Source organism: Peromyscus leucopus, chromosome 17, assembly GCF_004664715.2.
Source record: "Peromyscus leucopus breed LL Stock chromosome 17, UCI_PerLeu_2.1, whole genome shotgun sequence".
Lineage (NCBI taxonomy): Eukaryota > Metazoa > Chordata > Mammalia > Rodentia > Cricetidae > Peromyscus > Peromyscus leucopus.
Window position 1 is genome coordinate 10,344,759 of NC_051077.1, and position 144,179 is coordinate 10,488,937.

Consider the following 144,179-nt stretch of genomic DNA (forward strand, 5'->3'; position numbering starts at 1 on the left):
CTGAGGTCCAGTGGGAGAAGATGGGGACCTTATGGTTGAAGCTGAGAAAGCCAGCCCCAAGAGTAGCACATAAATCAACCTAAACACATATTCCCCAGCTAGCACAGACAAGCCCATTTTCTTTTGACTTAAAAGGAATAAGAGACAGTTTATTCTATAGCAATTCTGAGTGACTGTGGCCCAGGAACACAGATTTAGGTTACCCCGAATTCTATGTTCCAATGTGGAAGGAGTTTCGTGAAGTTTATTATTATAGTTTTACAGAACAAAGAAAGCTATAAATCAAGGCAAGGTTGAAAGACATTGGTGGGTACATCACCGAGGCAGGCACAGTAAGATGAGGAAAGGTGTTCTAAAGGCCTAAGATGCTACCTGGTGACATCCTGAGCTTTTAAGTTAGTAAATTACAAAAGGTCTTATCTATTACTCACCTTTGACATAGAGGCAGGCAAGGAATGGCTGTTACAGGGCTAAAGCTAGGCCCAGGTTAGGTAATCAGTCCCCAGACCTGTAACATTCCATTGTACTGCAGTTCCCATCAGTCCATCAGTCCCTGCAGACACTTCTTCTTTCCAGGGCTTCCCATTCATAATTCTCTCTGTGGACCAAGGATCCCATTTTATGCACGTGGGGACATGTTATTTATGAAATATTATAGAGTCCCTCATAGCTAGGAAGGCTCATTCCTAGGACCTAATGTAGATGAACTGAGTAGTGCGCAGGACAGCTGTTTTCGGGAGAGATGAACAGCTGGTAAAGCCATTAAGAAAGAAACTCCCGATCATGTCAAAACTATTAGCCATCATGACCCAAATATGAATTATTTTTCCTGCATTCTCTTTATCTGACATAATGTTTACATGTGACATATAACAGTGTTACTAGATCTAAACTTAAGTAACATTCTCAAGAACACAGTGTGGCCTAAGGGAACGAAGGTAACAGACGAAGGACACATCTAAAATAACAAAAATTTGCCTAATTTAAAAACTAGATTGACTATATGTTTCCCCTGTATTTATAGTTATTTCAACTCTATGAGCTATCTCACTTGTATTTAAATGCTTAGAAACAGAACTTTGAACTTTGAATGAAGTCACTGTAGTATCATCCGCCCACTTTCAACTAATAAAATAAATGCCGTTTAATTCATTTTTGAATGCCAGCTAATCATTCTTGTATCTAAAATGTTTTAGATTTTAGATATAAGAAACATCAGTACTTAAGGTATAAAACATCAAGAATGTTGTTATTAGAGATTGATATCTTTTGTATAACTTGGATAAAAAAGGTTAACACAAATCTTTGGGTCTCTCTAGATAGAGTAAGTGGAGTTCAAATTTATTTGAAAAACTATTTTTTTTTGTTTTATCCAAGTATAGATAACACACACAGTGAAATCTCTTGAATCTTTTAAACACTAGTTTTGAATAAGGTAGGGGTTTAGGGTAAGCAAACAGTCATAACAAAAAGGCATGATCAAATGAAAGGATGTAATATCTTCATTTGTAACTTCATAAAAACCAAAGTTAATATTATTTTATCACTTAGAAATAGACCAGGTAGAAATAGTAAATATCATAGACAATTTTTTTGTCTAATTACAAAAGCCTTTTCTTTTTAGATAGTCAGTTATTGCTTTAATCATAAAGAACAATTCTGTTTGGAGAGTTGTATCTATTTTGACTATTCCTAACAAATTAAATAGTGATTGTGAAACTTGCTTTCATGGACAAATATTTAAATCTGTTCATACAATTTGGTCTATTAGACAAACAAATAACACAAACATTGTAAAGGACTTTTATCTATGAACTAAAATTAAAATCACAGTCTTCATCTAAGGCTAAAGGAAACCAGATGATTTCATCAACTAAAAGGAAAAAAGTCATCACATCAAAGACTCCCTTCTGATGAAAAGATCAGAACTGTCTCCAGGTACTTCTAATTCAACACTAGAAGACAGAACTCAAGGGGGTGAACTTCCTTACATTATCGGAGAGCACATTCATGGTGAACTTTAAAAATGCCGGATGATACTCACCTGCAACACCACTGACAATTGAGTAGAGTAACTAAACATCTCTCTTACTTTTTGTTTCTTAAATACTTCAGTAATTGGATTTTTACAATTGTCTATGATATTAAATTCCTACCTGGTAAATTTCTAAGTGTTAAATAATACTAATCTTGGCTTTAATGAAGTTACAAATGATGAAACTATATCCTGGGCCATAGTCACACAGAATGGATGGAGAATAAGCTCTCTTATACCCTTTGAGGGCTGTGGTTTTTTGGTTGACAGAGGAAATAACCTTCAACTGTCTGAACTGTCACAAAAATCAACAAACAAAACAAAAACCCCCAACAAAACCAAAGAGTTAAGCTAAAATAAATCCTGTCGTTTTGGACGGCAGGTGTCTTTTTCATTTGCAAAATTTGTCTTTGCTGAAAAACTTACAAAGATCTCTGAGTATGCCATGTAGTAACATATATCTTAAAAAAAAAAACATATGTGTGTCCATTCTTGGAGGCTAGACGGTGATATTACGTGCCTTGCTCCATCCCCCTCCACCATAGTCCCTTGACACAGATTACTACTCACTGCCTCTTGGGCTGAGTGGTGATCCTCCCGTCTGCAAATTTCTCTTCTAATAGTAATGTAATGTAATCCGGGGCTTGGAAATAAGCGATTAAGGGCGATTCAATAAATCTACAACTGCTTGTTATCAATGTCCATGTCAGTATAGGGCACTTCAAGGGAGTTTTCCAGGCTATTACTAATATGAGATGGCTTTGACAGCCTACAGTGCTTAATAGTCTGGCCAAGAATCGGGGTGAAGGGCTACACAGATCTGAAAGCAGAGAACGAGGTTTTGAGGCAAGACACGAGGTGTAAACTTATCTCTCAGCAGCTTACAATTGCTTATTCACTAAAAGTGAGCCCTAACCTTTGTACATCATGTTGGTTAGACTGTTGATGCCAAACGGCACTGTGGAAGAACATTTATCTGGGACTATATTAACATGATTAGGACTACACCTTAAGTGTAAAATGAATAAAGCAAATGCCACATTAGTTCAGAAAAGAAGTAAACACCAAAGGTATAGCAACTAGCAGGTGTTTTTTTTCTTTTCTTTCTTTCTTTTTTTTAAGGTAAAGCTGTGACAAAATGATGTCTTGGGGCGCAAAGCAGATAAAAGTTGGGTATCAGCAATACACTTTTCAAACTGTTGAGCATTTAAAATGTGTCTTTCCAATGAAGGAGTATGAGTGTGTGACACAATCTCCTAAGAGTTTTTATTGGACCAAAGACAAGACAAAGAACAGGTAGCCAGGACAGGACAGACCTGCCCTGGCTGAGTGTCACTCTGAGGTTCGGCCATCAATGTGGACAAGCAGAATCTGCTCCGGGCCCGAAAGGATAAGACCCAGGTCCTACATGCCAGTGTGTGTCATAATAGCTATGTGACCTTGTCCAAGTCCTAGAAACCGAGCTCGGTGGGTGATGTTTCTTATAGAGATGTTTCCATGGAGGTCTAGCAACTTCTGGGCAGGGGGACAAGGAGTGAGGCGGGGTGGGCATCTTGCTAGCTGAGAGGGTATCCAAGTTCATGCCCTCTCCCCTTGCTGGCCAGACTCGATTCTCTGAGCCACAGGGATGAGCGGTTTGAGTGCAGAGGGCAGAAAGGCGAGGGTGAAAGCAACTTGTGCACGCGTGCGACCCGCGTCTCCCCGCGCCCAGCATCGGGGCTCCGCACCGCGCCGCGCCGCGCCAGGGGAGCGGCACCACCGGAGGCAGGCACGGTGCGAGCCCGGGCGACAGCAGCAAAGTGTCCGGGAATGGCAACAGACGCCGCTCGGGCGCGCGCGGGGCGCTCCGAGCCGACTTCGCTACCGGTTTCGGCGTCGTCGCGCCGGAGCCGCCCCACCCAAGCGCCCGGCCCCAAGTTTCCCGGGCTATGTAATCCGGGTGCACCTTCCGCTTCGGGGCCTCGCCATCCGCCAGACCTCAGCGGCCGGCGAGAGGAGGAGGAGGAGGAGGAGGTGGAGGAGGAAGAGGAGGAGGAGGAGGAGGGACGCCCCCAGCTGTTGGCCTCCAGCCCGGCCAACTCCCGCTCCCAGCCTGGCTGCGGCCTTTTGTACCCGCCCCACGTGACCCGCCCAGCGGCTCTTCCCTCCCCGGCCGGCCCGCCCTCCGGCCCTTCCCGGCGACCAGCCGGCTCTTCCAGCTCCCCGGCTGCCCTCCCCCCGCGCTCCTCCGCGCTCCTCTCCGCCCCCCCTCCCGCGCAGGCTGTTCCAGCTCCCTCCCCGGGCAGCCGTTCCCTCGCGACGCTCCCCTCCCCCCGCGGCTGTTCCGCCGCCTGGCCTCCCTCCCCCCAGTCGGAGCTCACTGTCTCCAAGATGGCGGCCGTGTCAGTTTGGGGCATCTCCGCGGTCCGGGCCGGGCCCCCGGGATCCCGGCTGTCTTCCCCCCAGGTAAGTAGCCGAGGGGCCGCCCCCGGTGGCTCCCAGCCGCCGAGCCCGAGGCTCCGCCGCCCCGGAGTCTCCTTGGGCGCCTCGCGGGGTCGGCGGGCGGCTGCAGGCCCCGCCGCGGCCTGCGCCGCCTCCCGCTGCTCTGCGCCAGGCCTCGGGCTGGGCGCCGCGGCCGCCCCTCGCGTCCGACTCCGCGGCCCAGCCCGCGCCGCCCGCTCCGCCCGGCCGCCCGCTCCGCGCCTACGGCTCGGCGCCCTCGCTCCGCCGGCGGCCCGCTCCCGGGAGCCGGCGCTTCCCGGGCGGCGAGCGTCCAGGCCGCGGAGCCTGGGGCTGCTGTGCGGGCTCGCCCGCTCTCCCTCGGGGGCGCGCCCGCCGTCCGCCCGCCCGCCGCCCGCCCGCTCGTCCGCCGCTCCCGGCGCCGGGCGCGCACTCCGGGCTGTGCCGAGTGCGCGGAGACCCGAGCCGGCTTGAGCCGAGCCGGGGTGACAAGCCCGGTGGGTGCCGTGGTGTGCAGCAGGCGGCACGTGTGGTGTTGTGTCTGTCCGACTGTCAGCCCCGGGCCGGGCCGGGCGGCGGCGGGTTTGCCTGTCAAGAGCTCTGCGACTTCGGGCCGGACCTGCCCGACCTGTCAGGCTCCGTCACAGCCGGGTGTCCCCTCGCTGCTCCTCTGAGCCGGCCCCCCTCGGAGCTGAGAGCTTGGGGCTGGGGACAGAGCTGACGGTGCTCCCAACTCCACGTGATTTCATTGTTAACTTACTCTGCGGGCCGTGTTTCCATAGAATGGGAACGGCGAGGCGGTCCGCGCGCGGGCAAACTCGTGGGCTCTGCCGCTCCAAGTTTTTAAAGTTCCTTGGGTTTTAAATCGAGGGCGCGAAGATGTGTCTTGGGTTGGGAGGCAGAGCGGGGAGGGCTTTTGGAGCCGGCTGGCCTGTCTGTCTGGCAGCTGGTGTAGTTTCTGAGAGTTAGGGTTCAGATCCTCAGCGCGTTGGTTTCTGCAGACCTGGAGATTGGGGAAACTTCCGGCCGGAAAGACAATGAGTGACTGTCATTCATTCTTTCACCTGAAATCTTAACCACATAGGTTGCTCCCAGCTTCTTAGATCCCAATTCTCGTTATTTTAAAGTTAACGTCTCTCTATATAAACTTTACTGGAGTAATAATCCTGTTACTTGTTCTCTTAAGACTTTCACCAAAATGAAGCTGCCTCCCCCTCCCCGGAGACTTGAGTTAGCTTGTTTTGAAATACATTTTGCCCCAGGTGCTAATGTTTTGTCGCACCCTTTCTTTCTTATCAGAGTTATAGTACTGTTTCTTCCCCAACATGTATCAGTTTTCCTTTTGCTTTTAACGACACTATTAAGACTACTTGCTGGAGGACATGACTTCCCCCTCCCCTGTTCTAGCTGTATTTACGTTGTACATGCTTCTCCAGAACAGGAGAAGTTCTAAGTGAAACTTAGTTTTGGAGGGAAAAATTGGAATTCATTATTTTAGTGATTAAAAAAATGCGTATCTGCCGGATTCTTGACCCCAACGAGTAGTATGTTTGTTACTGTTTTGCTGACTAATGTTCACTCTGAGATAGTAATTTCAAATTCACATCTTTATCAGATATATTCTCTATAAACACACAGACAGACAATACTTATTTTCTATACTATACATTTCATGTGTAGCATGTGCATTTGATCCCAGTGATTCTAGGCCTTATTTCTGGTTTATCTGTGCATTGTTTATAAGCACTTTGACAGTTGTTATTCTCTTCAGTATATGAGTGTTAGTGAAAGTTTGAATGAAATTGGGTTATTTTAAAATTGTTTAAGCACTTTCACACCAAGCTATTTTCATTGTTTATGTTTGCATTATTATCCTTATTGTAACACATGAAGCATGCTTATTTCCTGTCGTAGATGAACTAGTCCAATTGTCCTCAGTGGTTTTCTGCATATCTTATTGGCTGTTTTCTCTCCACTGGAATTTTGAAAGCTGATTCACTCTTGCTTTCATTGCAGGATTCTTTCTACTAACCCAGACACTTGTTGAAGTACTGAATAGTTTCTTGGGGAAAAATGTGGAGGAAGAGTTGAACCCGTAGACTGGTGAGCACAGATTGTGGAGGACAAACTAGCACTCCTCTGGTTACTTAGAGCTTAAGGTCATTCCTGGAACAACTCATTTGATTTCCTCATTTTACTTTAAATACTCATATCTTTTTTCCTTCTGTTTTTATTCCAGTGGTTTCCAGTGATTGTTTTAAAATATTGATAGTACCATATTTAAACTCTAAAGAGTGCTTGATAAACACATTGTTTTAAAAAAAGACTAGGATGTTTCAGTTGATAACTTTTTTAATAGAGTGGGCCTTGATAGAAAACTGACATTATTTTAATTGCTTTTCAGGCGTAAGATGCTCATTTCTGCTCGAAGCTGTGAATGAGATGTTTGGAGTACAAGAGTCTGTGAGGAGTAGAGACCAATGTGTGGTGCTATTGAGGAGTTCGAAGACACTTAAAAAAAACCAGTTGTTTTGATTTCTAAGGTAAAAGTAGGTTGCAGTTCTGTTTTGTGAAGGAGGGAAGACTCAGGCCAGAAATCTTGTATGCTATGGTTAACTGGTTCCCACCCTCCGAGAATCTTGTTTTCCATGGTGTAAGACTTACTCAGCATCAGGATAAGGGGTAGCGACTCTATGGATATACGGAATCCCTCACCATGGTAAAACTCGCTAACCCGTTGTACACGGAGTGGATTTTGGAGGCCATCAAAAAAGTCAAGAAGCAGAAACAGCGACCTTCAGAAGAAAGGATTTGCAATGCAGTGTCTTCATCCCATGGCTTGGATCGCAAAACTGTTCTAGAGCAGTTGGAGTTGAGTGTTAAAGATGGGACGATTTTAAAAGTCTCAAACAAAGGTCTCAATTCCTATAAAGATCCTGATAATCCTGGGCGAATAGCTCTTCCTAAACCCCGAAACCATGGAAAATTGGATAATAAGCAAAGTGTGGATTGGAATAAATTACTCAAACGGGCATTTGAGGGCTTGTCAGAGTCTGGTGGCTCAACTTTGAAAAGTATTGAACACTTTTTGAAAAGCCAGAAGGAGGTGTCTGCTGCCTATGGAGGCAATGCTGCCTCTGGCTTTCACCAGCAGTTGAGATTGGCCATCAAGCGTGCTGTTGGCCATGGCAGACTCCTTAAAGATGGACCTCTCTACCGGCTCAACACTAAGGCAGCCAGTGCTGATGGGAAGGAGGGTTGCGAGTCGCTCTCTTGTTTACCTCCAGTATCACTGCTTCCACATGAGAAAGATAAGGTAAGAAGCATTTGCATCAGTGTTGATGGTGCAGTTAAGACTAGGATTCACGTTCACATTTCTAGGAAGATACATAGATGGTCAAGACTCGGGAAACTTTGGTGAGTTCTAGCTGTGAAAACTTAATAGATGCTAATTGTTCCAGTACTTTAAAATCTTTGAAGTCTAAGATTCACAATATAGAATGTTGACTTAACTACAAGAACATACTTAGCTTAGCATGAAAACTTGTGATTAAAGGTTCTTACAGTACCTTACTATTACAACTTGATGAACTTAGAAATGCTAGAGATTTGACTTTGAAAGGAGTGGCTCACTCCAAGGAATCTTTCCTTTCTTTTTCCATTTTGTTTCAGGCTGTCATTAGACAGGAATGAGACAGATTCTTAGGATCCATAGTAGGGGCTAGCAAATCAGTTATTCTTATTTCTGTGTTTTGTATGTGTTATATTTTGTTTTTTCTGAGAAAGGGGGTCTTGCTATAAAGCCCAAGCTGGCCTCAGACCTTATCATCTTCTTGGCTCTGCCTTCCAAGAAGGGCTGGAATTACAGGTGTGTGTCACCACACCCCAGGTGGCTTTGTATATGATGAAATACTAAATGTTATTATTTGTGACAGCTATAGTTATATGGGACAGGAATACAGTATTCTGTATTATAAAAAGTTCTGGGGCGTTTTGTCCAGACACATGTACCTTACTCTGCTGTATGCTATTGCTGTCATTTTATGTCCTGGTGGGTGTAGCTTAACAGTACATTTTGGCCCTTAGGTAGAATATTCGGGGCCAGGAAGACTTGTATGTGACTGTTCTTTCACATTGCTGGAGTGTCTTATGTCAGTAGAAGGTACTCTGAATTGTTACTTGTAGAGTGAGCTCTTAATTTGTTGTACACCTTAGTGTATATAGCATGGAAGCTACTTCTGGGAGAAGGTTTTTGTTGTATAATTTTTGAAATGGTAATATAATTGCAGTGTTCTCCATTCCCTTACCTCCCTCCAAACCCTCCCATACACACCTCCCCACTCTCCTTCAAATTCATGGCCTCTTTTGTCACTAATTGTCATTGCATACATGTACATACATACACACATATATTTACATATATACATTGCATATGTACATACATATATATATTCCCCATTAGAGCCTGTTCAGTCCTCAAGTGTTACTTGTATGTGTGTTTTCATGGCTGTTTGGCAATGGACAACCAATTGTGCTTTTCCCCTGGGGAAAGCCACCTCTCTGATTCTGAGCTTTCCCCAGTTGCCTGTAGTTCCTTGTGTAGGGGTGAGGCCTTGTAGACTTTTCTCTGTCTAGTGTGACATGCTCATTGGTATCGTCCTTGTTTAGTTTTGTAGATGTATCCATTGGGACTGGAGTCCACAACTGCATTTGATTGGTTGTGCTTTTCTGTAGTAGTCTCCAGTTGTTGCAAAGAGAAGTTTCCTTGATGAAGTAGTCTCTGGTTGTTGCAAAGAGAAGTTTCCTTGATGAGGGGAGAAGACTACACTTATCTGTGGTAGAATGACAGATGTTCATAGATTGTTGTTAGGGAGTTAGTAAATTAGTGGTTGTAGTCTCTTCTCCAGTAACCAGGACTTCACTAGCACTGAGGGGTCAGCTAGGTTTCCAGTATCAGGCGTTGTATCACCTTCTTGCCGAGCAGGTCTGAAGTCCAATTAGACCTGCAGCTGTTGGCTGCCGCCAAGGTCTGGGTGCCACTGTTGCACCCTGAAGGTTATCATGCCCTGTTGGTCCTTGATGTGGTTCATAGGCATCGTAGCTGGGTAAGACTATGGTTGCCTCCCCCCTTTGGAACCTTACATGGCACCTTCTGGTACTATGAAAGCTACTCCTCAGGGAGGGGACATTGAGGTCAGTTCCAGCTCAGGAGCCCCTGAGCTTTGTGTCTGAAGAGCATGGTGTCTTCAGTGATTGGGACTTACCTTCTACCTCTGGAGGGAGGGCAACTAAGGGCAACAGCAGTGGGTGCAAAGTCTCTTGGACAGCCCTCACCAACAACTCAAGAGTTTTCTCATGTCTGGTGTTGGGTTTATATTCAGTGGTCTTTGGTTATTAGAGGGGGCACCGTCAGTCCACATGAGAAAAGTTCATGAAAACTATGTATGTTTGTGCACATTTATACACAGAATTCCATGTATTATAGTTGTGTGTGCGTAAGTGGTTAATGGTCTGATTCCTTGTGGCTTTTACAGACGTCCTTACTGTTATTTTGCTCACCTCTCCCTCCTCCTGCATTCACCTTCCTCCCCTGTCCCATCTTCCCTGTCAATCACTCATGTCCTGCTGTTTCCCTTTACCTCCTTCCATTTCTGCATTTACCTCCCTTCCCTCTGGAAGGAGCCCCCTGTGTATATTATATTTTACTGTCATTGTGTGTGTGCTCACAGAGGGCAGAAGAAGGTGTCTGATCCTTTAGAGCTAGAGGAATAGATGGTTGTGGGTTGCATGAAGTGGGTGCTACCAACTGAACTTGGGTCCCGTGGAAGAGCAGCAAGAGCTCTTAATCTCTGAGCTGTCTCTCTATCCTTCATTGTAGTTATTAGCATCCCATTAAAAATAACAATTAGAGTATTTTTCTTTTGTTTTCTTGTGTGTGGGGGTGTTGAGACAGTACCTTTCTAGGTAGCCCAAATTGGGCTCAGCCTTGTAGAAATTCTCCTGCCTCATCTCCTAGTACTGGGATTGAGACATGCACCATCATGTCTGGCAGTGGTATATTTTATTGGTGAATTATTTTATTTTTTAATAATAGTTTTTTATTTCATAAAATTATAATTGTGCCAATTGCTCCTTCCCTTTCCTCCTTCAAACCCCTCCCATGCCCCTCCTTAGTCTCTCAAATTTATTGCTTTTTTCTTTAGTTGTTGTTACATATAGTTACATATATGCATATAAATGTATCTACTTTTCTAAATACATAAATCCAACCTGCTGAGTCTGTGTACTATTACTGTATGTCTACGATCTCAGGCTCGGGACTGGAGACCCAGTTAGGGAGACTTTTCCGTGTAGAAGCCCATTTCTCCCTCTCTAGCATTCTTCAGTTGCCTGCAGCTCTTTGTTTAGGCTTGCATTCCCTCACGCTTCCCTCTTCTATGGTAGTGTGTCCATTGGGGTCTTCATAGTTCAGGGCTTGTTTGGGCAGCCATGTTAATGAGACTTCATGGGTGTAGCCGCTGACATTTCTGGGAGACACAGTCTTACAGCAAACTTCTGTTCCCTTGACTCTTAAAAATCTCTCCTGCTCTTGTGAAATGAGCCCTCAGCCTAGGTGCAGGCGTTGTGTTGTGCCTTTACAACTCTCATTTTGATCAGCTGTGGTTTTCTGTAATGGTCTCTGTTGCAAAGGGCAGTGTCTTTGATGAGGAGTGAGAACTGCACTTACCTGTGGGTATGAAGATGCATATTGGAGTTGGGGATGATACTGGATTAGTAAAGATCCAGGACTTCACTAGCTCTGGGAAGTTGGCTAGGTTTTCAGTACCAGGCATGATTTGCCTCTTGCTGAGCAGGTCTTAAGTCCAACTAGAGAGCTGTTGGTTACTCACAAGGTGTGCATGCGACTACTGCATCCTTAGGGGGGTTGTACCATGCTGGACGTTGTTGGGGGTCACAGGTGTTATAGCTGAGCAGGACTGTTGGTTGTGACCCTTCCTTAGATGTTTGCATGGTGCCTTCTGGTAAGATGAAGGCTAGTCCTAGGTCAGATTCAGCTCAGGTCCTCTGGGTCCAGTGTCTGAAGTACATGGTTTCTTCAGCAATAGGTCTTGTCTTCCACCTCTGGAGGGCAACCAAGGACAACAGCAGTGGGCTGTACGTTTTGGGAGTCTCAGTCTCTTGGACAGCCCTGACTTCCAACTCGAAGCAGAGCTTCTCATGCCTGATGTTAGAGTTTTTATTTATAGCTTATGGGGGTATTGTCAGCCCAGATGGGAGGATTTCATTTAAACTATATATGTGTATGTGTACACATACTTAGATGTTATTATATGTAATTTTAGCTAGATAGATAATAATATGCTTACAACTCTTTTAGACAGTCCTTACTATTATTTTATTCCCTCACTCTTTCCTCTGTATTTATCTCCCTCTCCCCCGAGTGCCTCCCCATCCCCATTTTTCCTTATCAGATGACTCGAACCCTGCTATTCCTCTCTATTGCTCTTCCCTGCCCCCATGGTCCCTTTATACTTTCCTGGTTTCTGCATTTACTCCAGGTTATATACTCACATCTGAAGACTTGGAACTAGGAATCACAAATAGAACACGTGATGTTTGTCTTTCTAGGTCTCGATTACCTCCCTCAATAGGATCTTTTCTAGTTTTGTCCATTTACCAAGGGGCCAATATAGTACATTTTAATTTAAAAAGATTTATTTTATTATTTATTTATGGGCTTGTGTGTTTGTGTGCATGTACTCTAGAAGGCCAGAAGAAGGCATTGGATCCTCTGGAGCTGGATTTATAGGCCCTCTCCATTCCCTTAAATTTTTTGAAAATTATTACTTACTTAGTATTTGAGAGAAGATCTCATATATTCTAGACTGACTTTGAATTTCTAGTGTAGCTGAACATGACCTTGAACTTCTTACCTTCCTGTCTCCACCTTCCATGCACTGGGATTACAGGCATGTGCCATCACAGGCAGTTGATGTGTAGATTGATTCCAGAGTTTCATATGTTAGCCAAGTACTCTACAAATTGAGCTATATTCCTAACCCTCATTGGTGAAATTTTTAGAGATCTGTTTCAGTGTTCAGTTTGCCCTTTGAACCTCATGAGCTGGAAGCATACTTTTATAGATTGATGATCTGTAATCTTAACTAACAATCCCAAATACTTCCAATTCTGAAACTTTTGACCAACAAAGTGATTGCTCTTACTAAGCGTAAAGGTCCAAAATGCTCCTGGGCTTTAGATTTGGGGTTTTTAGATGAGGGATATTCAGCTGCTGGTATCTATGCAAATATTAAAAAAAAATTGAGGAACTCTGGAATCTGGAAATATTTCAGATTCTAAGCATTGTGTAAAAGGTGGTCTTGCCTTTATGTTGATGTCTTGTCATCAAGAATTGATGCAGAATTCAAGCAGTTCTCTGTCATTGGGCATTTGAGTATATGTTAAAATGTTCAAGTGGACAAGTAAATAAAAGTCCTGTTTTGTGGTTTGGTGGTACAAGAACACCTATCTGTAGGAACTGTTTCTTGATCCCATGAAGCTAAGTAAAATATGATTGGACTTATTATCATTACTATTAAATGATCTAATGGGATGAGTTAGTGGCATTGCTGTGCATCAGTTATTGTATGTTTTTATTAGAATGCCTCAGTACTTGCATTTATAATAATTCCCTTTGCTGGAACTCTCTGTGTGTGTATTTGTTAGTCAGTCTATATGTATGCAGGAGTCTCATACAGGAACTCTTAAGAATGAGCTGTCACTGAGCTACATGTAACATTTTAATTTTAAAAATATCGGCCCTACACTAAGTATCACCTGTATATATTCTTTAAAAAGCAGCCAGTTGATAATACAGTGCAGGATGAATACAAATTCTAGGATTCTGGGACTTGACTTTTGGAAAGACCCCTGAGAGCCATTGTGCAGTAGTTTGCAGCTGACCTGAAGACCTTTCCTGAGGCATTGTGTTAAGGACATTTCATTCAGTAGAAAGCTACTGGTTTGCTTTGATTAGAAAGACCTGTTCATTGCTACATAGCTGTAGTGCACAGTGTTCTAGTTGAAATGACGATATTTGGAAGGATATGTTTAGGAAGATTGTGTTTCTTTTGAGTAGAATTCCATGTGCACTGAGCAGTAGAGTGTACTTTAAATTTTGAGCTGTTCTCAGTTGCTTTTATATCACTGAAATTACAATTGATGAGATTTGTTCTATATTTTTAAATGATTTTCATTTCATATGCTATTTTCAATAGTGTATTTCCTGAATGACTTTCTCCAAAGATGTGTAGAGCTCACTTTCAGAATTATAATACAGTGAACTCAAAGGTGAGAAATGATTTCTCCTCTGGATGGATTATATATTTCCTCCTCTCATTATATTTTAACTCTTTTCCTTCCTCTTTTTGAAACTACCTAGTCAGTTTCTATGGAAAATGGGTTGACTTGCTGTTATGAACCTCTGTGTTCTAAACACAGACATATACACATCTCCAGGGCATATTTGACAGTGATGGAGAAAGGAAGGTGTAGGCTAGAAGTAATTCCACTTTTAGTTGCCAATTAATTTAATAATCAAATAAGTATTGAGCACCTGTGTAGGCTACATACAATACTTGGAAGCGAAAGGACCATCTCTTCTGGAATGCTGATATATCTGTTGACTTGGTTAGCTGTGGGGGGTACTATATTATATAGTTTATGTTCCATGTTACTAGTCTTTTTTAAAAAGATGTATTTATTTTTCTTTTATGTTGTATGAGTGTTTTGCCTGCATGTATGTTTGTGTGCTATGTGAATGCAATTCCCACAGAGGCCAGAAGAGGGTGTCAGATCTCCTGGAACTGGAGTTAGAGATGGTTGTTAGCTGTAGTGTGAATTGTGGGAGTCTTGTGGAAGAGCAGTCAGTGCTCTTGACCACCGAGTCATCTTTCCAGCCTTAGTGTAACTAGTTTTTTGTGATGATTGTCCAAATCATTCCAATGTTTTTCTGTAGAACATTTTTGAGCAGAATTATAATTTACCGAAACATTTTGTTGGAAAAGAGAGAGTTTTAATTAATCTTGAGTGCATTACTCAGCTAGGTAAGTAACCCGGATTAGAAAGATTAAGTGGTAAATCTCCTGCTTCCTATAATTACTTGTTTCTCAATACAATGATTAATTAGGATAGCCCAGATTATCTAATTTAATCGGAATTTGTATTCTAAATTTGTAGAATGTGTATGCAGATACTCACAGAGGCTAGAGTTGTTGGACTTCACTGTGAGCAGCCCTGTGTGGTTGCCAGGAACACAGACCTTCTAGAAGAGCAGTAAGTGCTCTAAGCTGCTGAGCCTTCTTTCCAGCCCACAGCTTAGATTTTTATGGTAGAGATTCTGACTAAAATGGGTTGTTAAAAAACAAACAAACAAAAAATAAATAAAATGGGATATGTTTTCAAGTTACTGAGAATGAAGACTCATACAGTTTTAGTGGTTTGGAAATAGCCTTTATAGTATTACTGTTTCATTTTTTATCTCATTAGAATAGTGATGTAAGAATAATTTGTAGTTGGTAATTAGCCTATTGTTGTGATAGTGTATTAAGAATGCAATGAATACTTGTCCTGCTTAGCAGAACTATTGTTCATTTAAAAAAAAGAAAACCAAAAAAACTTGTAAATGTAAAAAGTAGTGCAGAAAGGATGAGGCTGTGGTGGCACAGACGGTAGAGAGTGTGCAGGACCGGCTTTGACTCATTGCACTTGCTAGTGTATGCAAGGCCTCAGTTCTTGAGTCCCCAGAACTGCCCCAAATAGTAGATTTTTGGTCATGTTACCAGAATGGAACTGGATTAGTCTCAATTTTTAAAAATAATATATGGTATTTATACAAGCGGTATAATTTTGTAAAGGCACTTAGGGATTGGCTTTTTCTGCAGATGTGTTCATTTTATTTATTTGTGTGTGTGTGTGTGTCTGTCTGTCTGTCTGTCTGTCTGTCGGGCACATGAGTCACAGCACATGTGTGGAGGATTTTGAGACTCAAGCTAGCTTGGGTTACATAGCAAGAGCCTATCTAAAAAAAAAAATGTTACATTTAGCATTCAATGTATATTTAGTGTTAAATATTGAGGACAAGCTTGAGAAATTTGTAATATTACCAGTAAACTATATAAGGAAAGCAGCAGACAAGTTGGGGAGTGGAAAAAAAGTGTGTAAGAGTTTACTGTCTGTAAAAGAAGATAGCTCACTTCTGTCTGTGCCTTTCCATTTGTGTAGAGTGAGTCGATTCTGTATATATAGACGTATTATCAGACCTAGATCGGAGGCCAAATTTCCCTCCAGTAAATTGTGAACTGCAGTAAATAGAGAGCTGTTGGTTTGCAGTTCTTTTAATTTAACAGAGTATAGGTTCTGTGTTTTCTGAATCTTTGGCTACAGTGAAGCATTTAATTCCAGAGTTTTCTATAGTTTATAATAAACAGAACTCAGAACATAATATATTGATGCTTTGAGTGTGGTGTTGTATATCAGTGTTTCCAAGTCTATTATTTAGGGATTCTTTAAATATCTGATTAATAGTGTTTACGTTCTCTTTCAGTGTTTTCTTGTTTACTCTTTTTTTTTTTATTTTCTTGAGACAAGAGCTTACTGTGGCTCAGGATGGCTTTGAATTTTCGATAATCCTCAAGGCTCAGCCTCTTGAGAGAGAGAATTACCTAGATGAAAATCCCTGTTCTTTCTTTTTTTGGTATTTTCAGGACAGGTCTCTGAATGTAGCCCTGGCTGTCCTGGAACTCACTATGTAGACTAGACTGACCTTGAACCTGCCTTTGCTTCACAGGTACTAGGATTAAAGGCATGCACCACCACGCCCATGGAAATCCCTGTTCTTTCCAAAGCAGTAGGTCTTGACATTAATTGTCTTTAGAAAAACCAGAGGAACTTCAAAAAATAATCAGGAAAACAAATTAGACCCCATCAGAGGTGGAGAGTGTCTCTGTGTGTATTTAAAGTGCAGAGAAAGATAAGTACCCCTTCTCTAGTGCTTAGAGGCAGGACCTCTGGAGTAGGAACTGCTTGAGGATTGCAGGGGATAAAAGAAGTAAGTTTAATATAGTAATTGAAATTTAGATAAGTGAGATAACATACTTTACACTCTGGGAAAATGTTTTGGACACAGGATTGTGTACTTCTGGAAACCTAAATTCTTTATTTCCGATTGCCATTTCCTTATTGTCCCCCTTTTCCTTATTCCTACTATTTTCACTGTTTAAATCACCTTCATGATTCTGATTGGGGGTACTGCGTTAACACTTTTTTAAAAGTGTGTGCGTGTGTGTGTGTGTGTGTGTGTGTGTGTGTGTGTGTAGGCCAAGTTCAACTTGTAGGAGTCAATTTGTTCTCTCCGTGTACCGTGTAGGTCCTGGGTTATCATGCATGGCTTCAAGAACTCGTGGAAGCATCTCACTGGCCTTTAAATGCTGTTCTCCTAATTTCAGGGTTATGAGTTGTCCTGTGTTATTCCCTGTATTCTCTCATCCTTACCTTAAAAAACTAAGGCAAACATTTTCCTTTCTCGCTCTTTTACAGGACTGATCACCCAACCATGTGATAGAGTTATACTCTGAGATTTCTATGTAATCTGTATGCACTACAGTAATTCAGTATTTCCTTCAGTCTCTTTGACTTCTTCATCCTAACACATACTCCTATATTCTTTTTTATAGATAGAATTGAACCTATCCATCTACATAAGCTCATTCCCTAGGAACCAGAGTTATAGGCCATTATGAGTCACCATGTTGGTGCTTGGAATCCAGCTTTGGTGTTCTGGAAGAGTGCCCATGCCTAAATCATTTCTCCAGCCCCCTGCCTTGTTACTTTCATCTTGAAGCTTGTAAAAAATCAACACGTTCACTCCACATCTGCTGCAGTCTGGCTTTTACCCCTACAGTATTCTTATAATTTGTTCTTTTTCCTCTTTTGGACATGGGGTCTTGTTATGTAGCCTAGGCTACCTTTGACTATTGATCTTGATTCTGTCTCTTGAGCCTGGCTTTACAGGTGAGGCTACCACACCTGAGTTTAGATTGTTCTTGCTGGCTATTTTCAGGCTTGTTTTACTTGACCTCCAAGCAGCTTCTTATACTTGTTGACTGTTCTTTTCTCCCTCTACCTCTGGGATAATTCTTTCCTAAGCATTTTTCTTCCCTCCTCCTGTCTTTCTGGTAATGACTAAAGAAAATTTCCTGGCATTTTATCTTGTGCATGTATCTTACTTGTTGTTATCCTTATGGTCTATCTATTATTATTGTTTCCACCTCCCTGAGTTATCTCTAGACCTCTCTCTGCACTGATGATGAATTTCCTATCTTAATTCTAGACCTCTCTTCTGATTTCTGGACTTGGATAACTCACTGGGTAGCTTTTATATGTATTATTTCTTACTGGTGATGACTGATGGGATTTGTTATTTTTAATGTCTGTGCTCTCCTAATTTGTTACTATATAGTAAGCCATTCCTATTCACTAACTCTTAAGATGGGAACTTCCATGTTATTTTTCACACCTTATTTGTTGTCTTTAGATTTAGTTCTGAGCTGTTCCCACTCTTGTTATACTTTTGAATAACTCTGTTAACGAACCTCATCTCCTTTCTAGCCTACTGTTCTCATATGCCTGACCTTAGTTCCCTCATTGGTTTTTTCTACCTCTAATATTTTCCTCTCTTTCTGGTCAACACAATTGACCAGAATGACTTCATCTGAAGGGATTAAGAACATAGGCTTAAATCTCAGACCATTTGGATTAGCATTCCACACGGTACTGCTTGCTTTAAGACTTTAGGTAGTTTGCTTAATATATCTGTACCACATTTTTCTTCCTATAAAATGGAGATTAACAGAGTGTCATAATGTAGCTATGAGAGTTTATGTTAATGTACATCAGCATTATGAAACTTGTGTAGTGATAAAAGTACTGTGGAGCTATGGTCTTCTCTAGTAGCCATACCCAGAATTAGCAAATGAGTTCTTAAATCGTGACTAGTTGAGGAACTGAAGTGTTAATTTTATTTATCTGTAATTCAGTTGCAATAGCTATACAAATAGTTGCTGTACCTGACAATACAGAGCATATAAAATCCTAGGAATAGTACAAAGGTGCTCTATGTTTGCTAGTATTACCACTTTTTAAAATTAAAATTACCCCCCTGCTTAAACATTTTTCGTACCATAACATATATGACTTGTGACCCTGCCACTTGAGTTGCTCTGTGCCCTACTATATGAGAGTATGCCATTGTACTCATGTGTATACCATGTGGATACTGGGAACAGAACCTAGAACCTTGGCAAGAGCAGGAAGTGCTCTTAAACAGTTGAACTTTCTCTCTAGTCTCCTAGGTCTCAGTTTTGAAGTCACTACCCTCCCAAACAAACATTGTGTTTTATATGTTTTTATTTTTATTTATTTAGTTTTGAGATACTGCCTCACTGTGTATCCCTGGCTGGCCTTGAACTCACAGGAATCTGCCTATCTATGCCTCCCAAGTGCTGGAATTAAAAGCATGCACCACCAAATAGGTTCAGCATGCTTTGTGTTTTTTTAAATTTTATGTGTATGGATGAATGCTTCACCTGCATGTGAATAGTACCCACAGAAGCCAGAAGAATGTGTTCGATCTCCTGGAACTAGAGTTGGAGGTGGTTGTGAGCTACCATGTGGGTGCTGGGAACAGAACCTGAGACCTCTGAAAGATCAGCCAGTGCTCTTTACTGCTGCTCCATCTCTCCAGCCCTACGCTTTGAACTTTTAAAGAAGCCTTTATTACAATACTGTGCTTTAATTGATTCATGGTAGGGTAACTTCCGAAACCAAGTAGGATATAGTTACTTATTTAAAAAAGCAAGTGGAGAGAAGGGTTTGCTTACTGGAAAACTGATTCAACAGGGGAGGAACACATCAGTGAGGCAAAGGTGAACCCTTTCTTCTTGTTGTGTTAGAGAAGACAGGAGTTGAAGGAACCATTTCTCAGTTGAGAAGACTAGAAAAGGCATCATCATTTTAATAGAAGCCAGGAGGCTTCCCACCACAGCTCTCAGTTCGGTAGATCCACTCCCTTTTCACTGTTGCTGTCGGCTTAGGCTTCATGATGGTCTCACCCTGCGTTGTAAGAGAGACCACACAGGCATGAGGGGGTTGGACATGTGTAAGAACAACTAAAATTCATTACACACACACACACACACACACACACACACACACACACACACACGGATTAAACGATCAAAGAAAAGACACTTTTTAAAGGGAAGAGGTATCACGTGCTGTTAGATAGAGAGAATTTTAGTGTATTGTTGGTAAAAACGTAAATTAGGACAGCCACTGTGGAAAACAATATGGAGGCACCTCAAAAAATTCAAAGTATAATTATCACATGACCCAACTATCTTTTTTTCTGGGCATATGACCAAAACAAATGAAGATGCTAGCTTCTGAAGATATTGGTATATATTATCATTAAAGCATAACACTTGATAGCCAACATAGGGAAATACTGTATGTGTCTATTGAAGGGTCAGTGGACACACTGAAATACACTTGCATTCATTATTCTACCTTAAAACAAAGCAAAAGTCATGCCATTGCCACAATATGGATAAGGTTGTAGTACATTACATTAAGTAACAAGGCCAGGGAGTCAATAAAATGTGTGTGTGTGTGTGTGTGTGTGCACATGTGCAAGCACACACACACACACACAAGTTCTAAAAAACAATGGAAGGAATTGAATACCCAGCAATTCTGTGGAAATTAGATGTAAACCAAAAATGAAAATCACGGTTATGTAGAATACACAGGTCTGAGGATCTGACATAATTAGGAGGGCTGTAGGTAATAGTAACATCTATGAACATCTGTGAATTTTCCTGAGGAGTCCATTTAAGGTACAGGTACCACAGCAGATAAAAAGGAAGTCAAGAAATGGTGGATGTGCAAATTTGCTTGTACCATTTTATATTCTTGCATACATAACACATAGATATAGATCATCAATCATTTTAGTATGTAAATATGTCAAAATATATGGTATAGCTTAAATCTATGTAGTAAAAATAGTGAAAAATCCTAAGTTTTAGGACAGTTAGCACAGATAAGTCAAGACAGATTAAATAATAAGTTCATTTCATTGCCAAGCAAAAGAAATGTTTTATATGGTTGCTTTGTGGTCAGGTTTTATAAGGATAAAAAGGAAACATAAATGACAGTATATTGGTTAACGTGCTAGGCAAGTACCTGCTATAATTTGTTGTTAAATTTGTGCTTTGGGGTGTTGGGAACCTTTTATATGTAATTTTTCAGTAGACTTTCTTTTATTTTTCTTGCATGCTATATTTGGCTTTGTCATTTGTTTGTTTGCTCTTTTTAGATTAAAATAGCCTTTAAATTTCTATGTTTGTTTGGTTTGAGACAAGGTCTGACCTTACACTGTGTAGCTAAGGTGACTTCGAACTCTTGATCTTTCGCTTCTGAATCCCAGGTGTTGGGATTAGAGCTGTTTGCCACATTTCTTAACTTTCAAAGAAGACTGATACACATAGTTTGTTTCTGGTGCCATCAGCTGAGTAGAACAAACCTAGACAAGGAAAAGAGAGGTAACATCTTTTCCCATAAACTTCATAGAAGTGGTGCTGTCATGTTAGTTAAGTATTTCAGATTATAAAGAATTTTCCTTTCTCTTATTTATACTCTTCAAGCTCAGCACTTTCCAGCCACGTGACACTACCTTTGTAGAAAGTCTTACAAAGCCCATGAAAATGACAAGCCTTGAAAAAATCCTCAATGTTCTTTTTGCATTTGTTACATATGTCTGTTAAACCATTCATGAAGTTGTAGTGTTATTAATCCTTGTATACTGCTCTTAAGATGTCTAGAAAATGTTTTTCACATTGTCATTGCCAGGTGTGATCTTCAAATAATAGAAATTCAGTTGGTAGGATAAATTGCTTGCTGCTCAAGTGTGGGGACCTGAGTGCAGATTCTAAGCACCCATATTTTAAAAGCAGGTTTTTTTTTTTTTTTTTACATTTTGTAAATTCCAGCTTTGGGGTTTGGGAGATAGAGACAGGAGAATCTGTGGAGCTCATTGGCTAGCCTGCCTTGCCAAATCCAGGTTTAGTGAAAGACGTCTCAAAAATAAATAAATAAATAAATAAATAAATAAATAAATAAATAAAAATGTAGAAAGCAACTATGGGAGACACCCAGTAGTGGCTTCTGGTCTCCACATGCACATATGCACCCATATCTACATGAACACATACACACACACCACATGCACGTGAAACAAAACAAAAAATTACTATTCTGAACTGCAGAAAGGAGGATGTACATAGGTTATGTGAATGCTGTGCCATATTATATGAGACTTTTGAGCATTCCTTAGATTTTGGTGTCTTTGGAGGTGGGGACTGGAAACAATTTCTTGTGGATACTAAGGGACTGTTGTACTTCCTTAATCCTCATTCAGTTACCATCTTTGTGAGATTATATTTTTATTTTTATATTTATATGCATTTTTTAATGCTCTGGAGGATGCAAATCTTGTGATTTGCAAAATCTAAAAGACTTTCATGTGTAGATTCTGGATCTTGATTGGTTTGTTTATTTATTTTGTGCATGTATGTCTGTGTATGTGTGTAGGTGCACAAGAGTGTGTGGATGTGTGTGTAGAAGGCAGAGCACAAGTTCTGGTGTCGGTCTTCAAGGGCCATCCACCTTTTTTTTTTTTTTTTTTGAGACAGGTTTTTCACTGGCTTGAAACTTGCCAAGTAGACTAGACTAGCTGGTCCACAGCCCTTGGTATTTGCCTGTCTGTGCCTCTGCAACACTGAGATTGCAGATGTACTCGGGCCAGAGTCACTCGTAGATGGTGAAGAAAGAGTGAGCTAGCTACCAGGTGAGCTCAGGCAGCTCTGCTTTACAGTGATCATCTCAAGCAGGCCTTCTTCTGTCAGGTGTAAATGCCTTTTCATAAAAGGACAGCTTTCCAGAGCCATTCCAGTGTCTGCAGTTTCTCAAAATAACAAACTCAAAATAGGCCAAAGAAGTCTATTTTGGGGTAGCACATTCTGGCCTCCCACAGTCTTATTTTTGGGTGGTATATCCTGAGCCCCAGTAGGCTCTGCTGCATTAGTAAAAGGGAAGGTGACATTGAGTATCGATGAGCAAAATACCAAGGCATTTCTCTAGCAGGTTAATCAAGCCTCCTCCATCTCTCTTAGTTCTTTGGTTCAGGCCTTCATCTTTTCTTTCTTGGGTTGCATACTTATCTTTCAAAATAGGTCCTTTTCATTTAGTAAGCTGTGACAAAAACAACACATAGGACTATTTTGGGTGCAGGGAATTGAGCCATCAGAAAAGACCCTTGTCCTAAGGGAGCGTCCATTATCTTGCTGACCCCTGTGTTTTTGTCTCGGTGTGCTCTCTGAAGTATTTATCCTTCACGTTACCATCTTTGTGAGATTATATTTTTATATATTTACTTAAGTCCAGGGCCGTTTAGTCTTCTGATATACTGTAGTTACAAGTAGGCACCACACTCTATTAGCTTCTCTCTCTCTCTCTCTCTCTCTCTCTCTCTCTCTCTCTCTCTTTGGGATCTCCCACCTTAATACAAATGAAAACAGCCACTACAGTCAATTGTCAGCTTTCTGTATTAATCAGGTTCTACATATGCAAATTCAGTCAGCTGCAGATTAAAATAAGAACATTTTTCTATGCTAAATGTGTAGACTTTCTTGTCATTCCTTAAACAATGCAGTATAGCCATTTACATAGATAGTGTTCACATTGTATTAGGTATTATAAGTAATTTAGAGATGATTTAAAATGTATTTGGGAGGATGTGCATAGGTTATGTGAATGCTATGCCATATTATATGAGACTCTTGAGCATCCCTTAGATTTTGGCATCTTTGGAGGTGGGGACTGGAAACAATTTCTTGTGGATACTAAGGGACTGTTGTACTTCCTAAGTTCTCGTTCAGTTACCATCTTTGTGAGATTATATTTTTATTTTTGTATGTATATGCATTTTTTAATGCTCTGGATGATGCAAATCTTGTGATTTGCAAAATGTAAAGATTTTTTTTAACACTCCTAGGGAGAAACTCTGCCAAAGCTTGTCTTAGACACACTTCTTAGCTGCTTCCATGGTAGGAGGACACTTTGTTACAGTGATCTTCATAAATAAAGGTACTTCATAATTGAGTGTATCATCTGTTCACTTATGTTACAGGTTATGTTAAGACCTAAAAAGATACATTTTTTAAAAATCTTTTTTAAAAAGTGTATTTACTATTTTATTTTATGTGTTTGAGTATTTTGCCTGCATGTATGTTTGTGTCCCATCGGTGTGCCTGGTACCCTCGGAAATCAGAAGGTGGTATTGGATACCCTGGAACTGGAGTTACAGATGTAAGCTACGTGTGGAGTAATATGAATTGAGCCTGGATTTTCTGCAAGAGCCACAAATGCTCTAAACTGTTGAGTCAACTCTCTAGCCCCAGCACCCAAACATCAAAAGGACTTCTATGTGTAGATTCTGGGTCTTGATTGATTGATTGGTTTATTTATTTTGTGTATGTGTGTCTGTATGTGTATAGGTGCACAAGAGTGTGTGGGTGTGTGTAGAAGGCAGAGCACAAGTTCTGGTGTCGGTCTTCAAGGGCCATCCACCCCTTTTTTTTTGAGACAGGTTTTTCACTGGCTTGAAACTTGCCACGTAGACTAGACTAGCTGGTCCACAGCCTTAGGCATTTGGCTGTCTGTGCCTCTGCAACACTGAGATTGCAGATGTGCTTAGACCATGCCTGGCTTTCTTGACGTGGATTCTGGGCCTTGAACTTTAGCCCCCATACTTGTAGTCCAAGCACTTAACCAGCTGAGCTGTATTGCCCCAGCCCCTTGTTTATACACACACACACACACACACACACACACACACACACACACACACACACACACATACATATATACATATATATATATATATATATATATATATATATATATATATATAAATAAACAATTTGGTTTGACTGCTTCATACTGTAGCTTATTACTTTTGGGAACATGTAGAACATTTTCCAATAGGATATTTTGTTACAAGTTGTGAAAAACTGATTTACAAAGGGACTTTTGGACAAAATTAGGCTTCCGATTGACAGCTACATACCTGAAGAAGACAACATATATTTTTGGTCGTTTTGTGCTTTCTTAGTCACTGAGCTTGAATGATATGAAGGAAAATAATCAGAAAGGGAGAGAAAGGGGTGACTTTATAGATTTATTTAGTATTACAAGAAATTTTGATTTTAAAATTTTTGTTTAGCTCATTTTGCTCAGAATGTTATCAAACACAACTAGGTGCTAATTCAAAGGTCACTTAGTCTGTGGCAGAGGACAAGTGTATTAGATTGGACTGGGTGTGGTGACACACACCTGTCATCCTAGTATGCAGGAGGGAATGCTGAAGCGGGGAAGGAAGAGTGCGAGTTTGAGGTCAGCATGGTCTGCAGAGCAATTTCTAGGACTGTAGAGCAATTTCTAGGACTGTAGAGCAATTTCTAGGACTGTAGAGCAATTTCTAGGACTGTAGAGCAGGACTCAACCCCCCCCCCCCAAAAAAAAAATCTCAGAAAATGAGAATAATTATCACACTGTTTAAAAATCTTTTCTCCCGTCTCCCTCTGTTGAGGTAACATAGGGTTATTAAATAAATATTGTGGACAATTTTGAGTTAAAGCCACAAAAGGGCTAATAAATTTGATGAAGATAAAAGCAAAGATGCATATATCTAATTTTTAAATGTTTATTGAATAAAGGAGGAACTTTACATATGTACATGGACTTTCTTTTAAACTGGGAAAGGCAGAGCCATTTCTGTTTTATGACATACTCATTTGTTTGCTCAATTATTATTAATAAATTTATATACAGTAACATATTGTGAATTTATGCAGAGGATTGGGTCACTACTACCATAGCCAAGATACAGCAAAGTTCTGTTCTAGAAACTGCCTTCATGTTATTCTTTTGCAGTTAAACCTCTTCTATCCCAACTCTGGCAAATCACTTGAGTGTTCTTCCTGTGATAGAAATAAAACCATATATAGCCTTTTGAGTCTTATTTCTTTCTTGTAGCGTAATCTATTTAATAGTCATGCTATTGTGTATCAATAGATTATTCTTTTTTATTGCTGAGCAATAGTTTATCCATTACTAGGATGTATTGTTACTGTCCCGTTAAAGGATAGTTTCAGTGTTTGGTAGCTGCAGACTGATATAAACATGCATAGACAGGGCTTGGATTGTCTAAGTAGGCTTCACATGTCATTACTAATATTCTTAGAAAAGTGGAAGGCTCTTTCTCTGTGTGTGCCTGTCTCTTCTCTCTCTCCACACATATCCCCCTCCCCCCATGCATGCACAAGCACCTATACACACAGATACAAAGACTCAGAGTGATTAGATTGAGGAATGCCAGGAGCCATGAGAAAACTGAAAAGATCTGTAGAGGGACTGTGTTCCAACTAGCACCTTGATTTCAGTCCAGTAATGCCAACTTCAGACTTCTGACCTCTTGAGACAGTCATTTCATTCATGCATGACATGTGAATGAACTTTTCGTTAGACTTTGGTCTCATCTCATCTTTAAGATACATGGTCATGTTTAGGCATACTCTGAAGTCCCCAAAACCCTGACACCTGAAACTTGGTCTCAAGCATAGTTTTGAATAAGGGCTGCAATGGTTTTTAAGAAAGCTGTTCCAATCATATATAGAAGTGTTTCATCACAATTTCCTCTGTGTGTGTGTGTACAGGCACACACCTGCCATCCACTTACGGAGGTCAGAGGACCTCACATGGACCCCAGAATTTAACTGAGATCACCAGGCTTGTGTACAGCAAGCCTACATTTCATTATGATTTAATTTTTTTATTTCCCTGATGGTTGTTGTGTAGAGCAGCTTTTCACATCCTTATTTATAGCTTCTTTGGTAAGTACCAACATTTTTTGCTTGTTTTTTTAATTGGTTGTTTTTTTTCCTTGTTTAATTTGTCCATCTTTAGTTTTTCTTTCAAGCTTTTATTGTCCCACAAATAACCCTTGGGCTCTAGGGAATTAGAAAGATGTTTATGTTTTTGTAATTCTTGATGACTCATGTTTCATTGTTAAAAACTTGTTTCTTTTTTAGTTTCTAAAATGAGGTATTCTTTTCTGGCTCCTGATAGATTTGCTCAGTAAGAGAAATACAGAATGAATTGGCATTTAATGAATTGTGTTGGTTAGTTCTGAGGTTGCAGTGATGAAAAGCCTTGAGTAAAAAGAGTGTTTTGGTAATGCATAGTACCAACCCATAGGAATGGTAGGGCCAGAGCTGACATGATTCCCTTTTAACCTTCCAGAACCCTAGTGGATGCCTGAAAATGTTGGATAATGCTGAACCCTGTATATACTGTTTTTTTGTTGTTATGCATACACACAAAATTAGGTGCACTGGTACTAAAAATTCCATGTCGTAGTTTGTGGCTAAAGTTAATTGTGGATAACTGAAATCCAGGGAAACGGAGGGACTGTTGTTTTGCCTGTTCTCTCATTTCTCTCCCTCTCTTTGGGCTGGTTGCATTGTCTCCTGTATCAGACATCTCCAGATGATTGGGGCCAGGATGGGAAGTGTCTTTCTGCCTTAGTGAGCCTGGAGTGGAGAAAAACATATCTTCTATACAAACCTGGCTCAGGAAACCTGTAAGGAAACTGTTTTTGGCTGAGCATTGAGTCACGTGCATATCCCTAGAGTCCTTGTTCTGGCCTGTTTGATTGTTTTAACTTGAAATTAATGTGATTATGGACTGCTGAGAGGGTTCAGTGGGTAAAGACATTTACCACCAAGCTTGATGACCTGACTTCAGTCCCTGGAACCCACATGATGGGAGGAGAGAACCAACTCATGCAAGTTGTCATCTGTCCTCTGCACATGCACTGTGGCATGCGAGGGCTCCTTCTCCAATAAATGTAATAAATCAAAAAATGGTGTAATGCGAACAGAACGTACTATGTCTCCTGATAGTTTTCTTTGTCAGTAAATAACCCTGTTACCAAAGTCAGAAACAGAGACTCCTTGATTCCTCTTTGATGTCCTGTAAGAAATAGCTATTTTCTTCCATCTCTAGACCATCACTGTGCTCACTGTTTTATTTATAGACACACAGTCTGTTTCTCTGCTGTCCTTGTACATGGAGTATTCTATTGCTTGTCTTCCCACCAGGTTTCTGCTAAGTGTCAGTTTATCACATCCATCTCTTGCTAAGCGCCCTGTTTGCTTCACAGAACTAGTTATCTCCACCGAAGATCATTGTACCCATCTCTTTCTTGTTGTCTTTTTCTTGCTAGAGTATAAATTGCACGAGTTAAGTACAGTATCTTGTTCACTCCTGTCTCTGTGTTCCTCAGCTACAGTATGGGACATACTGTGGATCCCTGAGTGCATTAAAAAAATGTGTGTGTGTGTGTGTGTGTGTGTGTGTGTGTGTGTGTGTGTTTGGCCAAAGCTGATTTAAATCCCTTTATGTTGTGGGTTGAGTAGATATAAATACAATAGCCACTACAGTAGGTTCCAAGTGAACCTATATGAAGATGCTATGTGTAGTGCTTTCTAGTTTTTTTTTTTTTTCCTTAAATAATAGTGATGGATTCTGGTATGAATCATGATACTAATATTTTGTTTGGGCAAAAATAATTTCTGAGATGTATCCATAGGCATAGACCTAAGCTAATAATTTTAAATAGCTGCTCCAAAATGGAAGTGTGCCCATTTCTTTTCTTTCTAAAATTATTATTTCTAAAATTATGCATGCAGTTCCTGCAGAGGCCAGGAGAGGGCGTGCCCAGGTAATGAAGTTACAGAGAGATGTGAGCTGCCATATGGGTGCTGGCAATCCAATTCAGGTGCTCTGGACCACTGCCTGGCTGCAGCCCCACCACTTTCTTCTTCAGTGGGGTAGAGGGTCACATCTGTGTGTGCCAACAAGCTGTTTTGAACATTAATAATTACACTGATTATTTTTCACACTGCTCATATTTGTTCTGACATATTTGTTTAGTTTATATGGTTGCTTTCTGACATGCTCAATTTGAACTTTCTATTTATTGCTACTCTTTAACCAGCTATCAGAAATTTAGGGCAGAGAGAATCTGGTGTCAATAATGGTTGGACCCGTAGTGGTGCAGCACAAATGACTTTTAAGCCTCGCTAGGATGACTGTTAAGTTAGTGATGGTTAGGCTTATTATATACTTCGTCAGGCAAACCCTGTGCTGCTCTACCTCCAGAGGTGACAGGAAGCACCAGGTCTGCAGATGTGAATCTAGACCTCACACTCGGGTTCTGTGGAGGTGATAATCAGAGTTGTTGCAGGATAAGGTGCTCTGAGAAGAGTTAGGAGCTAGTAAAAGGCTTGTGTAGGAGGAAGCCAGGCAGAAAGAAGGCTTGGGCTTTCCTAAACCCTTCATAGTAAGCCAAGATTTCTGAATGTGTGCCAGAATTAGTAACTAATTGCCTACCCTTGGGTACAAACGTCCTCCCTTTTAGGTTTTCTCATAGGAAACTAGTACTTTGGTAGTTCACTCAGCGAGTACATAGACTAAAATGATCTTCTGACCTATTAATTGTTTATTGAATGCTTTTGGTCTGGCGTTGAAGGATATAAGCTTACATACTACTTCCAGTTATAAAGGTTGGAAAGATAGTATTTTACAGTTTGTATCTTGTGTAAAGCAAACTTGGATCTTTAAGTTTATTTTCACTTAATAGACTTCAGGAGTTTTGGAAATTGAAAATCATAAGCAAGTCACATTGTACAATTTTGTCCACTAGCTTTAGGTTTCAGTTTGGGAGTTATTAAGAATAATGTAATTGAGATTAATAACTATGATAACATATAAAAAGAGTCTTTAAAGATAAGGTTGTCATTCCAAAATTGTTTTTGTTGCTGCTGTTAGACAAATGTACTTTTTCTGTAATGAGACACTGCATATATGGGATTTTAATTTAACTGATTGTGGAATGTAGTTAATTCAAATCTTTCGCTTTACAAAGGATGCTAATGTTTGTAGCAAAACAGAAAACACCAAAACTTGTAAGTAGGATGGAAGAAAAATAAACAAAACCAAAACCCACACAGCTCCACATGTATTAGTCATCTTAGGCTTTTCTCTTTGCCCATAAGTTAGTTGGTTCATGAAACACAATTGTAAAGTGTTCATGAGACACTTTCCATCCTGATGTACGTGTAGGCCAGTTCTGTGTTTAGTTGTTCATCTGGAGTACAGTTACTCTGAAATGTTCTAAAATACCAGCATTAAAAATACTTAAACTAGCCGGGCGGTGGTGGCGCACGCCTTTAATCCCAGCACTCGGGAGGCAGAGGCAGGCGGATCTCTGTGAGTTCGAGGCCAGCCTGGGCTACTAAGTGAGCTCCAGGAAAGGCGCAAAACTACGCAGAGAAACCCTGTCTCGAAGAAAGAAAAAAAAAAAAAAGAAAAAAAAAAAAAACCAAAAAAAAAAAAATACTTAAACTAGATGCCCGTCAACAGAAGAATGGATGAAAAAAATGTGGTACATATACACAATGGAGTACTACTCAGCAGAGAAAAGCAATGAAAGCATGAAATTTGCAGGTAAATGGATGGAACTAGAAAAAATCATCCTGAGTGAGGTAACCCAAACCCAGAAAGACAGTCATGGTATGTACTCACTCATAAGTGGATTCTAGATATAAAATAAAGAACAATCAGACCACAACCCATAGAACCGTGGAGGCTATATGTATGGCATGGAGGTCCCTAGGATGACTGTGGCTTATAATAAATTTCAATTTTACTCAATTATTGAAAAAAAATAGCCAAACGAATGGAAACTATGAACCAAAGGCTGAGGGGCCCCCAGCTGGATCAGGCCCTCTGAATAGGTGAGACAGTTGATTGGCTTGATCTGCTTGGGAGGCATCTAGGCAGTGGTACCGGGTCCTGTGTTCGTTTGCATGAGCTGGCTGTTTAAAACCTGGAGCTTTTGCCGGGCGGTGGTGGCGCACGCCTTTAATCCCAGCAATCGGGAGGCAGAGCCAGGCGGATCTCTGTGAGTTCGAGGACAGCCTGGGCTACCAAGTGAGTCCCAGGAAAGGCGCAAAGCTACACAGAGAAACCCTGTCTCGAAAAACCAAAAAAAAAAACCAAAAACCTGGAGCTTATGCAGGGACGCTTGGCTCAGTCTGGGAGGAAGGGACTGGACCTGCCTGGACTGAGTCTACCAAGTTGATCGCAGTCCTTGGGGGAGGCTTTGCCCTGGAGGAGGTGGGAATAGGGGGTGGGCTGGGGGTAAGGGGAGGGCGTGGGAGGGAGGAGAACAGGAGAACCCGTGGCTGATATGTAGAACTGAATGGTATTGTAAAATAAAATAAAAGGAAAAAAAAATACCAGCATTAAAAATACTTAAACATTTTTCCCTATAAAAAATAATAGCCATTTCTTTATCTCAGTTCAGTTACTGTGTGGTTCCCACTTTATTTCATTTAAGTCAAGTAGATCTTATTAGTCTTATGTTAATTTATGCACAAGGAAAGAAACCTATTATAGTTAACCTTGATTTTTCTCAGTTTTGTAGGTAAATATTTACAGTGCTCTCATTAATGTACCTTTAGTAACTGATAACTAAAACCAGACAGATTTATATTAAAGAAGCTGGAGTGATAACTCAGGAGCTAAGAGTCCTTGTTGCTTTTGCAGAGGAGTAGGGTTTGTTTAGGTTTCTTAGGACCCACATGGTCATTCACAGCTACCCATGACTCTAGTTACAGGGGAGCAAATGCCTTTTTCTGACCCCTTCAGGTACCAGGCATGCATGTGTTTCATATCCATCCATATAGGCAAAACACTTAAACACATAAAATCCAAAAACATTTTTTTTTTTTTTTGGTTTTTCGAGACAGGGTTTCTCTGTGTAGCTTTGCGCCTTTCCTGGAACTCACTTGGTAGCCCAGGCTGGCCTCGAACTCACCTGCCTCTGCCTCCCGAGTGCTGGGATTAAAGGCGTGCGCCACCACCGCCCGGCTCCAAAAACATTTTTTAATAAATAATGAAATGTGATGTGAGACACTTGGTTTAAAAGCTAACCTTGCACAAGGTACTGTGCATTCAGAGTCTTGTATACTATAGTTTCTGTTAAATCACTTTCAAGGTAAAATTTTATAGATACCATGTATTCATTTTTTATATTTCTTTATTTAACTTTAAAATTACAGTCTTAAAATGTCTTCCATCTATGTAGACTTGTGCTAATATAGTTGTAATTAGCTATAGGTAGCCACTTAATTTCCTTCCTTCCTTCCTTCCTTCCTTCCTTCCTTCCTTCCTTCCTTCCTTCCTTCCTTCCTCCCTCCCTCCCTCCCTCCCTCCCTCCCTCCCTCCCTCTCTCTCTCTCTTCATTCGAGACAGAGTTTCTCTGTGTTGTCCTGGCTGTCCTGGAACTCTCTCTAGACCAGGCTGGCCTTGAACTCACAGAGATTAAAGGTGTGCACCATCACCGCCCAACTCCACTTAATTTTAAATTAATTAAAAACAAATTACTGACAGTAGCCACTAACCCAAACATGGCTAGTGGCTACTCTCTCAGACAACACAGATACAGAGCATTCTCATTACTCTAGAAGTTCTTAGAACAGTCTAGACAGTGATAGAGAGACTGTTACCAGAAGGCGTTCATGTATGTATGTGTGTTCCTGTGGAGACTGGAATTTGATATCGGGAATCTTCCTAAATCACTCTCCACCCTATCCATAGATGCAGTGTGCTGCAGTTGAATCTAGAGCTTGCTAATATGCTAGTCTGGCTAGCCAGCATGCTTTAAGGCTCCTGTTGTTGCTATAATTACAGGCCAGCCTCCATGCCCACCCTGTGTTTACATAGGTCCTAGAGATCCCAAACTCCACTCTTCAGACTTGCATGGCAAGCACCTTACCTGCTGAGTCACACTTGCAGCCCCTGGGTTTCAGGAGGTTTGGAGTTGAAGGTGTTGATTTCAGGTTATCCTGAGATTGTTGTGATTTAGTGTTTGTGTGTGTGTCAAGTTTGTGTTTATACTCTTACCTTATCTTTTTTTAATTCATCATATTAGGCTGAGGTATTTGGGGCTATGCAGAATAGAATTTGCAAATGCGTATTCTATGTAAAGAATTAATTCCAAATATATTGTTCCTTCTAATGAAACAAGAATAATGAGAGACGGACTTCATGGAATTTAAATTGATTGACATTATGAAGGTAACAATTGAAATTGTAATGACCCTACTTGCCTTGGGGGAAAAAATGATTGCTTCAAGCTATCTCAACTTCACTTCTGCAACTCTAGATGCTTAGGATTAAAAGTGCTGTTTAGAGCCTCAGAACTCAGTCCATGTGCTTGGAAAGTGCCCACTCTGGACTGACCACTGGCTTTCACTATTGCCGATTCGCTGTGATTACTCTTCATAATTACCCATTATGACTTTGGCTAGATTTATGGATTTACTTCCTTTGGGAGTAGGGAACCCTGGTGCATATTCAGAATCCTCAGAGACCTTAAAAATAATCATGCCAAATACTACCATTTTCCAGATGAACAACAGCCCTGCCATCTCTGAAGTTGGAGAATTAGGAGTAGAGAACTTGCCTTCTGTCATACTATCTACCACCTTTAACAGTTGATTTATTCATCTGAAAGAGGACCTAAATTAATCTGCGTTGAGGCTACTATGACCATAAGAACTATATGCCATTGTAAAACAAAAGTTACTTACAAATCATTCCTTATTTCAGCACTCTCTCCTGTTTGTTTTTCATGGTCTATTCTTGGGGGTATTTGTGTGTTATTTTTACAAGTTACTTATTTTGGAATCTGAAGAGATGGCTTAACAGTTAACAGCACTGGCTACTCTTTCAGAAGACCTGGGTTTGGTTCCTAGCACCCACATTACAATTCTCAGTTATCCATAACTTCAGTTACAGCAAATCCAGAATCATCTTGTACCATTCTCTATGTGCGCCAGACATGCAAGAGGTGCACAAACATATATGCAGGTAAAACACTCACATCCATTAAAAAGGATTTATTTTTGTTAATTATGTGTGTATGTGTGTGTGTGTGTGTGTGTGCGTGCGTGCGCGTGCGTGCCTGAGTGTGGGTTAGTGTATGTGAGTACAGTGCCCATAGAAGCTGGAGAGGGGATTAGGTCCCTTGGAGCTGGAGTTCCAGGCACTTGTGAGCTGCCCCTGGGGACCAAATTGCTGTCCTCTGGAAGAGCAGTTCATAGTCTTTAAGTGCTGAGCCATCTCTCTAGATTCTGTGGTAGTTTAGAAATGACAGCATTATGATCTTCAAGTATTTTGGGGTTTTAGACTAGGGCACCCTTGGCTACCTGGTGACTTTGGGGCTAGACTGAGATGCATGAGACCCTTTCTCAAAACAATTAACTGGGTTCTTAGCTTAAAGAAATAATGCAAATTTGAATTTTTCATGTTTCGTATTTGGGTGTAGCCAAGTCATAGGGTGTTAGAGTGTGTTCATTTATAGAAACTAATAAAACTTGGTAAGCTCCAAATTCTGAGTTCTTAATTTTATAGCCTAGTTTATAGTTTTGCTTTCAGGATAACTTATGTACACACACATTTGTACATAGGCTACAGATACCCAGCAGATGCTAGGACAGCAGTCTTTCCTAGCTATAGACAAGACTATGTTGCTAAATATCTGAACTATTTATGAGAATTCAGTTTTGATTCTCCATAGTCCTTTAAAAAATGGTGGTTGTACATTAGGTATTTTTATAATTGTTATTTGATAAGATACTCTTCTACTCAGAAACATTACTGATTTATTTCTGTGGCACATGCTTCAGATGGAATGGCAGATCAGGTCAGACTTCTTTGCAGAAATTATTTCTCTACAAGTCTAGAATCCTTACCCCTTTCACCCAAGAGCTGAGAACATTTTTAGTAGGGACTCTTTATTTGGGAGGCAGGACTTTAATTGCAGGGTTTTCGTTTTCCACTGACAGTTCCCTTTTCCACAGTTGTGCCTTCAGGGGAGCAATGCATCTGTGGACACATACACTTGAGAATTGGAGTCTGTGCAGCATGTTGTCTTTCTAGACATCTTCGTGCAGTGCCAGCATGCACAGAGAGCTCCTGTAAGACAGGTTTTCTATCTTGCCCCTCCTTTTAACTTCTAGATCTGGTGACTTACATAGGTAAATGTTCTAGTCAGAAAAACAGTAGAAGGAATTGAACATCTGCCAAAAAATTGGCAGTGTGAAACCAAGCTGGCTGTTTGAGCCTCCCTCCCTGATCTCTGTGGGTGTGCAGCCTGCATTTGTCAGGCCTTCCTTAGTGAGCATTACATCACTGTGTACTCCGTCTTTATCACACTGGCTTTTCTTTTGAAAGCCTCTGACATCGGGCTTTAACTTGTTAACCCCTTAAGGCTTTGTGTTGTACTTTGAAGAAGGAACTAATTTAGTCTGAAAGAAGAATCTTAATTTGATATAATGTTGCCATAGAGTATGCCTGTGTGTGTGGAAAAGACAAGGTATTGGTAACCACATCAAATTATTAGATTGATGTTTTGAAAATATCTTTTTTTTTTTTTTTTAAAGAAAGCTATCTTCTCAAAGAATTTTGAAGACAGCTTAGGAAAGTACTGCTTTTTTTTTTCTTTTCTTCTTTTTTTTTTTTTTTTTTGGTTTTTCGGGACAGGGTTTCTCTGTGTAGCTTTGTGTCTTTCCTGGAACTCACTTGGTAGTCCAGGCTGGCCTCGAACTCACAGAGATCCGCCTGGCTCTGCCTCCCGATTGCTGGGATTAAAGGCGTGCGCCACCACCGCCCAAAAGTACTGCTTTTTAAAATGCACATATTTACAGTGGCTGAATTCCTAAGAATTAAATTTTGGAAACAACTCTTATTGATGTTCCTCAACTAGATTACAGATAGATGAACTGTTGTCTGTCCTTATAGAGAATGTTATTATTTATTCATACCATGAATGAATGTCAGATGTGCTGTGCTATGAGGAAGGAGTCAAAGGTTCCTATGTAATTCCATTTATATATAGAGAAGTGTTTTGACTTTTTTTTTTTTAATTTCTGGAAGTACTGAGTTTAAGTTCTCTTGCCATAGAGCCACATTTGAGGCCAGAAGTACAAAATCTTAACTGTTGGTCTGCATTGTGCACAGCCTTTTCTAGAACAGAAACCATTTCATTTGTTTACTGTTGCTGCATTAAGGAAGATAATTGTGACTCTTAGTTTCAAGATTGCTAATAAAGTTGAGTATCCAGAACAGAGACTGCCAGTGATTTTAAAGCAAAAGCAAGAGTTGTTGGGTTTATTTGTTTTGTTTTGCTTTTTAAAGAAAAACAAAACCCAACTTGTTATTCTTTCCTGATGTTTAATGACACGGCTAAACTCTCAGTCTCTAAAAACAAAAACAAGCCCATTAAAACTTCATGATTGATGAGCTAGAGAGGACTCAGTGGTCAAGAGCACTTGCTGCTCTTGCCGAGGACTGGGTTTGGTTCTCAGCGCTATTATGGCAGCTCACAGCCTTCTGTAACTCCAGTTGGAGAAGATCCAGTGCCCTCTTCTGGCCTCCGTGGGCACAGCGTGCATATGGTACACTTACGTACACAGAGTAAAAACACTCACATACATAGAATAATAAATATATTTAAAGCTTCATAGTTCTTTAGAAAATAACAGGAGGCTCTCCCCTCCCCCGAGGCCCCAGTCCTTGGTGTTTTGGATGGTTTGAGACAATCTTATTTTGAATAGGTGAATTGGGAAACCTGGATTGGTTCCTTACTGTGGTCCATGTTGTGTTGTCACACACTGTTAGTGTGTGTGCCTGCCCTATTCTTCCAGCTGGAATGTATGACCTCAGAGCAGGGAGCTGGCTTTATTACAGCTTTGTTTCTCAGCACCTAACTCAGTATCTTTATAAATACAATGGCTAAATGGTGTGTGGTGGAGGTAAGATTAAAGAGGAGACTAGTGTGGCATGAGTTCACTGATTTGATTCGTCTGCTAAGACTGTCATAACCAAGTGCCATAGATTAGGTGGCTCAAACAGCAGATAATTGTTTTACCATGGTTCTGCAGGCTAGAAATTCAAATGAGGGCCGAGTGAGGTTTGTTTCTGGTGAGACTTTCTGCCTTGCAGATGGGTGTCTTCTTGCTGTGTCTTCTCATTGGCATTTTTCTATGCTTGCATTGTTTCTTCCTCTTAAGAGATGTCAGTCCTGATAGATTAGGGCTCTGCCCTTTGACCTCATTTAACTTTAATTGCTTTCCTAAAGATTCTGTTTCCAAATACAGAGAGATACTGGGAGTTAGGACTTCAGCATACATGTTTTGAAGAGAAGGCACAGTTTCGTTCACTGGTTTCCTGCAAATAGATGAGTATGCTGCTGTAGTTACTGTTGTTGCTGCTGTGTCAAAATGCCTGACACAAGTGTTTTGTCAGGACAGGTTCATTTTGGCTTGTAGTCCATCGTGGCAAGGCAGTCCTAGCAGCAGAGTTGGAGGCCCTTGAGTATGTTGCATCCACATCCAGGAAGGCCTGGGAAATGAATGCTGGTGCTCAGCTAACTTTTTCCCTTTTATTCAGTTTAGACCCTAGACTGTAGGAATGGTGTTGCTCATATTCATATGGGTCTTCCATGCCCAGGTAAACCTTTGTGGATGTACCCTCATAGACACACCCAGATGTATGTTTTCTGTGGTCATTCTGAATCCAGTTAAATTGATGATAAAGACTAACTACATATGCCAAGTTATTAAGATACTGAACAGTATACATCCTAGACCTAGTCAGAGAAACACAAGTCTGTAACACTAGACATTTCATTGGAGAGAGTAGTATAGGGAGTTGGTAAAGCAGATAGATCTGAAATGAAAAATAGGAACACTGAAATAACACAGAGGTGTTGTTAATTTACTGATGCAGTTATTACCTCTTTGGCTGAGAGAACCAGGAGAGGTTTGAGATTTTCAGTAGTTGGAGAAGCAGCTGCATAGGGCTATCTCAACTTTATGAAGAGGATCCACTGCCTGGTTGCTTCCAAAGGCTTGGACAAAGAACCCCCCCCCCCTTCAAAACCTGGGACTCAGACTCTGTATGACAGTATTCTCACCCTTCCTAATGCTGCGACCTTTTAATACAGCTCCTCATGCTGTGGTGATCCCAACCCTAAAATTATTTCTGTTGCTACTTTATAACTGTCATTTTGCTACTGTTAAGAATTGTAATGTAAATATCTGTATTTTCTGATGGTCCTAGGTGACACCACTGCCTGATGAGGATATATTACCTCACTGATGATAGTGTTTGTGAACATGATGAGTCTAGTCCTGAGAGAAGCTGAGACTATAAATGACTATAAATGCTAGCAAACAGTTCAATAGTGGGGTGATACTTGTAGGAATATAGTATAGACTGGAAGGAGCTCATTTGCCTTTTCTCCATCTTTATCTTTGTGTGTGTGCGTGTGCACGTGCACTCTGTTCATGATGACTGATAGAAAGCTATCTGGCAGAGGAAAAAGAAGAGTATGTGGAGCATAATGAAGAATGTAGAGGGGTAAGCAGGACCTGCGACAGGGTCTTATAGCTGATACAGTTGTTGTTATTGATGTGAGGGTATCCTCTCAGGAATGCAGTTTGGCAGTGCGTATCTAAAATCTTAGATATGTGTATACTTTTTGGCCCAGTAGTAATTCAAGCTTGTGGCATGATCAGTAGTTATTCTTGGTAAATTTTGAGAAAAATGGTGCTGCTCATCAGTTTGTTCAAGTGTTATTTATTTTAACCCTTAGTCTGGCTGAATTAAGGGCATAGAATTACAGTTTTTAAAACTACAATGAACATGAAGGTCTTGTTTAGCATTTTGCTTCTTCTAAGCCATTAGGAATGTGTTTGTTTGTATGTGTATATGTACATGTATCTTAGCATACAAATATTATTTTTTAATGCTCTTGTACTCAAGTAGGTAATTTCTAATGTTAATGCAAAAGCTTAGAAAACCTTAATACACATGTGTAAGTAAATACCATATGTAGACATAAATTAGCACATAGAAAATTTTAATCACCACTATTGGAAAGTTAAATTAGGGCAAACACTTGCCCAGAGTTAAGAAGTGTCAGTTAGCAAAAATGAGATTTGGAGACTAGGCATTCTTTCAAAAAAGGATAGAGGAAATCACAGTTGATCGGGTATTGTTTATATTTGAGTCACATTGCTGTATCGCAGTCTTAAAGGGTGTGTCGGTTATCATACCCCTTTATACTAAAGAGATATCTTGCTCAGAGAATGCTAGAACTGGGGAAACCCTGTCTGTCTAAGCAATACTCCAGCTGATTCTCAAGGGAAGAACACAAGGGACTGTCAGGAAAGTGATAACATAATCTGGAGAAAGAACATAAGGCATTATCTTGGGTCAGGTGTGGTGGTTCAAGCCTGTCTCAGCACTCAGGAAGCAGAGGCAGGAAGGTGATTACAAGTCCAAGGCTTTTAAGTCCAAGGCTTACCTTTTAAGTCACAGATGTCAAGACCTGTCTCAAAAACCAAACAAAAACCTTTATAAACAGGTGAATAGATGAGGAGTGGAAGAAGATGGGATGATAAGGCAGGTTGGTACTTGGAGAAGGGAATTGGATACCAGCATGTAGCAGTTAACCACTGGAATATGTTTTTATAAGTTTTGAGCCATGTGAGTAACTGGGTAAAACATATTTCAAGAGGATTAATCTGATAGCAGTGTATAGAAAAAAATTATAGGACATAAAAAGCCAGGGTGTCGGTATATAAGAGATTGCATGTGATATTTATTAAACCTCAAGAGTTAGGCTTGTAAAAGACACTTAAAGTAAAAATGATAACAAAAGAAGAACAAGGGAACCATCACTTGGAAAACCCTGTTTGGGTGACTGAGGAAGATGGGGTGTGGAAGACAGAAAACAGCTCTCGGATAATCCCAAAATATTCAGAAAGATAAGCCTCCACAGCTTCCTAGGATTAAGTTTAAATTGAGCAGGCCAGCAAGATGGCTCATCAGGCAAGGGTGCTTGCTGCCAAGCCTGAGAGCCTGAGTACAGCCTCAAGAAGAGAGAACCACCTCCCAAAGGCTGCTGTCTGAGAGCCACATACGAAGAGGGACATGTGTGCACACGTGCACACAGACAGTAAATACATGTAATAAAATGTTTAAAGAAACTACATTTGACAGTGTTTCTATTATTTTTTATGTCACCCAACTAAGAAATAGAAAATGGATTAGTTTATCTGTTAGATGATTGCTTTCTTATCTAAATTTATAACAATTCTCATGTATAGTAAAAGTGGAAGCTGAAATTGATCTTTACTAACCTAATTATTAACTTTCTTTTGCCATCATTCTTAACTATTGTATCTTAATGTATACACTATTGAATAAATTAGTGATAAAATTAATTCAATTTAGTTACATCTAATTACAGTTCCCCAGATTATCGAATCCAGTGGAGAGGCTTTGTATACATAACTGAATGTCCTGTTTGGAAATAAACATGGTTCTCTGACACTGTATTTTAATTTCAAGAAATTCTCATTTTAGTACATACTACTCAAGGCACTAGAGTGATTGGAAGAATTAAGAGTGTGACATAAACTGTCAGAAGGGATTTGGAAGGAGCTGAAGCTGTGGAAGATGATTAATAGAAAAAAGTGGACTGATCGGTAAAACTGAGATTGAAGACTTACCTGACTACAAGAGAACATGGTGCTTTCGTGTTCAGTTTTCACCGTTACCACCTGTCAAATCTTTTTTTTTTTTTTTTAGGAAAGACTCATTTATGTTCACATGTGTGTTGAGATGCTGTATATAGTGTGTGCCCTTGGAGGCCAGAAGAGAGTGTTAGATCTCTTATAGCTGGAGTTCCAGGGGTTATGACTGCCTTGTTTGGGTATTAGGAACCAAGCTCAGGTCCCCTGGAAGAGCAGAGAACTCTCTTAACCACCGAGCTGTGTCTCCAGCCCCCTAGTACTTAACTCTTGAACGTCTTTTTCATTTACTTCATGATAGCATCCTGAGAATAGTCCAGTTTCCCACTCAGCTAAGCTAAGACCTAGTCTTTATCCTTTAGGTATTTATATATATATAATGGAATGCTTTGACAATAGACATTTTCAATGTTTCACATCTGCTAAAAATTAAGTTCTATGAATTTATATATCTATGGAAGGAAATTAATTTGGAGTTATATTTCCCCGATTATTGGAGAACAAATGGTCAGGACAGGCAAAGTCCTGAAAATCACTGGGAGACTGAAAGAGGTACAATTTAGGTTTTCACTTTAAGGGACAGATTTGAGAGAAGTTTATGGTTGTTTATGCAGAGTAATCTTGCTGGATAAGAGAAAGAATGTCAGAAATAGATCTTACTTTGATAATGAGCAGTACTTGATGCACAATTTTTAGTTCTTAGACTTGACTTGCAGTAAAGTTGTTAAGGTGAGTTATTTTTATATAGCTGGATAAGAAAACTCAGCTTTTACGTAGTTAAAAGTATGAAATGGTGAAATTTTAATCTCAGTACAAATTTAATTATTAATAGTTGATTTAAGTTGTTTTGATTTTTGTAGAGCACTTCAGTTGCTTTTCTAAATCCAGTCAGCAGTACACATACAGGACAACACAGGGAAGGAGTTGCACAGCCTCAGGGAAAATACAGGGGTCAGAGTGAGGACAGTCCATAGTACACTCAAATCATTGGCCTGGTGAGGCCATGACAATGAGAACAGCTGTGCTTATTCTGTTACTGTGCTAAAATATACAGAGAACAAGATTTCCCGGGTTAGCCATTTTTATGTACAATAAAGTAGCATTAGGACATTCAGAGTGTTGTGGAACCATAATCACCATTGTCCATTTCTAAAACCTTTCATCATCTCAGATGTTACCCATTAACCAATAACCTACTACCTCTGCCCCTAGATCCAGGATCCAGTACTCTGCATTCTACTTCCTGATTTCTTGAATTTACCAGTCTTAGGTACCTAATAAAAATGGAGTTCAAAGTGCCTTTTTATGATGTGCCATTTGGTTTAAAAATGAGTTTTAGCAATTTAGTTAAGCTTTCTTTTTTTTTTGCATGTATTATAGATATTTTATATTCAAGTCTGGAAGAATGGTGCATTTATTATTGCCTTAGGGTTTCTGTTGCTGTGAAGAGACACCATGAGCACAGCAACTCTTATAAAGGAGAACATTTAATTTGGGTGGCTTACAGTTTCAGAGGTGAGAAACATGGTGGGCATGCAGGCAGACACGGTGCTGGAGAAGGAGCTGAGAGTTCTGCATCTTGATTTGAAGGTGGTAGGAAGTGAACTGTGACACTAGATGTAGTTTGAGGATAGACCACAAAACTCACACCCACAGTGACATACTGCCTCCAACAAGGCCGTGCCTACCCCAGGAAGGCCACACCTCCTAATAGTGCCACTCCCTATGTGTTTATGGGGTCCAGTTACATTCAAACCACCAGTTATCTATTGCCTCATGTTAGTGTTATTGGTCTTTGTCAATATCATTGTTGTATGAATCAGGTACTTCTTGACTATCTTCTCTTTATGGATCTTCTTGAATACTTGTTTAGATATTTTTTTTTATTCTAATTTTCAGTAGGCTTTAAAAAGACAGTATCTCAGATGATAGATTTAGAGTTCTCAAAAATGCCCCTTATGTAAGATACACTAAAGTTTGTATCTAAAAGTTTTTATTTCATGCTATAAATTTCAAGTAACTGAAATCACCTAGCTAGTTTTTTATTGTGTGTTTTTCAAAGATGGTTTCAAAAGTTCATGTGTTTGCTTCATTGCTGCCATCTGGTGACTGTTGGGGATATGTCACCATGGTGCTTAAAGCGGCAGTGCATCTTAAAAAATAAAAAGTGGCCTAGCATCTTAAACTTGATTTGCAAACCCATAATGTCATGTAACTGAATGTGGGGTTTAAAAAATAATGGGATAACAATAGGAAGGTTTTGAATGTGCAGCAGACAAAAAGTAATTGAAAATCAAATGTGTAATGAACCAAGTGTTTGTGGTGTTGCTCACCTATGTCACATTGTGCACTTTCCCCGCATCCTTGATTCTGAACCTACAACACAAGCACCGTGCTGTACTGCCTGAGAGCTTCCTCTCAGGACACCACTGAACATTACCTAGAATGCCTCAGCTCAGATTTGGGGTCATCACATGTTAGGAACTGCAGTTTTTTATACCATTCAGCTAAAATGTTTTCTACTGCTACAGAAGCATAATGGTTTAATTATGGAAAACAATGAGCATTAGTGTGTCCCTGCTGTCATTCTTGTGCATGTGAGTGTCAGAGCAGTGTATCTTTGGATTGTGTTGTGTCCGAGTGGCTGGTTTTTAAGATTACTATTTGAGTTGCTGACAAATTTCATAAAAAGTTAAGTGAATTTTGGCTTGGGTTTAAGACAGAATTTCCAATAATTTCTAAATGGCCCTAATCTTTCTTCTGACATTTTGTACTATGTATTTAGGTAAAACAGCATTGGACAATTATAAAATCAAAATATTGATTGATTTTGAACAATGTTGAGGAGGCACTGTGTCCTGCACTTTCAGATATCCAACCAGAATTTCATTCTATATGTAAAAAATGAATAAACCTATCCATGTTACTATGCAAATTTACTTTCATCTTTAATAAATGGCAAAGATACCAAAGAACTGTTTTAAATTTCATTATGATTTACTATCACTAAATATAATTTGTATGTCTGGGTTTTATATCTATATAACTGGGGTTGTATAAAAATTTTTTGGGCCAAAGGAGGTCACACTGAAAGGAAGCCCTGACATAAGACAACAGACCCAAGTACAACTGAAGTACTCGCAGCCCCAGGAGTCCCAGTGCTTTAGAGAGAGGGAGTGAAGGTGAGCGGCGACAATGGATGTCTCACCTTGTAGCTAGAGTTTTTCCTCTCCGGGTCCCGTCAAGCCCTGGCAATCCCATAGCCCATTTATAAAATAAACATACAGATGCTTATATTATTTAAACTGTTTGGCCTAATGGTTCAGGCTTCTTGCTAGCTGTTCTTATATCTTAAATTAACCCATTTCTATAAATCTATACCTTGCCACATGACTCATGGCTTACCAGTATCTTACATGTTGGTACTCATGGCAGCGGCTGGCAGCATCTCCTGACTCAGCCTTCCTGTTCCCAGGATTCTCTTCTCTGCTTGTCCCGCCTGTACTTCCTGCCCGGCTACTGGCCAATCAGCATTTTATTTATATAGAGCGACAGAGCGATATCCACAGCATCACCTAGTTATCCAGGCTATGAAATCACTGTGAGATGACTTTGTAAACTTTACATCAATACACTGTTGTCTTCGTTCTCTTCCCAAGCGAGGTACTATTTTTATTGTTTTTGTTCTGCCAGGTGTTCTGTAGTGTATGTGTGCAGTGCTTAGTGTTTGTTGTGCACTGTTGTCTTAAACAGAAAAATCAGAGCCTTCCGAGAGTTTACAGTTGTTGACACATGTCAGTTAGATACCCATCCACATATTAACTAGTGAAAAGAATGAAGGGAATAAGTAAAGCAAGGAAGGGCCTTGTGTTGTTATGGTGGGTGGATTGCTTTGATGTGTTTAGTAGGGTGTTAAGAGAAAGCCTTACTGACAAGACTTTAGTAGAGATCAGAGAGATTTAGACAAGAGCAGTCAATATAGAAGGGAGCAAATGCAGACAGAGGTCCTGCTTTGGAATATCTGGCTTGTGAAGAAAACAGAAGCAGAGGTGATGGAGGGGGGTGCTGTTGGCAGTTAGACTAGTAGGTGATGAGGTCAGATGTGTGTGGTGGGTAGGATTTAGAGTTAGGCTGCTGCAGATCACACAGGGTCTTGTGGTTCACTTGGCATTTTGATTTGAACTGGAGACTTGTACTAGATGGTCTGAGGCAGCTAAATCACATGCCTCACCTTAACTCTTAATGGGTTCCGTCTGGTTGCTGTGCTTAATGGAGTGTAAATATAGCTGCAGGAGTCAGTTTACTTTAATATAGATCATGGCAACAGTAAGGTACAAGGATTAAACTTGGACAGATCTATGAACAGTGATTATATAGCATATTGTCTGTTTTTTTTGTAGACCTTTACAAGTTGTCTTTATGGATTACCAGTAGTGTTTAGTTAAAGAGTCGATATTTGATTGGATCTGAAGCAGTGCATCAGTCTGTCACACTACTGCTTTCTTTTGTTGGTGTCGTTTTGTATATCCACATGGACCTTTTCCATATTTTGCATGTTGAATTTTATTTTTTCAAATTAAAAACATTTCAAGTTAACATACAAAGTAATTAGTTTCAAAACATATATTTTTCTTTTCTTTTTGTAAGTGTATAAGTGGTTTACTTCCGTGTATGTCTGTATACCATATTGGTGCCTGATCTCCACAGAGGCCAGAAGAGGGCATCAGATCCTTTGGGACTAGAGTTACAAACAGTTGTGAACTAGGAATTGAACTCGGGTCCAGAACAGCCAGTGCTCTTAACCCTTGGGCCGTCTCTCTAGCTCCACACACATTCTTCCCTCACTACTCTCCCCCATCCCCATCCCCTCCCCTTCCTCTTACTGTAAATGACAAAATTACATTCTTTTAGGTATTGAGTGAAACATCATTGAAGACACATTTTGAAACAGATTATTGCATAGATCTATTGCATTATCTTTCTGTCTGTCTAGCTGTATCTATAGACGGGGTAGTGCTCTGTACCTCAGGTTGGCCTCCAGTCTTTGCTTCTTCTGCCTCAGTACTTAGAGTAAGAGCAGTCATTGCCATACCTGGCTAGTGATGTTGCCCTTTATTGTAGTAGAGAAGTGGAGGCTGTCTGCACGGACTCCACACTTTCTCTCCTTTATTTTCTCTATTGATGCATGCTTTTCGGATTTTGTCTTGATTGGGGATGTGTGTCCAATCTCCATTTTTAAAGAAGGATTTATTTATTTGTGTATGTCTCTGTGTGTACCTGTACGAATGTATGAGTATATGTGTAGAGGTCAGAAAAGGGCATCAGAGCTGGAATTAACACGTGTTTGGAGAATACCTGGCTTGTTATATAAGTGCTCTTAACTACTGAGTCATCTCTCCAGCCCCTCCACTCTCCATTTTGATAGGCAATGTTTTTGTTATGTTCTTCTTGGCTCCAGCCAGTCTTACCTCTGAACCTTTTCTATCATTGCTTTTTTGTGTTCTAGAATGTTCTATATAGCCATTTCCTGACCCACCTTTGGCAGATAACCTTCCTTCCTTCCTTCCTTCCTTCCTTCCTTCCTTCCTTCCTTCCTTCCTTCCTTCCTTCCTTCCCTCCCTCCCTCCCTCCCTCCCTCCTCCCTCCCTCCCTCCCTCCCTCCCTTCTTCCTGGAGCTGAAGACTGAACTCAGGGTCTTGCGCTTGCTAGGCAAGTGCTCTCCAACTGAGCTAAATCAGCAACCCCAATTTTATTTCTTATTTTCCAGAAATAAGTAAAACTATAAGAAATGGCATCTTCAACTTTTACCCGTTTTTACTATTCTTCCTTCAAGGCAAATAAATATCTGTGTACTATTCTGTATTGTTAAAACCAGTCTTTACCCATGTTTTAAAAGTCACTCTTCTTTTCTAAACCTTTGGTGTGAAACCATTCTATATTGTTGTTGTCATTGCTGTCAGATGCTGATAAATGTGACTGTTGTGCACTTAGAGCTACTATGGCTGGAAATTAAGTGTGTTTAGAATTAATAAGCACAAGTAGGGGCAGCTCTAGGCCTGGCTCCATAGTGTGTTTCTACTTGCTTCTGTTCTTGTTTGTTTCTTGAGTGTTTGACTGTTTCTGTCCACTGTTCCACATTATAAAATGAGTTTACCTTTCATACCATAAACACTTAGAATATATTGAAGCCATTGGTATCTTCTTTTGTTTTCAGCAATTTCTTGTCTGCTTTCTGTCCCCTTCATAACAGTGTCCATTTCTGACTCTAGTTCTATGTAATGAGGTCTCCAAGTGCAGAGTACAGTCAATATTTTATCTTTCCAGTTGCAGTTCTATACTGCTGTGTCAGGATGGCTGTCCCTGGGAAGAAAGGAAGAGGTAGCATATTGGAAAGGATTGTTGAGATGGAATGTTCTTGAGACATGGGTGATGATTCTGTGGTCATTGATTCCATAATAATTTAAGGAGTACACTTACAGCCTGTATGTTTCCAGTATGTTTTAATTAGAAAGTTAACATTTAAGTTTAAAGAAATGAGTAAACATTGATAGAAATGTGGTAACTCTGAATTGTCTGAAACAAATACCAGTGATGATCTGGATATTGGTGTTCAGAATTTAGAAGAGAGAATAGCCTAGAGAAAGATTTGTTTTAAAATATATATATTTTATTTTACAATACCATTCAGTTCTACAGATCAGCCATGGGTTCCCCTATTCTCCCCCCTCCCACCCCCTTCCTGTACCCCCAGCCTACCCCCCATTCCCACCTCCTCCAGGACAAGTCCTCCCCTGAGGACTGTGATCAACCTGGTAGACTCAGTCCAGGCAGGTCCAGTCCCCTCCTCCCAGACTGAGCCAAGTGTACCTGCATAAGTTCCAGGTTTCAAACAGCCAACTCATGCAATGAGCACAGGACTTGGTCCCACTGCCTAGTTGCCTCCCAAACTGATCAAGCCAGTCAACTGTCACACCTATTCAGAGGGCCTGATCCAGCTGGGGGCCCCTCAACCTTTGGTTCATAGTTCATGTGTTTACATTCATTTGGCTATTTTTTTTTCAATAATTGAGTAAAACTGAAATTTATTATAAGCCACAGTCGTCCTAGGGACCTCCATGCTATATATATAGCCTCTATGGTTCTATGGGTTGTGGTCTGATTGTTCTTTATTTTATATCTAGAATCCACCTATGAGTGAGTACATACCATAACTGTCTTTCTGGGTTTGGGTTACCTCACTCAGGATGATTTTTTCTAGCTCCATCCATTTGCCTGCAAATTTCATGCTTTCATTGTTTTTCTCTGCTGAGTAGTACTCCATTGTGTATATGTACCACATTTTTTTCATCCATTCTTCCGTTGATGGGCACCTAGGTTGTTTCCAGGTTCTGGCTATTACAAATAGTGCTGCTATGAACATAGCTGAGCATGTATCTTTATGGTATGAATCAGCATTCCTTGGGTATATGCCCAAGAGTGGGATGGCTGGGTCTTGAGGTAGTTCGATTCCTAATTTTCTGAGAAACCGCCATACTGATTTCCACAGTGGTTGTACAAGTTTACATTCCCACCAACAGTGGAGGAGTGTTCCCTTTGCTCCACATCCTCTCCAACATTGGTTGTCATTGGTGTTTTTGATCATAGCAATTCTAACGGGTGTAAGGTGGTATCTCAGAGTCGTTTTGATTTGCATTTCTCTGATGATTAAGGATGTTGAGCATTTCTTTAAATGTCTTTCAGCCATTTGTAGTTCTTGTTTTGTGAATTCTCTGTTTAGCTCTTTAGCCCATTTTTTTAATTGGACTGTTCAGTACTTTGATGTCTAGTTTCTTGAGTTCTTTATATATTGTGGAGATCAATCCCCTGTCAGATGTGGGGTTGGTGAAGATCTTTTCTCATTCTGTTGGCTGTCTTTTTGTCTTATTGACTGTCTTTTGCCCTGCAAAAGCTTCTCAGTTTCGAGAGGTCCCATTTATTAATTGTTGTGCTCAGGGTCTGTGCTGTTGGTGTTTTATTTAGGAAATGGTCTCCAGTGCCAATGTGTTCAAGAGTGCTTCCTATTTTCTTTTCTATTAAGTTTAGTGTAACTGGATTTATGTTTAGGTCTTTGATCCATTTGGACTTGAGTTTTGTGCATGGTGACAGATATGGATCTATTTGTAATCTTTTACATATTGACATCCAGTTATGCCAGCACCATTTGTTGAAGATATTTCTTTTTTCCATTGTATAGTTTTGGCTCCTTTGTCAAAAACCAGGTGTTCATATGTGCATGGATTAATGTCAGGGTCTTCGATTCCATTGGTCCGTATGTCGGTTTTTATACCAGTACCAAGCTGTTTTTATTACTATAGCTCTATAGTAGAGTTTGAGGTCAGGGATGGTGATGCCTCCAAGGGTTGCTTTATCGTATAGGATTCTTTTAGCTATCCTGGGTCTTTTGTTTTCCCATATAAAGTTGAGTATTTTTCTTTCCAAGTCTGTGAAGAATTGTGTTGGGATTTTGATGGGGATTGCATTGAATCTGTAGATTGCTTTTGGTAAGATTGCCATTGAGAAAGATTTTAATGACATCAACAAGCAGATGATAATTGAAAGTACCCAGTGAGATTGAGTGGATGGAAAAGGATACAGAGTGAGGAATAGGAAAATAGATGTCAGAGATAAGGAACATCAATGTTGTCAAGTGTTGGAAGAAAAAAAAGGACACCAAAAAAAGACCAGACTGAAACATTTGGAAAGATAACCTCACTACATATAGACAGTGCTTTTTGATGACACCAAGAACTACTTAAATAAAATCATACATTATTATTATTTGTGATATTCATAAAAGTTGTTTATGTTATAAAAACTTGGTCATACCATTTGTCTTAGTGACTTTTCTATTGCTGTGAAGAGACACCATGATCAAGGCAACTTACAAAAGCAAGCATTTAGTTGGGAACTTGCTTACAGTTTCATGAGGTGAGTCTCCACATGGTAGCAGGCAGGCAGGTGCAGGCATGGCATTGGAGCTGCTGAAAGCTTACATGTTGAGAAAACAATCACAAGGCAGGGAATGACTGAGCTTCCTTACAGTTTCAGAGAGACTCCATTATGGTCATGGTGGAAAATATGGTGGCAAGTAGGTGGCAGGCAGTGTACTGTTGAAGTAGGTAAGGGCTCTCTATCTTGATCCAAAGGCAGCAGGCAGGGCGAGGAGAGTGACAGGGTAGGAGGAGACAGAGACTGAGACTGTTGTGGGTGTTTGAAATCTCGAAGCCCACTCCTAGTGACACACCTCCTCCAACAAGGCCACACCTCCTAATCCTTCCCAAACAGTTTACCAACTAGGAACCAAATATTTAAATATATGAGCCTGTGGAGGCCATTCACATTCAAACCACCACACCATCTGTATTAGTTAGTATTCTCTAGAGTCACAAAACTTAGGGAATGAAAAATATCTCTCTCTCTCTCTCTCTCTCTCTCTCTCTGTCTCTGTGTGTGTGTGTGAGTGAAAGAGAGAGAGAGAGAGAGAGAGAGAGAGAGAGAGAGAGAGAGAGAGAGAGAGAGAGAAAGAATTTATTGGAATGACTTACAGATGACTTACAGGCTGCAGTCCAACAATGGCTAATGGTGAATTAAAAGTCCAAGAATCTTGCAATGAAAGGATAAATAAAAAAGAAAGGCAAAGTGGGTACCTTTCGGCAGGCCCTGCTCAGGAATGTCATTAAGCAAATACGCCAGGCACAGTAGAACTAGTGCAAGAGGCTTATTGGGGGAGGGGGACGGGAAAGAGGGGGAGTGAAAGGCCATGTCAGAGTGGATGTCGGAGTAGGGACTTGAGAGAGGCAGACAGACAAGAGGAAGAAGAGAAGCAGGAGAGGAAAGAAGAGACAGAGGAGCAAGAGGCAAGAGAGAACGGAGAGCAGGCTGTGCTCTGGCGGGCACTTTTAAAGTGTGCACATGTCATAGAGCTGATGGTGGAAAGGCACCTGGCAACAGTTGTCGCTCAGTCCCATGAGGCTGGGTGTCCATGCTGTGTGGTCTATGCCGGAATCCCGAAGAAGTAGGCTCCAATGCCAGTGAAGGAATGGATGTGCTTACAAGTTGAGGGCAAGCAGGAGAAAAACAAGCATGCCCCCTCCTTCCCTTGTACTTACCTAGGCTTCCAGAAGGAGGTGTGGCCCAGATTAAAGGTGTGCTTTCCAGCCTTAAGGTCCGAATTAAAGGTGTTTATCTTCCTGTCTCAAGATCCTGATCAAAGCTATGTTGTCTTCCTGCCTCACGATCTGGATCACAAGTGTGCTCTCCATTTGGGGATCATAGTTCATTCCAGATATAGTCGAGTTGACAACCAAGAATAGCCATCACACTATCCCTCTGCCTAAAATCTTCCAATGGTACATTAGAGGCCATACCATAAACCCCAGATCTTATGACCTGTTTTCTAGGCCTTTACAGTTTACTTCTTTATGATTTTTCCAGGGCACATGTATCTCAAGTATGATCTGATCCTAGATATAATTTTTTTTGTCCTTACATCTTGGGTAGAAGCAAACTTTATGAAAACTTACTGAGTAGGAATTTTAGGAAGAGTGATATAATTGCCTCAAAGTTATGTAAACTCAGAATAGAGTGTAAAACTAACTTTAATTTTATGTTCATACTAAAAAAAGTACTAGTAATGGAATCAATTGTGTTTTTCTCTGCAGCCAGTTGCTGAACCAATACCCATCTGTAGTTTCTGTCTTGGTACAAAAGAACAGAACCGGGAAAAGAAGCCTGAGGAACTCATCTCCTGCGCAGACTGTGGCAATAGTGGTAGGTGGTTCCGTTTGCCTTCTGACACATCTGCAAGACAAGGAGAAGGTTGCTGAAATGAGTCGGTAATCTTGAAGCCTTGCCAAATGCATGCATGCTTTAACTTAATTCTGGTTTGCGGTAACTGAGTGGAGCTTTTACACTACAGAGGGATTTGAATAGCTGAATTGTTTAATTAACTTAATTCTGTTTCAGGTGTTCTTAGTAAATGTTCTGTGAACTTACCTTTTTCTGATCTTTATATTTCATTATTAAGTAACTGTTTAAATCACATGGTTTAAAGTTGTTTGTTTGTTTTAAATAAACACAATTCAGGCTGATGAGAAAGCTCACTGAGTAAATAAAGTACTTGATGCACAAGCTTGAAGACCTGGTTCAACCCCTAGATCCAGTGTAAAGATTTTAGCTCAGTGTGCTAATCTGCATTTGTAATCCCAGCACTGTGGAATGGGGACAGGGAGGTTCCTGGGGTTTGCTAGCTGGACAGCCTAGCCTATTGAATGACTCCAGGTCAGTGAGAGACCCTGTCTCAAAAACAAAGTAGAGGACTCCTCAGGAACTGCAGCTGAGTGAGGTTAAACACCTTCCTTCCCCTCATGCAGTGTACCTGTACACTTAAGTGTGCTCACACAGACAACATAACTCCTTTCCTTTCTTGGTTTGTCTCAGACTTGATCTATAGACCCAGAAAGAGCAGGTTTGTTTTTCTGGATTGTTACATAGGGCATTGCCGACACTGGGGTTTATTGAGCCTATGAAATCCTGGGTCTATAGAAAGATTTTTCCGAGTCTACTAATTTGCTAGTTCCAGAGACCTTCTTACTCTACTTTTTAGGAATGCACAAGATTTTATAGGAAGGCTTTAATGAAGCAGCATTATCTTTTAATCATTGTTTCATTTTCAGGGTTTAAGTTTTAGCTTTGCAGTGTCTGCTCCTCACCCTGGCAGTGGAACCCCGCCAGGGCTTTATACATGTCAGGCAAGTGCTCTACCGAGTGAGCTATAGCCCCAGCTCAAGCTTTTGAGTTTTTATTTATAGAAACATTAGAAGAAGGTGGGAATAAATCTTGAGTGCTGAGAGACCATATACAGTACAGTATCATAAGCAAAAGTGAACTCTGGGTAGATTTCAGAGTGAAGCACAAAAACTATAAAAACCAGAGTTGATTAGAAATTATCATAACTTCCATTCCAGTGACTATTTTAACTGTATGTAAATGTTCATGGAGATGTATAGACTTTGGGTCTGGTTAGTTTGGGGATGTGAGTTTTTGTAAGTTTTTTTAAAATTTAAAAGTCTATAAAAATAATAATAGCGCCAGGCGGTGGTGGCGCACGCCTTTAATCCCAGTACTCGGGAGGCAGAGGCAGGCGGATCTCTGTGAGTTCGAGGCCAGCCTGGGCTACCAAGTGAGCTCCAGGAAAGGCGCAAAGCTACACAGAGAAACCCTGTCTCGAAAAACCAAAAAAAAAAAAAAAAAAATAATAATAATAATAATAATAGCAGTTATCTATTGCTACAGAAATAAATTAATCTAAGACCTTGCAGCTTATATCAATGACAGACATTTTAATTTTATACTCTTTCTGTGCCCTGGGAATTAGGAAGTGGCATATCTAGACAGTTTGACTTGATATCTTATGAGGATATACTTAGGATTTTAATTGGTGCCTCAGACACCTAAAGCTCCTATGGTGGCTCATTTACCTGACTGGCAAATTAAGGCTATTGCCTGGTAAAAAGAAGCCTCAGGTTTTTTTCCATATGGACCTGTAGATAAGGCTGTGTGAATATCCACAACATAGCAGCTGGCTTTCTCTAAGCACCTTCCATAAAAAACAAGGAAGAGTCTTGAATATCTTCTGTAACAACCTTATAGGAGCTATGCTGTCATTCCAACAATACTGTATTGGTTATACAGATCAACCCTACTTCAATGAGAGAACAATCTACTTAAGAGGGAAAGACTGTTTGGAGACTGGCCCTCACAATGATCAGGGAAGAAAAGCATGAGCATAGTCAAATCTGTAAATTGTTATTTTCTAAAATATTTAAAAACATGTTTTGTTGTTTTTCCGTTGGCACAGAGGCTGCACTTTAATCTGCTGCTGTTTTAGCCAACAAATGTGGCTCTGAGTTACTGGGCTGCTTCTCTGGCAGTGGCCTGGCTGCTCAGGCCATGGCTTGGTGGGAGCTCTGTTCCTGCAGGCGCCAGCTATGTTGCTGCCACCAAATACAGCGTTTAGTTAAATCTCTATTGTTCCGTTTATCAGTAAGACTCAGAAGACAAAGACTGGGGTGAAAACCTGCCAGCTCAGAGAGGCTGAGTAGCAACTAGCAGACCTTCTTTCTTTGCCATCATCTAGGAAAGAGAGCGTTCTTCCTATTCGCCAGAACCTACGCTACACTAATTACCTCCCTAGTACCTCGATAGGTGTCAGACACCCTATGATTCTCTATGATTGCTTTCTGTCAATTAATTGCTAACTCGGCCTCCTGACCCAAGGTTGATTTTTATTTAATTAACGCAAACTCAAACTTGGTATCCCACAACAGTGCATAACCTAAAATAAAAAGAGCAAGAATAGTTTGGGGGAAATAATTACATTCGATATGGGAAAGATCCAAATGCTATATGAGTTAAAAAAAAAAATACATTTCTAAGTGTGAAGTCTAGAGTCTGTGAACAAGCAGCTTATGCAGAGAAAATTAATTGCTGAACATATAAAAAGAACTTCACCTACAGAATGACAGGAATGCATGCCAAATGGTAGGAAAATGTAGTTTTTAGAGTTTGAAACAGTGTATATTGAAAGCACAGTGCAATCTTCTGAGGGAAATACAACAAAGGTTCACACTTTGTTAGTGGCACTGGATGTTACACCATGACTTTTGGAAACGTTTGCCCATACATTTCAACCAATAAAACTGAAAATGTCCTTACACTCACCAGTCTTACTTTTAGGAGTTGTCGTCCTCCTCCCCATGGTGTTAATTTAAAATAAGCAAACTGTAACCATGATGTCTTGGTTAGGGTTTCTATTGCTAGGCTCAAGCATCATAGAAAAAGAACTTGTGGAGCGAAGAGTTTATATCACGGTCCGTCATTGAAGCCAGTCAGCCCAGGAACTCAAGCAGGGCCCTGGGGAACACTGCTTACTGGCTTGCTCAGCCCGCCTTCTTCCAGCACCTAGAGACCACTTGCCCAGGGTGACACCACTCACCACGTTAATCATTAGTGGAGATAGCAGCACCACGTGTATTGCCCTGCAGACAAGTCTTATAGAAGCATTTTCTCAATTGGGAATCTCTCTTCCAAGATATGTCTAGGTTTGTGTCAAGTTGAAAACCAACCAGTAAATATTTAACAATAGGGAAATGGTCATGCGGGTGATCAGTTATCAAATCAGTAGCATATAATCAGTTTAAAGAATAAGAATATGAAGTTTACTAGAATTAAATAATGAAAAGCGGAAACAGAAACTACACATTCTATAGCTGTGACTTTCAGCTAGTTTTAGAAGGGAAAGTAGAACATGAAAATAGCTATTATTAGAGATGATGTATGTAGGCCACACTTCTGCTTTTCTTCAGTGTCTGTGTTTTGATGACAAGCTTACTACCTCATAAAAGAGGCAATTCTTTAGAAATGGAAAAAAGAGAAAAGATTTAACTAGCTCTTCTCTCACAAAAGAAGAAAGATAGCTAGCTATTCAAGGAGTGGAACTAAAGTTTTTATCTATTTCTTTTATCAATAAAAACTTGGGTGTCAGATATTGGAGTAAAAACCTGATTGACTGAAGAAGTGCCGGAGAAGCAACTGGTGACCTCCCCTCTCCCCCTCCCCCTCTCCTTGATCCAAAAGGGCTGAGAATCTAAGCCCCTCCCTACTACTTCCTGTGTCTCTTTCTATGTCCTGGGTCCTCTAAAAACTATGGCTAATTTTGATCAGCTAGTAGCTAGCTCCACCCTCTGGTTCAAGGTAAACTTTATTGGCAGTCTTAGGAGTGTCAGAGTGCAATCAAAATATCCCACAACATGGATACCGAGTCTGACAACTGGAGAATCAACATATAGTAACTCGTGGGAGAAGAATCCCTTCCTTCCCAGCACTCCATCCCTCCAGCTGCTGTTGCCCCTCATCCGGGAGAAATGCTACTTTTCTTTTAGATTTAGCTGAAGTAGCTTAAACCATGAGCATGGGATTGCTTCAAGTTTGGTATTTTTATCCTATACTTTAAAATTCTGATACTAAACTGTTCTCAATAAACAATGAGAGCACAGCCAGTGAAATGGGTCAGTGGGTAGGGTATTTATCACTAACCAGACAACCCGAGTGTGACGCTTGAGACCCACAAGGCAGAAGGAGAGACCCGACTCCTGTGCACCGTCCGTTGACTTTTGTTCCTGCATGTGTGCTCACACATGTGCTCACATAGTGAGGACATAAATAACAATAACAGTAATAATAGTTGGATTGGCAGATAAAGACACTCACCCTGAAAGCCTGGTGACCCCTCAGAACCCATGTAAAAGTAGAAGGAGGCAACTAACTCCATAAAGTTGTCGTCTAAATTCTACATACCAACTGTGACACACATATACGCAGCCACAAATAATTTAAACTAAGTATAAATGTGAATCAAAAATCCTCCTTTAAAATATGTACATAGCTCTTATTTTCTAGGGTGTTAGCAAAATATTTATAAATAGATTTTTGTGTGTTCTTTCAGAGGTGGCCTGGGCATATTTGTATTCATATAAATACCAGCACGTGTGCAAGCATAATAATTTGATACAGGCTCAATATAAGTTTGGACATGGTTTTTATACTTACATTGTGGGCAGATATGCTAAATCCTGTTTGGTTTAGGAAAACTGACTTGGAATGCCAAGTCTTGATGACACATTATATGGCAAGCTTCTAGGAGCATCATGTTTTATCTGATATAGTTCAGATAATTGCCATTTTTCTACCATTTCTTGAGTATCATTACAAAATAATTTGATTTTTCATTACTGAAGTGTTTTTCTCTTATTAGGTCATCCATCCTGTTTAAAGTTTTCCACAGAACTAACAGTGAGAGTGAAGGCCTTACGGTGGCAGTGCATTGAGTGTAAAACGTGCAGCTCCTGTCGTGACCAAGGCAAAAATGCAGTGAGTATCTTGCCTCTGCCATGGCTACTTCTTTCAGTAGCCTTTTCCAGGTAGATAATCATTAGTTTAGAATACTGTTCTGTTCACTTGGGCATAGACTGTTCTGAGGTGATTAGGAAAGCAACTTGGTCATATATTTGCAGAGATACTAAACTGTTTTCAAGAAAGCTTCCAGTTCTTTTGAGCAGTATAGAGGTATTGATTTATGAATGTTTTCTTCCTAATTACAAATCATCCTTTTGATTTTTATTAAGATAGAGCAGGGTTAGCTCTTATCTGGCTATGAATGTACGAAAACATACTGAACCTGTAGTTCTTCACCAAGATTGGATGATGCAAAACTTTCTGCTAACTCAGACTGTTTCCTAAGTTAATACTGATTAAGGAAAATTTTATTATGGTAGTATTTGAAGCTTCTTAGTCTCGATAAGTCCTGAAACTTTTCTGTCTCCTAAGGTTAAGCAGAAATATCTTTTCCCTTTTTCTTTTCTTTTCTCTTCTTTTTTTTTTAAAGGATAACATGCTCTTTTGTGATTCATGTGACCGAGGTTTTCACATGGAATGTTGTGATCCACCACTCACACGGATGCCAAAAGGTGAGAAGTCCTTTCTGAAAATCAAATAACATCGATGAGAAAGGGTGTTAGTGGAACCCCATTTATCTGCTGTTAAGATAAAGAAATTAATTGATTTTTATTTTGAGGTTGTATAGACAGCTGACATCTTAAAGGTAGAATATAGTTTCTGATAAGCTTGTTAACATTTTTTTGTATTTATGTTCACTTATTTTCAACATTGCAGTGTCTATGAAGGATGAAATAGTTTGTTTAAATATTTACTAGTCTCTGCTAGAAGCTAAAATACTTGACTCATGTAATATCTTGAAATCTGTCTTTTTTAAAGGAAGAGATAAAATTGTACTAGGATATGTTGTTTGTAGCAGTGCTCAGTACTTTTCAGGGTCCAGGACTCAGATCGATTTATTCAAAATTTTAAAAAAATTAATCAAATAATTTGTGACGAAATGAGTACCCAAATCATAAGGTACAGCTTAATGCTATTAGATTGTTTTGACACTTGTTTCTTAAAAAGGTGTTGGTTGGGATTTAATTGCCATTTGGTTAGATTTCCATGGAGTACAGTTTGGTCATATGTTTATAATTTCTTTAAAAGACAATGTCAAGCTTTATCTAGTGGCATAGAGCTATCTATAATCCCAACTTTTGGGGATTCTGAGAGATGGACATCATAAATTCAAGATTTGCCTGAACAAAGTGAATTCAAGGCCAGTCTAGGTAACTTTTCATGACCCCCATTTTTTGTTTTAGAAGGAAAAAAGGTGTAGAGAAATAACTCAGTAGGTTGCAGTGACAGACTGTTTCAATTTAGTTGACACCCCTGTTTTTCCCACTACATGTGCATAGATGGTATTTGAACTCTTGATTATGATCTGTGTGTTTCCTCAGTCTAACACCTGTAGGACTTTTGATACTGTCTGCTCAGAGGTGGAAAGGGACTCAGCCTTAGTTTACAGCCACTTAGAGTTCTTCCTTCAGTTGTCCTAATGCCACCCTGCTGTCATCTTTGGAAACACCCTAAATAGATGCATGGATAACCCGCTCTGTTTAAAAGACAGGGTCTCTCTGTGTGGTCCTGGTTCTCCTAGAACTCAACTCTATAGACCAGGCTGACCTTGAACTCAGAGATCCTAAAGGCGTGCACCACCACCACCACCACCACCACCACCACCACCACCTGGCATGAATAACTCCCTTTTCCTCTCCTTTGCATCTGTTTGAAGTTGAGATATGAGGCTATTTGAGAATCTTTCAAGATAAGGAGGTTTTTCTTAGGAGTTCTTTCCTGTGCATTTAACTTCTACAAAGGGGATTTAATAGTAACTTAAGGCAGGAAAGATTTTATTTTGAATTTATTTCAGACTTAGAGAAAGCTGGCAAAATAGAGCGTAGCTTCCTTATTAGTGCCCCTAACATTATCATTGTACAAAAGCCATAAGACACAGACAGAATCCACAAAGTCAGTGTTGACATGATTAACTAACCAGAGGCCTCATTTGAATTCTCTAGATCTACTTAGGGTCTCGCACTTAGTGTCATACTACTTTGATTATCTTCAGCTTCTGATAACTTTGTCTTTCCTGACCTTGATTTATTTGGAGAGTACTAGTCTGTTATTTCACTGAAAACCCCTCCATTTATGATTAGAACAAGTTTATAAATTTGACAGTAAGATGATGTGCTGCATTTCCTAGTGTATCACAGCAGATAGATAGTAGTGATATACCTTACTACTAGACTGTTAATTTTGATCACTTAATTACAGTCAGAGAGAAACCTGACAGGTTTTCCCTTTTGCCCACTAACTGGCAGCTCAATCTTTCTTGCCTGTGTAGCTGCTAATGTGGTATTTGCATAATAATGACTGTCTAGTCCACCGTTCTTTCTAACCTGACTAACTAAAATTCTGACTTAAATAACTGTTACCACTTTCTGAAACATTCATTTATTAAATTACTTAAATCATTGACAACATATGAATTTTTTATTCTATGGATGATTGGTCATTGCTTTAATCATTTGGCCATTGGAGACACCCTCAAGTTGACTGCTGAGTCCTTTTAACATAACTCTCTGAGTATTTTCTGGCATTATAACATTATAAGATTTTTCAAACTATTAGATTTTCCCCTTCCTTGTCCTGGAATCAACCATTAGTCTAAGAAACCTGGCTTTTTTTTTTTTTTTTTTAATTGTAGGATTGTAATTCAGAGCTAGTATCTGGGTCTTACTTGTAGATCAAAATTTCTTTCTTATTTCCCCCCCACCCTCTTGAGACATGGGTGTCTCTGTTCAGTAGCTCTTGCTGTTCTAGAAGTCAATATGTAGACCGGGCTAGTCTGGAACTCAGAGATCTACCTGCCTCTGTTGAATAAGGTGTGATGCACCCAGCTAGAGCAGAAATTTTTGACTGAGAATCAGTGGTTCCTGTCCATTTGCAAACTTCAAGGGTTTGTATGAATTTCTTTTAGCTGTTTGTAGATGTTTATATGTGTATGTTTTCATGTCTTTTTTTCTTTGCCAGAAGCATTTCATTCGATTTTCACATTAGTCCTTAACCTTGAGAGGTTGGAATATCTGAAATCTTTCAGTATATTTGTAGCTACACTTTTGTATAGAATTTTATTCTTTTACAGGCATGTGGATATGTCAAATATGTCGACCTAGGAAAAAAGGACGAAAACTTCTACAAAAGAAGGCTGCGCAGATAAAACGGCGCTATGCTAATCCAATAGGACGTCCAAAAAACAGGTTAAAGAAACAAAACACGGTGTAAGTTGTACTTATGGCAAGGTGAGGGGAGCAAAGGATAGGGCTTTGTCTATAGTGTAGGAGTCACTTGTTTTCTTATAAAAAAGAGTCCCATTGTTATACCTGGTACTTTCATATGACGTGCTTACTTTTACTGAGCTTTTAGTAGAGGGCCAGGCAGGCACTCCTCTAAGTGCCTTTTATGTTCAGTCATTCAGTTCTTCCAGCCACCTAATGAAGCGTAGATGCTGTCGCTACTTGATTTTTCAAAAGTGGAAGCTAAGGTACACAGACATTAATTTGCATAAAGTTATATAGTAAGTGTTGAACTGGAAAGAAATCCTAAGTCAGGCACCAGACTGATGGTTAACTTTTCCTTACGCTGCTGCTTGTATAAAAGCAGTAGAGGAACCCCTGTAATTGTGCGACTCTTTCTGATGCAGCCTCAGCTGTTCATCAATAGACATGATCAGGTCACTGGGTCAGCTCTTACTGAGGTGACAACCAAGTCCTATTTTTGTGTTTTCCTGAGAAGAGGAATATGTTTTCATCTTTTATCAAAAAATCAAAAATTGTAGACTGGGAAGTTTCTGGAGGTGTTGGGACAAGTTTCAGTAGCTTTCTGTCTTTTAGGAAAACCTTTATAGTAATTCACCTTTTAAAAATGTTTTCAAATCTGTAAACCTCTTTTTAGTCTCAAGAAATTTGTGTATCTTTTCTACACTTAATACTATCTTATAGGTGATATAACAGAAATGAATGAGCATTAGCAACCTGACATATATAGAACCAGTATTCTAGTTGATGGTTTTCATCTTAAATCAAGCTCTAATTTGCCTTTTAAAATGATCTTTTGATTTCTGATCTCCAGAGAGTGAACCAGTCTTTGTTTTTAGAGGTAGAGGTATAACTCTTTGGTACATTGATCACCGTATTAGAGGATGTTATAACCTAGAAAGGTAGTTGTTCACTGATAGAACTCTGATATACCAGAGGAAGACAGTGAGATTAGAGATGTAGTTCATCTTATATATATGACCAGTAACAAAAGAGTGCAAACATGTCTTCTAACCTCTGTTGTAGGGTTCTTGGCCCTATAAGCTAGGCTTCCTGGAGATGGATGGTTCTAAGGCAATATTACTGATTATAGTTTATAAATTTTCTTTTTCCTTCCTTCCCTCCCTCTCTCTCCCTTCCTCTCTCCTCTGTTCCCCCTCTCTCCCCCGGCTTTCTCTCTCTTTCATTTCTTTCTTTTTGACAGGCTCTCAATGTGCAGTCCCGGCTGTCCTGGAATCTGCTATATAGACCAGGCTTTCCTGAACTCATCACAGAGATCCACCTGCCTCTGCCTCCTGAGTGCTAGTTTAATATAAATATATACTTAAAAAATGAATCTGTTATTTTCTGTTTATATTTTATATTAGATACAAAGCTTATAATAATGTCTTTTTAATAGTTCTATTTTTTTCCCTGTTTGATTCTTTAGATCAAAAAGTCCCTTTAGCAAAGTGCGAACTGGTCCTGGAAGGGGTCGGAAACGTAAAATCCCTATCTCCAGTCAATCAGCATCATCATCAGAAGAAGGATATTTAGAGCGAATAGATGACTTGGACTTCTGCAGAGATAGCAATGTCCCCTTGAAGTTCAACAAGAAAACCAAAGGGCTCATTGATGGCCTTACCAAATTCTTCACCCCTTCTCCTGATGGGCGGAAAGCCCGTGGGGAGGTGGTAGACTACTCTGAGCAATACAGAATCAGGAAAAAGGGCAACAGAAAATCAAGCACTTCAGATTGGCCCACAGGTAAAAGTTTGAACCAAGCTTAGAAACAAAAATATTCCAAAAGTGTATTATTTGCATTAGCACTAGTCATTTACATTTCATTGTAAAATTTATGGACAAGCCTGGTGGCATGAACCTGTAATCGTAGCACTGGAGAGTCTGAGGCAAGAGGACTACATGTTCAAGACCAGCCTGGGCTACATAGGGAGACTCTGTGTCAAAACAAAAGTTGGGTATATATGAATGTATTAAAGGTACATGCTTACATAATGCTGTGGCCGGAATTGGAGCCAGGGGGAAGCTGCAAGGTGTAACACTTGAAGCACCATGGCTTTTGCTTTATTATTCCTGGAAGGAAATTAGAAAGGACAGTTGTGGTTAAACTGCTGTTCGTTTATATATGATTTTCTACTTTAGATCTTGGGAAGTATATGTGTAAGTTTTCACATGTTAAACAGGGAAGGATGGAGGTTCCTAGGTAGCTTCAGCCTGATGTTTAGACTGACTTCCAACTTCAAGTCAGAGGAATTTGATTAGCTGCCCTGATACTTAAAGCTTTAAGCAAATAGTGGTCTCTGTAGTGAGGCTTGAGTTTAGAGAAAATAACCCTGTCATGGAGTTGAAAGGGCTCTGAGAAAATTTCTGTTTGAAAAATAAAAACAAACTGGATCATGGGGACCAAAGTTCTAGGGTCTTACTATAGGAGAGGGTGCTTTTTGTTTGTTTGTTATTGTTTTGTTTACTTATTTATTTTGAAGTTTTAAGAGCTTACCTACTATATGAAAATTTCTTAATTTTTGTTTCCTCTCTCAAAATGTCCCATGAACAAATGGTTGTATTATCTGCTTCTTCGTTCCTGCATATGTGAATGGTTGACTGGTCCAAGAGAGAAGTCCTCATCGCTCTCTGATCCTCCCTTTTCTGGCTTAGTGACTTGGCTTTTCACCAGAGTGGCAATCAGTTACTGTTTACATTCAAGACTCTCCATGTTAGATTATAGATGAGCTTCAGTTGGAACATGTTTATCCAAGAAGATGCACAATTCGTTTAGGTTAGACTTACAAAAAAAGACTCCTAAAATTTGCGTTGGAAATGGATTATTAGAAGAACCTCCTGGAAACTTAGAAATAGAAACTGTTCTAACAAATATGTAACAATACATAGAGAACTAACAATAAGCTTTAATCATTGCTGCATTTGCTTTAATAGGCTCTATGATTTTTATTTCTGCATTGTAAATATTAAGGAACAATTTGCGCATCATTTTATACAGTGTCACAGAATGTAATACTAGGTCTATGCCTGCATCCATCCGTATTGTACACTAGGGGGCATTAAGACTACTACTTGGTTACATTAGATTGTACTGTCTTTTCGGTTTGAGAATGTTGTCATCCTTGAGTTTTTGTCTCTTTTCTTCTTGTACTGAATGAATAACAGAGCCAGTGTATACAGTCAATCTGAAAAGAACTGTCACTGATTGGTCTTTTCAGCCATACTCAAAGAGGAGGTCACCAGCAGTGTCATCTTCAAATGCAAAGGATAATGAGCTGCATAATCCCCATACTCCCTTCACTAATTATTTTGCCCAGTTGAGGAAGAGCCATCATTTAGTGGATGATTATCATAATTTTTCATACTTACCCAGAGGATTATCATCTGTGGTCCTCAGGTTTGTGGAGTTTGTGCTTTAACAGGGCACCCAGAATGTGAAGGGAGTTAGTATTTCCTGATATCAGTCAAGGTAGCTCTTTTAAGACTGTGTGCTGCTTGTTGACACAGTAAATTCCTGCTAGACGTGTCAATAGTCACACTGTTTTGAAATAAAATTTCTATTCTTATACCCTTTTCTTGTTCTGTCTGTTGAAATTAATCTTTTAATGAATTTAAATTTGGTTATGTCGTATTTTTTGTAAGATTTAAGACAATTTGGGATTTTCATCAGAAGGACAGATTTCTTAATACTTGAGTAATGTTTCTGAGAGTCAGTTTATTGCTGTCCTTTTCTTGGGTAGTACATAAGTAATATTAAGGTCTTCAGACTGAAAGCTCATATTAAATTGAAGACAGTGCAAATAACATGTGAGTCCTTTCTTTATGTGTAGACAATCAGGATGGCTGGGATAGCAAACAAGAAAATGAGGAGCGCCTTTTTGGGAGCCAGGAAATCATGACGGAGAGAGATATGGAATTATTTCGTGACATCCAGGAGCAAGCGCTGCAGGTAAAGTTGCACATTGAGGCTGAGCAGTCAGGGAGCTGCAGAGCACAGGAAGCAGGACTGACGGTGTGGTGGGGAAACCAAAGGAGCAGCTTAGTGAGACTAGATGTGGCTCTGCAGGTGTGTAGCTCTTCCCATTACAGGCTCTTGGCACACTGCAGCTACTTCGGTTTTGCCAATGATTACATTGCTTTGATTGCCACTGTTAATGGAGCATACTATGTATATTTTCTTACTGTATGAAGTAGAGTTGGTTATTTCACTATTACTGTTTTTTGTGTGTATGAGTATTTTACCTGCGTATAAGCCTGTGCCTCATATTCATGTTCCCTAGGACTGGAGTTACAAACAGTTGTGAGCCGCCATGTGGGTGTTGGGAATCAAACCCAGGTCCTCTGCAAAAGCCATTGCTCTTAGCTACTGAGCCATCCAGCCCTCAGAGAAAAGATTAGTTTCGACTTGTTTCAGAGATTGTAATCCCATGGTCCTTTGGTTCTCTTGCTTTGTACTGGTAGCTGTGTGAGTGAAAACGCTTTAGGTTAAGAGATATTAGGTACATCAAGAAGAAGAGAGAGAATGGCAGAACAGGGGTCCTAGTAATCCCTTACAGGTATGCCCAGTGACCCAACTTCCTTCTTTGAAGCCTCGTGTAGTAAGGATTCTTTGACCTTCCAGTAGTGTTATAAATCAGCAGACAAGTCTTTTAACGTGTGGCTTTGGGGAGACATTTGAGATCCAGACCATAGCAGTAATCCTGTCTATACGTTTGCTTAGACAGATAGTTCTTTTGCATTCTTGCCTGTGCTCCACATTAGATCCAGAGCGTGTCCAGGATATGACTGTTGCTAATTGCTTCAAAACCACCGTATTTGGCTTGGGTATTACAATAGCCTCCAGACAGACCCTCTGGCCTCCACTTTTCCTTTGCCTCCTGCCTTCAGTCTCTAGTCTGTTCTTTACACAGAGAGTAATTATTGTGTGACCTAAGTTGGATTGTGCCACTTCTCTGCTCAGAAAACCTCCAGTGTCTTTTAGCCCTACTTGGAATTAACAAACAACAACAACAAACCCAAATCTGTATCCTTAACTTGAAGGTTTAGGGGTCTTGTGCACGCGTGCCTCTGCCTGCTTTCCTTTCACCCTTGCCAGTGTTCTCCAGCCCCAGGCACCTGCTTCCTGAGGTACAGCAGATGTAGTCTTCCCTTAGGACTCGATGGTCCTCATCTGGATTGTCCTTTCTGATGTCCACAGGCCTAGTGGATTGACTGTTTACCTCCTCTAGGCCCCATGGTACCAGAGAGGCCATCCCCAACTCAAACTAAAGATGGCACTGTTAGCCCGCCCACTGTGTCACTGCCTTCCCATTTCCTGCTTGTTTGTCCTACCTAGTGCTGCTCCTCATCTCTGGAATTGATTTCATTTTACTTATCTATGTGGAGGCAGGGTCTCACCATACAGCCCTGGCTGGCCTGAAGCTTACTGTGTAGACCAGGCTGGCCTTGAATTCAAAGCCTGCCTCAGCCTTCTAAGTGCTGGGATAAAAAGACGTGTCACCACACCCAGCTTGAATTTATTTATTTCTAGGATTTAAGTATCTTAAGAGCAGATACTTTTGTCTTTCTTTACTGCTGTAAACTGATTGATTAGACTGAAGTCAAGGCTTTATTTAATGGATGGACATTTGAATGAATGTTTCTGCTGGGAGAAATAGGATGAGAATAGGAGTAATGGGTATGTGAAGAAAAAGATGACTAGAGAGAGTGTTAAAAGGGGCTACTGAGCCTCCCAGGACAGCAGGTAATAGTAAACTGGTTAGTAGTATGTTTGCTTCTCCTGGGGTAATAGGTAAACTTCTACAAAAGAACAGACTAACTGTGTGTGTGTGTGTGTGTGTGTGTGTGTGTGTGTGTGTGTGTGTGTGTGTGTGTGTATTGTTTCCAGGAGAGTAGGCGCCAGTCTACAGACAAGCTTTTCTATCTGGCACAGTGTGTCTGAGGAGCCAGGGAATTGGCATGTGCCTACAGGGAATGATCCAGGGGAAACAAAGGGTGTGTGTGTGTGTGTGTGTGTGTGTGTGTGCATGAGCTCACACACTCACTTGTGTAAAGAGATTTAGTAGATTATCTTACACAATAGGGGTTGGAAAGTCCAATAGTGGTCATGTGCAGGCTGGTAGCTGTTTAGTTCTTAAATATGGATGCTTTAGCAGTTCTAGTCTGGTATTAAAGGTCTAGAAGATTCCTGATTGCCTCATATTCAGTCCACATTGGAAAACTGAAGAACCTGGAGTCTCCTGTCCGGGAGGACTGTAGCAGCCACCACCTAGATGAGCAAAGACAGGCAGGCAGCATTGCTTTATTTCTCTGGTTTCTTTAGAGTTAGGCCACCTATTGGGAAGTCCTGCCCAATCTGAGTATGAAAGGTCTCCTCCTTCAGTTAAACTCCTCTGGAAATGCCCAGTGGACACACCCAGAGTTGTATGTTTCCTAGGTGGTTCCAAATCCTGCCAAGAGGGTGACCAAGACTAACCATCACAGCCAGCACTTTACTGTTTATGTGGTGCACACTAGGCAAGAGTGAGAGTGAACTCTGCAGACCAGCAGGCACTCCAGGAAAGGGGTTGATTTCCACAGCAGTTTATTAAGCTGTGTCTTGCATTAAGGACATAAACAGGTAGATATTGTATGTCTAAATCTAGCAATTGAAGTAGGGATGTATAGGAATTCTGATGTAATGATCTTTCCCCATGATATTGATGGATTTGGAATATGTCTGGCTTTGTACTAAATATGCAGGTAAAGATACAGACTTGGGAACTTTCAGTTTGTATCGGATACTTTCATTTGTGTCAGTCATAAAGGACACAATGGCAAATAATCATATACACGAAATATAAAGTGATAGTAGAAAGACAGGAGGAATGCAATGAGAGATTTTCATAGGGCTTCCTGATCCACATTGCTGGTGGCTGTGTTCAGAAGATGTGTAGAAAAAGAAGATGTTTTGAAAGTAGTGATCTCAAGATTGAAAAGACAGTCAGCAAGGCAGGCAAAAAGCTGTGAGAAGAGTGCTAAAGGGCATTGCCTAGACAGTGCCAGGGTCAGCAAAAGGAGTTGAGGAACTCGGTTCAGTGTGACTAGGGGATGAGTAAAGATCACACAGATGAAACTGGAGAAACAAGCCAGAAGTTAGGATTTGGGCTTCTTAATCTTGAATCTAATGTTTTGGGAGGCCCTCAGATGGAATAGCAAGATCATGTTTGCATTAAGGATTGTTTTTTCTTAGGCTGGATGTGTACCTCAGTTGGTAAGAGTGCTTGCCTAGAATGCACAGAATTTTAGGGTTTGGTCCCCTGTAACACATGAAATCAAATGGTGATGGTACATACCTGTAATCCCAGAACTCAGAAGGTGGATGCAGAATGATCAGAAATGTTTAAGATGATCTTGTAGTAATTCAGTAATTGATTGGGCCTAGTGCAAGTGAATGAGTGAGTACATGTATATAGATGCTACCTTTTCCTGCAGAGCCTTGTTGTCTTTAAACCTGAGTGGAAAACCCTTCCTCTGAAGTCAAACTACACAGGGGAATTGAGGTGGTGGAGTACATAAGTGCCTGAGCGCATGTGCCAGAGCATTGCACAGCGCCAGAAGTGAAGGTGTGTGTAGGCAGAGGGGGTTCTGGCTCGTGGCTGTGGTAATGTGTAAACAGCTGTACTGGAACTGGATCTCCACATTCTCATCGGGTATCCGACTAGAGGAGCACCGGGCGGCTGATGGGAGGACTCTGCCATGGCAGGCTGCATCCCAGCAGGTGCATGCTTCAGCTTTCATACTTTCTAGTTAATGCAGACCTCAGGAAGCTTAGCTTTGGGGTTGGTGTTTGGTCATTCTATTTTCCTATACTCCTTCTGTTGTTGTGATCTGCAAAGGTAGATGAAAAGATCTTACTTTGGAAATGAGAAGACTCAGAATCCAGAGTGCAGTTTAAAGAAGAGCCTTTTAAAGTCCATTTACTAACTTGTATTTTCATCTTGTGTGGTGGGTTTCTGTATTGTTTACAGTTGGAGGACCCTGGTACTCCTGTTGGTACAGTTCATTTTATCCAGCTAGTAGAAGATGATCGTCTTTTGTTTTAAGGTCTCAGGAAGAGCTTGGTCTCTCTTGGCTGTATTCCAGTGTGAAACCTGAGCTAAGTCCCTTGGCCTTTGAGGAAAGGGATGATTAGGAAAAGGGAAGGAGGGAATTATCAAATCAGATGTGCTGAAGAGGTTTCTTTCTTATTAATGAATTTCATTCAGACCATAGAATAGAGTCTTCATCTTTGTAGTTTTGTTATATGTGTATCTGTGGGTTCCAACAGGGGGCTTTCAATCTCAATGTTGAAGGATAATTTTGATTTTCTTTTGATGAAGAGTTATTAATACTTATATCTGGTCAGCCTGAATTGTAATTCCACCATTTTCTTGGGTGGCTTGATACTTGTAAAATGTCTGTGATGAACTCATTCATGTATATGTGAATTTGTTGTTAGATAGTATGCAGAGTAAATCAGATTGCCTTTGCATTTACTGTTTTATACCTGACCTTTAGAAGCAGCTTGTATTTGAACCTCTGGTGTAGAAGACAGGCAGGTCATCAGGACTATAAACCCTACTCCTTTCTTGACAGTAGTACACTTTAGGTTATTACAGGAGTGAGGGGGACATCGAGACTGCATTTAAAGACAGTAGGACAAGATTGCCTGTGTAAAACAAAATGTGATTTTGTTCAGTCTGTGCGCAGCTGCTAGTGAAGAAAATCTCACATGTGGTGTGAATTGAAGACCTTTCTGGTACTTGCTTGGTCGTATTATTTTTGTATTGTTCTTAACTATTTACTTTCCCAAGACAGGAAATCCTTCTTTTCTGTGTGTGCTTATGTGATCAGTATAGGTCGTTTGTTTTGTTGCTAGCTCGGGGAGTAGTCAACATCCTGCACTGCAGTGTCTTTTAATAATTAAATTGTTAAGGGAGTAGGCTTATCTGAGGAAATAAGTGCCCAGTGTCACTAAGCAGAAAGGTCAGTGACAAAAGCCAGTATAACAGAACTACATGTGGTTTTAGGAGGTTTGTTAGCATTCTATTTATTTGAGTCTGCCATTTAAAGATACAACTTACTTCAAGACTTGTTAGCTTGCTCTTGATTTCTTGTTCACTTATGGGTCCTGAAAAGACAACGTGTATATTTAGGGCATTATTATTATTATTATTATTATTATTATTATTATTATTATTTAGTTGTTGTTAGGTCAGTGTATTTGATTTAGCTAACTTGTACAGTATTTTTCTTGATTGCACAGAAAGTCGGAGTAACTGGGCCCCCTGACCCACAAGTCCGCTGTCCCTCTATCATTGAGTTTGGGAAGTATGAAATTCACACCTGGTACTCCTCTCCATATCCTCAAGAATACTCAAGGTATGTTTTGAGAACTCTTTGCCTTTTTTTTTTTTTTTTTAATCCCTTAAGACTTTAGAACTCGAGGGTATCCAGTGGTGGTTCATCTAGTTCATCTTGTCACATTTGAAGAGCTTTCAAATGTCTGTAATAGTAGTGTGCTTCAAACAGCTGCTTCATTCTAGCTAGCTTTAGACATCACTGACTGACACCCATCTGAAGCTATTGTTTAAAACCATAAACCATACTAAATTGACTGACTAATATACTGTGAGATTATCTTTAAGGTAATATTATGAATAATAACAGTTAAGCTGAACTTATTAAGAAAAGATTAAATTATATGCAGGTATGATCCATTTTGTGTGTGTGTGTGTGTGTGTTATGTGTACATATAAAAGGAAGGCAAGAAATTCATTAACTCCTACAGTACCCTGTTATTCAGTGATTTATTCCTTTGGAGTTTTGAATAGCTGTGATCATGTATGATCAAAAAGAAAAAGGCTAAACATTTATTTTCTTCATGATGTTTTAAATAAGTTATCATTTTAAAAAGTAATTTTATTACATTTGTATGTGCGTATGTGTGCTGTAGCATACATGTAGGAGTCAGTGGACAAACTATGGGAGTCAGTTCTCTCCTTCCACCATGTGGGTCATGGGGATTAAACTCAGCATTATTTTACCTGCTGAGCCATCTCATTGGTCCCTGTTACCATTATTTTAAAGCAAGTTCTTTACAAGCTTTCTCTATCACAAGTATTAATATGTCAGCTGTCCAGAGATTACAATACAGTAACATTGAAACTACAAGCACCGTGACTCTTCTACTTAAGGGAGGAGTGGATATAGAGAGCCAGCTTTTGTACTTGCGAAAGATGATGCGAATACAGCCATGGACTTTTGTCTTATAAGGCAAAAGTATTCATGAAATTGTTGCGGTGTATTCTGATAAAATTGTAATTAGAACCATTTGTAAAGAGGCTGGTTCAGTGAAGGAGTAAATATTGCCAGCAGAAAATAACCAAAAAGTATAATGAGAATCATCATTAAAGACAGAAAGAAACAGGATAGGAACTATGCTGTGATATCCTCTTAGAGCAGAATTTTAGATATTTCCCATATATTTCCATATTCATTGTAATTCCTTTAGTTCTCCATGAGAAATATCCAGCAACATAATAGTGTCTTTAGTAATTTCAGATTTTTTTCTGTCCTTGTTTTCATTCTTACAGATACTTATTTAAAAACTAAATTTTTCTACTCAGTTGAATTCAATGGATTTACTTGTGAGTTCTTTTTGAGTTGAGAAAAATGCTTAGAGATCTTAGTTTTTTCTTTTCTTTTTTTTTTTTTTCGGTTTTTCGAGACAGGGTTTCTCTGTGTAGCTTTGCGCATTTCCTGGGACTCACTTGGTAGCCCAGGCTGTCCTCGAACTCACAGAGATCCGCCTGGCTCTGCCTCCCAAGTGCTGGGATTAAAGGCGTGCGCCACCACCGCCCGGCAGTTTTTTCTTTTTAATGTGTTTGTGGTATATGTGCCTTTGTGTATGCATGTTCACGTGTGTGTGTGTGGATGCATATACAAGCACCTGTGTATGCGAGCATGTAGAGGCCCAAGGTTGAAGTAGGAAATCTTCCTGTATGATTCTTCTCCTTACTCATTTGAGGCAGGACCTCTCAATAGAACCCAGCTCACTCATATAGCTAATTTCACTAGCTATCTTGCTCAGGGATCCCCTGTCTCTGCTGAAGTAGCAGGTGGGCAACCAGTCCCACCAAGTATCTTGATGGGTTCTGGGTCTGCACTTCAGTCCTATTGCTTGCATGGAAAGTCTTTTCACTTCTGGGCCCTTTTTCACATAATAAACCTCTATTCTTAATTTTGGTGGTCCCTACTTACTGGTTTATACTGTTACTTCTAGATTAATTTCTTAGTAAATACTTTTAAAACAAAATCCCATAGCACGCAAAAACTTTGTAGCAAACAAGAAAGGATCCTGAAAGAAAAAAATTAACAGGGGTGATAGGATTGAACTTTAGGATATGCTGCATAAGATCCAAGTACTTGTGTGTTAAGTCATCTTTTCCTGGTTCATGCAAACAGGTAAACCAAAGTAAAAGAACACCAGGGAAGCCATAGTATATAACCTGAATGGGGCCCAGGGAAAAACCTGACACCTGGGTGGCCTCCACTAAGAGATTAGTTTCATGATACTCTTTTTGCTGTGAGGTCACCTTGAGGTCTTAATAAGGCCAATTCCCATGTAAGAAAGTAGCTTAAGAAATTCCGCTGCCTTTTGATTCTCTTCCTGTTTTGATTTGAGGCATAGACTATGAGATTACTGCTTGAACCAGATTTGCATAATCTCCATTACTGAAAAAGAAGCCAAACACAGTCTTTAGGGCCTTGGCTACTAAATGATGAGGTAAAATGGAAGAAAAGAAAGTAAAAATTACTGCTATAAATTATAGCATGGGTAACTGTCATCTTTTGAGCTTGATAACTAACTAAGCATCTCTGGTATAACTCTGTGGGGTGAAGATTTCTATCTTCTTTTGCAGAAGTGGTCCAGCAAGCATATTCGGGCAATGTAGTTTATATATAGATGGCTGAAATGGGATGTGAGCACACTCTGAATCACATAGCTGTAAACCGACTGTTGAGTCATACTCCATATAGCATGTGTGACCTGCCTTCCTCTTTAATTTAAGAAATATTTGATGTGGCGTATCTCTGGCCCTTTTTTTTTTACATTTTGCTAATTTGTGATGCTCCTGCTTGGCCCCTTGTATACATTATGAATGGGCCAAAGCATTTAACTACTATTAGACTTCTTTTAAAACATAAACTACTATTATAGCTGCAAGGCTAGTCAGTTAATGTAAATTAGCAGCTGAGATGAAAATACCTGAAAAAATAATTTTAAGCCTTAATTTTACTTGCTGAGTAATACTTTTACAGCCTTTTTAAAATTTAAGTGTGTGTGTGTGTGTGTGTGTGTGTGTGTGTGTGTGTGTATACACATGTGTGGGCCATGGCACAGATGTGGAAATCTGGAGACAACTTTTTGGTCTCTGCTTCCACCTTGTTGAGGTTGGGTCTCATTTCTGCTGCTGGCTCTGTACTTCGGGCTAGCCAACCCAAAAGTTCCTGGGCAATTCTCCTGTCTTGCCATAGGAATGCTGGGATTACCAATGCAAGCTACCACATCCTGATGTTGTGATTTTTTTTTTTTTTTTTTTTTTTTTGTCTTTGTTTTTTGTTTTGTTTCAGACAGGTTCTCACTGTGTAGCCTTGTCTGGCCTAGAACTCAGAGGCAGAGATGCATCTGCCTCTGCCTCCCAAGTGCTGGGATTAAAGGTGTGCACCACCACACCTGGCTTTTGTCTTTTTATTTATTTTTGAAGCTAGAAACATAACCCAAGGCCACCTTGCACTTGGGAGTGCTCTGCCACTGAGCTAACTATCCAACACCCTTCACACAGCACCCCACTTTTTGTTTTCCAGAGAGTGACTCAGGTCATCAGGATTGTACGGCTATCTATATATTTACCAGCCCAGAGTGATTTTTTTCATTCATTCATTCATTCATTCATTCATTCATTCATTCATTTCATTTATTCATTTATTTTTAAATAGACAGGGTCTCACTATATAGTCCTCGCTGGCCTTGAACTCAAGAGATCTGCCTACCTCTGCCTCTGGAGTGCTTGGATTAAATACATATGTTACCATGCCCTGCCCAGAATAATAAACTTTTGATTCACAAGAGTTTCATACAATGTTATTTGTTTTTGTTGTTGTTTAAACTATGGAAGGAAAGAAACAGAGCTTTAGGGGCAGAAAGGACATGTATATAGTAGAGCTTTACTTCCCGAAACATACTCAGTGTTATAGTTTCATAGTTAAAAGCACTCACAAAGTATGTTTTTACAATGTACACTTCATGTCCATTTGCCCAGTACTACATATACACTTATATGTCTCTAGTACAGAGTCTGATACCTGGTAAGTATTCAAGAGCTTATTTACTGAAATCTACAACATGAATGAAGAAATAAATAAGGAATTACGAATCTATATATTTATTCTGCTTATTGGAGATTGTTCAGGGATAACTAATGTGAGTTTTTTCAGGTCTGTTGATTGACATAAAAAGCTAGGGAATTTGTAATCTACTCGGAAGCTCACTGAACTAGGTGTCTTGATTCTCACGTTCACCCTCGTGCCACGCTGCTATCTAAAGTTCGGGGTGCCCCCCCTCCCCTAGAGATAATGTTCCATTCTTACCACTTTTTTTAAAGTTAATTCTTTTTTATTTTGGGGGTGGCACACAGAAATCAGAGGACAACTTGTGGGAGTCATTTCTTCCTTCCACCATGTCTGTCAGGGGAATCCCTCCCATTGTCAGGCTTAGCAGCAGGTGCCTTTGACCAGGGACCGACCGGTCTCACCAGCGCCTCTTCTTCCCACTCTTTAACACGGTGGTAGTGAGACAGAGCAGAGCGAGAGTCATGGAGATTGAAGATCTATACCATATAAAGCCCTATTTTAATTATCATTTGCAGGCTGCCTAAATTGTATCTTTGTGAGTTCTGTCTAAAATATATGAAAAGTAGAACTATTCTACAGCAGCACATGAAGAAATGTGGTTGGTTCCATCCTCCTGCCAATGAGATTTACCGAAAGAATAATATTTCTGTCTTTGAGGTAAGGTAGCTGTCTAGTACCTGTCTTCCTGACCATTTCAAAACCAGTGCTCTCTGTGACCTGTTGTTCATTCACTCCGAAGTCAGACGATTCATGAATGTGAGAAGCAGAACTAGGCCAGTTCAGATGGCACCAAGTCCACCAGCTTGACCTTAAAATAAATTGCTCTAATTTCATTGACTCAAAAATGTCAGGCATAATGTAGCTTACTATGTTATGTATCACTAAAAGGGAACAATACTGCTAATTGAAATTTTTAAGATTCCATTTGACAAAATGCCAGCCAATTTTACATTGTGCTACGGATGTGATAAAAATAGATCTGTAAAATAGAGCATTTAGAAAGGATTTGTAAACCAGGAATATTGGCTTACGCCTGTAATCTCAGAAGGCTGAGGCAGGAGGGTTGCCATGAATTTGAGGCCAGCCTGGGCTACACAGTGAGTTCCAGGCCAACTTGAGCTACAGTCTCGGGGAGGGGGGGGGCGCCGGGGGGGGGTGGGGTGGGAAGCAAAACAAACAACAGTTACTAAAGTGTTTCTGTTATTCAAAAAGACCATCTTCTGGAAGTGTGTTTAGTAGTATTAGTAAATCGTAGTGGGCTGATAGGATGACGGTATGAATTACACTGTGTCTGTGATTCTGTGTTATCATTAACAGTGGTCTTTAAGTTCTTGGTCCACAGTTGTATGGCTAAGAGCTAAGTATTGAGTACTTGTATGTTGGGTCCTGTTAATTAATGTAGTGATAGATTTTCAGATGCTCTGCATCTCTACTGTCTCTCTCACTTGATGACCCATTTAGTTCATCAGTAGAGGGGAGCATGTCACCTGGGCATCAGAAGTGTCAAGTGTATTATACAGTATTGCTTGAGAGTACTCAGCAGCCAATTGCTTCTTGACCTTTCCATATAATAGGTATGTGTTCTATAGAAACTCATAGTAAGGCAGCTCACCTAGAGTGCAATTAGTGTGGCACTGTCTTGAGATAGCTAGTATGGGGTCCATCAGCATTTTCATAGACAAGTGCAGAGATATCAGGATGGACAGAGTGTGTGCTGATCTCAGCCCCCTTGAGGCTCCTTTGCCAGGTGCTCACCCAAGACACACTGCCTGACACTTCTGAGTGGCAGTAATTAGCACTCCCTCTGTAATTCTGTCTGGGGCTGTGCCAGATCATGGTGGGCAGACAGTACTGTATCAGGCTGCTGCCGGGATCTCAGTCTCATTATATTTTCCCTAGTAAGTACATTTTAGAAGAGATTACATTTAGATTGTTTGTTAAATACTTTTGAAAATGAAGCTTGCCATCTGAAGTATCCCTGAAGTTAATTTTTTAGAAAAGCAAAAATGCCATTTCAAATCTAGGTTCTCACCTCCTTACCTATTCATGTTTTTTTGAGGTTTAAGATCTTATGTGTTTGGTCATCTTTGGACAGCAAATATTGTCATACTGCCATTTCAGAGGGTAGCATTTAGGCCATGTATTCTGATCACTTAGGCTAGACCAAGGGTACTGAGTGATGTGTGTTGCTGATGTGTGTAACTCTAAAACCAAAGGACATTTTCCTGACCACTTTTTGTTTTGTTTGTTTTTTTCCTTTAGGTTGATGGGAATGTGAGTACCATTTATTGTCAAAATCTGTGTCTCTTGGCAAAGTTGTTTCTTGACCACAAAACACTCTATTATGACGTGGAGCCATTCCTTTTCTATGTTCTAACACAGAATGATGTCAAGGGCTGCCACCTTGTTGGCTACTTTTCTAAAGTAAGTATGTCATTTTAAAAAGTTTGAATTCACCTAGAAATTTGGGACGATCTCTGCTGATTCTCAGGAAGGGACAACAGAATATAAAATCTTGGGGTACCTTTTAGCTTTAGAAGGAGCATTGAGAAACTTATCAACTGCTAGAAGATGCCTGGTAACATTCAGCAGACTATTCTCCTAGGAAAAAAGAACTACTGGTATACTCAAGAGGAAAATCTCTAACCTGAGCTCTAATCCCATGATGCTAAGAGACAGAGCTTGTGAAGTAAACACCATCATTACCTCTTGAAGCTCATTAGCAACAGAAATACTCTAAGTGGATTTTTAGACATGGAAATACAGTTTCTCGTCAAACTGTATGACAGATGTATTCCGAAGCAAGTCTCTGTTTTAAGTGTACAAAATAGATTACTGGAATATCCTAGTTTATAAGAGGTCTTTAGGACTACCTTCTTAGTTAAATAAGATTGTAAATATATCAGCTATTTTATGAAACTCTATTTGTGCCCCACATTTAGGAATATTTTACATACAGTCAAGTATACAATCCATGGTAGCCTGGCCTTTCTAGCAGTGCAGGAGCTGCCTGGAATATTTCACTGGGGTGGAGCTGCCGACAAGGTGCTGCTGATTCCTGGGAGCTCAGGTTCCTTTGCTGACCTTGGGCATCAGTACTTGGGTTTTTAGTGGCTGGTAGTATTGGATGGCATCATTGTGTTTTTTGTTACTACTGTCCTGAGGTGGTTGCTTTGCATCTGTGGTAGTGATGAACATTGCCCTGCCTTCTCCCAGAGGCATTTTCTTGCTGTGCATTGCTATTCCCTAAGGACCATGACTGGTTTGGGCTGGTAGTGTTTGATTATTAATGATTAGCACTACTATTCAGCTTTACCCATCTATTATTATAAAACTTGGCTTCTGTTTTCTCTACCAGGAAAAGCATTGCCAACAGAAATACAATGTCTCTTGCATAATGATTCTTCCCCAATACCAACGTAAGGGCTACGGCAGATTTCTCATCGATTTCAGTAAGGATTGCTTATTTTCTCATTCTTTCTTCCTGTGGAGTTGTTGGGTGTATATATTTAAAGATTTGTAAGTTTCTTTTATTTCTTTGTTTCTCTGTTTGAAACATTTGTTATGTCCCCCCAGGATGCATGTGGAACTCAGAGGACAGCTTGCAGGACTTGGTTTTTCCCTTCCTCCTGTGTGTCCTGAAGATTGAACTCAAGTCATCACCTTGGCAGTAACACCTTTACCTGCTGAGCCATCTTGCCATTTCTCGTCATATTTATTGTTGTGTGTGCTTCTTAAACTTAAAGCCACGGTCTTTTTTCTTTTGGCTTAGCACAAAATCATTTTTTTAATAACTAATACCAGATACAGTTTTGTTGGGGCCAGCAAAATGGCTCAGTGAGTAAAAGCACTTGCTGCCAGACCAAATGACTTGAGCTTCATCCCTGTATCACACATGGTGGAAAAGAGAGCCACCCTCTGCCTGTTGCTCTCTGACCTCCGCATGCATGCTATGGCACATGCATCTGCTCCACACACACGAACACATACATATATAAGTGTAAACAAGATTTGTTTGATGCAGTTTTTATGAGATCAGCAGTAAATGTCTTTAATGTGCAGCTGTTGATTTCCAGTAGGACTTAGTTATATGCAGTAGCACTAATCCACAGCTGTGTTGGAAACATTGCATAACTACTAAACAGATGTTCAGAAGGAAGTGCAGCACTGCCTCTTTCCATTATCCTGTCATCTGAGGAAATGCGTGTGTGTTTAGTTACGGCTCTACCTAATGTTAAAAAGTACATGGCCCAGCTTTAAATGCCCTAAAAGTGAATCTTACAGGAAATAATTTCATCTGAGTTAAAAAGTCAAAGCCAATAGTCCTAAAGAGATAATGGTGAAATGTACATTATGTTTCACAGTGATAATTTTAGAAAATATTGAAAAGAGCCTATGTGGAAATAATGGATCAGATTAAGGATATTGAGTGTTTATTTTGTTATTTTGAGTCAGGGTCCCATTATGACTCCCTGGCTGGCCTGGAACATACAAAGATCTGCCTACCTCTGGCTCTTCCCAAATACTGGAATTAAAGGCATGTGCCTGGCCAAACTTAAGAGTTTTGATTTTAGTCCTGAGAAACTAATTCTTTTTTTGGTTTTTCAAGACACGGTTTCCCTTGTGTAGCTTTGGAGCTTTTCCTGGAACTCACTTTATAGCTCAGGCTGGCCTCAAACTCACAGAGATCCGCTTGCCTCAGCCTCCTGAGTGCTGGGATTAAAGGCGTGCGACACCACCGCCAGGCTGACAAACTAATTCTTATCTGGGCCATTTAAGCTTGGTTTACTTGACTTTTGACCATACTGACTAATTTGTGTGTGTGGAGGTGGGCATGGGTGTTGCATCCATGTAGTCACAACACTGAGGAGGCTGACTCCCAAATTTCACACCTGACCTTATCTCAAATGAACAAGGTTAGGGAAATATACTTAGATTAACTCATATTTTGAGGCATGTAAACAAGTATGATGACTGTATTTTAATTTTTTCTAGTGTAATGTATTTTTCTAGATTACTGTTCTTAGACTGATATTAAATATTCCATAATGACAAAAGCAACTTTTCTGCTGTTTCTGTTTTCAATGATTTTTCTCTGAGAACTTTTGCCCCTTCTCTTTATTCCAGTTCTTGAAAGCTATGCACTAAACTAGAGGAAAGAGTAATGTCATAGCTTGCTCCCAGGGGTACACTCATGCTTCCTTCCCAAGGGGAGGGGAGGGGAGGGGAGAAATGACCAACAGTACCTTCACAGAAGGAGCCACAGTCTTAACAGGATTGCACAAAACCAAGGCACCCCTGTGTCCTTCTCAGGTCACAGAGTATAGCTCTCTAGTGGTCCAAATAAAACAAAGATTTCCCCCCATCTCCCCTAGTAATACATGGAAATTAAACAGCATTGTTGCTTTAATCTTACTAGTGCAGCTTGTAGAGAAACTTTTGTTTTTTTAGCAGTTTTCGTATCCTTTTTTTTTTTTTTTTTTGGTTTTTTTTCGAGACAGGGTTTCTCTGTGTAGCTTTGCGCCTTTCCTGGAACTCACTTGGTAGCCCAGGCTGGCCTCGAACTCACAGAGATCCGCCTGCCTCTGCCTCCCAAGTGCTGGGATTAAAGGCGTAGTTTTCGTATCTTAACAAGGTGACATATTGACTGTAGAGAAAATATTATTCAGTGTTCAGTATATTAAACATATAACCTTCCCTGCAAATTGTTTTAAAATAGTTTTAAAGGTCTATTCTCTATTTTTTGAAGGTATTTGCCTTTGAAATTAACGTTGATGATAGTACTTGGGTTGGTTGATTGTATACAGGAACATTGATGTTTTTAAGGTCTCTGACATGTTTGTAATTCGGGCTCCCCAGGTTATTTGTTATCTAAGCGTGAAGGCCAAGCAGGGTCCCCTGAGAAACCACTGTCAGATCTAGGTCGTCTTTCCTACATGGCTTACTGGAAAAGTGTAATATTGGAGTGCCTTTATCACCAAAACGATAAACAAATCAGCATTAAGAAGCTAAGCAAGTTGACTGGGGTCTGTCCTCAAGACATTACTTCCACACTCCACCACCTGCGAATGCTGGACTTCCGCAGTGACCAGTGAGTGTCTGTCACACCCCTTTGTATACCTTGGAAATGGGATTAGGTTGACGAAGGAGCTGCTGGTTAAGGAAAAGGTGATGATGTAAGTTTGGGATCAGACAGCCAAATACTGATGTAATTCAGCTTCAATAGTACATGTGCTGCTGAATCACCACTTTGTGTGGTGATTGGGTCTGATGAACACACAGACTTTTTCTAGTCTATAAAGTCGGCACCTAAGCCACTGTATTGTTTATCTGCTAGTATTGAGAGCTTCCTCTCCCCCAATGTGAAATAACAGCTCTAAAAATAATGTCATTAAGTAGAATATGTTTATTTTACTTCATTAACTGCCCATGTAAATGCCATTAAGTGAAATATATATTAAAGGGAAGGACAGAATTCACTTTTGCTTAAAATGGTCAGGTCACAAGGGAAAAAATATTTGAGCTGAATAAATGGAAACTAGGAAAAGTGTCAGATGAGCAAGGGAAAAGTGTGGTGAGGTCTGAGTTAGTGAGCGGGCCAGTGTGAGTCAGCCTGTAGTGTGGAGTTGTGCCCCACTTACCTTTCTTACCTAACTCCTCACAGGCTGACGCAGTTCATGTTTCATCTTTTCTCTGTAACAGCCCTGGATGTCCTGGAACTCACTCTGTAGACCAGACTAGTCTCAAACTCACTGCCTCCCAAGTGCTGGGATTAAAGGCATGTGCCGCTACCGCTCGGCAATGTTTTATCTTTCCAATAGACTTTTTTTTTTTTTTTTTTGGTTTTTTGAGACAGGGTAGCTTTGGAGCCTGTCCTGGATCTTGCTCTGTAGACCAGGCTGGCCTCGAACTCACAGAGATCTGCCTGTCTCTGTCTCCTGAGTGCTGGGATTAAAGGCGTGTGACACCACCACCGGATTCCAACAGTTATTTTTGAAGCTGTCATCTCTAGGGTCTTTGAGTTGTGTCTCACTGTTCATTATCTTACCATGTTACATTGTTGATTGCTATAAACTTTTCTCTGGTTGTAGATTTGTGATTATCCGCCGGGAAAAACTTATCCAGGATCATATGGCAAAGCTTCAGCTAAATCTTCGACCTGTAGATGTAGATCCAGAATGCTTACGCTGGACTCCAGTCATAGTCTCCAACTCTGTTGTCTCAGAGGAAGAAGAAGAGGAGGCTGATGAAGGAGACAAAGAAGAACCCCAAGACCAAGAACGAGAATTAGAGACCACTGTAAGGGTATGGTCTGGTTTGTTACAGCTTTTATGAATATTTGTAGTATGTCTTATGATGCCTTTCCAACAGATGTCCTTACTAGAGGACTGGGGAGATAGATGCTTAGTTGTTAAGATTAATCAAACTAGGGGACTTGGTTGGACCCTGGAACCCATCTTAAGAACCTGGCCACAGTGGTGCCCACTTGTAATCCCAGTGCTGGGGAGGTGGAGAGGGGGACCCTCAAGCTAACTGGCCAGCCTTGGCAGGTCTCAAGTCTCAGAGAGACCCTGTCTCATAGAATAAGGTAGAAGGGCTGGAGAGATGGCTCAGTAATTTAGAGCACGTGCTGCTTTTGCAGAGGACCCAGGTTCAATTCCTGTGAGATGCCTGGCAGCTCACAGCCATCTGTAATTCCAGTATAGGGGTGCCAACACCCTCTTCTGGCCTCCTCAGACACTGCAAGCATGTGGTACACAAGCATACACTTATTCACATAGAAATAAATCTTTTTAAAAAAATAAGATGGCATTCCTTAGGGAGGATATCCAAAGTTGTCCTCTCCTCTCCGTATGCACATCCACAGGTGAGTGTGAACTTGTACATACATACACACATGCAAACATGGACACAAATAGTCACACCAACACTTTAGTGTTTTATTTTCATAGTAGAAATTTCTGGAATATTTGCTCTTATTTACATTTTTTTAATAAGACTTAGAGCATTAGAAAACTATTAGGTTTCTTGCAATGTGTTAATTGTGACTAATATTTACCCGAGTACCAGTAAGAGCTACATTTCAAGCTATATAATAACTGAAGGATCTGAATTGAGTCTGAATATGACAGCTGTTAAAATGAAATAAAAACACTTTTTCCTTCAAGTAGAACATTAAGGGATATTATAAGCCTGCCCGTGTTTTCAGTAGAACACTAGAGTCTCACTGACTGTGTAGATGGCTTCAGAGCATTAGTGATGTGTGTGGTGTGTGGCTGTAGTCCTCTTCTTCAGGGGACATGTAACTTGTTTGGGTTCTCCTTCCACTCTGTTTTTTAAGTAGTGCTTTTATCCTTTATGTCCTCCTTTAATGAGAGAGAGAGAGAGAGAGAGAGAGAGAGAGAGAGAGAGAGAGAGAGAGAGAGATTTCATCTACTTTATTGCGTTTTAATTTAAATATTCCAGAAAAAAATGTAAAAATTCCATATTTCTCAAATGTCTAATTCTTGCCTATGTTCTTACAGTCCAGTAGTCATGCATGACCCCTGAGGTGTTGAAAGACCATTTCACAGGAGTTGCCTAAGACCGTCAGAAAACACAGATCTTTACATTGCTATTTTAACAGTAGCAAAATGACAGTTGTGAAGTAGCAATGAAAATAGCTTTGTGGTTGGGGATCACCACAGCATGAGGAGCTGTATTAAAGGGTCGAAGCATCAGGAAGGGTGGGAACCACTGTGCTAGCCTGTTCTTCCTTGTGCATCAATTTTCATTTTTAGAAAACGTTTAATTTCATCTTCTATCCATTGACCACAAACACTGATTTTGATATCAAAGGTGATATTTCATAGTGGTTCTGAGCACAAGACCTAGAGTCAGATGTTTTGGATTTGTGCCTCAGTTACTTCATTTACAGAATAGTGTCATAATACTTCATTGTTTATTGTGAGAATTAAACTAATCACACACAGAAATACATTTTAAAAAGTGCCCAGCAAGGAGAACACATTCATGGCAACTATTCAATATTTAATAATTTTCTTCCTAAAGTTCTGTTTTCTTATCTCAAACAAACAGACTGAAAAATTAACCAGCATTGGTTTTAATTGTTTTGTTTTGTTTTCCTTAATTAGGTGGGGAAGTCTGTGTCTCGGGAGAACAAAGATCAAGATTCTTCCTCTTTAATAGAAAGTGAAAAGAAACCAGAAGTGAAGGAGCTGGCCAGTACTTCACGTTTGAGCAAACAGGCCCTTCCCCGGGACAGTCTTCCTGCCAATAGCCAACCCCTTCGGAGGGGCCGCTGTGGGAGGAAGAACAGAAAGACCCAGGAACGTTTTGGTGATAAAGATTCCAAGGTGCTTGTGGATGAGACATTATCAACTCCTCAGGAACAATATGGAGAATGTGAGGAAAAATCAGAAACCTCCCAAGAGCAATACCCTGAAATTGAAGAACCGTCGGCAGTGTCTCAAGTGCAACCAGACGGAAAAGCTGACCTCACCAAGGGGAGATTGAGTGAGAGTGTTGAGCTGTGGCGAGGACAGCTGAAGAAAAGCCCCGAGACCGTCAAGTGCAGAGTGCCGGAAGGAAGTGATAGACTGCCGTGCTGCTACAGGGGTGGGGACAGGACTGTCTTCAGAGGCTTCAGTGAGAGCAGTGAGGAGGAGGAGGAGGAGGAAGAGGAGCCAGAAAGCCCCCGCTCCAGCTCGCCACCAGTTCTCACAAAGCCCACACTGAAAAGAAAGGTGATTCCTCTCTGTGTCTTATCCTCCTGTAGCGGTGACGAGTTATGTAGGTCTGCTCTGTCCTGTAGTTCTGAAATGGAGCATACCCAGGTTCATGTGTGGTAGTTTATAAGCTTGAAACTTGAGATTCTGGAAAGCAAATAACTGAAGTCATGGAAAGTCAAGTTTCTGGTAGGAGGGCACTGGCTACTCTTTGCCAGACATATCCCAGACTTCGGTGTACACCTCCACAGTGCCCAAGTCAGTCAGAATGCAGGCAGCTACATTCTCACCCAAAGCCATGAAATCGTTCTTTTCTGTAGCAACGCTCTTTTAAGGAATACCTTTAGGGACGGTGTTTTTTAGATTTACACCATTATTGCAAAGACAATACGCAGAGTTCCCATATGCCCCAAACCCAGTCCCCCTGCCATGCACATTTGTCAGAGTTCGTGATCTACAACACGTATATTAGTTAGTAGAGACCGTACTTTTTTCAGATTTCTAGTTCGTCTAAATGGCCTTTTTCTGGTTAGGATCCCATCCAGCATTCCATGTCACAGTTAGTGTTCTCTCCAGGTTCCTCTGGGTTGTGAGTTTCTCAGACTTCGCTTGTTTGATACAGCCTCGAAGGTTGTGAGGTCAAGTATTTTATACATTTTCCCTCACTAGTTAGAACGAGGTAATGTATTTAGAGGAAGGCAAAGAAGCACTATTCTCATCACAATATATAATAGGTATTATACAATATAGTATATGCAATGAATCAGTTAAAATATCAGACATTTTGTTGATGTCAACCCTATTGGGTTTCTCTGCTGTTGTTATTTTTTTCCCTCCTTTTCATACTGTAGTGGAGACATTGTATGCAAATCCTACTTAAGATGTGTGTGGCTACTTACTCTAAGAGCAGAGTGTCTGCATAGATTAGAGGTGTGTCTTTTCTGCTGTCTTTATCAGAAGGACCTGATACTCCAGTTTAAAACACTGTTTCAAACTTACTTCTTAGCTCCTCCCACCAGCACTGGCCATTTGGAGGTTCCTTAGTTTTGTGTATACTCCTAGTATCATTGTCACAGGGATTTGCTTTGTGTGAAGCCCTCTCTGACACCACAAGACATTCCAAATTCGTCTTGGATAGCCCGTGCCTCAGCTGTAGAATGAGCCCTTCTCTAAGGAGCAGAGCCGTTTTTAATATAGCTTGAAAAGTCTCAGATTTTGAAGTAGAGAAAAACTAAACTGATTATCTCTACTGTTGATTGCATGATTATAAAGAATATATCTTTGCCAGCCTAGGGCTTATCTTTACTATTTATGTCATAAAACAAATATGCTATTTTCTTATGTGGAAAACATAATAAATATTTTAACAGCCAGTGAAATTGTATGCTCGAAATTCACTTAAAGGAGACCCAATAGGTTGTTTTACAACAATGCTTAGATGTATGAACCTGAGTAAGCACTAGCTTTTCTAGTCTCTGTGGAATGAGGATTTGATTCAGTCATCCCTGGATTATTGTCTGTTACTCGGTGACATCACTGAGTAATGTCAGCTATCAGATCAGCCCGGTATAAAGATGTGCCATGCTCCATACAGTGTCTTTGTTTTCTTTGACGCCAGGGAACACATTTCTGCTCTGCATTTCTGTGCTCCACTTGAACTGGTTTCCTCACAGGGCATGTAGATTTATTGATCTGATGACTGCATGGGGCATTTGAGATGCAGTGTTTCTCTTCCTTTTGCTCCTGAACAAAAGTTAAGGGAGTTGCATCTGAAGTACTTTATTGTTGAAGCAGATGACTCCTTAGAGTGTGCAATGTAACTGAACTAGTAACAGTGCACTAACAACATCTACTCTTTGGACACACTTGCTTTTTATATCATAAAGTTGTATTTAACATCTGAGATTTCTTTGTGAGTGTGTGTGTGGATGTGAGTGTGGGCTTGTGCCAAAGCAGAGGTGGAGAGGTCAGAGGACAACCCTGAGGATGTAGTTCCCCCTTGACCATGGGATCTGAGGATTGAACCCAGGTTGTCAGGTTGCCCAGTTTGCCAGCAAGCACCTTTGCCTCTGGAGCCGTCTTCCTGACCCACATGTTTGTGTCCTTAATGCTTTATTATATCTTTAGGAAAATACCTTCCGGCAAACTTCATCTTCATTTTAAATATGTTATAGCAGAAGAAAGTGTGTATTATTGTAAGTAAAATACCTGCTTTCTTTACTAAATAGAAACCAATTCTTCACCGACGAAGAAGAGTGCGCAAGCGGAAACACCACAATAGCAGTGTAGTCACAGAGACTATTTCTGAGACCACTGAGGTTTTAGATGAACCGTTTGAAGACGCTGACTCTGAGAGACCAATGCCGAGACTGGAGCCCACGTTTGAGATTGATGAAGACGAGGAGGACGAGGACGAGCTCTTCCCCAGAGGGTACTTCCATCGCTTGTCCTCACAGGACGTCCTTAGGTGTCAGTCCTCTAAGAGGCCATCTGAAGATGAGGAAGAAGAAGAGGAGTCAGATGATGTGGACGGTATGTTTATAGAACTCACTCATGGGGTCTCCCGTGTCTTTCAGTAGACAGCAGGACAGCTACAACCCTCTACAAAGGGGGAATGAAGATGACTCACTAGGCAGGAAGGGGGAAGGGCTAGTGACCCCTGCGGGTTGCATGGGATAGAGCCATATCCATTTCTGCATTTGTTTCTGTAATCTGGACCTGTTCTTGGCTCTGCAGGAAATCCTACTGTCCGAAGTTCTTTTTGCACAATATTGTCTAGGATTTTATCTGACTCTTCAGTTAAAGGTGATTACTAGGCTGTGTGGTCTCTGTTGTTAGTCTGCTTTGCTCATTCTGCATGCTGAGTGCTTAAGACAGGTGCTGAGTCACCTCTGCTAAAGAATGAATGCTAAGGAGGTACTCTGAACATCAGTGGGAACTTCTGTCCTCTGTCAGGAACCTTCCGAATCCAGCCTCTGATGTGTCTTAGTCAGTAGTCTATTTCTTTTTGTTGTTTGTAAGACGCTTGCTGTACAGAGGTCTGGCCTGCCTTGGCCTGTTCAGTTCTGAGGTCACAGGTGCACAACCCAGCAACCAGCTGTGCATCTCTCCTAAGTGGCAACAACATCAGAACAGGCTAAGTTACATGCTGTAGCTCAGCTTCCAGTCATTTGCTCTTAAAATACTTTACTTCACATTCAGATAGACAGCAGCTGAGGCTCACATGATACGAGGCAGGAAGAAACTAGACTTTGGCATCCTAACCTAGTTTTATGAAGCGTTGTGTTGCCTACACTGCATTGTTACCTGCTGTGAACGGCCTCCGTCTGAGCTTTTTATTTTCACAGGTGAATTTGAAGAAATCTAGGTGCTCAACGTTGCTTTTAATTTATCTTTTGCTTTAGTTAGTGGAACTTTTTATTTTATTTTCTTGAAATCTTGACTTGAAACCTAGTAGATAGAACTTGGATTTTTCTGACAGGAGATATAGCTTGGTGGTGATGGGCCCTGAATTCAGTCCCTAGAACCAAAACCACGCCAAAGAAAAAAGTCCTTTGTGGTGTGTGGTATGAATGTATATGTGTGTGCATGTGTATATATGTGTATGTGTGTATGTATACTTGTGTGAGCGTATGTATATATGGTTTGTGTGTGTGTGTATGCATGTGCGTGCATGTGAGTGTGCATGTGGCAGGAGAGATGAAAGAGTTAGGAGGAGTGTGACACAGCCTAGATAGGAAGACCATGCTGCCCTCAAATTTGTGACCCACTTGCCTTAGCCTCCTAAGTGTTGATTCACACCATACCCAGCACATTTTTCTTATTTTAAGGCTTATGATATGATAGGTGCTTTTAACGTAGTCATCATTAAAGTCTTTGCTTGTTATAATCATAATCCAGAGTTTTACTCTTACATATTGATGTAGATCTAGGAGACTCACCTTTTTTTGTCTTGTTTTGGTGTGGACTGGCACCTGATGCTCTGTCTTGATCACTGTGCGTCACAGTAATGGCATCCCACGTGTAAGCTCCTGTGACCTTGACAGTTTCCTCTCAAAAGCTATTGCCTTTGTTGACTTCCCAGTTATACCACAAACACACACCTTTGACTTTCCCTCAACGCTGATGTCTTTAAACATTAGTAGTAATTGAGAATGTATTTAATGCCACTGGACTCCACTCTAAAAGGATTAAAATTCTATCTTACATATATTTTGCCACAATTTGGAAAAAGTAATGCCAATGCTGAATTTATTCCCTCTAAATATTATTGGCACTTTGACTTTTTCTTACTTGTTTAGCACTTCATGTTCCCATATAAACACATTGACTAACAATTGTTTACAGGGGATGGCTCAGTTGTGCTCTACAGGAATTGACTTATGATCCCACTTCAAGTAATGAATTTGTAGAAACTAAAACAAAACAAAATGAAACAAAAAAACAAAGAGGTAAAAGAAAAGCAAACAAAAGAAGCTGATTTTTCCCTTAGCGGTGACACTCCTGCTGTTAGTTACATTTATCTTCATAGAGTTTGGCCTCAAACTGCTGTTAACTTGTAGGTGGTAGAATCATGTTGCCCACAATCGTTCCATTGTTTTGCCAGTTGATTGTGCAACTTTATGGATCATGATTTAGCTTTATTCCTTAGATTCTTCTCTTGTACATGTTGGTCTCAGAGAAATACTTGTCTTGTAACCCGTCTTTACTCTCTTATCTTCTCTGTACAGACACTCCTATCCTGAAGCCAGTCTCTCTTTTGCGAAAATGTGACGTGAACAGTGCTTCTTCACTTGAGCCAGATACCTCTACACCCATGAAAAAGAAAAAGGGATGGCCCAAAGGCAAGAGCCGAAAACCTGTCCACTGGAAGAAAAGACCTGGACGAAAACCGGGCTTTAAATTGAATCAGGAAATCATAGCAGTTTCTACGCAAGAGTGCATAATTGAGCCCATAGTTCCCATTAAACCGGGACGTAAACCCAGAACTCAAGAAAATGAAGAAACCGTTGAGGTAAAGGAGGACTTGCCCTTGCTGGAAGAAAGGAAGGAGGAGATGCATACAGAAGCCGACGAGGAGGCCGAGGAGGAAGAGGATACGACTAGCAGCGACGTTAGAGCCATGTCCCCATTGGACAGCAGCAACAGCCCCGAGGCCGAACCCAAAGAACCCGAGGCCGATGAGGAAGATGAGAAGCCCTTGGAAGAGCAGAGGCAATCTGAGGAGGAGCCTCAGGAGTTGGAAGAACAGGAGCAAGAGGAAGACGATGAAGTGACTGCAGAGGCGAACGAGAATGAAGACCACGATGCTGATGATGAGGATGATGGCCATCTAGACTCTCTAAAGACAAAAGAGCCAGAGGAGCAGCCAGCCAGAGAGGAGCACAAGGAGGAGCCTGGCATTCAGGAGTCTTTTTTAGACGCAAACATGCAGGACAGTAGGGAGAATATAAAGGAGAAGGATGAAACTGAACCGGATTCTGAAGAGGAACAGCCTTCCCATGAGGCATCTGTGGTATCAGAGACCATGCCAGGGTCTGAGGAGGACCACGAGGAAGACTCAAACACTAAAGAAGAATTAATTGAGCTAAAAGAGGAGGAAGAGATCCCACACAGTGAACTGGACCTGGAGACTGTACAAGCAGTGCAGTCTTTGACTCAAGAAGAAAGCAGTGAGCATGAAGGAGCCTACCAGGACTGTGAGGAGACTCTTGCCGCCTGCCAGACTCTACAGAGTTACACTCACACTGACGAGGACCCTCAGATGTCAATGGTCGAAGACTGCCACGTTTCCGAGCATAATAGCCCAATGTCCTCCATTCCGTCTCATCCTAGTCAGTCAGTTCGGTCAGTCAGCAGCCCCAGCGTGCCTGCCCTGGAGAGTGGCTACACACAGATCAGCCCAGAGCAAGGGTCGCTGTCCGCACCCTCTATGCAGAACATGGAGACCAGCCCCATGATGGATGTGCCTTCCGTATCTGACCACTCTCAGCAGGTGGTGGACAGTGGCTTCAGTGACCTGGGCAGCATCGAGAGCACCACAGAGAACTATGAGAACCCAAGCAGTTACGATTCCACCATGGGCAGCAGCATCTGTGGGAATAGCTCCTCTCAGAGCAGCTGCTCCTATGGTGGGTTGTCGTCTTCAAGCAGCCTCACCCAGAACAGTTGTGTTGTTACTCAGCAGATGGCAAACATGGGCAACAGCTGTAGCATGCTGCAACAGAACAGTGTCCAGCCTGCTGCTGCCAACTGCAATATCAAGTCACCTCAGACTTGTGTGGTGGAAAGGCCTCCCAGTAACCAGCAGCCACCACCACCGCCGCCGCCACCGCCACCACCACAGCAGCAGCAGCAGCAGCAACAACAACAACCAGCACCGCAGCCTCCCCCACCCCAGCCGCAGCAGCAACAGCAGCCCCCACCACCCCAGCAGCAGCCCCAGCCCCCACCCCCACCCCAGCAACAGCCTCCTCTGTCACAGTGCAGTATGAACAACAGCTTCACTGCAGCTCCAATGATTATGGAGATACCAGAGTCTGGAAGCACTGGGAACATCAGTATCTACGAGAGGATTCCAGGGGATTTTGGTGCTGGCAGCTACTCTCAACCATCAGCCACCTTCAGTCTAGCCAAGTTGCAGCAGCTGACTAACACCATTATGGACCCTCATGCCATGCCTTACAGTCACTCTCCGGCTGTGACTTCCTATGCAACCAGTGTTTCTCTGTCTAATACTGGACTGGCTCAGTTAGCTCCATCTCATCCCTTAGCTGGGACCCCTCAAGCACAAGCCACTATGACTCCACCCCCAAACTTGGCATCTACTACTATGAACCTCACATCACCTCTGCTACAGTGCAACATGTCTGCCACTAACATTGGCATTCCTCACACTCAGAGGTTGCAAGGGCAGATGCCAGTCAAGGGGCACATTTCTATCCGCTCCAAGTCTGCACCTTTACCCTCTGCAACTGCACACCAACAACAGCTATATGGCCGCAGCCCGCCAGCAGTTGCCATGCAGGCTGGCCCTCGTGCATTGGCTGTTCAGCGTGGCATGAATATGGGGGTTAATTTAATGCCCACTCCAGCCTATAATGTCAATTCCATGAATATGAACACCTTGAATGCCATGAACAGCTATCGAATGACACAGCCCATGATGAACAGCAGTTACCATAGTAACTCTGCCTACATGAACCAGACAGCACAGTATCCTATGCAGATGCAGATGGGAATGATGGGGAGCCAGGCCTATACCCAGCAGCCTATGCAGCCAAACCCTCATGGGAACATGATGTACACTGGCCCCTCCCATCATAGCTACATGAATGCTGCCGGTGTGCCCAAGCAGTCACTTAATGGACCTTACATGAGGAGATGAGCGAGGTGGACTTGCAGTCAAAAGCTTAAATACATATAAATAAAGGAACTTTTTATACTGACAAACCAGAGAAAAAATGGACCTTTTTTCCAGTTAAAATATTACTGTAGAGTTAGAGGAATTTTTCTTTGGTTTATTATTATTATTACTGTTTTGTTTTTAGAAAACCTGATCTCTTTTTGGGGGTTCAACATTGTTTTAGGTTTTTGTTTTCTTCACAGTCTTGAACGTTTTACAGTAGAACTCATCTAAAAATGGATCTGGATAGGGGAAACATGCACAAAATCTTTTCATAATTAAAAGGAGCCTTACTTTGTTTATATACCACATGGACAGAATTTATGTAAGCGTGAGTTTATTTTATTTTACAGTGTGTGTCCCCTCACTGTCTGCAGCCCCCGATGTTGTCGTTTTTAAATGTTATAGATACATCTCAAGGGTCACCCAGGCCCTTTTCCTCAACCCACCCTTTCATTTCCCACTTCATTCCAGCAGGAGGCACTTAGGGGAGACTGGGGTGGGGACAGGGAGAACAGCCCAAGCTCCTTAAACTTAATGTTATTGTTGTTATTATTATTAATAATAAAGTGAGGCAGGAAGTGCTTCTCCTTGTAAAATTCCCTCCCCTCCCTATACAAACACACACCTCTGGAAACCTTTCCCCAAGAGTGTTTCTAGGTAGACTTCATTGGAATACCTGTTTTTCTTGAATCAAGTGTAATATAATTCTTTTTTTTTTTTTTTTTTTAATATTCCCACTCAGCACTCAGAGACACAAAAATACTGTAAGTCTCACTTGACAGCAGAATCTCAGAGGAGAGCTGTCTGCAGTCCTACCCCAGCCTGTGGAGGACACAGGTGGTCAGTTACCAATCAAAGAGAGCTGCCAATCAAAAGAGAGCTGTCAATCAAGAGCCTCTTGGGTTTACCACCTGGGGAATCAGCCATAACCTGCACACTCCACGCACCTCCTGTGTTTAGTATGTACTTGGAAATATGGACTAAGGGTCTTGTGCTTGCGCCTTTGACTCTGGTAACCCTCAGAGCAAGCCCCTGTGATTTGCCTATCACATTTTATCCATACAGTTTCCAGGAATGACTGTAGTATCAGTGATTTAGGAAAATACCTGGTGCAGATTGAGTCCAAAGGGAGATGATGGTGTGACTTTTATAGCTGCAGAAATGATGCATACCTCTCGTTTTTGTTTTGTCTTGAGATCCTGAGCCCATCCCCATGAACCAGTGTGCACTAGCCGCTCTCCTGTGAGTTCCGAGCAAGGAGAGCCTCACCACCAGCATAGTAGGGCACATCTGGGCAGCAGGGCTTCAGGATGCTCACGTGTCGTTTAACTACTTTGCCCATTCTCTTCTCACTTGCTCCAGGGATAGGTTAAAAAAAAAAAAAAAGAAAAAGAAAAAAAGAAAAAAAAGAAAAAGGAAAAAAAAAGAAAAAATTATATATATAATTATAATTATATATATACATTATATATTCCATCATTAGAAGATGGAAACTATTATACCACTTGGTATGTGCAGTCAAATATCCAAAAGGAGAACATAATGCTTAAAGAAATACCTGTAAGCATAAATTCTCTCCTTTATTTGTACATTTTATATAGATAAATTTTTAAAGTACTGATTAGGCATTACATTTTTTTCAAATGCACAGGTTTGTTGGGCTTTTTTATATACCTTAATTGGCTTTCTCAATTAAGTGTGTTAGATAGAAAAGCAGAATTCCACACTGTACGCCGTCAGCTCTGAGCATGTGCAAGGCTGCGTAGGACCCGGTTTCTCTGTATATACTGTTCCAGTCCCCAGTCATCTCTGTAGAATGTGCACTGTGCTGCCCTCCCACATCTCCAGCTGTGTCATTGCTTCCTGATGGGATGGGGCAGGGACGGGAGGGGGGAAGGGAGGTCTCTTCGGGAGGAGGGGGGGTCAAGGCAGAAGGAGAAGCTGTTGAAATGAGGGCCGTGAATTCAGTTTCTGTTGGTTTGCAGATGTGTTTGGTTTTTCTCTCTCTTTCTTTCTAAATTCAATCAGGCAGCTCCCTTTTCCACAAACCTCTTTGTGACTGTAGAACTATTGTAGAAAAATATGTTCTTTTCTATATTATAAAAGAAATTATCCAACACGGTAATATTGGTACCTGTCATTTTTTCACTTCTGTTTTAAAAAAAAAATGTATTTTTAGCAAGATAACTTGGGTAATCTTCTAAAAAAAGAAATTTAAAAACTCACTTGTTAGTGACTTTGATGCCTTTTAAAATAAGAGCTTTTTCATTTCATTCCATCTTTAAAATTTTTTATCTTTGTTGTAGAATATTAAAAACTATTTTAAGAAAGATAAAAATTCTCTTTAAAGAGATCTCTAGAGAGTGTGAATAGAGCTCCAGATGCCTCTAAAAGCCGCATGTACAAACTCAGTCTATTCCTGTCTGTTTATATTTGCTTTTCCTGTTTTGTAACCTCTTTGTACTTTGTTCCTGGTGACTGTAAGCGAGGGAGGGATGCCTAGATGCTTTTGTATTTCTCCATGTCATGCGCTCCTGGCCAGGTAGCCTCCCTTCCTCTCCTTGTATGTAATATCTTTTTCCCCCTTTCTAGCAAGTACTTTCAAAAGAACTCTGTACATTTTAACATAAAAAAATAAATTATGTTGAGCCATTTTGGATGTCTGTCTTGCATGTGGAATTTTTCTCCCAGACGTTGCAGACTCTCCGGGATTCTTGTCCCACACAGAGACTTGTGCGTATTAACCTTTTTCCTACTCGTGTCTTTTGCTTTGAAATTATAATGTTCACTTATGTAAATGTTCAAATACCCACAAAGCTGGGGGGTGGGGATTGTTTTTAGGCAGGGTCTCACTATTGTAGGCCTAGCTGGCCTAGAACTTTCTATACACTAAGGTGGCCTCGAACAAATCTGCCTGCTTCTACCTCAAAGGGGTGTTGGATTTTTATTTTCCCTTTTTCTAAAGAAAATATAGTAACTTGACTTTGAATTTTCTGGAGAAATTATTTGAAAACCTAAAGGGGTCATAATTTATTCCCACACAAAAAGAAACACAGCTGTAATAAGTTACCTATGCAATTTTGTGTAAGTTATTTTATAATTACTTTTTCCTTATGATTTATTATTTATCATAAAAAATTCATCTTAGAAACAGCCAAATACTTAATTCAGTCTCTTTTTAAGTTTAAAGTGAGTTTCTCTGAAGGACCGGATCCACTCCATTCCAGTACACTGCTGCTGCGTTAGCTTTTTAAATTTTCATCCAAGTATATATTGTATATTAACATATCCCCTCCCTCTTCCTCACCTCCCCTTCCTCACCTCTTCCATTCCGTCACTCCTTCTTGTTGCCATAGACAGTGTCTACTTCTATGTCCTGTATGCATGCAGGATTTTAGGTGCATAAAATCTGGGAACCACCACTATACTCAGAGGACTTTTAAAGGAAAGCATTATCTCTTGTGTTCCTGGGTTGTGATCTAGAAAGAGCTGCCCTTCTCCTCCTGTGTGTGTTCTGAGTTACTATACTTACCTTTCCCCACTTAGAATTGTGTACATAAAACAGTCCAGAAAACGAGACTTAGCTCGGGAAGTTGGCCTTACTCTCCTGTGGTAGAGGGATGAGGTGGGAGTGGGTTTAAGTGATCACCAGCTTCATAGGGCCTGGCACATCAAGTTAGCAATGAAGGAAGCATACGTGGATCATAGTGGACACTGGGTCTAAGCCTCGTGCTATTGAAATGAAACAGGACGGGTCTGTCATCTCCAGATGGTTGGATCCCTTTCTTGACTTCCTGCCTTAACTGGTTCGCAGTCTGTCACTGCACTACCCCATTCTTTGTGGGTGTCAAAACGTTGCTTTGCCACTGCTGAGTGCAGGCTTGCAGTTAATTCCACATAAAGTAATTTCTGGTCTTTCTGCAAAGGAGATAATGAAACCAGAAGGTATAAACATTCTTGACACCTCTGTTTTCTGTTTGTATTTTAAAATAGGCCCGTTTATAGCCACATCATAAATGGTCTCTGCATAGAGAGGAGCTCAAGATGGGAGGTGTGGAAGGAAAGTGGTCATCAACTGGATTAATACTGTTTGAGTGTCCTGACCTACAAACGGACAACGCACTGTTGTGTGTCCAATCTCCAGAGTGCCAGGAACCACGATCCTTTACATTAGAGCACCCCAGTAGGTTCCCTCTTCCTTTGTAGTTTGGTGACAAACTATTCTGTTTTCACCGAATCCCAAAGTTTCGTGTGGCTGACAGTAAGAGCTCATGAAATGAAAATTACTTGAGCTATTCCCTAAGTACAGTGTGGTCAAGTCACTTTGTTTCATGTTGCTCTGATCTTAATAATAGGCAAGAAGTGGGCCATTAGTGATGATCATTTGAAGGAGCAGTAAGTAGAAAACAAACGACTGCCCTTGGCAGAACCAAGCGTGGGGCTTGAATGGGCAAAGCGGTGGGCTTGGGGGAACCCTGAAACAGGTCCGCAAACAAATGACTAGGGTAACGCTCTTCATTGGGCAAATGTGTAGAACGAGTGAGCACGCTCGTCCAGTTAAAAGCAGACCCTCCCCAGAGCAAACCCGCCCCGTTTGTTAATGCCTCTCTGTTGAGGGTCAGGCTTATGTAAGGTGATGTGGTTATATAACGCAGCACAGACCAGTGAGTGGATGGTTGTTCATGGTTTCTTTTTCCAGAGTGGCAGCTACAAATTGGGGCTTAATGAAAATTCCTCACTGTCTTAATAAGGAGTCTAAATAGTGGTGGACATATTACATAAAGCTTCAGAAAGGTGTCAGCTTGATTTTATACTTGAAATAGGAAAAGCCCAGGGGTATGGTGGGCTTTCATTTGAGACGTTTTAGAATACAGAACAGGAAACCATAGTGAATTTGTTTCCCTGTGGCCAGTATAAATACACATTCTGAGTAAATACACATTCTTGTTATTTCAGTGAAAAACACATTTTACTATGCTAAACAGACATTCCCAATGCTACATTTATATTGTGTTCTCCGGGATGGTGTTAACGGTAGCCAGGCATCTTTAATTGTATGTATATATCTGCCTGTTCTTAGAATGTGCACAGCACCTGACTGCAGCGCTGGTGCACATACCTGGAATATCTATTAATATGCGTTGCAAAATGGACAGCCGCTTAATGTTGGAAGACAAGCCATCACTCACCACACCTTTCACATTTAGATCGCCCTTCGGGACCTTTTTAAACAGTCTGAGGCAGTGCCCTATCCACAACCAAGTCCTAATTGTTCAAGTGATCTGTTACTCAAGTAAAAGCCAGGCATCACAGTGCCACATGCACCCTTGTAGACCAGTGCTAAGGAGGAAGAGGCGTAAGGGTATAGGGAAGAATCTACCAGGCAGGCAAGATGACCCCAGGTAACAAGCATTCAAAAACAATACTGATAGACTTAAATAATCCTGGCAATGGCTTTGCTGTATAGATCTGCTGAAAGTGAGCAAACTTGCAGTCTCCTTTCTCTGTTTAAAATGTAATCTGGAGCCGGAACATGAAAGAGATATAAAAATGACAGCGTATGTGGAATGCATAAGCCTAAGACATATAAGTTAGTAAATCGGAGTCCACCTCCTCTTTGAGCATTAGCCAGAGCTGGACAAGCGCTATAATAAAGAGCTTTTCTTTTGTTAATCCTTAAATTTGTGGAGGAGGAATTTCTTACTGGGAAAGCATACTAATCTTAAACAATATGATTAAGGGGGACTTTGTTCCTATATGTCTTTCTTTTTTAGGTTTGTTTTTGCTTTAATGGTGACAAGGTCTCACTATGTAGCTCTGGCTGTCTTGGAAATCACTATGTATAACAAGCTGGTGTAGACAAGGCTGGCCTAGAACTCACAGAGATCATCTCATCTGTGTGTCCCAAGTGCTGGGATTAAAGTATGTGCCACCATGCCAAGCTCCTTTTTAGTGTTTGTTTGTTTGTTTGTTTTTTAACATTTATGTGTATGGATGTTTTCCCTGCCTGTATGTTTGTGTATCACATGCAGTGCCTGTGAAGGTAAGAAGAGGGTGTTGGATCCCCTGGGACTGGAGTTACAGGCAAGTTGTGAGCCACCATGTGTGGGTGTTGGGAATCAAACGTGAGTCCTCTGGAAGAGCAGACAGTGCTCTCAACTCCTGAGCCATCTTGCAGCATGCACCCAATAATCTTTCCTGATTAAACCTTTTCTATGGCAAATAACGTATGTGTAGAAGAATCTAAACCATGTGTAGCCATGTAGCTTTTATAAAGTGAATATCCATGGGAAAAAATTAGGTTCTAAAATAAGAACAGCCTAGTGGTTCTCTACCTGACCTGGAACGCCGTCTTCACCCTCTTTCCTTACCAACCAGAGATGACCACCATCCTCACAATTACATATTTCTTAAATACTACTTTATGATCTCTTGTACATTCTAATTATCGTAGTCTTCTTTCATTTTACTGGTTTTGAACTTAATAGAAGTGGCATTAGACATTTTGGCTTTGCACTTGGTGTCCCTTAACTCGTAGGAGATTTAAGATGCTCGACGCCTCTGGTCATTACTGTCACTGTACACTATTTTATCACGCGACTACACAAAAATGTACACATTCTAAAGTTAGCAAATATTTAGGTTCTTTCCAGTTAGGTTATTACAAATGACGCTGCTCTGTTGAATCCCACATGGGTCCCCTGGTGCACATTTGTGGCATTACAGGCACCTTTTTAAAAGCTTCAGACTCCAAGTAAGTACTTGACGTCCACAGCCTCATTCTTCCAGCAGAGAACGTTTAATGCTCGGTGGGTTTTGAATGCTCTTGGGGCTGTGTTTGCTTCCTGTAGTCCCAGCACATCTGGGAGACACTCCTCGCCTAGATTCTTGGTCATCCAGGCTGTATGAACTCAGGAGTGTGAGAGACCTGCTCAGCCCACAGACCACGAAGCTAAATGTGCCCAGCAGAGCCTCCTGCTGCAAAGAAAAGCTCTTCTAAAGGGCAGAAAGAGCTGGTGGAGAGCGGCCACTTGACTGGCCTAAAATTGTCCAGTTTTAACTGACAACTCATACTCCCTCCAGCAGACTTTCCCTACTCTAAGATTAGTTTATATTTCTCTGTAATTTCTAACAGCTTCATTGTTTGGCTTACATGGTTAAATCTTTTTGTTGTTGTTGTTGTTTTTTGTTTTTGTTTTTCAAGACAGGGTTTCTCTGTGTAGTTTTGGTGCCTGTCTTGGATCTCACTCTGTAGACCAGGCTGGCCTCGAACTCATAGAGATCTGCCTGAGTGCTGGGATTAAAGGTGTGCACCACCTCCACCCGGTTACATGGTTAAATCTTTAACACATATAAATTAATTTTGCTCATGATATATGACTGGGGGCCATTTTACTTTTCCCGGGTATACATGTGATTCCCACAACATTTACTCATTCTCCACTGTGCAACATGATGTCTATATGGTCTATTTCTGGACAATATCGTCTGCCATTGGTCTATATATGTATCTTGTCTTAACTGTAGCTCTTAAATAAATGTTCATATTACATCAAACAGGACCTCTTACTTTTCTTCTTCTTCACAGTGATGGATTCTTCTAGGCTTTCCAGACATCCATATCTTTTTATAATTAGCTTTCAGACTGTTAAACAATCCTATTGATATTTTATTGTGATTACATTTATCCTAAGAATCAATTTGTTAACATTGTAACAGTATTGATTCTTCTCCTTATTGAATATGTTTGCGTTTAAGATGTTTTTCATTTTTATCACTCTGTCTTGGTTGGTTCTGTGTGGAACAGTGTATCTTATCTTCTGTGACAGAAATAGGTTAGACCTTACTCAGCCCAGTGATAACGATGTGATGGGGACAGGTCTTGATCTCAGCTTTGTAGGAGTTTTCATCATGAAAGAATATTGAGTTTCATCAATTTTCTTCTGTGGTTTTCTTCTAGGATCTGTTGATATAGCCAAAATACTGCTTTTCCAATTTAAAATTCTTATTACATTTTAATTTTTTTTGGTGTGTGAATGTGTGTGTGTGTGTGTGTGCACATGCATGTGTGCTTTTACCCTCTAAGCCATCTTGCCAGCCTCCACTTTTCCAATTGTAAACCAGCAAATGTGAAAATAACATGTGGGTAAAACAAAATTATTATACATACATGTGATGGTTAATCTTGGTTGTCAACTTGACACACCCAGGAAGAAGGAACCTCAGTTGAAAAATTTCTTCATCAAATTGGCCTGTGGGCATGCCCATGGGGGAATTTTCTTGACTGCTAATTGACGCCAGAGAACCTAACCCACTGTGGGCAGTGCCATGCCTGGGCAGGTGGTCCTGGCCTGGATCAGAAGGGAACAAGCCGATAAGCAGCATGGTCTCTGCTTCAATCCCTGTCTCTGCTTCCCTTGATGATGGACTGTAAACCAAATGAACCCTTTCCTCCCTGAGTTGGTTTTGGTCAGTGTTTTACACAGAAACCAAACCAGGACACATGTCCCCATATGTAAATAAATACAGGATGGTAACTTTGCAGACTAGTAGATGAATGAAGCAGAATTATTCGTTTCCTTGCATCATATTGACTAATTGTTGCTATTGTGAAGTTAAAAACACATGTTCTAAATTTCTAGAGTAAATAGGTAAAATAACGAGTGCACACAGGTTACCCACTTTCCAAGAAACAGGGAAATTGGAATGATGAAATTAAGTATTAAATCCAAAATAAGAAACCAAGCCAAGTAGATGAAAATCCATAATAAACAGATGTAAACACATCAGCAATTAAATTATTTGTAAATGGACTAAACATTCCATTGAATAGATATAGGTAACTAGGGAAAGAGACACCCCCCCCCAAAAAAAACCAAACCAAACCAAACCAAAAACCTAGATGCTGTTTGAAAATAAAACAATAGAAACTTAAGAAAACTCCGAAATGTTAAAGGTAACAAAACTAAATCAGAAGATCACTAATGAAGGGAATCTGACAGCTATATTAATATGAGACAAAACAGAGCTTAAGGCAAAGAAGCATTATTAAGATACTACTTGATAATGATAAACGTTATAAGTTGTAAGGAAGATAAGAAAATTCTAAACTCCTAAAGTTCTCTTAACACAAGTCCAAAATAAATTAGGCAAAACTATAATGAAAAAATACCCATAATCATAGTGGGAGTTTTTTTCTTTAAATAAATTTGGGGACTGAAGAGATGGCTCAGCAGTTAAGAGCTCTAACTGCTTTTTCAGAGGAGCTGGGTTCAATTCCCAGCACCCCCATGGCAGCTCACATCTGCATGTGTGGAGATGAGGAACTTCGAACTTAGGTTTAAATTCTATCCTCCACTCTACTCCTTAGCAGCCACTCTTCTCTTTAGTAACCCCGTAGTTTTATTGGTTTGTTTCTAGAAAGTCATACAATTGGAATCACATGATATGTGGGGGTTTTTTTCCGGATGAATTTCTTTCAGGCAGTATGTTTTTAACTTCTGCCATGACTTTTCATGGCTAGGCAGCCATGTCTTTTTTTAGTGAAAACTACCTTCCGTTGTCTGGATGTTCACAGTTTACCTACTCAACATCTGGCAGAGGGTAGGTAGATCCTTGCTCCTTCCAGTATTTACAGCTGTCAATACAGCTGCTTTATAAAAATCCCTGTGCATGCTTTTATGGACGTACATTTTTATCTGTTTTGGGGCAGTGTGGGGGAGATAAACTGATGGGTTTTATAGTGCGAGGGCATGGGGTTTGAAGTATTTCTGTTTCCTTCCATCATATTGACTGCTTTTGTAGGAGTTACATTTGTAGGAATCCTGTAGGAAGCTGCCAAGTTGTCTTCTAAGCTGGCTGGACTCCTGCGGTCCCATATCCTCACCAGCACTCTGTGTTGCCAGTGCTTCAGATTGTGAGCGTTCTAGTAAGCATGTGGGGGGGGGGGCGGGGAGGGGCGGCTCGCTGTCCTAACTGGCATTTCTCCGTGGCACAGGGTGTGACGCGTTGTTCCATGGGGTTATTTACCATCTTCTTTGGTACCATGTCTAGGTCTTTGGCCCATTTTAAAATCTGGTTTGTGGTTTCAAGTTTTAAGCATCCTTGGCATACTGACGAGCTCATTGCGTATTTAAGAATAACCGTCCTTTACTGGATGTGTTTGGATTGTTTGATTTCCTAAGTCTGAGGTAGCACAGACCTGCCTCAAACTTGCTGCGTGCTCTAGGCTACCCTTGGATCCTTGGCCCTGCTATTTCCAGCTCCCATGTGCAGGGACATAGGCATGAAGCATCCTGCTCAGCTCCAAGTCTGTGCATTCCCATCTATTGCAGAAGAAGCAGGTCTCTCTGATGAGGGCTGAGCGAGGCACACACACACCCCTTTCCGTTTTCTTGATGAGATCACTCACACCCTGCTCTTCTCCTTTCTGTCCCAATCCCATATCATGGTAATGCTCCTGTTTTACTTTACTGGTTTCTGCCTTCTCCTGAAGGTTTGGAGTTAGGTTTCCAGGGAGAAAGAACATGCAACATTGGCCTTTCAGGGTCCGGGTTACTTTGCTCAATATGGTCTTCCCCAGTCTATCCATTTACCTGCAAAGTTTCTGGTGTCATTTTTCTTAGCAGAGAAATAACATCCCATTGTGTGTATGTGCCACCTTTTCATTGTGCATCCATCAGTTGAAGGACATTTATGTTGTTTCCATTCCATAGTCATTGTGAATAGAGCAGCAGTGAACAGGACTGATCTAGTGTCTCAGAGGAGGATGTCAAGTCCACTGGGCATGCGCCAAAGAGTGTTATAGCTGGGTCATATGGTAGCTTTTTGAGGATTCTCCACACTGATTTCCATGGTGACTGCACCAGTTTGCAGTGCCACCAAAGGAACCAAACTACGCCCCCGCCCCATGCTCCGCCCAACCGCATCTCCTCCAGCATTTACTATTGGTTGTTCCATTGATCTTTGCCATTCTGACCGGTAAAAGATGAAATCTCAAAGTTGTTCTGATTTCCATTTCTTTAATTGCTAGGGACGATGAACATTTTTTGAGATAGGTATTAGTCACTTTTCCCCCTTCTTTTGAGAACTCTCAGTTCAGGTCCCAGGTCCATATTTTGAATAAGTCATTTGGTTTTGTTTTTTGAGTCTTTTTATATTCTGTATATTAATCCTCCATCAGATGTTGTGGTGGTCTGAATCTAACTGGTCTTCATAATTTGATAGGGAGTGGCACTATTAGGAGGTGTGGCCTTGTTGGGGGAAGCGTGTCACTGTGGGGGCAGGCTTTGAAGTTTCCTATGCTCAGATACTGCCCAGTGTCTCAGTCGACTTCCTGTTCCCTGAAAGCCAAAATGTAGCCAGCACCGTGACTGTCTGCACGCCACTGTGCTCCCCGTCACAATGACAATGGACTGTGCCTTTGAAACTGTAAACAAGCCACCTCAATTAAATGTTTTCCTTTATAAGAGTTGCCATGGTCATGGTGTCTCTGCACAGCAATAGAAACCCTAATTAAGACAGAAGTAAGCTGGCAAAGATTCTCTCCCGTTCCATGGGCTTCCTGTTCATCAGGCTGGTTGTTTCTTTAGCTGTGCAGAAGCTTTTTAGTTTTATGAAGTTCCACTTGTCAATTATTGGCCATAATTCTTGTGTAAATAGAGTCCTATTCAGAAAGTCATTTCCTACATGTATATCATGGAGGGCACTGCTATGTTTTCTTCTAGCAATTTCAGTGTTTAGGGTCTTTGACCCATTTGGAGTTAGTTTTTATGCAAGGTGGTAGGTACAGGTCTAATTTCATTGCATGTCGGCATCCAGGTTTCCCAGTGTCATTTGTGGAAGGTGCTTTCTTTTTTCCAGCTTATGTTTCTGGCATCTTTGTCAAATGTTAAGTGGCTGAAGTCGCATGTGCTCATGTTTGGGTCTTTGATTTTGTTCCATTGGTCTACATGCCTGTTTGTGTGCCAGCACCATATTATTTTTATTAATGTGGCTCTGGAGTTGTAATTCCAGATCCTAAGATCTGAAATTGTAAACGGTCTACCACTCTATTTGTTGTTGTAGTCCAGGGTTTTTTTCTTTGGGGCCTTTTGTGGTACTCTATGAATTTTAGGATAGTTCTTTCTATTTCTGCAGAGAATGAGATGGAGATTCTGGTTGGGATTGCTTTGGATCTGTAAATAGATCTTAGTAGAATAGCCATTTTCACAAAGTTAATTCTACCAATCCATGAACACGGGATGCTTTTCCTTAGTGCCTTTATCTTTCTTCAGAGGTTTAAAGCTTTCATTGTAGAGGTCCTTCACTCCTTGGTTAGGTTTATTCCTTGATATTTTATTTTCTTTGAAGCTATTGTGATTGGGAGTATGTCCATGAGGTCCTTCATGCATGTTTATTGATGGTGTATAGGAAAGTTATTGATTTGTGCAAGTTGTTTCTGTATCCTGACACACTACTGAATTTGTTTATAATTTTTAGAAGTTTGCTGGTAAAATTTTTGGGATCTCTAATATACAGTATTGTGTCATCTGCTAATGGGATACTTCTTTTCCTATTTGCATCCCTTAATTTCCTCTCTTGCCTTATCACTCCAGCTAGTGCTTTGAGCACAGTGTTGAAAAGGAGTGGGGGATTGGTATTCCTGACTTCAGTGGGATAGCAACAAGCTTTTCTCCTTTTAGGATGATGTTGGCTGTGGGTTCATTGTATATAAACATAATAAATATTGCATTTATTATGTTGAAGTATGTTCCCTCTAGCCCTACATTCTCTAAGACTTTTATCATGAAGGCATGTTGGATTTTGTCAAAGGCCTTTTCTGCATCTGTTGAGATGATCTTGTGATTTTTGTCTTCAAGTCTGTTTATGTGGTTTATTACATTTATTGACTTGTGAATGTCAAACCATCCTTGCATTTCAGGGATAAAGCCAACTTGGTCATAGTGGAAATGTTTTTGTTGTATGTTTGCAAGCATTTTATTATTTTTGAGTTTATGTTCATTAGGGCCTATAGTTTTCTTTGTGTGTGTGTGTGTCTTTCCTGGTCTGGGTATTAGAGTGATATTGACTTCATAGAGGGAGTTTAGGAGTGTTTCTTCTGTTTCTGTTTTTTTTAAATAGTTAAAGGAGGACTGACTGTAGATAGTCTTTGATGTCTGGTAGAATTCTGCTGTGAGTTTATCTGCCCCTGGACTTTTCTTAGCTGGAAGCTTCTTATTAGCATTTCAACCCCCTCGTTTGTTATGGGGCTGTTTAGGTTGTTGACTTCTTGGTTTAATTTTGGTAGTTTGGCTTTATCTAGAAAATCATCCATTTCTTTTAGATTTTCTAGGTTAAGGGAGTACAGGTTTTTAAAATATTCTGAATTTCTTTGGAGTCTGTTGTAATGTTTCCCTATTTGTTTCTGATTCTGTTAATTTGGTTTTCTCTTTCTTTCTTTTGGTTAGTTGGGCCAAGAGTCTGTCAATTTTGTTTGACTTCTCAAAAACAAACAAACAAACAAACAAACAAACAAAAAACCCCAGCTCTTAGATTTCTTGATTCTTAGTGTTGTTTTCTTTGTTTCTATTTCATTGGTTTGGGCTCTGTTTTTTTGGGTTTGGTTTTGTTTTAGATTTTATTTGTTTATTTATTATGTATACAGTATTCTGTTTGCATGTATGCCTGCATGCCAGAAGAGGGCACCAGATCTCATTATAGATGGTTGTGAGGTGGTTGCTGGGAATTGAACCTGACTTCTGCAAGATGAACCAGTGCTCTTAACCTCTGAGTCATCTCTCCAGCCCCCAGAGCGCTCGTTTTTATTATTTCTTACTGTTGACTGGATTTGGATTTGGTTTATTCTTGCTTTTCCAAATTGCTTAGTTACATCATTAACCCACCTCTTTGTTCTCTCTCTCTCTCTCTCTCTCTCTCTCTCTCTCTCTCTCTCTCTCTCTCTCTCTCTCTCGGTGTGGGCACTTAGAACTATTAATTTTCCTGATAGGACTGCTTTCAATGTTTGTTGTGATGTGTTTTCATTTTCATGTAGTTCCAGGAATTTTTTAAAGTTTCTTTCTTGATTTTTTTTCTTTGACTCATTCATTGTTTAGTAATGAGCTGTTTAATCTACACGAGTTTGTGTGTTTACTAGAGGTGGTTTTGCTGTCAATTTTAAGTTTTATTGTGGTCAGATATGATACAAGTGCGATGAACTTGCCTCTTAGAGCTGCCTTCATTGGGTCCCATCGGTTTGGCTATGTTGTGTTTTCATCTTCATTCAAATCTAAAAAAAAAAAAAAAAAAATGAATTTCCTTCTTGACTTCTGTCCTGATGGTTTTCATTCAGCAGCGAGTTGTCCGATTGCCCTGAGTCTGCATACTTTCTGCTGCTTCTGTTGTTGATATCCACTTTAATCCATGGTGGTCAGAGAAGATGAAGGGTGCTATTTCAAATCCTTCTGTCTGCCGGGCGTTGGTGGCGCACGCCTTTAATCCCAGCACTCGGGAGGCAGAGCCAGGCGGATCTCTGTGAGTTCGAGGCCAGCCTGGGCTACCAAGTGAGCTCCAGGAAAGGCGCAAAGCTACACAGAGAAACCCTGTCTCGAAAAACAAAAAAAAAAAAAACAAAAAAAAAAAAAAAAAAAAAAAAAATCCTTCTGTCTGTTGAGACAGGTTTTGTGTCTCAGTATGTAGTCAGTTTTGGAGAATGTTCCATGAACTGCAAGAAGAAAGTATGTTCTTCAGTGTTTGGGCAGAATGCTTTGCAGACATCTGCTAGGTCCATTTGATTATGATGTTGTTTAACCCTAGCATTCCTCTGTTTCATTTTGTGTACATGACCTACCCATTGGCGAGAGTGGCGTCTAGAAGTCTCCCACTATCACCATGTGAAGGTCAATATGTGGTCTCAGTTGTACTGGTGCTTCTTTTATGAACTTGGATGTCCTTGTTTTTGGTGCATACATATTTAGAATTGTAATATCCTCTTGGCAGAGTTTGCCTTCAGTGAGGATGTAGTGTCTCCTCCTCTCTTCTTACCAGTTTTGGTTTAAAGTCTATTTTTTTTCTGATATTAAAATAGCTTCACCTGTTTGCTTCTTGTGTCTGTTTGCTTCTTTGATTTTACCCTTAGTCCTATAATAGGGTAGGAGTTCATGTTCGAGAATGGTATAAGGTCTGTGCCTGTGTCTCCTTCCTCTCCTCCTCCTCCTCTTCTTCCTCCTCCTTTCTCTCTTCCTTCCTTCTCTTTATTTTCTTGTCTTTTTTTCATAAGATTTCAAGCTGTTCCAGATTTGTTGAAAACAACTACATGTGCTTCTTTGTCAAATGTCAGTTCTATTAAGTTATTGATAAAGTTGTTAAGTACATTGGCACGCATCTATTTCTTGATTCTATGTCACATCTCACTGATATACCTGTTTACACTTGACCAACACTGCTTTGATTACTGATACTTTATAGTAAGCCTAGAAGTTAGGTAGTATTGGTCATTTGACCGTGTTCTTCAGTATTACATTGGCAATTCTAGATCACTTACATATATATATTTCAGAATCCGTTTGCCCATAGACCAAAAAAAAAATCTTGAGACTTTTTATTCAGATTATATGCTTCAAGGTCACAGAGACCCATCTTAAATAGTAAGGTGGAGGGCCATAGAAATACACATGCCCCATCTTCCTTTGGCTTCCACATCTGCACACACAAAAACTCAGCTGCATATACATTTGGGCATATAACACACATACCCATTCTTCTTTCTCTCTCTCTCTCTCTCTCTCTCTCTCTCTCTCTCTCTCTCTCTCTCTCTTTCTCTCTCTGTCTCATCCACACACACAAAAGAATAAAGAATTGAAAATAATGAACACAATTGCCATAGAGGACCCATACAAAACACAGCATGCAACAATAGCTGAATATATTAGCTTTAAAAACTGCCCACGAACAAAGCGCATTTCAACCAGACATTAAAGGGTTAAAATTACACAGAGTGAGTGCTCTGGCTGCTGTGTTGTGACACCAGAAGTCTGTACCCCCCCCCCAAAAAAAAAAGACTAGAAGCATTCCAGATGCTTAGCATAACTCATGGGCTGCTCTAGGGATGGCTCAGGGAGGGGTAAAGCACTGGCCTGGAAAGCCTGATCACCAGGAGAAGCCAGGGGACTGAGCAGGCACAGCAGCTTCCCAAAAGCCCACCCAGTTGTGTGGTAGAGACGGATGTCTGGCAAAGCTAGCCAGCAAGACTAGCCAAATCGGTGAGCTCGGGTTCAGCCAGAGAACTCATATTAGTAACTACAATGGAGAGCAATCGAGGACCTTCAAGGTTCTCCTCTGGCCTCCATATACATTCCCACAAACACATGTGTGCCCCGCCCCATACATACCACACACATCTGTATGTGCAAAACTTAAATGCGTGAGCCAAGATAAATGGAAATGGAAGACATATTTTGAACTGAATTATTATATTTTCTACCAGATGAAACAGTGGATCTAGGCAAAAGTGATGGAGTGCTGCTAATAACACCCAAAGAGACACGCAGGGCTCTGTGGGTCTTTCGCGCCGCCTGAGCAAGGATGTTTACCTAAAACCGTCCATCTGGCTTTGAGTAAGCCTCGGCTGGTGGGTTCACAGGGCACCTCAGAGACAGAAGAACATATTGAGCATCCCTACAAGAGTACAACCCAAAAAAGGCGGAATAGGAGACACTAGGAAGGAGAAACAGCAGACATTGCAAGCCATGCATCAGAGTGGCAGCCCAGGCTCGAGGGGAGGGGAGGAGCCGGGATGCATTCCAATCCCTGAGGTCACCTGAAGAAGCCACAGCGCGGATAACTGAAGGATGCAGGGTTGATGATGCTGAGAATTTGGTACTTAAAGTGTGGTGTGATGTGGGGTGTATGGGTGTGTCTCTGTATATGTGTGTATATGTGCGTGTGTCTGTGTATGTCTCTGCATGTGCATCTATCTGTGGGTGTCTCTGTATGTGTATCTCTCTGTGTGTGTGTCTGTATGTCTCTCTGTGTGTGTATCTCTGTGTGGGTGTGTGTGCACATGTGTGTGTGTCTTGTGTATGTGTCTGTGTATGTCTCTGCATGTGCGTCTGTCTGTGGGTGTCTCTGTATGTGTGTGTATCTGTGTGTGTGTGGTGAACAGAAGTTTACCAAGCAAAGCTAAGCAAAGCAAACACCCCAAAGAGAGGTTGACGTGTGCTGTCACAGAGCAGACACCTGTTTGGTTTTTTTTTAAAGGTTGTTTTCTTTAGAGCTAGGCACTAAAATGTAAAGATGAAAGGATATACTGACATTTGTTTCTAAGTAAACCACTGCTCCAGTAAGTTCGCCGGAGTTCTCACGAGTGCCCAGCTGTCAGCCGCGAGCTGCTATTTTGAAGCTGGTAAATTTAATTTACTGTTCTTCGGCTACTTTTGAAAATCTTCAGATGTCTTAATGAAACATTTAGAATGCTTTAAAAAATCATTTAAAAGCAGCTAAAGGAGTATTTAGATGGAAATATGACCCTAATTAAAATGAATATAGTAAAAAGGAAGTGCTAAAAATGAGTGGCGGCCGAGGAACCAGTATATTTAGCAAAAGTGATGAGAAATGTGAAGTGCTGTTGGGCACATGAAGCCCTTGGCACTTGTAAACTGCTGGTGAGCTGAAACCTTTTCCTCCTGGAAAGTCCTGGTATTGTGTATTAGAGCTGAAGTTATGCGTGTGCTCACGTCCAGCAACCCTGCTCTGAGGCAAACCTAAAGGAAAAGATGGAAGGCTCAGTCAGCCACACGCGTGCTCGCACACCTGAGGACCTGAGTGTTCCCTGGCACCAGTGACTACAGCGATCCCTAGTGTCCAAGTGAAAAGGCTGGGCATGGCGCCACACATCAGTGCTACGACAAGCAGAGACACGTAAATTTCGGGGGCTTGCTGACCAACTAGCCTGGCCTAATCGGGAAGCTCTAGGCCAATAAGAGACTCTGTCCCAAAGGAGCTGGCTGGTACTCCTGAGGATAGCAAGCCAAGGATATTCTCTGGCCTTCAAGTCCACACACATGTCCACACATGCATAGATAAACAAACATATAGAAAGACATACAGCTAGAGTTTCAGTTCATGTGCAAGAATTTTTGTTTTTGTTTTTCGAGACAAGGTTTCTCTGTGTAGCTTTGCGCCTTTCTTGGATCTCGCTCTGTAGCCCAGGCTGGCCTCAAACTCACAAAGATCCTCCTGGCTCTGCCTCCTGAGTGCTGGGATTAAAGGCATGGGCCACCACCGCCCAGCGTCATGTGCAAGAATTTAATAGCACCATACAACAGCCCCCCTGCCAGACACAATAGGATGGCCACACAGTCCAAGCAATACATATACATGCAAAGGAATTCTCTATGCTCACAAACAGAAAGAGCCACAACTGTATTCTGTGAACAATCTGATGCTAGCTAGTCTTCCTCTATGATGTGTCCGGGGCCTGGGTCACATAGACGACCCTTTTATTAGAAGAAAAGGGAGAGAAGGAGGGAGGGAGGGAGCGAGTGAAGCGGGGGACGGACACACAGAGAGAGTTTGGCCACAATCACGGAGGTATTTGTTTTTGTTTTTCCCCCAGAGACAGGATTTCTCTATGTAGCTCTAGCTGCTGTCCTAGAACTTGCTCTGTAGACCAGGCTGGCCTTGAACTCACAGAGATCCATCTGCCTCTGCCTCCCATGTGCTGGGATTAAAGGCTTGCTCCATCATCACCCAGCTGAGATATTTGTATTTGCTACAGTGCATATATCTGATAAAAGACCTCTCTTACAGAACCTGAGTATACAAATATTTTTTTCAAATGAATGTCAGTTATAATCTAGTTTTTTTTTTTTAATGGGCAGGAGTTTTGAACAAAGCTTCATCAAAAGGTACATGAACGAGCAGCAGCATGTGAAAAGGAGGTTCACTGTCATTAGTGATGGAATTTCCACCTCACAGGGCCACCAGGGAAAGATGGAGGTTGATCCAGGGCCTCTGCCGCTGAGCTGTGTCCCACGCTCCAAGGCTGATGGTGCAGCATGTGCAGCAGACATATATTGCTGGTGGGTATGAAACGGTACAACCAATTTGCAAAACATAAAAACCTCTGCAGTTTCTTTTTTATTAGCTCTTTGTAGACCAGGAAGACAATGGGTTTCACTGTGGCATTCTCATGTGTCTACACCGTAATAACTTGTTCCCTCTCTCTCCCCCTCTTCCCTCTGTCCTTCCTATCCCTGGTCCCCTTCCTCTCCTCAAGTAGCCCCTCCTCCAGTTATCATGCCACATATATCCAGCTGTCTCTTGTTCCCTCTCACACTTCAGTGATAAATCCCTCCTCAGCTTGTTCTCTATTTTCATGCCCTAGGTATTCATGTATTTATAAATTGAAATATAAATTATATATATATGTATATATATATACATATATATATATGAGAGAAAATATGTGATATTTGTCTTTGTGAGTTTGGCTTATGTAGCTTAATGTGTCTTCTATTTCCATTTGTGTATGTGTGTGTGTGTGTGTGTGTGTGTGTGTGTGTGTGTGTATGCGTGCGCACGTGTGCGTGCAACTTCACACTAATGCAATAGTTTCATTCTTTATATCTGAATGTAAATCCATTGCACACATTTGCTGCATTTTTCTCTATTCGCCCATCTGTTGGACCTTTACATTGGTTCCATACCTTGGCTACTGTGGCCGGTACAGCAAGACATGTGATACAGAAGTGTGAACTTGGCATGGAAAGCCACACTATATGGTTCTATTTTTAGATCTTTTATGAACCCTCACACTGATGTCCACAGTGCCTGCTCCAGTTCACTCCCACCTGCCCCTTATCCCGACTGGGATTTGCTGTTAATCTGTTTTCTTGGTAGAAGCCATCCTCACTGGGGTGAGATGGAGTCTCTGTGTAGTTTGAATCTGCTGCTTCCTGATGGCTAAGAATACGGAACATTTTTTAAAAAAAAATATTTACTAGTCATTTCTGTTTCTTCTTTTGACAACTATCTGTTCAATTCCTCAGCCTGTTTATTGATTGAATGAATTTTGGCTCTTGATTTTTAGTGGTCTACAGATTTAGGCACATTCCGGTGGATATGTAGCTGGGAAAGGGTTCTTCCCTGTGTGGGTCATCTCCTCACGGAGCCATTTCCTTTGATATGCGGAATCCTTTTAATTTCAGAACATCCTATCTGACAATTATTGCAGCGTCTCCTGTGCCTGTATCTTGAAGTGTCTGTCATGTTTTTCTCCAGCAGTTTTGGAGTGTGGAGCCTTTGATCCATTCTGAGTTGATTTCTATGCAGAGGGAGTGTCCTAGTTAGCTTCCTGGGGCTGTGATAAACACTATGACCAAAGCAACTTGGGGACAAAGGACTTACTGTGTTGTGTGCTTTCAGGTAACAGTCCATCCCTGAGGAAGGTCAGGCCAGGCATTCAAGGATGGAACCTCGGAGGAAGTCTGCTTTGTGGCATGTTCCCAGGCCCAAATTCAGTTAGCTTTCTTTTTTTGTTTTTTTGTTTAACTTTTTTTTTTATTTTTTTGAGATTATTATATAATTTCAACATTTTTCTCTTCCCTTTCCTCCCTCCAAACCCTCCTGTATACAGTTCCCCACTCTCCTTCAAATTCATTTTCTCTTTTTTCCATTGATTGTTATTGAATATGCACACACACATATGTATGTGTTCTTAAATATAACATGCTCAGTCTGTTACTTGTGTGTGTGGTGTGTGGTGTGGTGTGTGTGTGTGTGTGTGTGTGTGTGTGTGTGTGTGTCAGGGCTGACAGTTAGGCACTGGTTCTTGAAGGAGCATATAAAAACATTTGCCGGGACTAGAGAGATGGCTCAGTGGTTAAGAGCACTGACTGCTCTTCCAGAGGACCCAGGTTCAACTCCAGCACCCACATGGCAACTTACAACTGTCTGTAACTCCAAGATCTGACAGCCTCATACAAACATACATGCAAGAAAAACACCAATGCATATAAAATAAAAATAAATAAATTATTGGCCGGGCAGTGGTGGCATACGCCTTTAATCCCAGCACTTGGAAGGCAGAGGCAGGCGGATCTCTGTGAGTTCAAGGCTAGCCTGGTCTACAAAGCGAGTTCCAGGAAAGGTGCAAAGCTACACAGAGAAACCCTGTCTTAAAAAAACAAAACAAAACAAACAAACAAACAAAAAAAACAACCAAAACATTTGCCCTGATACCCACAGGTAAATGTGGTCCTCTTCCCTCATCAAGGAAGACCCTCTTGCATCAGACAGAGACCACTAAAGAAAACCACAGCCAAACAAGATGCGGAGTTGTGGATCCCAGTCCCGATGGATATATCAGCTACCTTTCTTACACAGCCCTGATCCACCTGCTTGGGGATGGGACCACTCACAGTAGGTTGGGTCCTTCTACATCTATTGGGAATCAAGACAATACCCCCACAGACATGCCCACAGTGTGGCAGCTCTTTGATCAAGTGTCTCTCTGTGGCAGAGGCAGATGGATCTCTGTGAGGTCAAGACCAGCCTACGTAGTGGGCTCCAGGACAGCCAGAGTTACGTAGTAGGACCCTGCCTAAAAACAAACACAAAGAGCAGAGGAGATGGGGTTCCTCTTTGAAGATATGTCGCTGACAACCGAGATCAGCCATCATGATGAGAGACCTGGGACAGGCAGGCTTCATCCTTCTGCCGTGGAGATCCAGTTTTCCCAGTACTGTTGGTTGAGGAGGCTGTTTTTCTCCACAATGTATGTTTGGACATCTTTGTTAAAGCTTAGGTGACTGTAGCCATGTGGACTTATTTCTGGATCCTTTATTCTACAGCATTGGTCTACCTGTCTATTTTTGTGCCGGCACAGCTCTGTCTTCTGACTGTGGGTCTGTAGTGTAGTCTGAGATCAGACATACAGAGTAATAACTCCAGGGCTGCTTTCTGCTTAGGGTCACGTAGCTAGCTGGTATCTTTTGTGCTTCCAAAATCTGGCTGCCGGCATGGGACGCAGCTGCGACCCCGCTCAGGACCACGGCTTCTGTGTGCTGATACTGAGGGAACACTTCCCAGAAGACTTCACCTCAATGATGCTGGTCTCTTCTTAATCATCACTGACTTCTCAGTCCCAGCTGACCAGCATCAGTTGTCCCAGGAAAGCAAAGGTTTCACTTCAGTGGTGCTGGCCTCCTGTCAATCACAGTTGACTTCAGTCCCAGACAACGAGACACCACAGAGTCTTAATTCAAAATATTACATAAACGGCCTTCCTAGAAGAGTCTTTGCTTCCTTCTGAAACATCACAATCCAGGCCTTCGTCATCTGTATCTCTCTAAAGATTTGTATCATTCAAGCTTTCACTTGAAAGTCCAACAAACTCTGAGCACTCAATGGCTGCTCTAGTCCAAAGTTCAAAGTTCTTTCACAAGTCGCCCCAACACAACATGATCAGGTCTGTTACAGCAGTATTCCATGAACTTTAGTGCCAATTTCAATCTTAGCTAGGGTTTCTATTGGAGTGATAAAAAAAAAAAAAATGATCAAAAGCAACTCGGAGAGGAAAGGGTTTATTTGGTTTACATATCCTGAGTCGCAGTGGCATATCCCAAGGGAAACCAAAGCAGGAGCTGCAGAGGCTACAGAGGCATGCTGCTAGCTTGCTACCCATGGCTTGCTCATACCCCAGCACCACCTACTCAAGAAGGATAGCATCACCCGCTGTGAGATGGACCCTCCCACATCAAGGAAATGCCTCCACAGACTTGCCTACAGGCCAATCAGATAGAGGCATTTTCTCAACCAAAGTTCCCTCTTCCAAGATGATTCTGGGTTTTGTGTGGGTTGATGAAAACCTAACCAACACAAGAAGCAAGTGGACGTAGCCACTGAGCCATCTCTCCAGCCCCAGGACCACTTATCTAGAAAAAACAAACTTTTGTAACAGCAAACAATACAAAACAAAATAACACACTGTTGGTGAGAGAGGAGGCCTGGGCACGAATACCCAAGAAGCGTGACTCAGGCAGAGAGATGCACAGAAAAATGCAAGGCTGCCCTCTGCGGCTTAGGACACCTCTCTCAACTGACAACCCTAAAGGTTGAAAGTCCCCAGTCTGAGGTCGGTGTGTGGGTCAACTTCTGGAGCAATCTATCTGCCATCCACTGTAATCGAGTCTGGGAATACTAAAGCTCCATGGGACATCCAAACTGCATCCTTCCAGAAGGGCTATCAATCAACACTTAGCTAGTTGAGGGACCCTCTACCCACACAGCTCTCAATGCTACAGTGGCTTCCTCTACTCACAACGCTCTTGAGGACATCTCCCACCCAGAACATCAGCTACTCCAGGGCGTGAAATCTGGGTAGTCACCAGTGGGTAGAAGAACACGCCCAGCCTCCAGTCCTCAAAACTAAGTGTGGCCAATAATCACCTCCAGTAAGCGAAGAAAGGAAGAGAGCTCTGGCGGCGGCTGGACACTGCCTCTCAGGACTGTCTTAGACCGTGGGACTGTGGCCGATTTAATCCAGGCTCTCTACTTGTGAATTTTTGGCTTTTAGCCTCCCCCCCATAATAGGTCAGCTTAAAACAATACATTCTTTTTCAAAATGGCACTCAGCTATAGCCCTCCAAGTCCCAAGAGTGACAAAATGGGAATTCATCTCCACTGCTGACCTGTGTCCCGGAGGAACCACAGTCTCACCAAAACCCAACTGGTTCTGAAATTTGCGAGAGCTGCAGGCTTGCCCCGAGGCACGACTGTCCATCTTTTTACTCTAGGGACCCCGGGCTTACATAATGGGATGCCTTGGTTACTCTTGCACTTATCCGGGCTGCATGGCTGGAGCTGAGATCCGCCTGGCTCGCTTCTTTTCAACATGCCTCCCATCTTCTTCTCTACACGCAGCTGCTCTGACACTAGTTTTGGAGCTTCCAAAGCACAGAATCCATTTCCTTTTTATTTTGACTCATCTTCCCTCCCTGGCAACAGCATCTAGTTGGCCGTATTACCCGGGAGGCCCAGCACTTCCTTAAACATATGCTCATTACTTTTATCCCGTTAGAGACACCTTGTCAACATTTACCAAAAGAAATGAAGGTATACGTTGTCTGTCCCCCCCTCCCCGGACTTACACTGTGCACAACAGCAGTCAGCTCACAAATGACCAGAGCTGGAAGGGTCCAGATGCTTCTTCAGGGTGGAGGGAAGAATAAACATGGCCTGTCTATGAAATAGGGCACTTCCACACAGGGACAGGAACGGGACTCAGAAACACCACAGAACCAAAGAAGCCGTTCCGTTATGTAACCGCTTGCAAAAGGCAAACCTAATCTGCGGTGACAGAGAGCGAGGAGCGGGCTGTCAATGGAGCCTGGGAGAGAGTGACAGACAGCCAAGGGACAGGTGAGAGAGACGATCACGATCACGGCAGCAAAAAACGAGCTCCCCTCTTGGTCAACAGGAAGCAGAGAGAGGATGTGTGTGTGGGGGGGGGGCGTGTCCTGTGTTTGGATGGTTTTTTGTAACTTGGTGCAATCTATAATTTCCTAGGAAGAGGGAACCTCAGAAGGTCTCCCTCAGACATTCCGGCCTGTGGGCATGGCGATGGGGACATTTTCTTGATTAGTGGATGATAGATGTAGGCGTACCTCGCCTACTGTGGATGCTGTGACTCCTGGGCACAGGGATTGTCTAAGAAAGCAGGCTAAGCAAGCCATGGGAAGTGGTTCCCACCGTCAGATCCTGCCCTGAGTTCCTGATTTGGCTTCCATTGATGATGGACTGAAATCTGGAAACCAAGTAAGTTCTCTTCTCCCCACGTTATTTTTCAGCATGCTGTTTTGTCCCTGCAAAGGAAAGCAAACTAGAACAGAGCCCCAAGAAGAGGGGTCCAGTCAGGGTCCTAGGTCAAGATACTTCCAAAATTCTGGCCCCAGTGATCTTCTTGGTCCAGCCAGCCCTCACCTTCTGAAGGCTTCCAGGACCTCCCCAAGTGGCACCACTGTCTGAGGACCGAGCCTCCAGCACATGATCTGGGAGACCCTGTTTCTTATTCAAACCACACCAGTCCCCAGGGCACTGGTGTTCACAGAGAATGAAACTTCAAGGCAGGGATTAATGCAGAGTTGTGAGGTCACCTGCTGCTGCCTTAGATGGGAAGTGGTATAGATTTCACGAGACCCTTTCAGTTCTGACTGTGAGACCAAAAAGAGCCATCCAGGTCTATAGCACAAATCCTAATTGGTCTTCATAATAAAAACCCGGAGCCAGATATCAGGGTGAATGCTGAAAGATCAGTAAAGGAGCCAGCCACTTGAGAGACTTTTTACCTCTACCGAATCCTCAGCCTGAAAGGGCCAAGCTCCTGTTTCCACCCAGTCTCATCACTTCCTCTCTCTGCCCAGCCATATCACTTCCTGTTTCCTCCTCCCAAGTGCTGGGATTAAAGGTGTGTACCACCATTGCCAGACCTCTAGTGGCTAGCCCGGTCCTCTGATCTCCAGGCAAGATTTATTTGTTAAAGCACAGACAAAATATCCCCACATAGGTCCCAGTCCCTCTCTGGTTACCTGTCTTGCATGCGGTCTTTCCCTTTGGTGCTTGCTTTTTCACCAAGAGGTCGAGGCCACCTGGTGAGCCAGCCAGACACTCAACTGATGGTGGCCACTTCATCTCAGATGTTCTGCCTCCAAATCTATGGGCTGAATAACCTTCTTTCTGCTGTTCAGATTCACTTACTTTGACATTGTGATGAACGACTAGTGACCATCTCGGAGAGAGTCAGCCACAGCCTCTGCCCTGTGGAGAGGGCTCAGGCCAACAGATATTTGCTAGTTGCTTCTTTTCTGAGGAACTGGGGGGCAGGATAGGACAGGAGAGATCCCCCGACTCAGCTTTAGTTTAGGATGTATGTCCGTGTACACCCGTCAAAACATAGACCCTGAAGACTATTCTAGTCTCAGGCCCAGGGATTTGAGCTTGAATACAGACAAGTTCAGTTCCTTGGTTCCCATCTGTAAACTGTGACCTGCTTGGTGGTCTGCCTTGCGGAACTATTCTTACGCTAAACAAGCTCGCAGGAATGTCTAAATGTACTGGTATGCTTAAGCTATTTATATTACTTAGTTCAGGAGGCAGCTTTTATGTTGGGAAGCTATATTAATTATTAATAATGTTCCTTTTAAAAACATAATTTGGTCCAGTTGTATAAACCATATGCTTAGAGGATGGAGTTGGCATGGGGGAGCCGGGGCTGGAAATCTTAGAGGAAGCAGAAATATAAAAATGGATTCCCTTCCCTTTGCTGATCAGATAAATGAAAAGACCCATTGAAATACAGCACTCTCCGTGGAAATGGAAAGTGGAGGCTCCTGGAGGCTGTCTCGGCCCCGTATGTCCAAGTGAGTGGTCACTCTCACCTCAGAATTAGGGACAAGTGTCAGAGCTGCTCAGGGGACTCCTTAGGAATGATAAGAAGAACCACAGATGAATGTCCTCCCTGATCTTAGCCAGACATCTGAGAGGGCTGTGACTGTGGTGAGGGAGGTGGCCTTCTGGAAAGACACGAAGGGGCTTTTCCCTTGACCTTGATGTCATGTGGGTTTTGTGTTGGACCTTTGGCTGCCTGGCAACACTGTTTTATGTGGCCAGGTAATTACAATCACTTTTATTCCTTTGATGATGCTATTAGTTACTTACAGAGTTCCTGAGGCAAGAATGCTTGACAAGTCACTCAAAGGAAGAAGATGTGGTTGTCTGAATGTAAGTGGCCCCCATAATCTCACAGGGAGTGGCACTATTAGGAAGTGTGGCTTTGTTAGAGTGGGTGTGGCCTTGTTGGATGAAGTGTGTCACTGTGGGGGAGGGCTTTGAGGTTTCCTATGCTCAGGATACCACTCAGTGTTTCAGTTGACCTCCTGTTCCCTGCTGCCTAAATGTCGCCAGCACCGCATCTGCTATGCCCCATGTTCCTTGGCATGATGACAATGGACTGAACCTCTGAAACTGTAAGCAAGTCACCCCAATTAAATATTTTCTTTATAAGAGTTGCCATGGCCATGGTGTCTCTGCACAGCAACAGAAACCCCAACTAAGATGGGTTATGGGACTTTTGGGTTACAATCCTTTGGGTCCAGTCCATCACAGGAGCACGAGGCAGCTGGCCACACTGCCTCCACAGTCAGGAAGCAGAGAAGTGGTTGTCCAGACTCAGCTCCCTTCCTCCCATTCAGTGAGTCCTGAGTCCTTGCCTATGGAATGATGCTGCCCACTGTTTGGTCCCATCTCAATTACTTTAAATAATCTCTCTCAGGCATACTCAAAGATTTATTCCCATAGTTGCTGTGGGATGGTCTGTATGTCAAATTGCTCTGATTGGTCAATAAATAAAACACTGATTGGCCAGTGGCCAGGCAGGAAGTAGGTGGGACAAGGAGAGAGGAGAATTCTGGGAAGCAGAAGGCTGAGGCGGAGAGACACTGCCAGCCGCCATGACCAGCAGCATGTGAAGATGCCGGTAAGCCACCAGCCACGTGGCAAGGTATAGACTTATGGAAATGGATTAATTTAAGCTATAAGAACAGTTAGCAAGAAGCCTGCCACAGCCATACAGTTTGTATGCAATATAAGTCTCTGTGTTTACTTGGTTGGGTCTGAGCGGCTGTGGGACTGGCAGGTGACAAAGATTTGTCCTGACTGTGGGCAAGGCAGGAAAACTCTAGCTACACATAGTGATTTTAAATCCTATCAAATCAGCATTTCAAAGATCTAGCTCATCGCTGGCATAGTGGGTCATCTGATGGTCTGTCTTATGTCAGTCTTTTGGAGGGACACATACCCAAACCATACTGTAGTGGGAGATATTGAGAGATGGAGCCTCACCCTGGGCCTGTACTCTGATTCTGCTTCATTGGAACATGGCCGAAAGGAAGTCACTTAAGTACACAGAGCCTAAGCTTCTCTATATGGAGAACAGGGGTGATGACACTTGGCTAGTCACACTCTTGTCACTGTGACAACGTAGCAGAGAAACAACCGGAAGGAGAAAAGACTTAGCTGGGTTGAGAGGCTTCAGCCCAAGCTTGGCTCTTTCATTGTTGGGGCCTGTCATGAAGCTGAGCGCCATGCTGGTGAGGGTGTGCAGGTGAGGCTGTCCATCTCACAGGAGTTAGCAAGCAATCCTCGAGAAAAAACCAGAAGTGGACAGAGCCACTACCAGTGACTCCCTCCCTCCAACCCAGCCCCATCTCCCACAGTTCCATCACCTCCCAATACTCTATTCAAAATTGGAATCCATCAGCCAGGGGTGGGGTGGTGGTAGTAGTGGTGGTGGTGGTGGTGGTGCCACTGTATGCCTTTAATCCCAGCACTCTGGAGGCAGAGGCAGGTGAATCTCTGAGATTAAGGCCAGCCTGGTCTACAGAGCAAGTTCCGGGACAGCCAAGGCTACACGGAGAATCCCTGTCTTGAAAAACAAACATACAAACAAAACAAAACATTGAATCTATCAATGGATCTGTCTATTCATGAAGTGAGAGCCCTTTAAACCTACCCACTGCCCCAAAGCTCCACCTTGGAGCACTGCTTTCTTGGGAGACAAGTCCTTCAATACAGGACCCTCTGGCAGGCATTTCATATCTAAACCATAATAGATGCTTTTGTTGGGATTAGATAGGGTGTTCTAAGAATCTCACCCTGTTTTTTTTTAAAAAGAAAGAAAGAAAGAAAGAAAGAAAGAGAGAAAGAAAGAAAGAAAGAAAGAAAGAAGGAAAAAAATCAGTCATGATCCCCCAGCCTCAGCCTCTGACGTTGGGATTACAGGCATGTTTTGTTTTGATAAATACTTTGTAAATGGTTGGCAGTGCCTAGGACCCAGTAAGTATTCAGGTTAGCAAAGGATACAGATGGTCTGTAGCAATGAGAAGTCTGAGAACTTGGTATCTTAGGTACCAGAACTAAGGTGCCAGAATATCTGGTATCTTAGTTAGGGTCTCTCTTGTGAAGAGACACCATGACCACGGCACCTCTTATAAGGGAACATTTAATTGGGGCTAGCTTACAGTTCAGAGATTTGGTCAGTCATCTTCATGGCAGGAAGCATGGCATTGTGCAGGCAGACATGGTGCTGGAGAGGGGCTGAGAGTTCTGTATCGGAATCAGCAGGCAGCAGGAAGAGAATGTGAGCCACTAGGCTTGACTTGTACCTCCCTCAGTGATGCACTTCCTCCAACAAGGCCACACCTCCTAAGAGTGCCACTCCCTACGGATGTGTGGGGGCCATTTTTATTCAAACCACCATACCTGAGTAGTGTTCCCACCCCAAATAAGGCAGTCTCTCCAGCTGCCACCATGTGGGCCTCACCCAGCTCCTCATTCCTGGAGGAGAGTTCATCAGCTATCTCCTCCAGCCTCCCCTTTTGGGTCCAGATGAGCCTGTGGAGCAAGTAGCTTTAGCCTGTACCTTCTTGCTTGTATCTCTGTAGCAGGGGTCTGCCAGTACATCACCAGTCCTGGGAGAAGCTGCTGATAAGAGAGGATCCTGAAATTGAACAGCGCTTACTACACCCGGGCCCCATGGGAACTGTGTAAGTCCAGGGCCAGAGCCACCCCCTTAGTGATGGCTCCAGGGACAGCTGAGCCAGGATCTCTGTTTCTTACTAAGGCTTTACTCTCAGTCTCCGAGGAATTTTGTTTGATTTTATTTTGCCTTCAAAGGGCTCCTGCAGAGATTTTTTCTTTTCTTTCTTTTTTTCTTCCTTTCTTTCCTTTTTTTTTTTTCCTGAGACAGGGTTTCTCTGTGTAGTTTTGGTGCCTGTCCTGGATCTCACTCTGTAGACCAGGCTGGCCTTGAACTCACAGAGATCTGTCTGGCTCTGCCTCCCGAGTGCTGGGATTAAAGGCATGCGCCACCACCGCTCGGCTCCTGTAGAGATTTTGATATGCAAGAGACATCTGTATTCTGGAGCTAAACACGGTTTCGACCAGTCTCAGGATTCGACAAACACCAGTTTAGTCCACTCCTCTTCTTTGTCTTTCAAAGGAGACATTATCACCATCCTTGTCACAGACAAGGAAGAGAAATGGTTTCTTGCGTTTTCTGAGTCAGTGGGTGGACTCTGCCACCAGATGATTGGTCTTCAAATCTTAGCTCTACTCTCTATTAGCTGTGTGATCTCGGGAAAGCTACTCAACGTCCCTGTTCCTCACTTGTACCCATCTGTAAAGGAGTGGAAATGTTCAATTCAGCAGTGTAAGCGCTGCTGTTTTAATTCGTATCCCTTAACACCAGTACACAGCAGACTCGTTTTTAACTTCCCAGCGGCTGAGCTTCCGGTAGTGTGTGGTACTGGCCAAGGTGCTGAAGATACACTCGTGAACAAAGCCCCGTGCCTGTCTTTCTAGAGTTTAAAAATCGGGGGGTGGGGGTGGGGGGGTGGGGTGGAGCCATGCATCAACCCACCTGACCACACTGATGTAAAATAACCCCACGCCAGGTGTAACGAGAGCGCACCTGTGGGGTGTCACAGTGAAAGGGCTGCCTCTCTCTGGGGGCTTCTGAGTTCTGCTGAGCGGAGGGGAGGGACGGAGGTGGAGTAGGGACAGGGCAGTCTGGGCAAGGGCAGCAGGATGTAGGTCCTGTAGTAAATGGCCCCTGCACCTTTAGGTGACACGTGGGCACCCAAAAAGGCCTAGAATGAGAAGCTGGGGGGGCAGGGTGGGGCTGATCATTCAGGTCTTCATAGCTAATAGAACAGATTTTGATCTTCATCTTGGAACAAAGAGAATGTTTAGAAGGAAGTAACAATAATTGTATCTATTTGCAAATATCACCCTGACTACAGCGAAGAGACATTTTAGTGGGTGGCCAGAGGGATACAAAAGACATGGGAGCTGGGGCTCCAGAGGGTACTATTCTGGGCAGGCTGGTTACAGCCAAGGTGTGTTATCCGCCAGTGACCACCAGAGAGAGACCTGCGGTAGTGAGGGACTGCGCCTCATTTGAATCCAGCCGAGAATAGACTCGCTTCTTAAGACTCAGCAGAAAAATGTAAAATCTCATCAATAATATATCAACTTCATGTTGAAACGGTGGTTTTGGGGGGAGTGTATAGGCTTCAAATACATTTTTAAATCAACTTCCCAGTGTCTTTACATTGAAAATAAGTAGCTACATGGCAATCGGAGTTGCATGTGGGATTGGTGTGTGTGGTTATGCTTACAGTAAAAAGACTCGGGACTCACCCCTGGGAAAAGCCAGCAGTTGAACCCGTCAAAACCCTAGGCTCAGCCAGCCCCGTGCTTCCTGTGCCTAGTGGGGAAGACTGAAACGGAAGTCACTGAGCGAGATGTGTTTGTGAGCTAAGGGGTGGCACAGTACCCAGCTCACTAGAGCTGCTTCAAATCGCTACGCAGGCCGGGGGTGGGGAGAGGGTTGGGGCAGGAGGAAGCAGGCTGTTTCATAATGACTTCCCCCAAGTCTCAAACACTGGTGTTCAAAACTCTGTCCTTAGCATCCCGCGGGACAGGGAAGGAGTAGGTTGGAGCTGCGGCAGACTGAAAAGGCAACAATGTTCATAGGTCGGGGCCTCAGTTTCCCCGCCTGTCACATGACTGAGGGGTGAAATGAGCGTAAGCCTCTTCCCCCTCCCACAGTCTGCGATGGTAGCTGCATGACCCCAGCTGGTAAGGCTCTTGACAGCTGAACACCGGTCCCGACTACAGCACCTAGGAGGGTGGGGAGAGACCTGCTAATGTAGGGTGGGCGGTCCCCGGTGAGGAGACCCAGTTCCACTCCCGTCCAAACAGAGAGAAAAGAAAAAGAATTGCTTGACGCTTGGACACGTTTTTCTACCTAGAGTTGGTAAATGTGCGAACGAAAGGCCCTCTTCCTTTGCCAGGGGCAAATCAGGCTCTCAGGCAGGAGCCTTGGCCCTTCCCGGAGGGCGCCCCTGGCCCGGCTCGGCGCTAGCGGAGTCCGTGCCGCAGCGGCGCCCAGGTCCCCCCAGCTCCGCTCCGCAGCCTGGCCCGGCGATGCTGGCGTTTCCGCCGGCGTCAGGCACGCGGGGCCGCAGGGTCGCCCGCTTCGGGCTCAGGCTGAGCGCTCCCGCTTTGTTCCGGTCGCCCAAAGGCGAGCCTCCCCGCCCTCCCCGCCGCCCCCCATCCGGGGCCTCGCTGCAGTGGGGACCCGGCGCTCGCAGCGCCCCTGCTCCCAAGCCTGGTGGCGGGGTGGCCGCGCCGAGCTGCCCCCGCGCCTCCCGCGAGCCCGCGAGTCCGCCCTCCGCGGCCCGCGCCGCAGTACGAGCCTCCTCCCTCCCGCCCCCCGCGCCGCCGCCGCCGCAGGAGAGGGGGGGCCCGGGCGGGCGCGGCGAGGGCGCGCGGCGAGCCCAGAGCCGGTGCGGGGCGCGGGCGAGCGAGCTCCGGCCGCGGCGGGAGGCGCCACCCCGGGGCTCGGGTAAGCCGCGCGCGCGCCGGCCTCTCCTCGCCCTCCGCGCCCCCGCGCCCGCCCTCCGGGCGCCGCAGCCTTGGCCGCCGCGGGTGAGCGGCTCGCACTCAGCGCAGCCGAGGGAGCCGGCGGCTCTGCCCGGGAGGGTGTCGCCGCCGGCGGATCGCAGAGTGCGCGGGCCCGGGAGGCGGGGACCGAGCGCGGCGACCCGCCATGGCTCAGGCGGCCAAACAGCTGAAGAAAATCAAAGACATCGAGGCGCAGGCCCTCCAGGAGCAGAAGGAGAAGGAGGAATCCAACAAGAAGCGGCGCAACCGCTCCCGTGACCGCAAGAAGAAGGTAAGGGGGCGGCGGCGGCGGCGGCCCCGCACCGAGGCGCCTGGAGTCGCTGCGGGAAGGCGCTCGGCCGCGCTGGAGCTGACCCTCCCGGAGCGCCGTGGGGGTGGCGGCCAGGGCACGCGGCTGCTCGCCCGGGGGGCTAGGGGCGCGCTGGCCCCCGACAGTCCTTTCAGCACCTTGAACAGAGGCCGGCAGGCCCGCGCGCTCGGGAGGAACTTTTGCCGCCTCCCGGGTGGCGGAGCCGGGCAGGGGCTGCACCGCGGCGTTTTCGCGCTGGCCGCCCCGGCTTTCTTGGGGAGCTGCCTTGGGTGAACGCGGCAGGCGCTCCAGAGGTGGCACTGCCCGCTCCTGCTCAGGTGACCAGTTAGTTCTCCTGTGCCGCACGGAGAGAGAGAGAGAGCATCCTCCCCAGATCTCTCAGGACGACTGGGGCGACTGCCCTTCCTGGGCCCTTCCTGACCCCGTGGGCCCGCGGGTGGACCTGGAAGACGCCACTCACCCCTGGGCATTTGGCAACATTTTGTGTTAAGGTCATTCCAGAGGAGTCGCTGGTGGCAGGGAGGAGGAATTCCCTTGGAAGCCTCGCTGGGGTTGTCCAACCGGACCCAAGGCCTGGTGGGAGAAGGGCTCTGCCATGGGTAGAGCATCAGGCAGTCTTTCACGGGACAGGGGTCTGTGCAGAGACACCCCAGGCAGGGATCTAGAGCCCTGAAAGCAACTGTTGCTATTTGCAGTGCTTGCTTTCAGACCAAAGCATGCTAAGGGGCCACCTTAGACTAGACCCACTGTCTAATTACAAACATCTGGAGGGCCACGGCAACCAAGCAGCTGACTCTGCCACACCGGCTAGAGCTGCAGGGATGCAGAGGCTAGGAGAGCATGGGTGGAATTCTGGGAGTCCAAGGTAGAGTCCCGGAGAGCCATTTTAACCTGGAGAAGTTGGTGTGGGGCCTGCAGGAACGTCCCCCTAGCCCGAGAATGGGGTTCTGGGGCTTCCCTACAGAGACGCTGCCCTTGCTCGAGAAAGACTTCCTGCCCGCAATCGTCTCGTTCTGAGAAGGAAATATGGAAGCTGCAGTTGACAGCAGTGTTGGGGACAGTCTACTTTGCAGTAGGTGGTGGCGGGACCGATATTGGCTCTTTTCCTGGAGATGACATTGGCCAGGCTGAGACGGTCTCTGATTTTAACCTAAGGAATCACCATGTTAGGTGTTCCATATCCCTGAAAAATACAGCAGTGCCCCCCCCCGTCCCGTCCCCCCCCCCCGCCCCCCGTCCTGGTATTGGCACCTTGTGTGTACATAGTAATTTCATCACCAGCACTTCTTAAGCAAGAGTGAAAGAGGTCTTTCCAAAACAATAGGATTTGGGCTGATGCCGCTTAGAGGAAGAATCCTGTCAGGTCTCTGTTAGGGTCTCACATGCCAATCCTGTCTGTAAGTGAGCAGAGCAGCCTACTCCAGAGTGCCTGGTGCTCACCCACTTCCTTGGCAATGGTGTCGGCCCTTCCTATTTCCACTCCTGTTCTTGATCTTGGGGCAAGGCAATCATCTCCAAAACTCACTCCATGTTTTTATCCCCGTTCTTGCCTGGAGCTTCCTCTCTCATGTTCCCCATACCAGAGATAACGTTTTGACTAATAATCAAAACAAAACTCCCCTTTCTTTAATTTCATTTCTTTATCGTCCACAAAAACGCCCTTTGACTGCATGCAATGCACCTTTGTAAACACAGCAATTCCAATATTCATTTTTCTTCTTTGATCTTAATCTTGGCATTCTTGGAAAACTTTGTTCCATATTTTAGTGCTGGATGATAATGGGTTTCCTTCTCCCTGAATTGCGCTGTTTTGACTTACTAGCTGGTCACAGCATACTGCGTCAGTAGGTGTTCTGAAATCTTCCATACAGATTTTCATGGTTTTCTGCAGTGTCTCGAGGGCTATGATTGGTACAACATCTAGGAAGTTTTTAATCCAAACTGATAGCGATGATGTGAACTCCCAGGACATATTCTTTATTGGGGGACATGTTATGAGGCTATGCAGGGGTGTTTTGTTTGTTTTTCTAGCGATTGTGAGTTCTCTAAAACATCGGGATGGTCTGGATAGTCAGAGAAGGTAATATAGCTAAAACCTACAGCAAAATATGAAACTACAGGGAGGTGGGAGACCCCAGAAGAAAAAGTAAGGGACAAAAGGCAACCTGGGAAGGGGCATTTATTTGTTTGTTTTCACTTAATTTGCGAAGGGTGCTGGGTATCAAATCCAGGGCCTTTTGCATCTTAAGCAGGTGCTCTGCCATGGAGCTATACCCCTAGCCCCAAAAGATAATTTAGAGAATCTTCCTGCTGGGTCGATGCTAAACAGTGATCTGATCACTGACTTGAAGGTTCATATAAGGTGAGGTCTAAATCCAGTGTTTGCCAGAGAAGGAATGTTTCAAGATATAGCATATTAAAATCAAGCAGTGGAGGACCATCTAGATGATCTTACAGATGACCCGGGGCTCTGGAGCCATCTCCCTCGTCTTGTATGAATGTAGAAAAAGAACTTCCCACATACAAATGGATACGTTACTACAGAGACATGGCAATTTATGGCAATGGGAACCTGAGCCAAGGACACTCTGAATTTGCTAGAAGGAAAGGTGTCTATCTCATGGGTAACTGCTTGACTGGGGCTGGCAGAGCGGAGCCGCATCCCTCTCTCATTTGTAGAAATAATCATGGTTGTAACCTGAACGGTGGTTGCAGCCTTTACAGTTATGATACTGTGTGGGAAGGTGATTGCTAAGGGCACCGAGCATCCGAGATGGAAGCTGATGTGACTCGCGCACTAACTGGCACACATAGAAACCTCAGCACCAGGACTGGCGCTCCACTCGGGAGCTCTGAAGGTGCTGCATTCAGTTTTCTGGTTAAGAGGCAGCCTCCTCACCGAGCTCTTGCTGTGTCTAGCTGCAGCTTATTTTACTTTAACTTTTTTTTTTTTTTAAAGAGCAAAACATAGCATTCATGACATTTACCATTAAGTTCTCTTGTTTCTGGAGGCTATAGTGGAAAGGACGAAATGGTAAGGCCTGTGTAAAGCAGGCGTGTGCATTAAAAAGGACAGTTTTCCTAGGGCTGAGGAAGCTGTGAGAACGAGAATTTGTCTGCCTTTTATGCTTATCCAGAGCTGGCAGCTAGGGGTGGAAAAGGACATGGAGGTTGGTGAGAAAGTGAGGCAGAAGACTGAGGGGGGACAGAATTCAAGGCAGCAGCAGTAGGTGGCTGGGTGGGAGACAGAGCCTCTCTCAGGTGTTCCAGCCTGTGAGTACTCGGGGGTAGCCTTCACCGGGCTCTCTCCTCGGCCTTCACCCTGTACATCTACTTCATCTCGGATGCTGATGCAGGACAAGCTTTTATCATGGTCTGTGTGTGACGGGCTGGGCGCTCACCACCTAGCTCAGCACTTCACACGCAAGGGCGTGCAATGGATGTTTGTAGAATTAGCGGTTTGATGAGTGAATTGTGTTTGTTTCTGCTGGCCTAGGCACTGTCTTGGCTTCAGCATGTGTTCAGGTGAAAACTACAGTCTTTGGCTACCTTTGGGGGATATTGGAAGGGAGCCTGATGCATCTTTTCCAAGTCATTTGCATAGCAATAGCAACCTCCGCCAGGCAGGGGCACTACCTGATCTTTGGGTGCAGCATTCTGCCCATGAGTATGCGGTTATTCCTTGCAGGGTGTCTGCTGTACTACATGTCAAGTGGTTTTAGCTGTTTGGAGCAGCAGTTTCTTAACGGAGCCTCAAGAAGCCAAAGCCTTGTGAATAGACAGTGGGAGGAAAAAAAACCAAAAGCCCAGGAGTGGGAAGGGTCCCTGGCCTGGGTGCAGGCACAGAAGAGCTCTCCGCTCTCTTCCTTTGCCCCTGGGCAGTGGAGGCGGTGGGGAGTCACCTGCTTAAGTGCTGGGGGTAGTTGGTGGGATATCGTGGGGCAGGATTGAGGACTGCAGGCTAGGCAGGAGTCATGCTGGTCCAGGACTCGCAAAGAGCTTCAAGTTGAAACTTTTGTTATCTCCAAATGGGTTTAGAAACTCAACCCAAGAGCGAAGTTGTAGGATTCAGACATAATAGTGTTCCTTAAGTCTTCAACCCTGGGTCCTGCGGTTAATCCGGTTTACTAGCATGTGCTCTAGCGTGAGCTGATATTTGTGTGCACGGTCCCTATTGAGTTTTTGAACTGCATAATTTTTGAACTGCATGTGTGCTGTGGGATAGTCTTTCGGTATGCTGTGAGTATGTGTTGCTACCATTGGTTGATAAAGAAGCTATTATAGCCTATGGCAAGACATGTTGTAGCCAGGCGGGAAATCCAAGCAGAGAGACAATGAGAAGAAGGCAGGGTCAGGGGAGACGCTGAGCGCTGTCAGGGAGCAAGATGCAATAAAACACAGGTAACGCCTCAAAGCCATGTGGCGAAACATAGATTAATAGAAATGGGTTAAATTAAGTTGTAAGAGCTAGTTAATGATAAGCCTGAACCACAGGCCAAACAGTCTGTAATTAATATAAGCCTCTGTATGTTTGCTTGGAACAGAGCAGCTGCGGGACACAGGAAAACTTCCGCCTACACGTGTGGATTATTAAAAGCATCCATTCATTAATAATTTCAAGACTTTAAAACATATTACCACTTTGGTAACCCTGCTTTGACATCTGATTGTAGGACATGGAGAACCTCAAAAAAAGAAAGCAAATCCTTTTTGCTCTGGTTGTGGCCGAAGACAGGGTTTTCCTAGCTTGCCTCCTGCCCCCTTGCCAGCCTAGGTTTTCCGTCCCTGGTGCGTGGCATTCTTTCACTCGCCAGTCATCAGCCAGAGCAGCCCACATACAGCGATTGCATGCCTGGGTGTACGCCCAGCCCTGTGCATTCTGCAGGTCATTCACTCTTCACAGCTACCCTACTGAAGCAGGCAAGGCGGAAGCTGACATTCAGCCTAGATCGCGGACCTCTTTGGGAAGGCGCACAGGTTGTGGCTCGTCCCCAAACCTTTGTCTTTCTCACCCCAGCAAAGGCTGCTTCCTTACTAGTTTTGCTTTGGTCTTCTCAGCATGACAAGAGGTTCACTTTAAATTCCTTCCTTCTGTTTTAACCCAGCAGGTGAGGGTTGTGCACAGTAGAGGCTGTAGTAACTCAGGGTCATCCAAGACGGTGACTGTGCCTGGTATCTGACCTCTTCTCAAGGTCCATGTGTTAACAGTGTGGTCCCAGGCCAGGTGCTCCAGATAGGTGGTGGGACATTTTCCAGGTGGACCCTTGTGGGAAGTCTTCGGGTCACCAGGAGATGTAGCTTCGAAGTGCACTGTGGGAACTTAGCCTCTTCTCTCTCTTGTGCCCCAGTGGTAAAGTGAGTGGTTTGGCTTTGCCAAGCTTTCCCCAAAATCATGTGCAGGTTTTCATCACAGGCTGCAGAGCCACAGGACCAAGTGTTCACAGACGGACACCTCCAAAACCAGGAGCCGATGGGCATTTCTTCCTCATAAGCTGATTGCTTTGGGTATTGTTATAGTGATGGAAGTCAGATAGTCCAGGGCTAATAAAGTTGTTTTTGATTAAACCCTATGGCCAAACCTCAGTGTGAAATGTTGGTGTGCATCTGGGAAGGCCAGCTCATTAATATCTCAGTGCTAGTAAATGAGAAAAGGCTACTTTAAATCACATCTTCATTTCATTTTCAGGAAAGAAATGAAGTTCCTATTTGGAATAGATTTATTATCACATACCCACTCAATCATCTGTGCAGGCAGTCTGTATTGTGAGATGAGCCTGAATATTTTAGGCTTTGTTAAGGTCCAGCACAGGGGTACAGCTGTACGTCAGTGGGTAACATGAAAGTGCATCCTGTTTTTTCTGAGAACAGTCATGGTCAAGGTCACGGCCCATGACTCCAGGGTATAGAACAGAGAGAAGATAAGACATGTTGGATTGCAGATTAACTGGACTTTTATGGGGTGGGGGGAAGGATCTGGATTTTAGGAGTACAAAAGCACAGCACATTCTCCAGGGAAGGAAAAGTTGCATTGTAGAGCATAAAGCGAAAGCCAGATTATTGCTTTGGACTTCTTGTCTCATTACTTTCCAATGTGACTAGATCCTTTGCCTCTGAGAAGGTTGCTCTGCTGTTGTTTGTTTGTTTGTTTTTCAAGGAACATTGGGGAGAGCCAAAGCTAAGCATAGGCGCCCTTCTTTGGAAATGAAGGGATTACAAATTAGAGGCTTAGCACGGAGCCACAGAGCTCTGGTCGCAACTGCCTCGACGGTGTCCAGAGGCTCCCATGGATGTTTCAGAGCAGCCTACTTGGTGGCTGGGAGCTCCTAGCTGGGAGTCCAGAGGAAGGCATGGATAAAGACTGAGTGCTAGGAGCCCTCAGCTTTCCTTGTGGTTAGTCTGTCTTGAAAGATGCCTATTTCCCCCAACTTTCTGATTCAGAGCTTCCTCTGCCTATGGAATCACATAATCAGCATCCTCGCCATACAATCACTTAATAGTGTGCTTACGTGTGTAAATGCACAGTGGCTGCATCTGCCGTTACCTTCTCCTTTTTTTTTACTGTTGCTGAGAGCTTTTGCATTGTACAGGGAATGCATAGAGCAAGTGCAGACTTCTAAGGTTGATCGGAACTGACTGAAGCGGGTAGGAGCTGACCTTAGCATGCCGAGCTATCTGTGGGTGATCCTCCAACCGGGCTTGGCCACACAAAACTGGCCTTAGAAAAAGATGCGTGGTGGAGGCTCCTAGGGGTGGGGGAAATGGCGGCTGCGTGGGGTCCCTCTGGGCTCGTAAGGGTCATCCAGATGTGTGGAACAGAGCATCCAGTGGTGTAAGCAGCATGTGTGGCTGTGAGAAAGTGCACTCTGCATGAGGAGGTGGTCAGGAACTATAGGCTGAGCAATGGAAAGCCAGCAGCACAGGCTGGAGAAGGAGCTGGCCAGGGCCAGCCAGGAAGGCAGAAGAGACCCTGAGGCAGAGAAAGCTACTTCAACCTGAGGTAAGCAAGTCATAGAGAAAATACCGACCCCTAGGCTAATCCTGAGCTGGGATGGCAAGTGAGGACCGAAAGCCAGTGAAAAGCTGGATAATTGTTTGGGTAGTAGAGTTTGCTGTGTGAGCAATGGAGAGGAGTGCTCCAGGACGGCTCCAAGTTCCCTTCGCTTGGGTTAGCACATTTGCGTATACATTGACATACAAAAGTGGGTGGTGCAGATGTGTGTGTGCTCGCGGGATTCAGCGTGAACAGGGACTCCGTTTCTGACTTGGTGTTTGGGAAGGTCGTTGGTGGCATCTGTCACTGAGCTCAGGAAGAAAGGAGGGGTGGGGAAAAAGTGTTTTCTCAGACAGATGCCTGTAAGTAGCTTCCGGACAGAGGAGTGAACTTATGGGAACATCTTAAATACCGGTGGAGGTCTAGTCAACTCTGTGCCCTCCAGCAAGGTCTGGGATGTAGGCGTTCTGAGTGCTTTGCGCATGGCACGTGATTGGGCCGAAAGAACACAAGCGTGTTACTGGAGAACCTCACGGCCGAGGTGGGCTCGAGGGAGCAGGGCCATCTTTCTCCCGATGTGCATGTGCATGGGTGTGTCATCAGGAATCGAGTTCAGGGCCTGGTGCATGCCGTACAAACTTGCTACCACTGAGCCATTTTTTAAAGTCTTTATTTTGAGATAGTGTTTGGGGTTCAGGTGATGATGACTCTGTGAGTTAAGGGATTGCTGCACAAGCATGAGGACCTCAGTTGGGGTCCCCGGCACCCACATAAAAAGTTGGGTGCAGTATTGTGTGCCTGCAACCCAAGGTCTGGGAGCAAGAGTAGATCTTGACATTTGCTGGCAGCCAGTGACATCAGTCAATGAGCCCAAGGGTCAGCAAGGGATCCTCTCTCAAAAGACAAGGTGGACAATGATAGAGGATGACATTTAGCAGTTAACTCTGACCTCCACATGAGCAATCATGGTGCATACCATATCCCCACCCCTAAAAGGGAGAAGGCAGAGTCTTGCTAAGTTGCCCAGGCTGACTTCAAACACCTATTCTTCTGCTTCAGCCTCTAGCACAGGCGGTATTGGAGATATCGGCCACCACACCCTGCCCAACTTACTTTTAAAGAAGGGACTGTCACATCTTCTTTACCCATTTACCCATTTGCTAACATGCTATACATTGTTTTTCTTTAAGGCTGGTCTTGAAAACCTGAATTCAAGCAATCCTCATGCCTCAGCCTCCCGAGTGCTGGCATTGTAAGCATACACCACCACACTTGGCAACACCAATCATCTTTGACGTTTTCTAGATGATTAACTTCTTTTATTTCTTCTCTATGTTCACACGATTTAAAAAACCCGACACAGATAATTTATGCACAGACAGAAGGAAAAGAAAAAAAGACAAAGGGTGCCCTGCTTGTCAAAGAGGACATCTGAGCCCAGCCTTCTGGGGAGGAGAGCTGGAGTTGACAGATGACGTCACACTCCAATTAAGAATCCCAAGGTGATGTGAACGAGAGCCAAGTAGGCGACCGTGTCCTGGCTCAAAGTGGAGCTGGACCATGGTCCTTAAGACATCTGGGCATGGAATGAGTCCATTGTAAACTAACTTGAAAATGGGTGTTGGGCTTCATACTGTACTCAGCTTCCAAAAATGCAAATTGGTTTTGCTCCCTCCTCAAAACCTCCTTTGACCTCCTGATTTCCCTGAGGTGAAGTCCAGCCCAATTAGCCCTGGTCTGCCTGGTCTGCCATGAATTTACCATGCTGTCATCTCTGAGATGAACTGCAAACATCTTCAGGACCTTAAGGATGAAGGCTTTCATACACTTCGTACACTTCGTACTCTTCCATCAGAGCTCAATTTCAATATTGCCTTCCGAGTAGTAAATGACCACCTGATAAGGCTACCCTCCTGGTAATACTCCTGGATATCTCTTAGTAAGGTCACTGGAACCTCACAAGGACTTTAGAATTGTGTAAGGCTTACTATGCATAAAATATGAAGAATCTAGCAAGCACTCAATGATTTCAGGTCAAACACTTGGGTTTCCACTCCCACCCAACTCTGACATCCACCCAAGGCAATCTAAAATGCCAACATGGGCAAAACAGACTGTGGGTGTGCAAGTGGCAAAGAGAACCTCATGTCTGAGTGGATAAACAAGATTTCAGAAAACACAGCCATTGGAGTTTTCCTCTTTAACCCCAGTAAGACTTAAAACATGAAAATTTAGTTCCACTTGTATATAACTTAAATATCATGAGTTCCTTTCCAGAGATGGCTATGAAGGTCAATTCTGATATTTGTTTAGTATTGCCAGAGTTTTTGGAAATGAATTAGGAAAGACTGGAGAAATGTGAATTCTTCACCGTAGTTCAGTGAAGAATCAGAAACAAACCAAGTCAGAATAGCTTTGGGGTCTGAGCTGTATGCAGAAGTGGCATTGGATTTGTAGAGGTAGCTTCTCTCTCACCATGGATATTTAGCAGATCCATTTCAGAGCTGTTCAAAGGCTTATGTTGATTTCTACCAGTGACCCCGGAGCATCTGCTCCGAGGTCACATGGAGCTGGAGACATGTCCTCTAACTGAGGGTGGCTGGAGCCCAGCACCTACTGCTTACCTGGTAAGTATCTGGGGAGCCATGATGCCACTGCTGAATTGGAGAGGGAGGGCTATTTTCTTCTGCTTTAGATTGAACAAACCATAGGCAAAGTTTTGTGTGTGTGTGTGTGTGTGTGTGTGTGTGTGTGTGTGTGTGTGTATCTTCTTCCTTTTTTCACACATAATGAACTGAACACAGCCCTATTTGAAGGACATTGAAACTATATTCAATGTGAAACAAATTTATCAGTCTATTGTCTGTCTGCCTGTTTGTCTTTTACAATGTTATGAATGGAATCCAGGGTTTCCCTCATGGCAGCCCAGTGCTCTACCACTGAGCACAGCCTAGCCCCGAGTTTTAGCTCTTTAAACCCAAATGCCAACATTGCCTCCACAGAGCAGGTAGGGAAAAGCGCTGTGTACCGTGCATGTGAGGGGACCAGCCCTGCCGCCAGCCGACTCTTCCTGAAGAGGTTTGATAGGTATGGGGTCGGAGAGATGATGGCTCAGAGGGAAAGACACCAGCTGTGCAAGAACGGTGACCTGAATGTGAGCCCTAGAGACCCAAGAACAGCGGAAGGAGAGAGCAAAGTTGTCCTCTGACCTTCACGTGTGCACAGCGGCACATGTATCTACACACACCATGGACTGACAGGCACATGGCGGTGCCCAGGCATCTCTACCCTCTGACCCCAGTTGTTCGGTTTCCAAGAAGCTTCACTGCTCTTCCCCGTTTGACCCGGTGTTTCTTCTTGTTACCAGATTTACATTTTTTTTTAAATTTTATTTATTTTATTTTACAATACCATTCAGTTCTACATATCAGCCATGGGTTCCCCTATTCTCCCCCCTCCCACCCCCTCCCATTTCCCCCAACCCACCCCCCATTCCCACCTCCTCCAGGGCAAAGCCTCCCCCGAGGACTGCAATCAACCTGGTAGACTCAGTCCAGGCAGGTCCAGTCCCCTCCTCCCAGACTGAGCCAAGTGTCCCTGCATAAGCTCCAGGTTTCAAACAGCCAACTCATGCAATGAGCACAGGACTTGGTCCCACTGCCTAGTTGCCTCCCAAACAGATCAAGCCAATCAACTGTCTCACCTATTCAGAGGGCCTGATCCAGCTGGGGGCCGCTCAGCCTTTGGTTCATAGTTCATGTGTTTCCATTCATTTGGCTATTTTTTTTTCAATAATTGAGTAAAACCGAAATTTATTATAAGCCACAGTCATCCTAGGGACCTCCATACTATATATATAGCCTCCATGGTTCTATGGGTTGTGGTCTGATTGTTCTTTATTTTACATCTAGAATCCACTTATGAGTGAGTACATACCATGACTGTCTTTCTGGGTTTGGGTTACCTCACTCGGGATGATTTTTTCTAGTTCCATCCATTTGCCTGCAAATTTCATGCTTTCATTGTTTTTCTCTGCTGAGTAGTACTCCATTGTGTATATGTACCACATTTTTTTCATCCATTCTTCCATTGACGGGCATCTAGGTTGTTTCCAGGTTCTGGCTATTACAAATAGTGCTGCTATGAACATAGCTGAGCATGTATCTTTATGGTATGAATCAGCATTCCTTGGGTATATGCCCAAGAGTGGGATGGCTGGGTCTTGAGGTAATTCGATTCCTAATTTTCTGAGAAACCGCCATACTGATTTCCACAGTGGTTGTACAAGTTTACATTCCCACCAACAGTGGAGGAGTGTTCCCTTTGCTCCACATCCTCTCCAACATTGACTGTCAGTGGTGTTTTTGATCGTAGCCATTCTGACAGGTGTAAGGTGGCATTTCAGAGTCGTTTTGATTTGCATTCCAGAGTTACTTTAAAGACATTTTATTTTATGTGTACGGGTATTTTGTCTGCTACTTGTGGGCCTGGGGCCTATGGAGGCTGGAGGAGAGTGTCAGATACCCTGGAACTGGAGTTACAGACAGGTGTGAGCCACCTTGTGGGTGCTGAGAATTGAACCCCCATCCTCTGAACTAGCAGCAGTGCTCTTAACCACTGAGCCATCTTTTCAGCTCCTACCTGGAGGTACTTTTTTAAAAAACACATAATCGATGGTTGTCACTCACTTTCACTGATTTCTGCAGCTGGTCTCTGTGGCCTCTAGGGCAGGGCCCAACGCTTTCCAATGGCTTCCAGGCCACTTGCTAGCTGACTGCTGTCAGCCCTTCCCATGGACCTGGGCTAGCATCCCATCCTGGGCTAGCTCTTCTGCACCGTTTCCTTCCCATTGCCCCATGCCAGAGTCCAACCAGAGAAGACTGCAGACTCAAAGGTAAATGGGTATCAACAAATGTCGGAAAGCTCCCCGACACAGGGTGGTTCTGGTTTTGCACATTCATCTCCAGCCTGTGCAGTGCCTGGTACTCCCGTGCTGACCCGGCTGGGAACAGGTAAGGGGGGCACAGTGGACTGACTGAGCACCAGCAGCCACACAGCTGCTGGAAGGTCATCTGTGCTCTTGGCTGGCACCTTGACTCATTTGAGCATGCGTCTTTGAAGCCTTGGCTGCTGCAGAACCCGTGTACTTAGGCATCCCGTGACTCTGTTTACCTTATTTAAAGAAGATGAGGCTCCTTCTCTTCTTCTTAACACAGTGATTTCTAGGGAGGTGAGAACATCTGCCGCAGGTGTACATGGAGGAGCATAGGGTCCTGATGGCCTACTGTTCACAATGCAAGGACACTGGCTTTGTGACATGCTGGCTGTCCCCGACGTGCTCTTAAGGTCACAGCTGGAGGGAGTGTCATCTCGTGCACCCTAGAGGAGTGCAGGAGATTCTGATTGGGGCTGTGGGGTGGGGGTGGGGGGCTGAATAGCTGTGGCTATGCTTTTTTTCCCTAGAAAGCAGATTCAGCGTTCTGTGGAGTGTAAGATAGTGTTTGCCATCAGACCTGGCGTCTTAGGAGACCCAGGTGTCTTAGAAACTTCTAGAGGTTTCACTGGGTTTGTGTTACGGCAACAGAATAACTAGTACGATTAACTTATAAAGAGAAAAGGCTTGCTTTGGCTCACCATTTTGGAGGTTCAAGACCATAAGCAGGCAGACATATTGCTTTTAGGCTTCTAGTTGGGATGCCATATGGTAATGACAGAGAGCACATGGTGGAGACCTATTCAAATCATAGAAGGTCAGCGTCCCAGAGCGCCTCTTAAAGACATATTCCCAAAGACCTCTGTGCTCCGCACTAGGCCCTACATCCGAAAGGTTTCGGGCCTTCCAGTAGTACCACCTTGGGGACCAAGCTTTTTTTTTTTTTTTTTTTGGTTTTTCGAGACAGGGTTTCTCTGTGTAGCTTTGCGCCTTTCCTGGAACTCACTTGGTAGCCCAGGCTGGCCTCGAACTCACAGAGATCCTCCTGGCTCTGCCTCCCGAGTGCTGGGATTAAAGGCGTGCGCCACCACCGCCCGGCGGGGACCAAGCTTTTAACACACAAATTTTGGAGGACGTTCGACATCTAAATCAGAGTGGAAATGAATTTATCTGTTGGGGGCAAGGTCTAGCCTTTTCACTTACCAAGTTTGTTAGAAATTTTGTTTTGTTTTTTCAAAACAAAATATTGGGGCTGGAACCCAGGGCCTTGCACATGCTAGGTCAGCGTTCTGTCCCTGGTCTGCATCTCCAGTTCGTGGACATTTGAGACAGAGCCTTGCCATGTCTCCCAGGTGGGCCTCTTCTCCCAGCCTTCTCAGAGCTGGGTTCACAGGCACGCCCCTGGAATTGCTCTGCCACGGACTCCTTTTTGAATCAGTCTTTGCAGCAGGGGCCATCTCTACCGTTCTCAAGTGCATTGCTCCCTTGTTTTCATGGAAGCTTGAGGGCTAAAACCTTTCCCCATTTTTTTCAGTGGCTGTTCTGCAGGGTTTGGGGGAAAAGAGAATGTTCCAGGAAGGTGATGACTTGGTGGAGGCTGCCATCCACCTAGAAACTCTCTGTAGTTGTGTTTCTGGAAGATGAGCCCTCGGGATGCCCTAGGGAGCAGAGGAACCGAGGTTAGAGCCCAGTGGTCTCCACATGCCTTCCAAGGTATCATGCCATCCGTCTTCCTTGAAGTCCTGCAGGGAGTGGGGAGGCATGCTTCTATCCCACAGAGAGGAGGCCGTGCACTCCACACTGGTGGGAAGGGGTGGAACTGAGGGTGAAGTCTCCGCCTATCTCTCCGACGCTCCAATTTGTAGCGGGCACTTGGTGGCGTGCATTCGTAGGATCTGTGGATCGGGGTTCCCGTCATTTTCTGGTTTCCTTATCAGTCATCTGCCCACCCTGCTTCCAGCAGGAGAAAAACTAACAAGGATTATCCAGATGCGTCTGACGTTTCCTCCACGGGGGAAGTAGAACCGAGAACGGAGATGGCAAGCACAGCATCTCCCCTGCTCTCCACTCTTGGCTGCTGCACATTTTACAGCCCAGGCTCAAAGTCTCAGGGAGATCAGGCACAGTTCCTAGAGTAGGGAGCTGGGCTTCATCCAGCTGCCAGGCTGCAAAACGGCAGGAAAGACCAGAAGTAGGAGGGGCTAAACACATATCAAATGTATGTATGTATGTGCAGTGTGTGGATTCTGGTGTGCCTGCATTTGGAGGCCAGAGGTCGACCTCCGGTGTTCCTCTTCCACCTTATTTTTTGGAGACAGGGCTTCCTACTGAGCCTAAAGCTCAAGGCTTCTTTTTGATTGCCTGATGAGCAAGGTCTAGAGATCTGCCTGTGTCCACTTCCCCAGCCTTGGGGTAACTAAAAGATGCTACTGCGCCACTTGTGTGTATGAGGGGAGGGGGCCCTGGGAAGCAGAATGCAAATCCTCATACTTGTGAGGCAAACACATTATTGACTGAGTCCCAGGCCCTAGACACTGTCTTGAAACTCAGCACAGAGCCTAGAGCTTAAGTGAGCTCTGTGTAGAAGCTTCCGTGGCTAATAAATAAAAGGCCAACCCCAACCACATTAGCCTCCAAAACACTTAGGAATGTATTGATGTATTCCCTTATGAAGAACAAACATTAGATATGGGTGCTGAGCTAGACACAGATAGGTGTGTGTGTGTGTGTGTGTGTGTGTGTGTGTGTGTGTGTGTGTGTGTGTGTAGAGGGAGAGGGAGAAATTTAAGTATGTTTAAATATGACCAGAAACATGTCCAGATACCTGTGGTTTATGAATGGTGGCCTGGAATAGAAATGTTAGGAATTAAATGCTGGTCCCTTAAGACTGCCTCTTAAGCAGTGATTGCATGACCTTGGGAATAATTATTTTACTCATTTGAATCTCTCTTTTTTTTTTTTTATTTCTTCTCACCTGCAGAATAAAGAGTTCGGACTAGAGTAGATGACAAGCTTGTTTTTACAAAGAAAATACAGCTTTTATTTATATGTATACAAATTATATATTTTATTTACATATATTTACAATTTTACTTATTTATTATTTTATTTATTTTGCTGTGTTGTGCAGACTGGCTCTGAACTCCCGGGTTTAAGCATCTTCCTGCCTCAGCCTCTTGTGTAGTCTGGATCCCAGGTGTACCACTGTGCTAGGTAGACAGCATCTTGGAGGGCAGCTGGGAGAGCCCATATGCCTCTCCTTCAAGGGGGAAATACAGTGAGGAAAAGGAAATGGCTTGTCCAGAGCACGCAGCTATTTTTAGCGGCCGAACAAGTTCTAGAATATGCGTCCAGGCCCAACTCCTCCCGCAGGCTGGCGAGAAAGCCCAGCTATTAGAAGCAGAGTGTCTGAGTCGGAAACGGAGGAACTTGGAGAGGAGAGGGCCCTGTTCTGTGGTCGGGCGTGGAAGCAGGCCCCCGGCCAGGGGCTGCCGGTACAGCTGCTGCAGGAGCTGTATCAGCTCTGCTGTTGCAGGTGCTAAATTATTCAGAGCTCCTGGTGCCTGCAAAAGACGAGACGGCTACCACAGGGCTCAGGTTCAGCTCCAGTCCTCTTGTGGGTCCAGTGTGAGGGATGTGCCCTCGATACAGGATTCCGAGCCGTTTCTTGCTCTGTGCCCTCATTAGTCTTTGGGGGGTTCCACGTTCAGCTTGGTATGTTGGGGAGCGCTGGAAGCCATGGCCTGCTGAGGACTCTTGGTTTGTTCTCTACCCCTCGCCTCATGGCATGTGTAGGATGTGCCGTTTCCTAGGGACTTGGACCTTTCTTCTGTCAAGGAACAGTTTGGGATGACTTTCTCAAGGGTCAGAGCTGAGCATCAGCCTCGAAAGAATGGCAGCGTTCTAGGAAACCTTCCCTGACTGTAGGAGGCAGAGAGACTGTCCCTTCCTGCTTCATGAGCCCTGGTGTCTGTCTAGCACAGCCCTTGTTGCTTTGTTTGTTTAAATAAGGGTTTGACAAGCTTCTTCTGTGAAGCAGCAGAGGGTAACGTTTCAGTCTACTTTGCAAATGCTCAGCTGAGTGGCCAGAACAGGAAAGCAGCCACAGACAGAGAACACAAGGGTATGGCATTGAACTTTACTAATCAACACTCATTGTACTGGCTAGTTTTATGTCAACGCGACGCAAGCTAGAGTCATCCCTCAGAGAAGAGGAAGCCTCCATTGAGAAAACATGTCTCAAAGATTAGGCTGCAGGCAAGCTTGTAGAGCATTTTCTTAGTGATTGATGGGGAGGGGCCAGCCCATGGTGGGTGGTGCCATCCCTGGGCTGGTGGTCCTGGGTTCTATGAGAAAGCAGGCTGAGCAAGCCATGAGAGGCAAGCCAGTAAGCAGCACCCCTCCATGGCCTCTGCATCAGCTCCTGCTTCTAGGTTCCTGCCCTGTTTGTGTTCCTGTCCTGACTTCCTTCATGATGAACAGTGCTGTGGAAGTGTAAGCCAAATAAACCCCTTCCTTGTCATGTTACTTTGGTCATGGTGTTTCACACCACAACAATAGTCACCCCAACTAAGATACTCAAATTTGGATTTTATTGTTTAGAAATATTACTTATTTACATCCTGGCCATGTGAAAATGTGGAGATCATTCTTAGCTTGTGAGTTGCACAAGTTGCATAAGTTGATGGTGTGGTGTGGAGTGTGTGTGTGTGTGTGTGTGTGTGTGTGTGTGTGTGTGTGTGTTTGCCTTTGGGTATCACTTGCCAACCACTGGGTTAAATGTTTCATTTCCATGCTGGACATGCACAGGGGCCCACCTAGGTCATCTTCACAGGTCTCAATCTCTTAGTTGAATCAATGGACCTGGTGACTTGCCTTCAGCTCAGACGCAAGAGGATAATGGATACTAATGCTTTTGAGCCTCCAGAGGAGGAGGCAACATAGGCATTATTACCCGTGTGTGTTTATGTAACACTGGACATGGAACCTTGGGCTTTTGCATGTATCAGGTATCCACAGTCATTGGTGTTTCGAGACAGGGTCTGTGTAGTCCAAGACTGCCTGGAACTAGCTATATAGGCCAGCCTCTAACATGTGATCCTCCTGCCTCGACCCCTTTAATGTTAGGATTACAGGCATTCATAACCCACCTGGTTAGAACAGGTATTATTTTTCCAATTTTACAGAGAGGCGACAGACCCATGCATTGCAAGAGCTTCAGGGCTTCAGGTTCCACAGCAGCAGGGTGGTTGCTGCTGGTCCTCTGTGCACAGGGAGGGAGGTGTGAGGGACAGCAGACAGCTCGGCTGCTGGTGATTAGACGCCTCCAGGAGCCTGTGTTTGAGGGGAAACAGAAGCAATCTGGTGCTGGCCTGGGTGGAAGGCCTGTGTCAGAATGCTTCGCCTTCCAGCCTGCATCTCCCTGGCATGGCACTCCTGGAACAAGGAAGGAATGTCTGTTCTATTGAGGCAGAACTGTTACACATAGCTAAAATTAGATGTTTTGTTTGAATTATGTTAATTTGACTTAATTGCTGGGGAATGTCAATGTTCTTCAGAAATCCCAGAGCTCTGCCAGTCTTGAATAGCAGGACTCCCTCTCCTGTGCACTGCCTCCCCAACCCCAGCAGGTCTCGATTCTCTCTTCCGGTGTCTCATCCTAGACCCAGAAGGGCTGTAGCCAGAAATGTGAAGCCCAAGAAAGCCTGCAGCGATGAGCTTATGTTCCTTAGGTCCAAATTGTGTCTGGTTTCTTTATGGGTCCATTCTACTGGTGATGGATTTTAAATACTCTAGGTTTGGGCGGTTTGTTTTGGTTCTTTTGAGTGATGAGTAATGCTGGCTTCATGGTGGGCACTCTGAGTGGTTGTACAGGGTCTCACGCTCTGAAGGGTCTGTGCTGGTTTTAACGTTCCACTGTGACTATGGTGGTAGTACTCATCATCTTTGGACAAGGGGCTGTGCGTTTTCATTCTACACACAGGTTGCACAGCCAGCCCTGGTTGTCATCCAAAGGCCAACACTTGTATTTTTCTATCTGAATGACCTTGAGCGTGACTTGCTTTTGGCCATGGCCGCTGGAATGTCCAGAGGAAATTCTTGCACAGAAACAACTTTCCCAGACCTTGTCAAAGGCAAGTCCCTGAGTGGCTGCTTGTGAGGGGACCAGGACCTGCCTCTGACCCCTCTCCTCCCCACCTTTGCCTGTGCAGTCAGGGCATGACTGTCATGTCAAAGGTAAGGTTGGGGGTGCAAAGAAGACCTTTATGTACCGTCTGCCCAGCCAGGAATAATGACAGTCTTCCCATCTCCTCGGTCTCCGCAGACTCAGCTCTCTAATAGGTGCCGTCATCGCTACAAATGGCATTTCAGGTTTCTTTTATGTTTTTATCATAGTTTGTGAGGGGTGGGAGTCCGGTCCTTCTCTCAGCCTCTGCTGCCTTCAAGAATGCTCGTGGATGTGCTCTTGGTTGATTATTATACCAGGAATAATGGCAGCTATAGTCAGTGACTGTTTGGGGGTGGTGAGGGGGCAAATTGGGGGCCAGTTTTCCCTGCTAAGTTCCTCATGTTCCGCTCACACTGCCACAGCCCTGTGACCTCTCACACATGTATGACTTGTTACTTGACCTCTGATCTAATGTCCTCTCTGTTACTGTGACAAGCACTATGACCAAAAGCAAGTTGGGAAGGAACAAATTTATTTGGCTTACATTTCCAGGTCATAGTCCATCACTGAGGAAAGACGGAATAGGAACTCAAGCAGGAACTTGGAGCAGAAACAAGAAGAAAAACTGCTTTCTGGATCATGTGCAGGCTCATGCTTAGTTATCTTTTTCATATAGCCCAGGACCATCTGCCTAGAGAATGATGTTGCCCACAGTGGGCTGGGACCTCCTACATTACCCAACAATCAAGACCACCCCTCCACATACATGTCCATAGGCAAATTGAGAAATCCCTCAACTGAAACTCCCTTCTCAAATGACTCTAGACTGTTTCAAGTTGACAGTCAGAGCTAACTAGGACACTCCATTCCTTGTCAGCTTGACATACAAACACATCACTTTAAGACATAACTATTCAATTCTCTGTCCTCCAAGGTCTCTTATTAAACATAGTCCAATTTTGAGATCCTTTATGAATTTCAGTGCTTAAAAAATTTAATATAGCTTTAAAAACAAGTTACATACTTCTTATTCTAAATGAGAAAAGCCAAGACATGGGAAAAATCAGGTCAAAGCAAAACTAAAACCTCCTAGTATAAATCCATATCCTGTAGTCCAATGTTTGACATCTGGAATTTGCTCACTGTGTAATCTTCTGGCCCCAGATCTGCCATTGGCAGTACACAGAGCTTGTATCAGGCTTCATTCCTTACCTGCTGCTATCCTTGGTAGAACCTTCATAGTCCTGGCATCTCTAATATTCTGGGATCTGGGGTCTCCATTGCAACTGAGGCTGCACCTTCACTCATGGCCTCTCCACTCAGTCTTTGACCTTTCTCACAGTGCCAATCCTTGGTTCTCCCCATGATTCTTATAGGTCAGCCAGTTTTATAAGGAATGCTTGGGTTTGATTTTCTACATTTTGGGCTCCATAGCTGCTGGAGAAATAATTCTCTTCCAGGGCACATTTGGGAAACTGTAGACTGTTTGGGAATCTGTGGCTGGTTATTGCTTTTCAATGAGCTCATCCTCTTCATTTGTCAGTTCATCCAGAGCTCCTGGAAGCAACAGTAGCTAGATGTACTCAAGTTGACATCCAAGATTAGCCATCACAGGCACAAAATTTGTGCTTGTGGCCAGATATTCCTAAATAAGACATGATCATTCAAGGAAGAGGTAGCTATAGTGTCTAGGACCCCAGGGTCCAGTGTTCCCTGGTTCTGAAGTCAATAACACCCAATGCTTTGCTCTAGGGTGGTCCAGCATGATAAGACCCAGTCCTGATCCCCAGAAATACCAATGAACTTCAGTTGGACATTGATCAGTTTACTAAGTCCCTGGCCTGTTCTTCTTTATTTAATTGAATTTTCATGTTAGCATGTGATTCTAGCTAGAGGTTTTTTGTTTTGTTTTGAGACAGAGTTTCTCTGTGTAGCCCTGGCTTTCTTGGAACTCACTCTATAGACCATGCTGGCCTTGAACTTAGTGATCTATCTACCTCTGCCTCCCGAGTGCTGGATTAAAGGTGTGGGTCACGACATCCAGTATATCTAGAGTTTTGAAGTAGGGCCAGCTTAAATCCTAATCAAGACGGCTACTTGTAACCATAGGCCATATATGAATTTGTTTTCCAATAACGGAATACTGGTAATAATTGTTATCAATATGTAATGCCACAAACTGGGCATGCTATAAAGAAAAGATATTTACTTTGCCTCACAGCTCTGGAGGGCAAGGTAAAGGGGTGTAATGGTTCCCTTGCTCTCAGAGTACTTGCATGGCAAGAGAAAAGGGACCTTGTATGTCTCCTTTGACTGCTCCCTCTTCCTAAAAACCACGATGATTTAATTATGGCCCTCTAACCCGGTGACCATCCCCAACTCTGATCAAGTCCCCCGAGTGCCTTTTTTAAAGCCCATAGGTTAAGTTTCTGCACTGTCTTAGTTTTCTTCCTGTTGTTCTGATGGCACAGCCAGACCAAGCAGCTTTAAGGGAGAAAGGGTTTATTTCAGATTTCAGTTCTGAGCCACAGTCCATCACTGTAGGAAAGACAAGGTAAGAACTTGAAGTGTCACATCCACAGGCAAGAGCAGAGACAGATGGATGCATGTCTACTTGATTGCTCTTAGCTAGCTTTGTCCTCTCATGCTGTTCAAGACGCCCCATCTGGGGAATGGTGTCAACCACAATGGGCTGAGTTTTCCTGTGTTAACTAACAATCAAAACATTCTCCTACAGACATGCCAAAAAGCCAACCTGACCTAGGTAATTCCTCATTAAGACTCTATTACCCAAGGGAGCATAAAGATTGTAAGAACCAGAGCTGGTGGATGATTATAAGGAAAGAGGTTTTTTTTTTTTCAGACACAACAGTATAAGTTGAAAATATGAACTCAATGAAATTGTGAAAACATGTATGAGACCTATGCAAGCTCAAGCCAGATAAAATCCC

General features: G+C 42.6%; 2 protein-coding genes across 14 annotated transcripts in view; both read left to right on the top strand.

Moving 5' to 3' along the window:
• Positions 1-4,392: 4,392 nt before the first annotated feature.
• Kat6a (lysine acetyltransferase 6A) lies at positions 4,393-92,979 on the top strand. 3 transcript variants are annotated; one of them, XM_028887813.1, is made up of 18 exons: positions 4,393-4,480; positions 6,491-6,577; positions 6,879-7,790; positions 51,093-51,201; positions 56,246-56,361; positions 56,876-56,957; positions 59,576-59,711; positions 61,177-61,493; positions 63,578-63,696; positions 69,034-69,149; positions 73,700-73,841; positions 75,447-75,608; positions 76,543-76,636; positions 79,044-79,275; positions 80,276-80,489; positions 82,319-82,930; positions 85,141-85,444; positions 87,643-92,979. In XM_028887813.1, exons 3-18 carry the CDS (start codon positions 7,191-7,193, stop codon positions 90,297-90,299), a joined length of 6,012 nt encoding a protein of 2,003 aa, XP_028743646.1. In that variant the 5' UTR covers positions 4,393-4,480; positions 6,491-6,577; positions 6,879-7,190; the 3' UTR covers positions 90,300-92,979. The 3 variants fall into 3 exon arrangements, with proteins under 3 accessions (XP_028743646.1, XP_037067525.1, XP_028743647.1); XM_037211630.1 differs by having other exon boundaries at positions 80,276-80,483; XM_028887814.2 differs by lacking the exon at positions 6,491-6,577.
• Positions 92,980-122,658: 29,679 nt separating this feature from the next.
• Positions 122,659-144,179, top strand: part of Ank1 (ankyrin 1) — a 189,442-nt gene continuing 167,921 nt past the window's right edge. For 5 of the 11 annotated variants that reach the window (XM_037211631.1, XM_037211635.1, XM_037211638.1 and 2 more), the window contains exon 1: positions 122,729-123,096. In XM_037211631.1, the coding sequence (XP_037067526.1) occupies positions 122,971-123,096 (126 nt within the window). In that variant the 5' untranslated portion in view covers positions 122,729-122,970. Of the gene's footprint in view, positions 123,097-144,179 lie in introns of all 11 variants that reach the window. The other 6 variants (XM_028887805.2, XM_037211640.1, XR_005093074.1 and 3 more) reach the window with 4 other exon arrangements.

What these genes read in the sequence shown, in the direction of transcription:
- Kat6a (XM_028887813.1), top strand. Translation starts at nt 7,191, where the DNA reads ATGGTAAAACTCGCTAACCCGTTGTACACGGAGTGGATTTTGGAGGCC. An exon ending in CAGATTTCTCATCGATTTCA is followed by an intron (nt 76,637 to 79,043) that starts GTAAGGATTGCT and finishes CGGGCTCCCCAG; the next exon opens with GTTATTTGTTATCTAAGCGT. An exon ending in AATTAGAGACCACTGTAAGG is followed by an intron (nt 80,490 to 82,318) that starts GTATGGTCTGGT and finishes TTCCTTAATTAG; the next exon opens with GTGGGGAAGTCTGTGTCTCG.